Genomic DNA, 143,407 nt, shown 5'->3' on the forward strand with positions numbered 1-143,407 from the left:
CGGCTGAGGCAGCATGGTCGGCGCAGAGTTACTGTCGGAGGATTAGCTCCTGTCGCAGGGATCCCGAGAGACCCATTTTTAGAGATTCGGCCGGGGGGATGATCCTGAATAAGTTCGTCGGGGAAATAAATGGAAGTGGATGTAAATGCAACGGCCGGTGGTGGGGGATGATCGACCTAGTGCAAAGAGAAATAAATGCACCAGAGTTTAGACAGGTTCGGGCCGCACGGGGGCGTAATACCCTACTCCTGTATGGATGCCATAACTGTCCTGAGGGAGGTCCCTCGAGGATGTATCTGGTTACAAGAATATTGTGTCTAACTAAGAGCTTGAGGCTCCTTGTTCTTCGGCAGGAGCTCTGCTCAGGCTTGCTCACAATGTCTTTGTCTGTTGGCTTGGTTCGTTGTGAGGTTCGTCTTCTTCGTGAGTCAACTCGTCCCCTTCGGTTGATTGCTTGGGCTTTTTTTCTCTCTGATCTCCCCTCTCTTCTGTGTGCCGACTCATTTATGCACTCGCCGACTGCGACATGCCCCGAACGGGAAGGAGGGGGCACAAGTTCCAAGACGCCATGACTGAGAAAGGCGTCATCATTTCCTCTGGGCGAAGTGACTGGGGCGGTGGACAAACGCGGCGCGCGTCCGGTCAATTGTCACTGTGGACGCCCTGGCAACGGGCGCCGTTGAGAGGGCCCACCGGGCAGCCACAGAGCCACCCGGCGTGCCCGCCCTGTCTTGTTCCTCTGCCACGGCAGGGCGGCGGGCGGAACGCCTTGATCCTGGCAATGTTATCCCGAGACACACCGGATGATACAGGACGGGACCCGTGCAATTAATAGCCCCACGCCCCTCTGCCAAAGCATGGCAGGAACTGACGCTGCAGCGGGAGCAGTTGGATATGTCAGGCCACGCGTGCTCATTTAATGCGGCCTTGGACCTCTGACGGGCGGACACCTCATCGGTGGGCCCCTTGGGGGCCTCTCTGGGTCGTCGGGGAACCGAGTGCTCGGGGGTACCGTTCACCTCCCCGAGCACTCTCTCCCGGGAATGCCTATCTTTGTCTTCGGGGTACCGGGTGCTCGGGCGTACTGTTCACCTCCCCGAGCACTCTCTCCCGGGAACGCTTATCCCTGTACGAGCCTTCGGGGAACCGAGAGCCCGGGGGCTGCCACGTGCAGCCCCGAGCATTCTCTCCCGAGCACTTTCGCACTGGCCCTCGGGGAACCGTTCGCTCGGGGACTGCTGCGCGCAGTCCCCGATCACTCTCTCCTGGAACTTAGCCCTTCTGATCATCGGGGGACTAGGCTGCTCGGGGGTGACCGGGCACCTCCCCGAGCACTTTCTTCCCGGTACTTAGACTCTGCGGGTCATCGGGGAACTGGGGTGCTCGGGGACCAGAGACTGTGGCCCCGAACACCTTCTCCCGAAACTTAGACTTTCCTCATCCCGCAGGAGGGACCTCGCGGGATGGTGACACGTGGCGGACGGCTGGCCTGGCCTCGGGACTCAGGGACCCCTGGTTCCTGATACACCTACAGTTACCTTATCCCGTCCCGCAGATATTAATTGTTGTGGGACGGGTGCGTAGACGTGACAGGAGGCACAGTAGGCGCGCGTGGGAAGCCTATGATAGGATAGGGTAGGTCGGGCGCTTCGGGTGCAACAAACGGGGGTGCTGCTGATGGACGGGACGGCCGCCGCAGGGACCTAGGGCAGGCATAGCGACTGTAGGCTTGTAAAAAGATTGCTTATATCATTTCTCTAGGACAGGCATGGGTCTTCTTGTTGGGCTCACTTGTAAAACTTCTTCCCCCTGGAATATAAAGGGGGATATCTTCTGTAAAAAAGAGAAAAAAGAAGAATACACAGGATGTAGAGCTATTACCTCCCGAGGGGTCTGAACCTAGATAACTTTTGTGTTCTTGAGAAGCGAACATACACACATTCCATAGGCACACCCGGAACGTCGATCATGCATCTGGCATGTTCGAGTCTGGTCGCGGAGTGCCAGATCTTGGCGGGTCGGGTCGGGGTGCTGCAGATCGACCTCCTGCTGTCCAGCACCGCTCGTAGAGCTGCTACCTACAATCGCCACCAGACCCCGAGTAGATGGGTCGCTTCCCCGACCTAATGGGTTGGGGTCGCAGCCAGGTCGGTGGGTGTCTGGGGCAACGATAGGCGACGACGAGGGCTGGTGGCCCTCATGTTCAATCTCCCGGAAGGCCTTCTCGACCTCGTTGATTATCGGCCACAGGACATCTACCTCGGGGAGATGCTAGAAATAATTTGAGCCATTAGACCATGCCCTAGAAAAAGGCTCGAGCAGGAAATTTTGAAAAAAAATGCTAAACATACCAGTCTCATCTGAGCCCTCTCCGACAGGGGTAGCTCACACAGGGGGACACAAGGAGGGCCACCCTTCCTGGCGGCCGCCGCCATCAGCAACCTGACCTATGTCGATGACCACGTCGGGAAGATCTGATCAAAGGTAATAAGACACCGTTTGACCAACAGACAATGATAGAAGGACGTACAGATATGCTGGATGGTCCCTTCGTCGTAGGGGACACAGCCGGCACTTGATGAAGTCGCGAACGACGTCCGACCCCAACAGGCCAGCTTCCGCAAGCGTCTTTACCTGACCGGCAAGGAGCAATAGTTCGGCGGTCGGCTTGTGGGAGCTCCCCTAACTCTCCGCAAGATATGCCGGTGCCTCTGGCATGCGAAGGTTGTCCAGGAAGTCATCGATCGTGAGGTAGAACCATTCGTCCCTCCAGCCCGACCACGAAGATTTGAGGTTCATCTCCAAATAAGAGCTCGCAACACTGTCATGGAGACAAAAGCCACAGCTCCCAGTGGCTAGTCCGGGATGCGCCCGGACCGTGTAGAAAAACTAGAAGAGATCAAGGCATGGATCGATCCCTATAAAGTTTTCACACATGTGAGCAAAGATGCTCAATATGATGATAGAGTTGGGGTTGAGGTGGAGGTGGCAGACGTCGTAGAAGGAGATGACAGTGAGGAAGAACTTAGAGAAGGAGGGGACGAGACCCACCAGAAAGAACGAGACGAAGATCACGATCTCCCCCTGGTGGGGAGCAGGGACATCCCCCCAAGGCGATATTCTGAATACAGGCGGCACGGAAGCAGGCGATTCTCGTACATCTGCTTCAGCTTCGTGGCGGTGTACTTTGACTTAGGGAAGTCAGGCTCCTTTCTGGTGTGCGGCGCCATGGGAGCTCAACAGTGGTTTTTGCAGGAAAGACGGGATGTGGTTGGAGGTGATGGGCTCTGATGCAAAAGCTTGGAGGGGTTTCCAGGGTTTTCTACCTTTCGATTTATAAGATCGGCTCGGTCCCGCCACCTCGGAAACTGACAGCCGTTGAGATTTCGCTCCCCATGATCTCTCTCTCTCTCTCTCTCTCTCTCTCTCTCTCTCTCTCTCTCTCTCTGAAGGTTAACCTCCCCTCGGGATGTGGTTTCCTAAGCCAGACACGATGGTGGGCCATGTCGTCGAGCACTCCCTGGGCAAAGCTCTTGTCCACCTAGGGCCCGAGTGGTATGACTAGGCCTGACCTCAACATGACGAAAAACAACTCAGATCATCACATTCGCGAGGGAGCATGGGGGCTACTGTTGATGTAAAGAATATAGGGGTCCCCCATCTGGATAGCCTGCAACGGTCAGCTTTGGGTAGTACCCACTTTCGTTTTTTAACCCATGACCTCCACGCGACCAGTTGACGCCAGCACGACCATGACCAGGGCCTCCGGAGGGTTCCCCGTGACCAGTCCTTACTGGTCATGGGATAGGTATTGATCTAGACCAGTCAAACCTCATTTAATGCCGCTATTCACGCTGTTTTCCATCCCCAAGCAGTTCACTCCAGCTGAGGCGGCATGGTCGACGCAGAGTTACCTTATCTTGCCCCGCAGATATTAATTGTTGCGGGACAGGCGCGCAGATGTGACAGGGGGCGCAACAGGCGCGTGTGGGAAACCTGCAACAAGACAAGGCAGGCTAGGCTCTTTGGGTACAACAAATGGGGGTGCGTCCGTTGGACGGGACGACTGCCGCAGGGACCCAAGGTAGGCACAGCGAATGTAGGCTTGTAATGATTGCTTATATCGTTTCTCTAGGACAGACATGGGTCTTCTTGTTGGGCCCACTTGTAAGACTTCTCCCCCCTGGAATATAAAGCGGAGACATCTTTTGTAAAAAAGAGGAAAAAGAATAATACACAGGATGTAGGACTATTACCTCATGAGGGGTCTGAATCTAGATAACTTTGGTGTTCTTAAGCAGCAAACATACACACATTTTATAGGCACACCTGGAATAACGATCACGCACCCACTGTTCATCATATTCCGGAATCATTGTCAGGGATTTACCCCCAACATCGTCATACCAACACAAATAATTCATCTTCCTTTTCACTAAAATTCTTTGATCTTTTATGGTTTGGTCTCACACTAGGAGTCACTTCTTCAAATAGTGATTGCTGCTCCTTAGGTGGGCTAACCATTTCATTATCCTCATCCCAATCTAGTCAATGGTTGTCACTAGACAATAAATTAACATAGAAACCGTCCATAGATCCTATGCGATATGGTCAGCAAATTGCAGCATATGCACCAGTTCATCACCTTGCATTGTCCAAAACTATACATTGCACATAACAAATATATTGTAGCAGTCATAAGATTGCAGCAGCTAAGCAAACAATACCCCTGTACAGTTAATGTTGGCAACTCTAAGGCAACATTTCATGGACTAATGGAGCAATGCATCTGAATTATCTTGTTCCAAACTGAAATATACAGCTGCCAATGCATCATAATTACGTAAGTGGAAAGTTGGCATGGCCTCCAATCACCACAAAGAGCCTGCTATTTTACTAGTGGGAAAATTAGTATTCATGTGATTCGATGTAATCTCGTTTGTAAAGGACTATAAGATCAAGCACTTTGCAATAACCATCATCATCACAATCCATTTGTAACAATAAAAACAGAAGAAAAAGCTACCTTATCCAGTCTCCCAGTTCCCATCGTAGCCTTCTTCCTCTACAGAGCGGGCAAGCAATATCAGGTGCCTCCAACGAGATCCCCTTAGCCACCTCCATGGAGCCATGACCATGCACGGCACCGCCAGACACCCGCCTCCATAGAGCCGCCGCTAGCCATCAGATTTGCCACACCACCGAGGCCCCCCACCGGTGCTCTGATCCCGCCCTCGTCCACCTGCCACAGGGCCATCGCCCACCGCTGACAAGCCAGTTGTCACCCTCCTACAACCAGCCGCCCGTCGACCTCGCCCGACAAATGCCGCAGCCGCCTGCCACCGAACAACACCCTCGCGATGCACCACTGCTCGTCAGGCTACAAGGGACCCGTGAAGCAGCTACAGCACCAGCGAGCGCTCCACTGCGGGCGCGCGAAGCACAGGATCGGGGATTTCGCTGACCGGGAGTTCGATTGGGATTCACTGCATCTTGCAAGCTGGGATACCTTTTTTGGCATAGCTATTTTTTTAGATCGTTTTTGGTTTATATTGGAGGGGTTTTTTGGCTCATGTACCTAAAATTTAGTTATTGGGATTGGTTGTCGGCATGCGTTGGAGTTGTCCTTAGGAAGTTGTCAACAGGTAGAAACAAATTAATTAACCCGACTAAACATAGACACGATCATTTAAATGGCTGTCTCATCAATTCTAGACCAGAAACTTTGGTGGTGTGTGTGAATCGTCAATGGCACTTAGCAAGAGAAGTGTTGGAGTTGCTTCCCAACCATTCTGCGGGTCCAAGAAGACGTGTCTTCTCTGTCTGGCTTAGGATCCCCGTTTGTACGTGTTTTTTTATAGATCATCCGTTTGTACGTATCTGGGACTGGCCTACTGGCATTGTCATTGTCTTGGCCCTTCAGGCTCAGTTAGGCAGTGTAGTAAGCAGTAATTACTCCTAGATTCAGGCCAGAATAGGAGGAGGGCAGGAACTGTTCTGATTCAGCCAGAAACTCAACACTCACAGACACGAGTAAACTCCTTGTACTAAGTACTACTAGTCTGATTAGCGTGTCTATGTCGCGTCTATTTTTTATTTTTTTTAAGCACGATAAAACAAAACTAAAAAAATTAGGTTCACAAATTTTGTATATTTCAATATTTATTTATGAAATTATTAATGTTAAACATATTTAATTAATTATAGAGAAAACAATAGTACTTTTATGTATGCACATAGTTTTAACATGTAGGTGAAAGTAATGCTAACATAAAAAAAATTTGCTTCATATTTTTTTTGAGTTTTAGATATTTTTCTTTCCATTTTACATTTTTTAACTAATTTATTAATATAACTAATATTCATTTTGATATTTTCTAGAATTTCCTGAAAAATAAAATTACATACATATATATTTATATATACGTATATACATACATATACATACCCAGCCACTGCTACAGTAGCAGCAGTAGCATAGGCAAACTTGAGAATTCTTCCGGCTTTAGTATATTGATATTGGTGAATGAAAAGGAAATTTCTCCGGTCTGTGGATGAGGAGGACCTTTTGAACCCTAAAATTTGATCTGAACGGTAATGTCATTCGTCCGTTGATGTAGTACTGTATTTATTGATCTGCCTGCTTTCTTTCTTTCCAGGAGAAGATCCATCAGATGATCAGAGCATCGAATCGTAACTGCCTTTAAGAACAAAACTTCAAAACTGTGTTCAAAATTTTGTGCCAGTAACGTCCTACTCCTACATCCTACCAGATGCACGCACTGTGAAGCTCGCCGCCAGAAGCAGCAGGGCGAAAAGAAGACGGGTTTGTTCAAACTGCTAGTAGAAAAGAGCACATCTAGACATGTAACTCAAGCATGTACACACCAGTGAATCCACTTTAGGTTTCCTAATTTTCTTAAGGGAAAAATGCAAAACCTCCCAACATTCACTCTGATTTTGAGATTCCCACAAAAGTAGTTTTGTTATAAAAAAAACTCCCAAAAGTTAGTATGGCTTTCAGATTCCCTCATATTTGAATTTGATTGAAATTTAGCTGAAATATATTTGAATTTGATTTGAAATATTCCTTGATTTATATTCCTATATATATATATATCCTTGATTTTATGTTAATTTAATAATATATATATATATATATTTGAATTTGATTTGAAAGATCCCTTGATTCATATTAAACCAATATAAAATTAAGTAAATATATATAAGAATATATTTATATACATGTATGTATATATTCAAATATATTATTTTGGCTAAATGCATAAGCTCAAATTGTTGCAATGATTAATTTAGAATTTAATTTAGTGCTCTTTGGAACACTTAGCCAAAATAATATATTTGAATATATTCATGTGTATGTGTGTATATATACACACACACACTTGATTTTATGTTGGTTTAATAATTAGATATATTTGAATTTGATTCATATGTTGGTTTATATGAATTTTGGGGGGGATCTCAAAATCAGAGTGAATTCCGGGGGAAATCATATTCAAATATATTTTAGTTGAATTTCAAAATAATTAGATTTTATGTTGATTTAATATGAATCAAGGAATCTTTCAAATTAATTTAAATATGTATTATTAAACCAACATAAAATCAAAGAAATATATATATACACATAAACTCAAGGATATATATATATATATATGAATCAAGAATATTTAAAATCAAATTCAAATATAGTTAGTTGAATTTCAATCAAATTCAAATCTGGGGAATCTTAAAACCAGACTAACTTTTTGAGGTTTTTTCAACAAAATAATTTTTAGGAGGATCTCAAAATCATAGTGATTTTTAGGGGTTTTACATTTTTTCCTTTAATTAAGCATGATAGCAGTAATGAACGATGCTATCCTTTCCCTTCCAACAAGACGTTGCTGTTCCATTCTAGTATATCCGGACAAAAGGTCTTTGCACGGGGGCGTCCCGACCTGACGTGACACAGAGCGCCAAAATCATCATCCATGATCCGTCACGTCACATCTTCCTTGCACCATCAGGGGAACGTCCATCACGTTTCGAGCATGGTTACAAGTTAAAACAATTCTCTCTGTTGCTGTTTCTTTTTCTGAGAGAGGTGTAAACATTTCAGACTCGGATGACAGGACCTGCTGGAGTTTTCTGTGTTCCTGACCGGCTCGCTTGGTCAATCCAAATTATTGCAGTTTTGACCGGAGACTACTGTACATCGGTTGGACCGGACGAGGACTCGAGGGAAGGGAAGGCTGTAAAGGCTCGCGCCATGGACTTGGGACTCATCGAGTGCCGAGCTGCGCTTTCGTCTGCTCTGCACAGCGGCGGCAGCGCTCTGTTTCATCCCATCCCACAGCACCGCGCATCAAGTGGTGGAGCAGTCTGAGCTCTCGCTGCAGCACCAGCCCTAACCCGGTGCCCGGGTCCTCGGTCACTTTGCAAAATTATGACCGTTTCACAGAAATTTACGAAGCTTCTGTGTGGTGCTGCGGTCTCAGCATTTTTGGACCCGGCCGGTTCGGTTGGACCCTCGTGTCCTTTCCATGCGTGGTCCAGAACTAGGAGAGCATCCCAAGGGATTCTTTCACGATTTGCTTCGGTATTTTAATGACTTTCTTTTATGATTTCCGAAAGGATTTTAAAGTTTATTTTCTTTCATAAATTTCTTCGAAAAAAAAGCTATTGAAGATGATAGAAAATAAAAAGAATACGAACGAGAAAAAAAAATCAAAAATAAAATAAAATAAAGAGAATATAGTTAGAGACAATCTAGAACCTCTGATGGATTTTGTAGTGCTGGCGTGAAGGGGAGAAATGTGATTCTCATTTCAATGGGTGATGGTGAGTGCTGAGAGGTAACTCGATGGCGTCAATGTTTTCTCAGTTTTATCATGAGTTGACGATAAATAAACATTAGACAAGGCCTTTTTAGAAGAAAAGCTGTACTATCATTTGTCAGCAAAAGAATCGAAAAGGTTGACAGATGCTCAGACTTTGGAAAGCTTAGATGTGATATTGGACAGGTGTGCCAAGGCATTCGCTTCGTTTAATTTGATGGTAAGTTGTTAGCTGTCACTACTTGCTAGTGTTTCGTTCGTAATTCCACCGAGAAGATTAACAATGCTAATTTTTTTAGATAAAGGAAAAGATTAACAATGCTAAATGGTAAGCGGTAGGCATCTTCTGGATTTCAGGTGGGTAACTAGGAGACAAAAGAAAATTTCGAGACATTGACCTTGCTCCTGACTGATGCTAACATCGCACGCAGATTTTCTCCGTGTACCCCAGCTAAGACCGGCGTTACTTTCCTCGCAGGAAACGCTTAACCGCAGTACCGGAAAATATTTCCACCCAAGGCACACAAAATCACTCGCCGATCGGGAAAATCCCTCGTGCCATCAGCCGAGGCTCAGAACTCAGGAGAATGCCCTTGCGAAGCGAAGCACAGCCGCACTGGCCGCCCGCGCCGAGCCGCGACGCGCGTAGGTTTAACCCAGCCCAAGTGGCCAAATCCCCGTGCCGAGACCCCACGACGCACCACAAACGCCGCCAAAAAAATCAAAGAAAAAACCCCGAGCCTTTCGCAACCCCACACGTCCGCCTCCCTCCACGCTACAGCCTTTGCCGCTCCCGTTTAAAAGCCACCACCAGGCAGCAGCCCACCGCCACCCAAACCCCAAGCTCTCCCCAGCCCACTCCACCGCAGCCAAAGCGAACGAGCACGTCCGAGACCGAGATCGCACGGGCGCGCTCATGCAGATCCTCCGGCTGCTCGCGGTGCGGCGGTTCCGCCGCCGCCGCTCTGTGTCCACGATCACCGCGACGGCGACGGCGCCGGGCACCCCGTGCTGCTACGGCTACGGCGAGGAGGACGAGGGCCCGTTCTTCGACCTCGACCTGTCCTGCTGCTCCGCGCCCGCGTCCAGCGCGGGCAGCCAGGCGGCTGAGTCGGGCTCCGAGTCCGAGGAATCCTGCACCGCCGGCGACCTCGATTTCGTCATCTCGCTGCAGCGGAGCCGCACCGCGTCGCCTTCCTACGAGGAGCGCCTCTTCTTCCGCGGTGTGCCGCCCCAGCCCCCGCCCCCGCTCAAGTTCTGCGCGTCCGAGCCGAGCGACGCCGTCTCGCGCCGGTACAGCTGCGCGAGCCGGCGCGGGTGCAAGCTGCAGCTGCGCACGCTCAGTTTCGGGTCCGCCAAGGCCGCGTTCTACGGCGGCCGCGCCAGCTTCTCCCGGAGCACGAGCAGCGCGCGCTCCGCCAGGCTCTACGCCGCGTACGGCGGGTACGACTCGCCCGACCGGGACCGGGACGCGGCCAAGATCAGGCCGCCCTCGGGCGACGTCATCAGGCGGTACCTGAGCAAGATCTCGCGGCGTCTCCGGAGTGTAGCCGCGCCCGGAGCCGCGGCGGATCTCCGGCTACGGAAGAGCCGTTCGGCGTCCGCGGCGCAGATGTCGGCGGCCCTGTCGCCGCCACCTCGCCGTGACGACTCGCTCCTCGAGAAGCAGGACGGCATCGCGAGCGCCATCGCGCACTGCAAGGAGTCCCTCCACCGAGGTAAGCACGTTGTAGGTGTGCCGACGCCGTAACCTTGACGCCACCGACCGTCCACGCGTCTCGTGCCTCCATTAATTTGTCGAACCACTATCCCTGACGCGCGCGTTACTTACGTTCTTGCAGCGTCCGTCTCAGAGTTCGACACGTCGTTGATGCGATGTGCGATCGCGGAGCGACCCGGGGGCGTAACATCCTGAGCAAGCAGCATCGTCGCAGGGGTTTTGCATTCGCTATGCTTGCCATTTCGCTCCTGGATTCTGGAGGAGACGGAGGCCGAAGCTTCGCGCTGAATTTCGCAAAGGAAGCGAGGAAAAGACGACGAACCTCTCGCAAGTACAAATTGCTAAAGGTTCCAGAACATGCGGCGGTTCAGCGAGCTAGAGGCCTTTAACCTTGTTTATGTGTCTGTGAGAGAGAGTTTTTTTTTGTTTTAGGCGCAGGGAAAGAGCTCTTTTAGGCTCCTTTAGCCACCTCCCTCATGTACAAGCGTGGATCTGTGTCTCTTTATCATTTCTTTCTGTTCAAATTCCTCTCTTTTTGGTTCGCTTTTCATGTAAAAGAAACCTGCAACACGACCTGTAATTAGGTTCTCAACCTTATTCACCGTTTGGCTCAATGGCAATCTCTCCCCTTGTTCTTTGGCTCATTCACCATTGTCACATGTCAGAACCGTGCATGATTCAAACCTAGTTCCACCGTCGTCGACGTTTGGTTCTTTCCAGCTTAACAAGAGAACGTTCACTGGGGCTGTTGATCACTGTGCAGCGCGTAAGGTGCCAGTACAAACCTCTAGTCACATCTAATGTGCCTGCAAGGAGTACGTACTCTGGTCTGTTGGCCTGTGCGTGCAAAGCAGGTCGTGAGCAAGGAGGGAGACGAGACGGGATCACGGAAAAAGGTCGAAAAAGCTCGGGGGTCCCCCCTTCGCCTCGCGGTGTCATGATGGAGCCGGTGGCGAGATGGAGGGACGGAGACGAGGAGGAAAGAGCGAGCAATGAGCGCTGCGGCGTACGTACGGTGTGGGTGGTGAAGACAAAAGATCTGCGCATGATTCTGAGGGCCTCTCCTCTCGGCCCCGCCTGGGGAACCGCGCCGCACCAGGTCTTTTGGTTTTGTTTATCTCCCGCCCCCGCTGCCATTTCTTTCTTGTTCATCTCTCTCGCAGTCGCAGCCTTTCCTTTTTGCTGTTGCTCTCTGTGGTTTTGCTCCCATCTGGCCGTCACCTGCGTGCGAGGCGAGGCCGGGGAAAAGGTCGCGAGAATGGCCCAAACCACTCCCGCTTTGACGACGGACGGAAAGAGCCCGGAAAAGCATTTCAAACTCTCAACTTTGGTTGTCTTTCAGGTTTTTGCAAGTCTTTCAACCTTGTTTTGGTTAGGAAAGCCATGGCGTAACCAAGCCAAAGCTAGGAAAAGCTGTACACGACTTGTGCCGTGCATCGTCGTCAGCATCAGCAGCGAACCCGAGGAGGAGCTTTTGCTTGCGCCCTGCGTGCATCTGAGGCCGCGGCGTGGGCCACCACGGCCATCATGCCCATGGGAAACTTTTCAGTACCTTTTCCTTTCATAAATACTTATCTTTTTTATTTTTTATGATTTTTAATGTGCAATTTTAATTATTATTTTTATTAAAATATAGTTATAATATCTAATAAAAATATAATATTATAAAAGTATTTTTAACAAATCTACACATAGATTTTTATGTATTCAACTAAATATTTTGTAAACTATTGACGATTAAAATTTTAAAAACCTGATTAGATCTTAGTCAAAAGATAAATATTTATGCAGGAGTATTGTCTTGTGTTGTGAGAGCGTTTTTTTTCTGAACTTGTACTGACGACAACACTGTACGCCTCTGCAGAAATTTGCGGGTGCGATGATGGGGTGCTGCGATGCGTAGGATTTCGCAGATCTTGACTGCATGCACCATGCAGAAGAGGGAAATGCTTCGTTCGTTTCGGTGGGGGTCGGTGTAGCAGCAACAGTAGACGAACTGAAGCGATCGATTCCGTCTTTTGATCCAAGAATGCACTTATGGTGACTGAGCAGAGGAGGAGAAACCTATGATGGCATTTCGAAGGATTGAAAGCGTAAAACTCTGAAAACTGTTCAATAAGGCTCAAGAATATTCAGGCTTCCACTAGAAGCTCCAAATGCCTGAAATCCTCGTGCAGTTTGTTAGGGCGCCGGCCTAGCTCCGTGCGTGCACGCCCGACGTGTTTGGTTGCCTGTACCTGTGGGTTGGCTAGATCTCGCTTGTGCAAAACAGCTGTGGCGGCTAGGTTGGTGAGAAACAGATTTCCATCGTGTTTCTCGTAGGCCTAGCTAGCTCAGTGTAATTGATGTATGCGTATATTTTTTATTTTATTTTTTATTTTATTTAGGAATATAAGAGTAATTTAAAAATTCTAAATATTTTTATTATCAAATTAGAGCTCACTAGTAACCTATTTTAATTGGTTTGATCAAAAAGCTTAAGCTAATATTTAATTAAAATTCTAGACAAACTTACTTTTTAACTTCTAGCAGTTTTTGATACTTAAATAAATTCTCAAAAATCAGAAGAAAAAAAAATCACTAATGTTCGTATCATGTGATGTACTAATTTATAAAAATATTTCTAACTATATATTATTCGATGAAAAAGTGAGTTCTTTTATAATACAATATACGCTCATACGGATAAATAAACATAATTTTTTTTAGTCATGCTAAATACATATAACTAACTAAATAGACTCATTTGTATTAGTTGCGATGGAACCCATGTTATTGTAGGGTATTCATAAACAAATGTTGGTTCAAGATTCGTGCAATCTAGCCTATGAGGGCTTGGAATCATTATTTTGAACCGAGGCCAGACCACACGAATCCCTTGTCTGGAGGGGACTAAAAATGCCGCGAGCGATCTCGTTGCCATTGTCCCGTTCATGAACGTGTACATTCCAGGCAGCCCAGCTACCGCGCGTGAACTGCGTTCCGGCACGTTGTCGACAGGCGCCGGGAGACACGTACGATTGCTGCAGTTTTCAAGGGCGAGCTGAACTAACTGTTTAGCTCTGCGTTGTTTTTTTTTTTTGTTTAAGTTTGAGCTGCTCCAGAGTCCAGAGGTGCATGAACAAACGCCACATCGGGCTGGAGCGATTGTTAGTCACGTCGTTCTAGGTACCCAACGTGCCTCTAAATCACGGACAAGGACGGGACCAAGACGATAAGAGGATCTACAATCTTCCAAAGGCCAAGAAATTCCGTGACACCTGCACTGTATGGCTTGCAAAGGCAGCAACCCAACCATGCTCTCTGCTCTCCACATGTAAAGAACAACTGGCAGCATTTGGCATTCGGCCTAGAAAGATGAACATTCCTTTTGCTTTTTCCTACAGTGGATAACAAATTTCGCACGACTCTACGCTTTTCTCTCGTCTGGAGAGAGCTAACAAGCACGTTGTCTTTCTTCTCGGAGTGTGGTGCAGTAGTATAGTCTTTGTTCTTGGGGGTGGTCAGCGATTGGTCCCAGTCATTAGTTCTTAAGTGAACTCATTTGGTCACGAGTGATGTACTGTACAGTCACTAGACTGAATGCTAATCAACCCGTGTATTCTACGAGTCATATCATCTCCAATCGGCAGCGAATTCGATCTAAAAATATAGATAGTACCGTCAGGGATAAAAAAAATATAGTGCAAAATGATCAACGTGGGATCTCATCACGAGTAAAATAGGGTTGCCACTCTACCTCGTACTATTGATCGGTTCACCTATGTCTCCAATAAAACTGGTGGTAAAAAGGTATTCAGAATTAAGAAAATACTCAATCCTGCCTTTGATAGAAAAAAAAAAAGAGGTTACCCATCTCTCCAACGCAAACAACCCTCCAATGCGGTAGTTTTTATACACTTCACCAATGTGAAATTACCTTACCGTGCATTAAGTTGCTTGTACGAGCCTTTACGTGTACGGGACGGTGTAGAATGAGGCTTCATCCAAGGGTTTGAACGCTCGAATAGGATAAACTCGTGCAGGACAAGATGGTACATATATACCTAGAATATTTCTATCACGTGCTGTATCGGTTGGTTTGCCAAAATCGTTCGTTGGGAGAACAGTACTCCCGTATGAACAGTATTAAAAATCAGTGCTGTTACAAAAAATAGTATTTTATTGCTCTAAAATTTTTAATTCTTTTTACATATTCTATAATCCATGTGCAACCTATTTTAATTGAATTCGTCAAAAAAATATGTGTAAAACTTAAACTAAAATTCTAAAAAAAACTACTTTTATAACTTCTAATAATTATTAGGGTCTCAAATAAATTCTCAAAAATCTGAAAAAATTCATTAATATTTTTTCTAAGTGATGAACTAATTTTTAAAATTATTTATAGAACTAGTTTATATAGTGAAAAAGTGAGTTCCTTTGTAATACTTCATTTATATGCTTTTTTATCATTTCATATAATAATAACAAATAAAAAATTATTATTTTTATAAAATAATTAAGTTGTACATAAATATAATACATGACTTCTAAGAAACTAAATATGTTCTCGTGCCATCCTGTGTATCCACCCAAATACATTCTCGTATCATCCCGTACCATCTCATACATCTAATCAAATACATTCACGTATCATCCCATACATCTAAACAAACAACCTACATGTACCACCTCATCCAGAACCATCCTATCCAGAACTATTCCATCTAGGATGATCTCATCCCATTCAACTTCGTTAAACAAACCAAACACTACCTTAAGGACCCTTTTGGATCACCGGCGATTGGAATAGGATTCTTGGGATGGCCCGTTTGGATGCACCGGCGATTTGGAAAGCGAGATTCAAACACTTAGGCCTGATTCCTTGCGTAAAAACTGGAAAGCCACATTCCACTGCCTCCTCGTCCTCAACTCCCCCACATCGCCTCTTCTCAGCTATCGTCGGGTGCTCCCCGCCACTACCAGACTCCACCATGCCACCACAGCTACCACCACCACGTTCTCCCCTACGCTCTATCACCCCTCACACTCTGCTCCATCTCCCCCCTCTGCTCCAAACATCCAAGCTTAGCAAATCAATCACTTCCATCCTCTCCATCTCCCACTTCCACTCCTTGCTCCTCCACATGCCACACCCACATATTGCTCCACGAACACCATCCTAGATCCAATCATTAAACCCTAGATCGATTTGTAGTCTCTACGAGAGAATCATGTGTGTTGCTTTGTAAATGCTTGTGCTATTTTCTATATGTATGTTCTTAGTTCATGTGTGGCAATGCTCAAACATTTTTTAGTCAGTACTGATTTTCTATTGCGCTACTTGTCTTTCTTTATGTCAAGGGTTATCGCTATCATCACTGAGATGAGACCAACAGTTTGAAGTTACGCTAGAAAGGGTCATTCTATAGTCAGCAACTGGAAATTGAAGTTAGGCTAGAACAGTAGGGCCATGTTCCTGAAAAGACTCAACTATTATTTGCCAAAGTAAAAAGAGGTCTGCTGGTGCTTAATTTAAGCTAATCGATCGACTTGATGCATACATCACTGGTTACAGGGCAACACGTCAGTTTTCAGCTATCTCCTAAACTGATGCTAATAAGTACCTAATTTCACCAATAATCACAAGCTGTGAAGTGCTCAATCCCCAAAGTTGAAGTTAGAAGAATCTGTAGTGTGATAATGGTAGCTTGGCTGTTGCTGATCTGTAGTGTTTTTGGATGTAGATGCGTGTGATGCATGCAAATTTGTGTTGGCAAATTTCCTCCTGATTTGTTGGCATGTTTGTGCCCCAACTAAATATCGAACTGTTTAGTTCTATGCTTAAATCCACTCAAAATTTCAGGCTGTGTTGTTGTATACTCCTGTACGAGTATGAATCAAACTGTGTACTCAAACGGTGCACAGGATATATTAGATCTATCATTGGCCTATTCTAGCACGTAAAGTAGGGATAGGTGACTTGAACCAAGAACCTGCTATGAACCGTTGGAGCAGTCACTGGAAATAGCCCATACTTGAATCAATTTCAGAAGCCTAATTAATTTCACAAGCCTAAATAGCTAAACAGTCTTGGGATGCGTTGAGCTGCAGATGTGCTACTTGTATTTGGCTAGTTACTTCTTGTTTTGTTTCACGTGAAAACACTTCCCCTGAAATATGTGATAAGCATTTTTTTTATTCTATGGTGTGAAATTAATTATACTAAAGCATATAATTTTCCGCGGTATTGCTTGTTGTTACGACCTGCAAGTTTACGATTTTTTTTTTCATAGCTAATATCTACTCGGCTGCTTGCTGATCTCATTCTTGATTCTTGCATGTACTATCAAAAGCAGCTTTGGCAAGCAATGTTAAGTAGTGAAGGTTTGTTAAATCTACTGTTGAATTATCTAGCTGAAACAAGTAGTGTCTTCCACATTTGTTTATGTGGGTTCTCTTCTAAGTGTAGGTGTAAATCAAAAGCGATATGAGCACTTAGGTGATCTGAGAACCTAATAGTTGGCACGTAAGACCCTTGTTGCAGCTTGCAGGCCGTCTCACACTGTAATCTTGATTCTTCTATTGTTTGGATTAGAGTTCTTATTAGTTGAACATATTTATTCAATCGGTTTGTGGTACAAGGATAAAGCATTGAAATCTGTAGAATTTATTGGATCATTGGTGTGCTTCAAGCCATGATTCATAGCCATGGTCAATGATTTTGACTATGTTATTGCCTTTTTTTTTTCTAGGAGAGTTAGGGTCTATTTGTTTGGGTTTCTACAAGCTATTGTTTCTTCAGAAGCCTACGACTGGTAGAAGTTAGCAAAAGACTATTTCTAATTTTTGTGACTTCTGTAGTAGTAAAGACTATTTTTGTTTCTCAGAAACAGCCAAAAAGCAACAAAAGCAAGCTGTTTGTTTGGGTTTCTGGCTTCTGAGAAGCAGAAACTCAAATAAACAGACACTTATTCTAGCTAGTGAAAACTATATTTCAAAATATTGTTGTCAAAAGAGCGTAAGGACAAATAATTAACGATTAGCTTCCATTTGTATGACAAATACACTTGAGCCAGCAAATGAGTTCATCCAGAACAGTGATATTCTGGCCCTCAAATGGAGCAATTCGACATGTGACCTACTAGGAATGACTCTCTTGTATTGCTAAGCAGATTCTAAGTACGTCTATGACTAAGTTTGATATGTATATTTTCATAGATGTAACTTTTACTTTTGAGTTGCGAGATATTGATGTAAAGCAGATGCAACATGTACTTATTCATTGGTGCAATTACTTGGATAATCTCAAATTTTGTGTAGTTTCTGTTATTATCCAAGGCACAGTTCTTGCTAATTTCAAGGTATAGCTCTTGTTACAATAAAATTGACCCCACACTTTGGATCATCCAAACAGGTATTCGAATTTGATTAAAAAAAACAATTCCATGTGCATCCAAACAAGAAAATTGGATTTGAATCACATTGTTTCCAATTCAATTCTGTTTGGAATCTAAATTGGAATCTAATTGCTACAATGATATTCAATTCATAGGATCCAAACAGAGCCTAAAGCACTTGCCACCTCACATTAATGAGTGTTGTTTTGACAAGTTAACCCCCAACTCCTTTTCAAAATTACAAGTTAGATGCACAAACGTGCTGTGTAGCTGACCACCATTTGTGCACATATAGGAAAATAGTCAGAGCGCATGCCTAGAGTTACGGACGTCGAGGATACATTGGCAGCCTCGCACTTCACCACACCTCATTCTTCAAAAGGTGCGGCCACTAGGCCAATGAAGTCGTACTTCTTCAAAAGAGTTCGATCTCAATCTAAACCCTTGCGCTAGAGAGTCAAAAATAATCTTGGAAAAAGAAATGTGTTACTCTCCTTACAGTGAATGTGTCCCTTTTCCCCTACTGATGAATGGCATTTCCGAGGCAGGGTGATCGGTGGGCCACAACAATAGCTTTCTCGAGTGTGGTTGGTTGGTTTGAGTTTTTCTTTCGGTTTTCGGCCCAAGCCGATGGCCCAGACTCCAGACCATCCGCCGACTTCTGCAGTATGAAGCACAGCTTTGCTGCTGCTGCACTTGAACTTCAGAGCATGTTAATCTTCATACAACGAAAAAGACTCCGAAAGTGAGGGGCATTGTCCTGCTATAGAGTGAACTGTATGTTGGTTTGGCTCTTGTCCAAACAGACACGCCATTCTAATGTGAATAGATTTGGCACTGAAAAACATTTGTTTATAGATTTGATTACGGACCAGATGACTAAAATTTGCCAAGAAGATTTACCAAGATGCAGCAACTTCGTCGTCCAAACGACTGGGCGAGACATTTGGGCGCGATAGCGACGTGCCGATAGACAGGCACGCATCCGGAAAGTTGACGTCATAGCAGCTAGTATAGGTCGGGTTACTTCATCGATGCAAAGGCATAGTAGTAGCAGGCATCGTAAAACTCAGCGAGATATGCCATCGAATAGCAAGTAGTTAAGAGTATCCAGGGCTCACACATCCTGGTATTTCCCTAATCCGTTTTGCTTCGCATGACATTTTCACATACATATCGAGTGTCTTTTGTTACTTATGTACAAGCTACATATTCCATCGCAACAGAAGCTGTCGGTGTATCAGGAACCAGGAGCCCCTGAATCCCGAGGTCAAGCCAGCTATCCACCACATGGCGCCATCCCGCGAAGTCTCTCCTGTAGGATGAGAAAAGATCAAGTCCCGGGAGAAGATGCTCGGGGCCACGGTCGGTGGCCCCCGAGTACCCCAGTGCCCCGATGATCCACAGAATCCGAGTACCGGGAAGAAAGTGCTCGGGGAGGTGCCCGGTCACCCCCGAGCACCCTAGTCTCCCAACGATCAGAAGAGCTAAGTTCCGGGAGAGAGTGCTCAGGGCTGCGTGCGGCAGCTCCCGAGCACTCGGTTCCCCGAAGGTCCGTACAAAAGTGCTCGGGAGAGAGTGCTCGGGGCTGCACGTGGCAGCCCCCGAGCACTCGGTTCCCCGAGGGTTCGTGCAAGAGTGCTTGGGAGAGAGTGCTCGGGGAGATGAACAGTACCTTCGACCACCCGGCACCGCGAGGACAAGGATGGGCATTCTCGGGAGAGAGTGCTCGGGGATGTGAATAGTATCCCCGAGCACTCGGTACCCCGACGACCCAGAAAGGCCCCCGAGGGGCCTACCGATGAGGTGTCAGCCAGCCAGAGGTCCGAGGTCGCATTTAATGAGCGTTCGTGACCTGACACCTCCAACTGCTCCCGCCGCGCTCAGCGTCAGTTCCTGCCATACTTTGGCAGAGAGGCGTGGGGTCATTAATTGCACAGGTCCCGTCCCGCGCCATCCGGCTTGTCTCGGGATAACGTCGTAAGAACCAAGGCGTTCCGTCTGCCGCGCTGCTGTGGCAGGGGAACAAGACAGGGCGTGCACGCCGGGTTGCTCTACGGCTGCCCGGTGAGCCCTCTCCAAGGCACCCATTGCCAGGGCATTTATGGTGACGGACGACCGGACGTGCGACGTATTTTCCACCCCCGGTCACTTCACCCAGAAGAAATGATGACGCTCTTTCCATTTATGGCGTCTCAGAACTCGAGCCCCCTCCTTTCCGTTCGGGGCATGTCGTGGCCGGCGAGTATTTAAAATAGCCGGCAACGCAGAAGCAAGGGGGACACTCTCGGAGAAGACCAACAACGGCGAAAGAACACCAACCCCACAACGAACCAGACCAACGAAGAGAGACACTGTGAGCAAGGTTGAGCACAGTTCCAGCCGAAAAACAAGCAGCCTCAAGCTCTTAGTTAGGCCAACATTCTTGTAACCAGCAACATCATTGAGAAACTTCCTCAGGACAGTTATAGCATCCATACAGGAGTAGGGTATTCACTCCCACTTATTTCTCCGATGAACTTATTCAGGATCATCCCCCCGGTCGAATCTCTAAAAAGGGGTCTCTCGGGATCCCTGCGACAGGAGTAAATCCTCCGACAGCTGGCGCGCCAGGTAGGGGGGAGCATCTCTGAATCTGTTTGTTTGTTTTCTTCCATAGGAAAAATAGCCGGTGGTCACCGCCTCCAGCGCTCTGGCTCCAGTTCCAGCGGGGAAATACAGCCCCTCGCACAGGAGGCCCCAGCCGCTGCTGCATCCCAGCAGCAGCCGCGATCTGCACATGCGGCGCTCCCCTCCCAAGGGGACCAAGGCGCAGGACCCAGCCGGGCCGCCGTCGCCGCCGGTGCACCATCTGACCCCCAGTAGGTGGTCGAGACTCCGGCCGCCAGGTCCGCATTTGGACAGCGCCGGGCACCTCTTCGGCGTAGGCTCGCCTTCAGCGAGGCCAGCCCCGGGAGTGCGCTGCTTGCGGCGCACGCTCTCCTCAGGCATCCGCATGTCCAGGCGACGCCGGAAACCCCGGAAGGCCGCTGGCTCCAAGAAGTCGCTGTCTTGGTTGGCACAGCTCGCCACCGGCGCTGGCCGAGAGTTCTCGTGCCACCACCCAGCGTGGCGCCGCCAGAACCAGCCCATCGACGGGCAACGTTCGCACTGGCCGGGGGTCCTCCAGGCGGAGCGCCACCCCCCTGGCCGCGTCCGAAGCCTAGGACCTCCGCTTACGTCTCAACGAGCGGAGGGGCCTTGAAGATGCGCGTGTCACTCTCGAGCGCCAGCGGGAGACCCGGCAGGAAGCCGAGGCGGAGGACCAGGCTTCCTCTTTGCCGGCCCACGATCGCCAAGATTCCCCGACTCGCCGGCGTTCGCTGCCAAGGAACGCCACCCGTGCCACAGGGTACGGCACCGGCTGCCGTGCCTTCACTAGTGAGCTCCGTCGAGTCAAATGGCCCTCCAAATTCCGCCCTGAGCTGCCGGAGAAGTACGACGGGTCAATCGACCCCGTTGAGTTCCTCCAGATATACACTACAGCCGTCCAGGTGGCCAGTGGCAGCGAAAAGGTGATGACTAATTATTTCCATGTCGCCTTGAGGGGCTCTGCCTGTTCTTGGCTCATGAACTTACCCCCAGGGTCTATTAGCTCCTGGGATGACCTTTGCCACCAGTTCGTGGCTAATTTTTAGGGCACATTCACGCGCCCCGGCTTGGAGTGCGACCTCCACGCCGTCAAGCAGCAGGAGGGGGAGACGGTGCGGCGCTTTATTCAGCGCTTCAGCCAGGTCCGCAACACTATCCCGCGGATAGCCCCCGACGCTGTTATCGTCGCCTTCCGGCAGGGCGTCCGCGACGAGCGGATGCTCGAGAAGCTAGATACTCATGAAATCGAGACCACTGCGGAACTCTTCGCGCTGGCCGACAAGTGCGCCAAGGCGGCGGAGGCACGGGCTTGGCACGCTCCGCGCCCCGAGCGCCCCGCCGCCGACCAACCAAGTTCTTCCCGCTCTGACAGGCGGGAAAAGAAAAAGAGAAGAAGGCGCGAAGCCGCTCCTGTCGAACCGGCCCAGGGCCCCGCCCATAGAACGGTCCAAGAGCCCGACCGCCGGCAAGAACGCCGGGCGGCCGCCGACAGACGGCCTACGCCCGCTAGAGCCCCGGCCAGGGCCCCTACTAGGGCTTCGGCTCCCGCAAGGGCTCCGGTCCCCGCCCAGGCTCCCGCTCCAGCAAGGGCCCCCGCTCCTACAGGGCCCGAGCCAGGCAAATAGTGCCCAATCCACCAGACCAGATGGCATGACCTTACGGAGTGTTGTACGGTCAAAGGCCTCATCGAGCAGCGCCAGAGGGAGCGCGACGAGTCCCGCGGGGGAGGCGACGCTGAGGCCGCCCCCGGCAACGCAGAGCTCGGCTTTCAGGAGCCCGAGCATACCGTCGCCTTCATCGACGGAGGCGCATATACGCCTTCCTCGCGGCGTGGCATCAAGACCATGCGGCGCGAGGTATGCTCGGCAACCCTGAGCGAAGAGGCCGCGAGGTCCCTGAGATGGTCGGACGCTCCGATCACGTTCAATATGGCCGATCACCCCGCCAGTACTGCAGGCGTGGGGCGACTACCCTTGGTGGTGTCCCCCACCATCTGCAATGTCAAGGTCGGCAGAGTGCTGATCGATGGGGGTGCAGGCCTCAACCTCCTATCCAATGAGGCCTTCGAGAAGCTACAGGTGCCCTCCAGGCGCCTAAAGCCGTCGCTTTCATTCTGCGGAGTGACACCCGGGCACTTCCTACCCCTCGGGCAGGTCGAGCTACCCGTAGCCTTCGGGAGTCGGGACAACTTCCGCACGGAGAACGTCCTCTTCGACGTCGTGGAGCTCCCCCTCCCCTACAACGCCATCCTCGGGCGTCCGGCGCTCGCGAAGTTCATGATGGCTGCGCATTATGCGTATCTCTCGGTCAAGATGCCGGGCCCAGCAGGCCCCATCTCCGTGGCTGCTGACTCCGACGGCGCCGTTTCCTGCGCCGAGTAGTCATACCTGGCCTTAGTCTCAGCTCAGGCCGAGGTCGAAGGCTGCCCAGGGGGCCCGGGACCCTCTTCATCCAAACCCCGAGTAGCTGCCGACGTCTCCGTTCCTACGAAGGAGATTGTGGTGGGCGAAGACCCCTCCCAGGTCATCCAAATCGGCGGTGACCTGGACGAGAAATAGGAAAGCGCGCTCGTCACCTTCCTCCGGGATAACGCCGACGTATTTGCATGGCAACCATCCGACATGCCCGGGATTCCTAGGGAGGTGATTGAGCACCACTTGACTGTGCGTCCGAACGCACGCCCGGTGAAGCAGAAGGTCCGGCGGCAGCCGCCTGAGCGCCAGGAATTCATCCGGGAGCAGGTCAGCAAGCTCCTTGACACCGGATTTATCCGAGAGGTCCTCCACCCCGAGTGGCTGGCAAATCCAGTTATCGTCCCGAAGGCCAACGGCAAGCTCCGCATGTGCGTGGACTACACCGATCTAAACAAGACTTGCCCCAAAGATCCTTTCCCTCTGCCCCGCATAGATCAGATTGTAGATGCAACCGCGGGATGCGATCTTTTGTGTTTTTTAGATGCAAACTCTGGGTATCACCAGATTCGCATGGCCGTAGAGGATGAAGAAAAAACTGCTTTTACCACCCCGGTGGGGACTTATTGTTATATGTCAATGCCTTTTGGTTTGCGCAACGCTGGGTCTTCTTTCCAGCGCGCTATTCGCATCACCCTTCATTCGCAGGTTGGCCGCAACGTCGAGGTCTACATCGATGATCTCGTGGTCAAATCCCGAGACCGCGCCACCCTGCTCAAAGACCTTGCCGAGACTTTCAATAGTCTCCGCACTACCCGCCTGAAGCTCAACCCCGAGAAATGTGTCTTCGGGGTGCCCACGGGCAAGCTCCTCGGTTTCTTGGTTTCTAGCCGAGGAATTGAGGCCAATCCAGAGAAGATCCGGGCCATCGAGCAGATGCGACCCCCGGCTCGACTCAAGGAGGTTCAGCGTCTCGCCGGCTGCATGGCGGCCCTTGGGCGCTTCATCTCCAAACTTGGAGAGCGGGGGCTCCCCCTCTTCAAGCTTCTGAAGAAGACTGGTCGTTTTGACTGGATGCCGGAGGCCGAGCAGGCCTTCCGCGATCTGAAGAAGTATCTTACCTCACCACCCGTGCTGGTGGCCCCGTCCGAGGGCGAGCCGCTGCTACTCTACGTATCGGCCACCCCTCAGGTCGTAAGCATGATGCTAGTAGTGGAGCGCGATGAATGCACGGGGTCAGGTGCTGGGTCCCAGCTCCCGGCCGCCCCCGAGCACTCCCCAGTCCTCGCGGCTCCCCCCGGGCAGGGGGTTAAGCCCGAGCACTTGGCTCCCCCCGGGCAGGGGGTTGAGCCCGAGCACTTGGCTCCTCCCGAGCAGGGAGTCGAGCCCGAGCACTTGGCTCCTCTCGAGCAGGGGGTCGAGCCCAAGCACTCGGCTCCTCCCGACCAGGGAGTAGAGCCCGAGCACCCGACAGCCGGCCCCGACCTTGCCGCCGAGCCTGGGGGCTGCAACAGCCCCTCGGGTGAGGCCACGGCCCGGGCCCGCCGGGTACAGCGACCGGTGTACTTCGTCAGTGAAGTCCTCCGGGAGGCCAAAACAAGGTACCCCCAGGCTCAGAAGCTGCTCTACGCCGTGCTCGTCGCTTCCCAGAAACTACGCCACTACTTCCAGGCGCACAAGGTCTCGGTGGTTACCACGTATCCACTGGGACCTATCCTCCGGAACCGAGAAGGCACCGGGCGTGTTGTCAAGTGGGCGGTGGAGCTAGCGGAATTCGACCTGCACTTTGTCAGTCGCCAGGCGATCAAAAGCCAGGCACTCCCTGACTTCGTGGCAGAATGGACACCCGTCTCCGAGGTCGTCCCAGAAGAGATTTCTGCATATCCCGAGCATCATGCGCCCGGATACTGGATCATGCATTTCGACGGTTCCCTCTCGCTGAAAGGCGCGGGGGGGGGGGGGAGTGGTTCTCACCTCCCCAATGGGTGAAGAACTCTGGTACGTTGTGCAACTGCAGTTCCGTGCATCCAACAACATGGCGAAATATGAAGGTCTCGTCGCTGGCCTCCGAGCCGCGGTAGGTCTTGGGATTCGTCGCCTCCTGGTCAAAGGAGACTCCCAGCTGGTAGTCAACCAGGTATCCAAAGAGTACCAGTGCACGGATCCTCAAATGGCGGCGTACGTGGCGGCAGTCAGGAAGCTGGAGAAGCGCTTCGATGGCCTAGAGCTGCGGTACATCCCTCGCCGCGACAACGCTCTGGCCGACGACCTCTCCCGCCTGGCCTCCTCCCGTGCGCGCATCCCTGCCAGAGTCTTTGAAGAAAGACTCACACGGCCTTCCGTCCTGCCTACCGAACAGGACGTAGGGGAAACCTCGAACTCAATTCAGGGGACCCCGGCGGCGCCCTCAGTGGGAAGCCCCGTCAGGGTGCCGCCGTCCGGCGAGTGCGCTGCACTTGCTGAATGTTCTCAAGATGCCTCGTGGATGGACGACATCCGAGGGTACTTGAAGGAAAAGTTCCTCTCCGGGGATGAGGCGTCTGCCGAAAGAGTTGCTCGGCAGTCCAAACGCTTGCCATAGTAGATGGGGATCTCTACCGGCGTAGCGCAGGCGGTATTCTCCTGAAATGCATCTCCTGGGCAGAAGGCAGCGAGCTTCTCGCTGAGATCCACGAGGGCGAGTGCGGTGGCCATGCATCGTTCCGCACGCTGGTCGGGAAGGCCTTCCGGCAAGGTTTCTACTGGCCTACAGCCCACCAGGATGCTTCCGAGCTGGTTCGGCGCTGCAGAGCGTGCCAGTTCCATGCAAAGCGGATTCACCAGCCAGCTCAAGCTCTTCACACCATCCCCCTATAATGGCCTTTCGCGGTCTGGGGGCTGGACATTTTGGGTCCATTCCCCCGAGCAATCGGGGGCTATGAGTACCTCTACGTTGCCATCGACAAATTCACCAAGTGGCCGGAGGTGGCCCCAGTCATCAAGGTGACCAAGAACACGGCGCTCCAGTTCATCCGCGGCATCACCAGTCTCTTTGGTGTCCCGAACCGGATCATCACCGACAACGGCACCCAGTTCACAAGTGTCCTGTTCAGGGACTACTGCGAAGACCTTGGCATCAAGCTCTGCTTCGCCTTCGTCGCTCATCCTCGGAGTAACGGGCAGGTTGAGCGCGCCAACGTGAAGATACTAAAGGGGCTCAAAACCCGGACCTATGACGTGCTCGCAAAACACGGGAAGGGGTGGGTCGACGAGCTGCCTGCCGTGCTATGGGCCAATCGGACTACGCCAAGCTGCGCTACCGGGGAGACTCATTTCTTCCTCGTGTACGGCGCTGAGGCGGTCCTCCCCTCCGAGCTCACTCTAGGCTCCTCTCGGGTGCATGCCTATTCTGAAGGCGAACAAGAGTAGCAGAGGCGCGACGACGTCGATTACTTGGAGGAGCGCCGGCGGCGTGCCGCTGTCCGGGCGGCTCGTTACCAGCAAAGTCTGCGGCGCTACCATCAGCGCCATGTCCGGGCCCGGTCGCTCGAGGTGGGGGATCTAGTTCTCCGACGCGTCCAATCATGCGAAGGAAAGAATAAGCTGTCCCCTATGTGGGAAGGCCCCTTCACCGTGATCGGGATCTCGCGAGAAGGCTCCTTCCGGCTGGCTGCAGAAGACGGGCAACCGCTCCCCAACCCATGGAACATCGAGTACCTGCGCAAGTTCTACCCGTAGATGGCCATGCTCGCGGCTCAGGTCAACCAGGCCGGGGGCTTACCCCCCGCCCAAGTTGACTGGGGGCTACCACTAACTGGATAAGTCACCCAACCTTATAAAAAATTGTCAATTCAGTATGAATGTTAATATGCAATCATGTGTCAATTTCGTTTTTCTGGATTCCATATGTTTAATCTGTCTGGTAAGATGCTCGATTGTGCGAGAAAAGTTCGCTCTCTCATTTTCCCCACTGATAAAAGAATCCCGATCGGTATGCGCGCGGGCAGTTGCCGCTAACTTACGTCTGATGTGGTAGGCTATGGTGTTCGGTCTCGTGGCAGGCTCCCGAGCACTACCGAGTCCCTGGGCGCCCTGGGTAATCCTATCGCTCGAGCTGCTCGAGTGGTCTGGAGCCTAGGCCCTAGGGGCGGGCTGTCGGTGCTCGGTCTGGTCTGTCATACCCGAGCACCACCGAACCATAGGACCTATGGGTTATGCCTCTGCCTGCTCTTGTCCGCCGGTCTGGGCATTCGAGAGGTCTCAGGTCGAAAACGAGGGCAGTCTATAACAAGTACCGCACTAACAGAGCGCACCAAACAAGGATTTTCTCCATTCTCTCTTAAGTCACAGATCGACAATCAAAGTAAAGGCAGCTCGACCGCGAGGGCCTCGATGCCTAGGTCGCTGCTCGGCCCCAATGGTCCTCGGGTGGTCCTACCACTTAAGCACGAGTGGTCGAGATCACCCGACCCCGGGCTCCTCACGCGCCCCTTGATGCTCGAGCGCCCCGGCTGAGGGAACCAAGTCCCCGAGCACCCCGAGCTCGGAGCGCACACCCCTCCCGGATCGGTCGGCCGAAAGGCTGACAGCTGTCTGGTGAGTGGTTAAATTCAGACGAATTTACATTCAATAATATTTTGTTCCCGAGTAGTCCTCGGGGGCCCTCATATTCTAATCTGCCCGGTGAGATGGTCTCCTCGCGCACAAAACCCTACCGTGTGTCCACTTTTTCCTAGAACGACAGAACGGTCCGTAGAAAGGTGTACCGTACGTGAGGTAGTGTCCGATCGAAGTCTCTCATGATGGTTGTGGTGTTCAGTCCGCTTTTAGGGCCCCGAGCACTACCGAGTCCCTGGGCGCCCTGGGTAATCCTATCGCTCGAGCCGCTCGAGTAGTCTGGAGCCTAGGCCTCAGGGGCGGGCTGTCGGTGCTCGGTCCGTCCTAAGCCCGGACACTACCGAACCATGGGGACTCGTGATCGCATTCCTGCCCGCGCGTGTCTCCGATCTGCTGACTGAGTGGTCGCAAGGTGGAAAAGTGTTCACCGATCATGGCGTGCTCCGTGTTGGACCGATCTATCTCCCGAGCAAGGAAGTTCGTGCATTTGTCTTTTGACTTAGCCGATGCGGACTCGCGAGGGCTCGGGGGCTTAACGCACCGAGAAGGACGATCGGGACGACTCCGTTCTCGGGGAAGGAAAGGTTGGGATCGGTCCGACTGAGTACTCCTCGGGGCATCAAGTGAAAACATCAGAAACAACATTAAGTATTTAGAAATACTGGAGTTGCGACCCCAAAGGAAGGCTTCCATTATATTCACAAAGAAGGATAGCTGTTCTGAGGGATCACTCCCATATTTACATCAAGTCAAAAAGAAAAGAAGGAAAAACTACTACAAAAATCCTAGTCGGAGTCGAAGTCTGAGCCTTCATGGCCGCTCCTCGGGGCTGGCGGCGGCGGCACCTCCCGCTTGAAGCCGGCCGCCACCACGGCGGCGGTGCTCCGAACTGCCTCCCGGGCGGCCTCCTCCACGGCTTCGACCACCCCTTCCTGAGCCGGCTCCAGCGGGAAGTTCGGGTCTTGGCTCCGGTAGCATGCCAGGACGTGTTCGGCCACTGCTTGGTCCAAACCACGCCCCTCCTGGACGGCCCAGGGCAGCGCCTCGAGGCGCTCGCAGACCTGCTGCAAGCCTAGGGCGTGCCGGCCAGGGCCTCCCACCTTCGTCTCCACGATGAGTTGCCCTAGTCCGGCCGCCGCCACGGACCGCTGCATCCGCCGGAGGATGTCATCCAGCATCAACTGCAGGCTGGCCCGCGCGACCTTGGCGGCCTCGAGCTCCTCCTTCGCGATCCGCAGCTGTTCCTCGAGCCCCTGGCCCCCGACCGCGCCAGAGGAGCCGGCGCCGGGTGCATGGCCGGCGGCCAGCTTCAGCTGCCCCGCCAGCTCAAACAGGGCCCGCTCGCGGGCGGCCAGCTCCGCCTCGGACTTGGCGATCTGCTCCTCCCTAGCAGCAGCGGCCGCCGCCGCCTCGGCAGCCTCCGACTCCCGGTGGGTCAGCAGTTCCTCTCGGGCGCCCAAGTCCGCCGCCGTCATCTCGGCGTCGACCTCCCGGATTGCGACGTCCTCCTCCTGGCGTTGGAGATCCCCTTCGGTGTGCTGGAGCTCCTCTGCCCAATGTTGGAGATCGGCGCGGGTCCGGTCGACCTCGCCCTCCTGACGAGCTAGGTCAGCCTGGAGGGCCTCTGCTGCCCTCTCGCGGTTCACGGCCGCCTCCTCCCGCTCATGCGCCTGCCTCTCCCTGGCAAGGGCCTCGGTAGCCTGCTGCCGCGACACCTCAGCCAGGCGGGCGGCGTCTTCCCATTCCCGCGCGATCTCCACGCGGGCCTCCTCCATAGCGCGCTGTTCGTCCTCGTTGGCGGCGCGCACCGCGATGAGGTGGGCTTCAAAAGAGTGCCCAGCAGTGGTAAGCTGCGCTCTCTCCGTGGCCAGAGCGGCGCGCTCTGCCTCCAGCTGCGCCACCTCCCCCGCTACGGCCACTTCCAGCCGCCCGATCACCTCCCGGGCGCTCTCAAGCACAACCGGGAGAGGGTCGGTGGGCTGGCTGGGCGGCGGCTGGGCGCTGGGTCCCCTACGAGCCTCCTCCGAGGGGCTCGGGGTCCCCGAAAACTGCAGCACGGTCATCCGCCCCGAGCTCGGTGCGCTCGGGGCAGGCTCAGACGGCGCCGGGCGCTCGGGCAGCATCTCTGTCTTGGTCGTCGCGTCCGTCGGCACCCTCTCAGCCGCCACATCCGCCGGTCCCAGCAAGGACATCGCGTCCGCCGGTTCCGGCACAGCCGCCGCGTCCGTCGGCCCCGGCACCGCCGCCGCGTCCGTCTGCCCCGTCTCCGCAGCCGTGTCCGCTGGCCTCGGCCCCGCCGCCGCACTTGCCAGCCCTGGCTCTGTCGTCGCGCTCAGCTCGGGGGCTGGCGCTGACCTCGGCGCCTCCGGCCGCCCCTGGCCCTCAACGGCGCCCGTAGGCGGCCTGCAGGAGAAGGACGAAGATCAAAACCAAAGTCCAGAGTTTAGTTCGGGCAAAGCACGCCCAAGAAAGAATGAAGGACAAGACTTACGCGGTCGTGGGCCTTCGGTACTGCCATCGTGTCACCGGAATCCTGAACTCCGGGCTCGGTGGCGCCGGCCCGGAGTCCTCCCTCCTCCTCTTCCGCCGGGGGTTTTGCGAGGCCGCCGCGTGGTCTCCGAGCGCCGGATCGGGCCCCAGCCGAACAAGGCGCGGCTCCAGAACTGGGAATGCCGCCCCCGCCGATGGCGACGGCGGGGACTCCGGCGCGGGAATGAAGAGTCGGGGGCGCTTCCCCCGGTCCTCCGGCGCCGGCGCCGCTCCGCTGCCGGCGGTGCCTCCTCCGGTGCGGTGGCTGCTGCCCGCAGCAGCCCCACTGCTGGCCTGCGGCTTGCCGCTCACGGCGCCCGGGCCACCAGTCTGCACCGGACCGCTCGCGGCCCCCTCACCGGCCGCCTCATCCAACCCGGGGATCTCTGCGACCTCAGGATTCCGGCTCCTCGGCCGGTCGACCAATCCTTGGGCGTTGAACTCCGGCAGTTTCGCCTGGATCGCCACCTGCTTAGGATTGGCACAGAGCGCCATTTCCTTCCACGGGAGCTCCGCCCGGCTCATCTCGTCCACGCCGGTCACCACCCGGAGCATGCCCTTCAACTCCGCCGGGCCCAGGTCCCAGCTCGCGCCGATCTGGGTCTGGGTGATATCCTCAGACCCGGTGTAGAGCCAGCAGGGCCGGGCCCGCTCCCGCAGGGGCGCTAGGCGACGGTGCAGGAAGTCCGCCACCACTATCACCAAGGTGAGCCCGGCGTCGCGCAGGAACCCGATGCGCTCGAAGACCGGTTCCAATCGCGCGTCCGTCGGCGGCGGTACCTCCCAGGTCGCCTTCTGGGGCTCCGCCGCCACCTCCGGCAGGGTGAGACGGTCGTGGGGGTCGACGTAAAACCAATCGCGCCGCCACTCCTCCCACTTGCTTCGTAGCACCTGGGGGATGTATCGCTCCCCCATGCTGTCCCGCAGCCGAAGATTGCAGCAGCCCGCGACATCCGCGGTGGAGTAACCCCTCTTCTTCCTGGTAGATCACAGCGCGAAGAAATGCCGGAGAAGCGTCACCGACAGCGCCACTCCCACGAACATCTCGTAGAAGTGGGCGAGCACCGCCAGGACGACGACTGAGTTGGGGCTCAGATGCACCAGCTGAATGCCGTAGGTGTCGAGGACTTGAAGAAGAAACGTCGAGAACGGCGGCACCAGCCCTGCCGCCACGAAAGATGTGAACAGGACGATGCGCCCCGGGCGGGTCGTCGCCGGCGGGAAGCTCGCCGGCGTCACCACCAGAGCCCCCTGCTGGCCCTCGGGGACCAACAGCTTCCTGATCTTCCCCGCCGCCTCTTCATTCGTCAGGCGAGACTCCGGCAATACGCCGTCTGGAGTCCCGTCGCGGCGGCTTCCTCCAGCTCTCGGCATTTTGTCGGGGGGGGGGGGAGATGGTTCGGACGGTGGAGAAGGAGATGTGCTCTGATCACCTAGATTCTAAGGGGTCAGGAGCGAGAAGAAGGCGAGGGCTGGATCATGAGATGGCGTAAAGAGGAGGGTGGTTCGCTCCCCTCCCCCTTTTATACCTCAGAGAATTCAAACGTCTCCTGCCACGGCGCACTCGGCGGGATGGTTTCCTCGATTGACGCAACTGCCAGGCGAGTCTCCCAAAGGTCGTGCGGTGTCAGCGGTTGCCAGGTGTATTTTCCTCGATCTGCGCGGCTGCCGCGCATGCTGCCCATCCCGTTGTTATGCCCGTCGGGAGTTATGTGGACGCGTGTCCATTCATCTCCCTGGTGGGTCGTACCAAAGGCCCAGACCGAAGGGGCCACCTTCTGAAAGCGACGGCTTCGGCCTCGTTCGCGACGAAGGGCCCATCCGCAGTCTCTGAGCCATCGCCTGCCAATGGGCCCGGGGGCTACTGTCGGTGTATCAGGAACCAAGGGTCCCTGAATCCCGAGGTCAGGCCAGCCATCCGCCACATGGCGCCATCCCGCGAAGTCTCTCCTGTAGGATGAGAAAAGATCAAGTCCCCGGAGAAGATGCTCGGGGCCACGGTCGGTGGCCCCCGAGTACCCCAGTGCCCCGATGATCCACGGAATCCGAGTACCGGGAAGAAAGTGCTCGGGGAGGTGCCCGGTCACCCCCGAGCACCCTAGTCCCCCGACGATCAGAAAAGCTAAGTTCCGGGAGAGAGTCCTCAGGGCTGCGTGCGGCAGCTCCCGAGCACTCGGTTCCCCGAAGGTCCGTACAAGAGTGCTCGGGAGAGAGTGCTCGGGGCTGCACGTGGCAGCCCCCGAGCACTCGGTTCCCCGAGGGTTCGTGCAAGAGTGCTCGGGAGAGAGTGCCTGGGGAAATGAACAGTACCTCCGAGCACTCGGCACCGCGAGGACAAGGATGGGCATTCTCGGGAAAGAGTGCTCGGGGATGTGAATAGTATCCCCGAGCACTCGGTACCCCGACGACCCAGAAAGGCCCCCGAGGGGCCTGCCGATGAGGTGTCAGCCAGCCAGAGGTCCGAGGTCGCATTTAATGAGCGTTCGTGACCTGACACCTCCAACTGCTCCCGCCGCGCTCAGCGTCAGTTCCTGCCATACTTTGGCAGAGAGGCGTGGGGTCATTAATTGCACAGGTCCCGTCCCGCGCCATCCGGCTTGTCTCGGGATAACGTCGTAAGAACCAAGGCGTTCCGTCTGCCGCGCTGCTGTGGCAGGGGAACAAGACAGGGCGTGCACGCCGGGTTGCTCTACGGCTGCCCGGTGAGCCCTCTCCACGGCACCCATTGCCAGGGCATTTATGGTGACGGACGACCGGACGTGCGACGTATTTTTCACCCCCGATCACTTCACCCAGAAGAAATGATGACGCTCTTTCCATTTATGGCGTCTCAGAACTCGAGCCCCCTCCTTTCCGTTCGGGGCATGTCGTGGCCGGCGAGTATTTAAAATAGCCGGCAACGCAGAAGCAAGGGGGACACTCTCGGAGAAGACCAACAACGGCGAAAGAACACCAACCCCACAACGAACCAGACCAACGAAGAGAGACACTGTGAGCAAGGTTGAGCACAGTTCCAGCCGAAAAACAAGCAGCCTCAAGCTCTTAGTTAGGCCAACATTCTTGTAACCAGCAACATCATTGAGGAACTTCCTCAAGACAGTTATAGCATCCATACAGGAGTAGGGTATTACACCCCCGTGCGGCCCGAACCTGTCAAAATTCCGGTACATTTACTTCTTCTTGCACTAGGTCAACACCCCCACCACCGGTCGTTGCATTCACTCTCATTTATTTCTCCGACGAACTTATTCAGGATCATCCCCGACCGAATCTCTAAAAAATGGTCTTTCAGGATCCCTGCGACAGGAATTAATTCTCCGACAGAAGCATAGGGACAATAGTATTATATGACCTGACAATGTAATTGCCATCAAATACATGTAAAAACCATGGGGGCGAACATGTAGACCGTGTGACCGGTACTCCATCTAAAAATGTGACCGGTAAATTCTGATAGGTGTGCCATCAAAGGCAATAGTGTACTACCTAACGCACCGTGAATGCGCGAGAGGTCCCTGTAAAATGTTTGATGGACCCAAGCAACGGCTTGGAGGCACCAAAATGCCTGAATCTGTAAACACCTGATACGGCATCTTCAGGAATTGTCCACTCCAGAGTCGCAAAACTTCTTGGACTCAACCTTGAAGGCCTTGACCACTTGAAGCGCAATGACCAATCATCATCGTCATAGACAGGAACCCAATTGTTGCTACCATCTAGCTTCTCAACGAGTGAAAAGGTACCGTCAGTGCGAAGGTCATTCCTAGGGCAGGCTGAATAGAATGTAGCATTCACAATACTGCCCTTCCTGAAGATTGAGTTTGCGGGAACATCTGAACTGACGTCTCCAAACTTCACGCCAGGAGGTGTCGAGTCAAACATAACGCCTGGGAGCAGTTCAATTTGCTTGTCCAATAGATCAGGTGCTTGGAAATTTGTTGGGACATCTTTGTTTGAAACCATTGCTGTAGCCAGTTTCTGAAACTCTTGGATGTAGGCACTCAAGGTGTGGGGACCATACAATGTTGATGCTCCCTGCAAGAAGGCATTTATTTAATTTCGTAATGTCCAGTAAGTTGTTTGTGAAAAAATATCCACAACTGACTCCAGTGATCCTACTGCTGCACATATTTGTTAGGAAGACCATTAAAATGATGCGTGGAAGATCTTCTCTTGTGAAGTGTCAATAAAGGTAACTGTTCAAAAGGTAACTGTTCAAAAACGGACAGATGTGGTTGAAGCAACTTTTGTATTGCACCAAGGGACATCTTGGAAATAGGGCACTTACTTTTAATGCAGCGTTTGCAAACAAATAGAAGAGAACCATGCTATGCAGGCCTATTATTGTTTGACTTCTAGACTGAGCAGGGATGCAAAAATAAGCATGACAACAAAAAAAAAGGAATCTTAATTTCAGGCCATTGATGCAAGCCAAACAGATAAAATAGGACAAAGTGCCGATTCAGCCATATCAATAAAACATGTTGTTCCTAGTAACACAGTTAAAAATGCCCATATGCATAACTAACAAATAAATTGTGCAAGGGCGTACAAACATCAAGCTAATTTCAGTCGCTTCATTCTGTATTATGTTCTCAATCTAAAGAACAAATAAGCTGGGACTATACACACCTCGTATCTTTGGATCTCATATTCTTCAAAAGTTGTAATATATTGAGAATAGGTGTTTGTTAGCCCAGCGAGAACAACATGAATATTGTTATTAAATTCACCACTGTTGTCACTTGTCAATACATTTTTAACAGCATCACGTAGCCGCCTGCCAGCCATTGTCGTGAATTCTGCACCAAAACATAACCATACAAATTGCATGACATGAGCATAGGATGTCATAAAAAATAGTCGGTAGAGCAAGACATCACATGCACTCTTTGTTTGGCTGATGTCTTAAGAGTGAAGAACCGGGAATTACCTCCAGGGACACATAAGATAACAAGCTGGCCAATTCTTATTATCTGAATTGGAAGTATCGCAGGCTGCATAATGATACAGAAGTCAATACAGGACCAACAAACAATCAATTGTGCAAATTCAGTAAGTTGGCCCCTAGTTACTTGGTTCGTTGTTCACATATCATGGAGCATAATTGTGATAGTTGGTCTATGGTTCAAAAATGATGGACACTTGATCTCATCACAGTAGCATGGAAAATTTGTGTTAACAACAAATATTTTGATATTGGCTTATGAGTTAAGCTCTCAAACAAAGCTTCAGATCAGTAAAACTTGAAAGAAATGAGAACGTCACAACGTCACCAATATCACTAGGAATTAGTGTTATCAGCCTATGCGGTACTGATTTGATGAAACAATAGGTGTTCCCTCTTCTTTTTTTTGCAACTCTAGTTGCTCCTTATTGGCGGTGACCATGGTGTCAACTACCAAGTGAAATATAGCAACTGCATTTCAAGAGAAAACTAGTAATACTTTACAAACCTATATATGGTTGTTAAAGAGAGGAAGACATACTGCCCAATCATATGGTTCCTTCATTTCACCGGTGTCTAGCAATATGGGTTTTGGAGCTTGACATTCGACTTGCTCCTTCCCTGGTGGCTTAAGTAAGTTTCTTACTAACCTCCAGAAAGGGTTTCCCTGATAAGAAATGGTATAAACAAATCAATAGTGTGCTAGCGAAAATTGTGAAGCTAGTATTTCATCGCTATATCAACCTTGACATCTCCTTGTTTAAAATCAAAAGCTCCAGGACCATCTGTGGTTCCAGCAGCAAAGGCAAACCCCATGGCTGCTGGGCATGTTTTCACCACCTGCTGACCTCCTGTACTTGTAGGAATATTCACTTTGAGTTGCGAGAAATCTAGGTAAGTATGCGTGCAGTCAACTTTGCCTTGAATTTCTTCAGAAGCTGAATTAAAAAGATCTACAGCCTTGAGAAATTGCCTATTGCCAATGATACGGGTACTTTCAAATTCATCAGGATATCTGCAACACAGCAAAATGTAAAAGTTCCATTTATAATAAGTTCTTCCAGATGTGCGAAAATAGGAAAGTCTCAATTATAATGACTTGTAGGCATGGTAAATACCCTGGGCCTCGTCCATAGCATAGTTCATTCTTCCCATTGCATGTACTGTGATTGAAGTCACAAGGAAGACCGGTGTCTATACAAAATGTTCCCAAGACATTTGGACTAACATCTCCACAATTTGACTGGCAGAAAGCAGAAACAAATTTAGGTTTATTTTGTCGAGTGCTTCTAATGCGCCTGGTGATATTTGAACCTGATAATCGCCTGCCACCTGAGGCCTCGTAGGATGATGCCAATTGTATTAAGTCATCAGCTGAACAAAAGCAATTGTAAAAGAAGTAGTTTAGCAACAACCTAAGATGTCTCATTTCAATACGAAACCTAAGCAGTCAAGAAGCGTGGAACATACTTATCTCATTTGGTTCAGGAATTATTAAAGAGACTCTACGCGGAAGTCCAGATGTCTTGTGCAAAGATTCTAAATCATCAGAACTAACTTGAGCCGCCTGCTTTGGAATGCCATTCTGTTCTGCCCAATCTTCCATGAAACGTGCAGCTGCTCCTTTGTTATCACCACTTATCAAAGAATTTGTACGACTCATTGATGTTCCATGAGTTGCAAACCAATTGAAACTCCCAACTGGACCCAGTTCATCATCGACAAACTTGATAAGGGTCATTTCTTTATCAACATTATACTGATATTTGCTTCTCTCCTCAGCAGGATTATTCAGGTATGCACTCGGGCTGCGATTCACACCAGCATCAAGGAGGTTGCCTGAAAATCATGTGCCTACCATTGATTAAAATTTTTTTTGCAGTAACTAAATCTCAGTGTAGCAGCCATCACATAAGGACTAGAACATCTAATAAGACTTCAAGACATCGATCACTACAAGCTTTCCGAATGGTCAGAAAAAGAAAATAATTTTACCAGGGTTAAAGTAATAACATTTGAAGGCCTAATTAAAACTAAATGCAATTCATATTTACAGTGAGATGGAACGATTCACAAATAATACCAAATTAGTCCCAGCGGTATTTGGAGGAAAACCTAATTAGTCCCAGAAAACACAGATAATTTTGTACCTTTGTTCACATAGATTTTCCCAGGGCGGATGTTGTTGTGAGCTTCAACAATGCATTGCTCAATGCCGTTGACAATTACATCAAATGACTGATGAACAAACCCAAGAGATGTGACAATATAAACTACATACTGCAGATAACCTCCAGGTCCTGCATGAGTATGGATTCCGCTGATAGCCACATTGTTCTCATTATAAAGATCACCATACCTGCCAATTTGAGGTTTGCATAGTCAGCCCCACCATCATGAGGATGCACGAACCACAGAAAATTTATTAAATACATAATGATTGGGTTTAAACAAGATTATGTCAGTGGGTGTGTCTGGACTCTTCTGTGTTTGTGCATTGCAAAATGGCTAAGGATTTTGACTTTTACAAGGTAGTTTCAGTCGAACAAACAATCTTCAACATACAGATAAGTCAGGTATTAGTTAATATTGGCTATTGGCTAAAAACAATAAAGAAAATAATCAAGGTATAAGCTAGTGAATAGCTTTAAAATGACCAAACTATTTTGGGGATGCTACCGTGCATGTGAAAGGATGATGGGTCATGTTAAACAAATCTACGAGCAGACATCACACACACAATTGCAAAAATAGGTGGTTTTCTGGTAATAAGATTCAAGGGATGGTCACTCTTACCTTGCTTTAAGCCTTTCAAGCACCTTTATAGTCACAAGCTGTGATGCCATGCAAGCATCAAGATTCACAAACACAACACGCTTCCCATTAGGCTCAGCAACAATAAAAGCACGAGCCTTTAGCCTGAAGTGAATTCCTGATGCGATCTGCTCAGCATTTGCATATCCCATCATGTTAACGTCTGCTGCAGGCCCTGTTATGTCGTAGCTACCCATACCGACCAAATATGGCGAGGCTGAAAGTGTTGGGCAGCAATTCTGAAGAACAAGTACTAGAAAAAGACATAGCCATATCATCGGCAAACCAAAACCACAAACTTGGAAGCGCAAGCAAGATGGCGCCTCCATCAGGAACCAGGGAATGGGCTTGTTAATTAACTCATGCAAGTCCAATATCTCAATAAGTGATGAATTAACTACACACTGCAAGAGAGAAGGATGTCTGTTAGAAAATATACAGAAAAAAATGCCACGCAAAGGAGGATATATATTAACTAAGCAGGTCAAGAGAATAAGAGCATGAGATATTTTTTTCTGGGGTACAGTAATCGTAGCATTCATCCTCATGAAAACAGTACACAGCTAATTTTCACCAGATATGACCATTCAAAATGCAACTCCCTAATAGATACAATAAACAAAAAATAGATCTCTGAATCACAAACAAGAAGACTGCTTGAGCATTCATAAAAAGTATTGTCTAACGAAAGGTATTGACCATGCCATATCCTCACATCAATGCGCCAAAAATGCTTAAAAGAGTTCTCTTATGGAGAAGAGAGTGTAAGTGTTAGTGGTGCCGATATTGCCTACCAACAACGGAGTGTAAGCCAGCGGTGGCAATGGAGGGGGGTGACACCAGGAATTGATACCACCCACCCAGGCGAGAGCAGCATTGCAACACTCAGCAGGCAACCCCCGCAACGCTCCAAAGCCTACAATAACAACACCAAATCCCACAAGCAACGCCACAGGAAGCAGCAAGGCCGGTGCAGCCACTCCCTCCCCCACCGAACAAGCAACAGCAGCAGAGTCTTGACAGCCTTGCACAGCATACAAGCTAAGGTAAACAGTACAATCTAACAGGCATGAGGCATCTCACTGAAGCTGCAAAAGCAACATCAAACACGAAACCCGCATAAACCCTAGCGAAATTGCATCGCTTACTCCGCGCCCCAACCAAACGCGCCCAATTAGCATCAAATCGGGGCGAAATCGAGTACGACACGTAGCCTGAATTAGAACTTAGAAGAAGCGAGAGGGGAAGCGAGCTTGCTCACCCTGCGACCCCTGCAAGCGGCGAACCCCTTTTCCTCCCCGGAGGATTCAGTTGCTGCGGCTGCAGTGACTAGTCGCCTCCGCCGCCATTTATACCCACACCGCGCACGGACACGACGCGACCCGCTGAAAATTCCGAGAGCAGGTCACCTCGTAGGATTGGGTGCCGGCGGCCTTGTGCTACTCGGGGGAATCGGGCTTGGTTAAGCTCGACACTTGCGCTGCTAGTTATTTAAGGCGAGCAAGGGTCGAATGTGACGAGTGTTTGAGGCAAGCGGATGTGGACAGATGGAGGAGCGGGCACAGGGAAGAACCGGCGATTTGGAGAAAGATCGCGACGGGCCGACGGCACGACGGGGACAGGCGGGGTGAGGCGTTCAAGGCACGCCGGCGACGTGTGCAGCTAAGTGCTCTGGTTTTGGCTCGTTGGACTATCGTGCCTTGTTGTTTCAGCTGGAGATTTAAAAAGCAGTTTATATAAGTTAGATTATGAAAAGTTAGATCGTAAAGAGTTGGATTGTGAAAAAAATTTAGATTGTACATTTAAAAAACAGTAAAATGGACTTTCATAATCTATTAAATGCTGAGAAAAACCAGCTTCTCAGATTCCCACAATCCAACCAGCATATTTTAAAAAGCTATAACCAAAAGTTGTCTGTTTGTTTCAGTTTCAGATTATAAAAGCTGAAAGTCACAATCTGAAGCTGAAACAAACAGACCCTGAGACTGATCAAAATACGATTTGAAGATCAATAAATAAAATAAAATTGTTTAAATATCTATTTTTAATCTATAATAATAATAAGATCTTTAAATTAAGATTTTATTTAGCAGTACTCCGGTTCTTAGTTTCATTTCAGATATTATATTTATAAATTAATATAAAGTGATTTTAATATCTATTTTTAATCTAGAATATAAATAAGATTACTCACTTAGATATTTTTAATGTACCTTCTACTCTAGATCTATTAATTTTTGAAGTTAGAAATACATTGCTAACTATAAAGATTTATAGGGTGATAGCTATGCCAAATATACCTAATTATTTTTTGCGACATCGGATCATGGTCTACTTATCATTACTCCCGTGACATGTTAGTCAGTTGGCCTACGTATACCCTACACAGGTCAAAAATTTAAAAGTAGACAATGGCTTCGAACATATTTATAAAATAGATAATATATCGCCGTATTTATAGATTTAGTATGGGTATTTGGCATCTCATTTACCGAAAATAAATTTTCGATATATCATACTTTGAAAACACGTCGGCTCCACTCTTTATCCACACCTCAGATGCTGAATATGACACTGTTCACCATATTCAACATATGAGGTGCCGAATATCGGTTGTATTCGGTACCTAAGTTTCGATCATATGAAATAAAGCATGGATACAAAATCGAGTTTCATATGTCTATCACAGAGTACGACAGAAAGATACTGAGTCGGTTATGATGATTTTTTGGTGAACTTGCTCTTTGATTGTAGGTTTTGTTCATGTTTAAATTTATTTATTTATTCAAATTAAATTAAAAAGAGAATATCACATGAAATGATAAAAATATATATAAATGAAGCATTACAAAGAAACTCACTTTTTCATCATATAACCTAGGGCTGAAAATAATTTTAAAAATTAGTACATCATATAAGAAGAATATTAGTGATTTTTTTCAAATTTTTAGAAATTTATTTAAGTCACTAACAATTGTTAGAAGTTATAAAAATAACCTTTTTTAGAATTTTAATTTAAAGTATACGAAGGATTTTTTATGAATTCAATTAAAATAGGTAGCACATAGATTATGAAACATATATAAAAAGTTCTAAATTTTTTGAGTAATAGAAGACCGCCGTTTTGAAGAAGAGTGGAAACCAAAACTGACTTACGGTGAGGTTATATTCGGCACTTGAGATGTCGAATATAACATTATTCATCATATTTGGCACGAGGTGCCGAAAAAGAGTGGGTCGACGTGTTTTTAAGTATGGTGTATCAAAAATTTCGAATACCTATGTTAAATTTGTAAATACTATAATATATTATTTATTTCAATAAATATCATTAAGTATCTATTTTTATTTAAGCCCGCTATGCAGACGTGATACGTGTGAGTAAAAAAACAGCTTGTGTTCAGACGATGTCTCCAAGATGTTGGATTTCTTGAGGGGAGGGGCCGTTTCCCTCCCCCGCCTCTTTAACCATTTCTCGCACGTTTTGCCCCCTTTCGTTCTCACACAACATGCGTCGTGTGTCTCGTCTGCCATGTATAGAGAGAGGCGACTCGTTGAGGGACTGGGTGGGTCACAAAATGTGGACATATGGTGTTCCTCGTCTGCTTGCACTCCTTTGATTCCACTCGCTCAACAGTTACCTGAGGGCGCACGCATGCGACCGATCTAGATCTTCTTAAGGGTGGCTCCAGCAGAGTCCTAGAACTACTGTACCAGCATTATTGTGACAAGATTTGTAGATCGTGCAGGCTGCAAACGGCTTTAGCAGAGCCGGTTTTCTACTGCAACCGTGATAAGGGAGGAGAAATATTTAAATTTGAGTACTCTCCTATACTCTTATTAGTATTTATAAAAACTGACAGTGAATCTGAATGAATGATATGAGTAATGAAAGTAAAAAATAACATAGCTGTTGGAAACGAAAAATAAAAAATATTATAATAATATTAGGATATACTGTAATAATACTATAGTGAATATATTTTTAAAGTATTTGTTAAAGATAGTATAATACCGGTGCTAAATGAGGAAGAGCAGATCGGCAGCCACAATAGTGATCATGTCCACACGAGGCGTGGCCTCTGGTGTCTCCATCTCCAATGCGCTGCGCATCGCATGCATGAGCTGCGGAATGATTTTAATTTTATTTATAATTTTTTTCACGTGAAAAGATTAAAATTCACAGAATTTCATCAAAAAAATTCATCATCTGTTCTGCTAGTCTCATGTATCATTAAAAGAAAATTATGGAATCCGAAATTCCCAAAATTCATGAAATTTTGAGAAAATTCTAATCTCTGGTCTGCAGTCGAATAACGAGCCGTGGAAGAAACGGACGAACGCCCCAGATCGAATGAATTGTCCGTGTGGCGAAACTGGCTCTGGCGCTCTGGAAGTCGAAGCTCGTCCACGCAGTGACAGCAGCTGGTATGAACAGCATTGCCCCGCGGCCCCGCCCCGCGCCGTAGTGGGAACTGCGGACTGAACCTGGCAGCTGCCAGCAGGCTTGCACATTAGCTTTCCCAGCAGGCCCTTGTCGGTGAGGTTGGTGATCACTGTTACGGTAACAGTAGGGTGAAAACGGAGACATATATTTTCTACCCGTTGACTATAAGAAGGCTTTCGAAGCAAATATATGATGACTGGTAGTTGTATTTGATACTGTTTGATATTATTTGTGTCTGATATTAGATTAAAAAATAATATGATATAAAATAATTGATATATATTTGAAGTATCCGAATGTTAGATGTTATGAGAAAATATATTATGATTTCATTTAAAAATATGATAATATATAGGTAAGGTTGTCACATATCCATAGACAGATAATATTAAATGCTCTTATTTTTATATCTCACTTATAACTCTACTTTGATTACACACCTATATTATTTAATATGATGTATGAGGATGTAAATGAAGTGAAAAAATTTCATCTATCCGACTAATCGACATTTATACGACTATCTGCTCCGACTCTGACTCCGAAACAAAAACTATAGGATAGGATACATAATGAAACAATAATTATGTAATATTAGGGTTAATTAAATTTATGCCACTGCAACTTGGCCTATTTAAAAAATGGCACTCGAATTTTGAAACTTTGAAGAATGCTACCGTACCTTTGCAATACACTGAAAAATGCCATATTGGCCACTTTAAAACATTTTGGCCCGAATACCAGTGCGTATATCCATTCATACACAAATACGGATGATATTGCCCCTCACTATTTCTCTTATCCCTTTCAACGGGCATAGCTCAGTCTGTCCATATCGTCGTCCTCCTCTTCTCCCCTCGAGCATCGCGTTCTCCCACCTTGACCACGCTGGTGACAAGCGGCTCCCCGGTTCCGACAGCTCACTTGCCCCCCCCCCCCTCTCCCTAGCTCCTCACCCACCTCTACAACCTCGGGTTCTCCCGCACCGACCTAGCAACCGAGAAGCCCCCTTGTTCCAGTTTGTGCGGCCCAACTGTCGTCGCCTCCGCTCTACCGCTCATGCTTCTCGGATAGCTATGAATTCAGGGAGCCCCAAATGTCCCCTCAAATCTCATCCCACGTCACCCTCCATGTAAGTAATCACAACCCTAGCTCTTGAATCACTTGTGTCGTCGATTTCTGTGCTCGTATCACCTGTTCTTGCTTCTATTGTCAGCTGATAGCAGGTCTATACACCTTTTTATTCATTTTTTTCTGTTGGATTCGTTGTGGTCGTTGTAGGTTGAACCGGAGGAACATTTTTAGGGTAGATCTAGTCGTGGAGGGATATAATCTGGTACAACCGGACAGTAGGACATCATATATGAAGGGGAAGACACTTAAATGGGTTGTACTGATGGATGACTTTACAATGGATTTTCTAAATAAGAGCTTAGGTAGAGAGGTTAGAGTTGGGAGGAACTAGATGATAACTGTGTGGTATTTTGACAAGGCATTGGGGGAAGATGTTAGGTTTGAGAATGAGGATCAACTGTTGAGGATGTTTGACATGTACAGAGAACAGAGAAAACTTGCACTGATGGTTTTAGTGGTAGAGGGCTCTTCTTCTGCAGCTCCTCCAGATGACAATGTGGCTACAACAAATGATGTATTGCTTGTGGGTAGCTAAGAGAGTCCATTAACTCCCAGTCAGTATGTACCATTGTATGTAGTTGACTTTCTAACATTACAAGTAGGGGACAGTAGTCAAGCCTGTTCTACTAAGGCAAACCAGACTGCTGAGGCATGTACAAGCAAGCTAGTAGAGCAATCAGATATAGGACCAGAAAGTGATCTATTTGATAAAGTTGAGGAGTACGTAGGTGTTGATGATGGGTACTTCTATGGTGCTGGCCCAGGTGGTGTGGATGTTCTTGCTGTAGCCGTTGTCATTAAGGAGGAAGAGGAAATACATGCTGATCTTGTTGGCGACCTTGAAGGGGAAGAAGTCACTGACCGTGACCCCTTTGAATACAATGTGCAATATGACCCTGAAAACACAGACATAAGAGAAGGAGCTCTTTTTCCTGACATGGTGACATTCAGATAAGCTATGAGGCACTATGGTGTACTTAAAGACTTCGAGTTTGGTGAGTTGAAAATAGATCTGACTAAATATAAGGTTACCTGTGCACATTCAGAGTGTCCATGGCGCAGTCATGCATCTAGGCTACAGGATGAAAAAACAATCATGGTACGTGTGCAGTTGACATAGGTGGTTGCTAAAAATTTATTTTTTTTAAGTAGTCTGACATGTTGATTTTGGACAAATTTGCAGATAAAGAAGCTTCCATATGAGCACTGCTGCCCAACTATCAAGCTGGTAGAGGATAGAACCGCTACTCAAGGCTGGGTTGCTGACAATGAAGGCTGCAGCAGATCCAGAGAAGCAAAAGAAGACTACAACAACTACAAGGAAGCAAAAGTAGGCAAAGCGAAGGCTGAGACCCCAGTGAAGGCTACAACAAAAGGGAAGGCCAAGACCCCTGTGAAGAAGAATGCAGCTAAAGGAAAGAAAGGTAACAACACACCATTTGCTCCTATTGTTGCTCCAGTAGTGCAACCTACACTTGGTACAAAGAGGAGCCTTCTTCACTGGCTCGGGAACCACTAGTGCAGCCTAAGTTCTGAGTTCTGCGAACAATCAGTTTTTCTTGTTATTGTTATGACTGTGAACAATCAGTTTGTCTTGTCATTTTTGTGACTGCTTAAATCAATTGTGAACATATGTGGCTTGAACATCCCTGATATTAGTCCTCCCTTGTACATATCCATACCAACATTACTACATTGAAAGACTAGATTGCACATATCCATACCAACATCACTGCATTGAAAGACTGATGTACATCATTTCATTTCGCTTTGACAAATAACCTGCATTTAAAGACTAGATTATTCATAACCATGTGCCAGTGTACATCATTTCCCCTTGGCAAATAAAACTACAACCAACACAAATATACAGACTACAAAACATACACCTAACATGACTAGTTTGTTGATAACCCACACAATCTCATTGCTAATGTATTTCATATCATATAGAATTTGTACTAATTTTGCATTCTGATTCTTCAGTTCTTCAAGCACTTATACCATATCGTTGTCATTCAGCTTTTGTTGACAACTATCATAATCTCCATGGACCAACCACCTATTCTCCTCCATCCTTGGAGCAAACATCTCTTTCCTTGCTATCATGAGCCCCTTCAAATGCAACAAGATTAATGTATTCCTCCTCCCATTTGTAGAAGTCACGGGGAGAGTAAGGATTGTCCTATAATCAACAAAATGATAGAGCACAAATCAAATCTAAATAACCAGCCCAAGGCAATGAAAGAGGGTACTGAAACCCACCTTGTTCTGACACTTGTAGAAGACTCGACCTGGATTTCGCTTGCTTTGGCTTGTCAGTTTGAAGATGGGTATCTTGCATGTGGGGCAATCGATTAGGGGAACATTTGTGTCACCAATTCCTATGCCGGAGTTCGAACCAGCAAAGGACTTCGCCGGGCTCCATTCTCCCTCTCTCCAACTCATCTCTCCAACGGCCGGCAAACAGTGGAAGTGGCACGCCTAGGGTTTGGGGCTAGCTAGGGGACAGGTAGATGCCGCATAGCTAGGGTTTGGGGCTTCACAGGGGAAAGAGAGGGGACATGAGTTGGAGAGAGAGAGGGGGATGTAGGGGATGAGACAGAGCCGGATGCAAGGAAGACGACGCCGCGGTCGTATGGGAGGAGGCGACGCGGTCCAATTTTGACAAGCAGAGGTGGGTGAGAAGCTAGAGAGAGGGGGTGAGTGAGCTGTCGGAACCGGGGAGCCGGCGGCTTGTCGCCGGCATGGTCAGGGCGGGAGAACGCGATGCTCGAGGGGAGAAGAGGAGGACGATGATGTGGACTAAGACTAAGCTGTGCTAGTTGAAAGGGATAAGAGATTTGAGTGAGGGGCAATATATCCGTATTCTTGTATGAATGGATATATGAACTAGTATTCGGGCCAAAACGTTTTAAAATAGCCAGTATGACATTTTTCAATGTATTGCAAAGTTGCGGTGGCATTCTTCGAAGTTTCAAAATTCGAGTGCCATTCTTCTAAATAGGCCAAGTTGCAGTGGCATAAATCCAATTAACCCTTAATATTATCCATGTCTAATTTTGACTTAAAACAAATATAAGATTGAATATAAAATAAATTATACATGTCCGTATTCGATTCGTTTTAACCCCTAGCTAACGGCAGCTGGTTCCTATCATTTGGTCCACTAGGAAACTTGATCCGCGCCGACATCAGAAAGGCCGCGTTGTATGCATGGGAGCCTCCCTTACGCTCTGCGAGTTCAAAAGGCAGAAGCCTGTTAGTACAAGGCCCAACGTATTTCAACCATGTGGAGGCCTATGATACGATCCATTCCAAGTCCCATTCAGCATAGAATTATATATATATATATATATATATATATATATATATGTGTGTGTGTGTGTGTGTGTGTGTGTGTGTGTGTGTGTGTGTGTGTGTGTGTGTGTGTGTGTGTGTAAAATTATACATTTTTCAAAAAGATTACAACAATATGTTACCGTCGTCTGTTTATTGGGCAAGAGCAAGATCTCGCCTATAAATGATGACACCTTGTGGGCCTCGTTGGTCATAAATAAAAAATACGGTGATGTGGTGTTTTCCTCACCGCAACGCTCGATAAACTCATCCAAAAAGTGTCATCCACTGTTCAACTAAGACTTTTTTGTATAAAAACCAATCATATAGCCCTAGCCAATGTTAGCACGTCTTTGCACCGAGCACATCCCAGATAGAGGGAGAGTGAGAAGAGAGCACCAAGAGAGGGAGAGGAGAGGAGGAGGGGAGGGGAAATTAAAGGTAAGACCCTGTCGAAGGAAGGAGGTGCGTTTTTTTATTCATTTTTTTTCAATAAATTCGTAGAGTTGTCTCTAATGGTAGATTTTGATATAGGTTAGATGTTATATCTATATATTTTTTACAAATCCGGTAGGATGGTCATTAGACATAGGTTAGAATGTAGATCTAGGTTTAGAATTAGGTTTAGATATAGTTTAGCAATTAGATTATATTTATACGTATATTTTAGTAATTAAATATAATATTTAGACATATATTAGGTATTAGATATATAATTTAAATATAGTGTAGACATAACTGAGATAGTTGATATATGATAAAGGTGCTTGATGTAGCGGTTCGGAGATATTTTGTTGCAATGTAGATTAATTGTTGGGCTATATTTTTAATGAATGTTGCATTATTGTAAATGTAGTTTTACATAATTTTTTATGTTATGTCACAATAATATTAGAGTTTTTTTTATCCATGGTTGACAATTTATGATTTTTTATGGAACAGTGAAATATTATATGGTTTGGAAAGGGTAGTACTATTCGTATTTGAGTCAATAGACAAGGGGATATTCAGACCTATGTAGAAGATTATCGGACACTTATACGTTTGATTGTGGGGTTTCAAAATAGACTCTGAGATTCAAGAGATGACTATTAGTATTGCGAGCAACTGTATGAGAAATGGTGTATACTGAGAGGTGTACCTGATCAGGAAAGATCAAGTATATAGGATGTACCTACAGGATGTCGTGCAAAGAGGTTGGCCACCTACGTTGCTTCTAGAACGAAAGAATAAGGAGACAGTTGAAGAGATATAGGGTGGGGGTACGTGGAGAAGGATGATGATGAGGAAGAGGGTAATGAGGATGTCGATTCATATGTTGCATATTCATCGAATTATCTGATTGAACTGACCGGTGAGGCAAATGAGGGGAAACAAATACATTCTCTAGTTGAACAGATGGAGCGAGATTATCTTGAAGCTAGCGAATCTCTTGAGTATAACATGTCGAATGATGAGGACAATGCTCCTGTTCTCGCGGACCGGAACAATCCCAACTTTAACAACCTTGTGTTGAATGAGGGGTATCAGGTATTGAAAGTGCATCTAGCTCTTATGTGTGATTTTGGTAATTAATGATAATACCTATGGACTAACAATGTTGTTAAGTTTGTTAGTAAGTCGTTCCATAGGTGATGCATGAAGGAGACATATGCATCAAGATGAATGAACTCTTAGTGATGCCCATAAGAAGAAAGAAAAGCTCATATAACATTAGCGATAAGCGTGAATGCTAAATTACTTGTGGAAATCAAGTAACTAAAGGTATGCCATTGCCAATAGAATGTTATGAACTAATCCATATATTTTATGCTTAAGAGTGAGTTGGGGTTATGATCTATAAGAAAACATAAGTTGAATTCCTTGAAGATGTCGAATACAAATTGGTTTTTCTATGGCAAGATGGTGAAGGACAAGAAAGACTCGGTTGCGATGGGCCATTCGATGGTAAAGGGCAAGTAAATGATTTGGCGCCAAAGGACCAAGGCGATGGTGAAGAGCGAGTGAAGGGTTTGCGCTAATGCCGTGTGAGACCATGAGAAACTATAGCTAATTTGCATCAATCACATGAAGAATCAATAAGAGATGGAGTGAATACGATATATAAGCTGGCAACCCTCAAGGTTTGAAAGAAAGAAATGGTATTTGAAGGTATTCAAATGCTCAAATTGGTTCAAACGAGTTTTACATTTGAATTTGAGTATATGTATATCGCACTATTAAGAGGGATGCAACGTAGAGCTATTTGTCGTGTCCTAATGCTTAAGAGTTTCTAATCAACCCAAAGTGAGAGGTCGTTTTACGAATCCGGTGTGGAAAGTGTGTAAGTGTCTAAATTGTGTTTCAGAGTGTTCTTAGTTTGATAAAAATATGTTTAAGATCATGAATTTAGTTGGGATGTGTAGCCCTATGAATAAGCTTTCTGTAGAGTCTAAAATCGTCGAAATCGGACTTCGGAGTCAAAAGTTATCGCTGTTTTAGAGGATAAGCTGTGCTGAACTCGAACACTCTGGGTTGGCCGGAGTCTTCCGGTTTAGCTCTGATTTGGGTGTTCTATTAGGACCTAAGTATTTCATCCGAATACTCCGGGTTGACTCGGAGACTCTGGATTTTGGTAGTTGTCCGGACCCTCCTAGTTGTACTCCGGTCAGGGTTCTCGGTTACATGTTCAAGTGCTAACCTAGATACTTTGGTCAGTATAAAAAGCTGTGTAACGGTTAGTTTTGTAGAGAGGGGTATAAATAACCCCTCACCCTCACTCTTGTTTGCAACTGCTTGGGCATGAAAGAAAAATCTTCTAAAGCCAAAAGAACTCCTTCCAACTCCATTTTATTGTGAGATTTGAAAAGAAAAGTGAATTGAGTTGAGAACTTGGAAGATTGGGTGCAAGTGAGCTAAATTCCATCTTGAGCACTCGGATTCATCGGTAAAAAGTTCATTGTTGCGCTTATTACTCTTGGAGCTTTGAGCTCCTAGGCGGCTAGGTATCGCCGGCGAGCACCTAAGATTGTAGTGTGCCGTGGAAAGTTTCTGAAGGTTTCGATTTCGCCTCCGAAAGGGAAGAAATCAAGAGTAGGAACCTCTAAAAAGGTGCCCGAATTTCGGGAAACAAATCTTATGTCTCATCTCTTGTATCCTTGTTTTTGAGTTTTGCTCAACATTTATGCATATTACTCGATCTACTTGCTCGTGTGAAATTGATTGTAAGTTCTCCGTGGATCTACTTAGAATCATTACTTGGAACATACAATTTCATTTGGTTTGAGCTTGAACTCTTTAGGCGTACTTTAATTTCAGTTTCAAATTTATTCTCTGATGAATTCGGAAGTTCCAAATTTAACCCAGATACTTTGGATACCGTAAATCAGCTCTGAACCTGGAGGTTTTGGATTCAACCCGGAGTATCTGGTGAATAGTATTTTTAGGATATTCAACTAGAGTTTTCTTGCATATCTTTTGTTAGTTTTGAATAATCTTTGTCTCTCTAGGATTGTAACTTTTACATTTATTTAGGGTGATTATGTACCAGTTGAGCCTAGCATATTTAGGATTTTCACTTTTCAAAAATCCGTTAATTTTATTTTCTGCTGCAAGTTTAGACCAACGGTAAAAGAGGATAATTTTTTTGTAAAATTGCCTATTCACCTCCTCTAGGCAACATCATTGTCCTTTCAAGTACCCTAGGAGTATGCACAGAATAAGGTGACTGACGGTGCTAGATATCCTACCAGTCAGACTATGAATGATGATATGACTCAATGTGCGATATCGTTTTGACATCAGTTTTATGTTGTCAAGTCAAGCAAGAATGAATACGATGTCAAGTGGGTGAAAGATAGTTGCCCGTGACGGGTGCACAACTTTAAAGGGAAATAAGTTGAGTATCGAGAGATGTCGATTGTGGTGGACCATACTTGCACGATGGACGAACTTGATCCTAGCCACAGGAATATCACATCAGCCTTTATCGCTAATGTAATGTACAACTAGATTGTCAACAACCTAAACTACGAACCAGCATCTATAATCAACCAAAGTGAGAGGGGTACAAGTACACTATTAACTACAACAAGGCATAGAGTGCGAAGATGAAGACAATTAAAATGAGGTTCAAGACCTACAAAGCATCATATGATAATCTTCTATACTTGCTGCAGACCACTACTCCAAGAAACCTGGAGTCATATTACGGCATTGATAAGTACCTATTAATACCCTAACCTGACAAGTATGTCCTAAAGCGATGCTTCTTTCACATTAGAACCATGTATCAAATCTTCGAGCATTATCGGTCTATCCTCTGCATCAACGACACTTTTCTTACCGACATATACAAGGGACATATTATGACTGCTATTGGGGTTGATGAGAACAACCAAGTGCTATCATTGTCCTTTGCATTTATAGAGTGTGAGAACACCATTAGTTGGTATTGGTTTATATACCGTGTCAGTATGATAATTGTGGGTGCTCAGCCGAACGTGTACATTATACATGATCACATACAGGGATGCTCAAAGATATTCATGATCTGCATAATGGAACAGAAGATGGTATGATGGAATATGTGTGACCAGATCTATAGAGTAGGTGATGCATGAGGTATTTGGGTGCAAACTTCTTCCGCCAATTCAAGTACAAGAACCTAATGAACATGTTCAAGAGTTTATACGGTAAGAACCAGCAGCGGAAGTTTGATGCTCTTTTGAAGATACTAGATGAGCTAACAAACAAGCAAATACAGAAGCATGCACAGAAGCCTATGAGGGACCGGAGGATGAAATAGTACCTCTTCAGTCCTTGCCAACGAAAAATGAAGCTGGCATAATATAGAGGACCGGGTCATTTACCAAGTAATTTAGCAAGTGAAGATACTAGATGAGAGCAATGCTTTTGGCGTCGGATGAGAAAGAAACTTCCATCCATGTGTATTGTCATCTTATGGCCGGTAATCTTGCCGATTACTTAGTTTGTAGTCATCTTGATGTCAAAATTATCATAGATGATGAAGACTATCAACTTATACTTTAGAAGAAGAGCTTGAAGTATCCTTTCTACCACTTTGACATCTTTAATTTATATAAAAACTAACCTATTTATCTCATTGATAAGAATATTTAAACGTGAGTACATGTCATTAGCACTTTCATGGACAAGTTATTTTATACTATTTAGCTTAGAGACTAGCACATGATATTTTTTACTGTGCACACCTCTTGTGCCTTCATGTACTTACCAGACCATCTGGTATTTATATCATAAAAAAACTAGCTGCTGGAACTTCACTCAAACCTTCTGTGAGTCACTTTCTTCTTTGCATAGAATACTTTGGTGTGTATATCACCTATACGTCGGACCATCCAATGTGTTGATCTTCACTCTTCAACACTTACAATCTTCTCTAAAAGAAATATTCTAGCGTATTCAACTCCATATCGTCGGACCATTTGGTATGCTTCAGCTTTTCTCCCTATTGTCAAAAACTCTTCGGCGTGTACTGGCTTCATGCGTCGAATCTTTCGGCGTGTATAGTTGCCATGAGCTGAAATGCTCTGGCGTGTATAATCTCCTATGTGTCGGATCTTCCGACGTGTATATTTTCTCTGAGACTTTTCTAATTTGATCAATTTTTGTCCCGGTTTGAATGATTTTTTCATATATTACATTCATAAGAGCTACTAAAATATATATTTGATAAACATGTTAGTCTCGTAGATCTGGACGGAGTTTGAATTTATTTTCATGAACCTGCTATTGGAAAGAGAAATAAATGATGATCAGCCAGTGATTTTTGGAGCTCAGTTTCTCACTGTAAAATGATGGGGCCATGCTTGGTCAAACGACTCGTCGCAGTATAGTTTAACTGTGCCATATTCGATTTAACCTACCATATTCGAATCTCCCTTTACAGCAAGCGCACATGCCCGAATGCTGGCGGAAAGAAACAATCCACTCTCCACTGCTCTGGTGGTCACTGCAGAAAAAGAAAAAGCCAGCGAGGATGCCGTTCTACATCCCTCTTTTTTTTTTGGTGCGGGAAACAGCCCCGTCAGATCTATGATCTATCTATCTATCACCTTTAACCCCAACACAAAACCGCAACTCGCAAGCAAGTCCTGATCCATGAGAATAAACAGCAGGACGAAGTCAATTTTACGCGGCAGGGACGCAGGGTCCGGTTGCCGGGAGCTTATTCTCCAGTTGCTAATATGCCAGCGAGGATGAGGTCTGCCATTGCTGCCTCCCTGGCTCACGAACCTTCCTGGCTTTCCTCGACCGCGACGACTTGACGCACACAAAAGAACAAAAGACAAAAAAGACAAAAGACAAATGGAAAAAAAGCAACGAAACCCCGCAGAGCTTCCCTCACAATGAACCCAGCCACAATTCCTGAACAATTGGGATCCTCTGATTTGGAGGAACAGAAGTTATAGTAACTTTAAAACGTCGTGAGTTGTTTAATCTCATATGAATAGTGACTGTATAATACTCTTATAAGTAATAAGATCGTTACAATATTTCTATAAAACAGTGAAACTCAGCGAACAATGTCCGTTATAAATTATTGTAGCGTGCATCACATATTTCACATCTAACTAGTCAAGTGATGGTACGTTGTAACGAAAATATAAATATTTAATGTGATAATATCAAGTATAAATTTAAAGTAGAGAGATGTGGATGCGCTATATGAATATCATCGAATAAATACGTTGGAAGCGATGATGTAGTTTAATTTTAGATGAAATCCGAAAAAGCATAGAATGATTATCCGCTAATTACCTTCTAAGTTATTCATTTATTTTTATTAGTAAAGTAAGCTACATATTTATAGTCAGTACGAGATAAAAAAGCTATAGGACGAGAATGAATAGTAAAATAATAAATAGTAAAATATTTAAATTATTTAAATTTTAGAGATTTTTAGAAGGCAGGTGGATACGATGCGGGAATGTTTTATGCAGTAGGGAGTTGCATTGCAAAGCCTCGGCCCGGCCCCCTCCCGTCCTGCGTCGAACTCTCCAGAACCTTGCCCCACCCCGCCCCAACCCACGGGCCCTTCAAAAGGCCGCGGCGTTAACACGTCCATTTTGCCCACCTAAGACCTCGACTTCCCGTTCGCTTTCCGAGTCTTCCTCCGGTCGTCTCCGCCCTCGCCACCGCTGCAGAAAGTCCGAGGAGGGAAGGGGGTGCCATGGCATCATCGGATCTGGAGAGCAAGGCCAAGGAGGCCTTCGTCGACGACGACTTCGAGCTGGCTGCCGAGCTCTACACGCAGGCAATCGACGCCGGGCCCGCCACCGCCGACCTCCACGCCGACCGAGCCCAGGCCCACATCAAGCTCGGCAACTACACTGGTGCGTGGGTGCTCCCCTCCCCTCCACCTTCCATCTCTCCGGCTCCCGCTTCCCCTGAGGGGTTCGATTCGATCGATTATGCGGTGTCGTGTGGGGATGTAGTGATTCCGCGCGTGGGTGTCGATGGAATCGCGAGGGGTTGAGATGTCGGCATGTGATTTTAGGCGTTGTAGGTGAGTTCGATTCGGGGTTGGTTGTTTCGTTTGGGGCGAACTCGTGCGATTCTGAGGTGGGTTTTGGGAGGTCAACGTCAACCTGTCGTGTAGGCCTGAATAAGCTTCGGTTGATAGTTGTGGTGATGAGCATCGTGTGATTCAAACTCCAAAGAGGGTCTCGAATGATTGGGATTACTGAGATGGCTTATTGGGTTTCATTAGTGAGAGTTGGCTTCGATATTGTCTGGTGTTATGGAGGATAAAGGTATAGAATGGCTGCGCTTTGGGAAGGCCAGTGCTATTTAGGTCATGTTTTAGGATGTAGCTTGATGAATTGTTTGTGTTGTAAGGTATATCCCAACTCGTTGAGATGCTATGTTTTTTTTTCCTGCTCATCTCTTTATGGGTTTCAGTCGAAATTTGTGCAAATATGTCAAAGAGTAGCATGGTGTATGCTAGGTGTTCTGATCTCTAGTTGTTGAGATGATGTGTCTGCATTCTGCTCCTTGCTTGCAGGCTTTCAGTTCCATGTTGAAAAAGGACTAAGGTTAAATAGGGTGGCTTGGAATGTTTAAGATTTTATTAATCTCTGAAGATCTTAACTGCTTACTAGTAGTGGGTAGGAACCAAAAGAAGAAACTGCATGGTGCTTTAATGTAACTTTAATGTGTAGGTTTGCAATAAGAAACAGTGGTGCTTAAAGTTTGAGTCATTCTAGTGTAGTACACGGACAATACGATATTTGGGACCTTGTGACATCAAGGATGTCTTTGTTGCTTTCCGAAGGCAACCATTTGTTTGGAAGTTGGTATTGTTGCAATGAAGTGTACTTTATTTGTTTTTCTCTAGTAATTCCCTGCGACAAAAGTAGTTATAGGTATGTGTTCAACTGTTCACTTGTTTGGCAGAACAATCTGTAGCAACTAGCACGAGATGGTGCATACTGAATTGCTGATACTGGTAGTCAAAGTTTGCCTCTGTTTCTTATGTCCTGATGCAATTTCGACAGCGGAGCTGACTGCCTAATATGATAACACTCATATAAACCTAACATTCTAACTAAATAGAGAGCATGACTTCATTTCCTTAGAAAAGCCCCTTTTGTAAAATTTGGCCCCTAAATATTTGTTTAGTAATTAGCTGTGATACTCTCATTAAGCATTACTATATTGCCTGTTTTATTTTTAAAATAAAAATATAGTGCTCTGAATGCATATTAATTTGGCTTGCAGAGGCTGTGGCGGATGCCAACAAAGCAATTGAACTTGATCCAACGATGCATAAAGCCTACCTCCGGAAAGGGTTAGTGACACACTTCATTTCTTCAATAAATATTATTCATGAGCACACACTCCCATAGTCTCCTATATTGCGTTTTCATCTATGTAATAAGTAATTTTCGATTTGCAGTGCCGCGTGCATCAAGCTTGAAGAATACCAAACTGCTAAGGCTGCTCTTGAATTGGGTTCTTCCTATGCATCTGGCGACTCAAGGTTTACTCGTTTATTGAAGGAATGTGAGGAGCACATTGCTGGTGAGCAAGCATAAACTCAGAGCTCTTATTTGCCATATATACTGTTGTTTAGGCAATATTTTTCACTTTGGCATGCAGTGTGATGCACACCATTATCTGTGACTACATATCCCTTTTGTCACACTTGCCGTCTTGTCTCATAAATGTTTACTACCTTGTAAACTGAAGAATAAAAGATGTTGCAATCATCTTATACTCTATTATATGTGTTTAGAGGAGGCTAGCCAGGTGCCAGTAAAGAAGGTTGAGGCTGCACCGGCTGCTCCTTCTGCGGCTGCTGCTGTTGAGGACAAGGATGATGGTGCAAACATGGAGAATACACAATCTATGATTGAAGCTGCCAGCAAGCCTAAATACAGGTAATTAGGGATCAATTCCTTCATACTGTTCATTTTTGTAATTCACATGTGTTTCTTACTATCAGCCTATTCTAAATTGGAATTCACATCAAGCACTAGTGGGCAACTCTGCTAACATTTTCTGATAATGCACTCTGCACTGCAGGCATGACTACTATAACAGTCCGACAGAAGTTGTTCTGACAATATTTGCTAAGGGTGTTCCTATTGACAGTGTGGTCATTGATTTTGGTGAACAGATGGTGTGTTCCCGTTTACCTTGTTATTGCAATTCTCTTGTGGTTGCTAGTTGATTGTATCCACTAATCTAGCGTCTCATTTTAGTTAAGTGTATCCATTGAAGTACCTGGTGAAGAACCATACCATTTTCAGCCCCGTCTGTTCTCTAAGGTACCCACTCTGCTTACTACTTGGATGTTGTTTTTCTTTTATGTATCACAAAAGTGTGTATTGAAATGGCCTTTTATGTAGGGACCTTTTAACAGGTAGATTTTGATTTTAGAGTGGAACTTCCTTAAAAAAATATGGAGATATGAAGAAACAAAATCACACCCTGGAATAAATGAGTTATAGGCAGGGAGGAGGAAAAAGGGTGTTTAGCAGATTGACCTGTGTATACTGTATAGATATATCATGCATATAAGCACCTCTTTTAGGCATGGCGACAGGGCGTGTCAAGGTCGGGTGCACCAAGAACGCACCTAACCCAAAACCCGAATAAAAAAACTCGACCCGTCCCCGAAACGGCTAACGGGTGAAAACCTAGTCCTGGCCTCGAACCCAATGAGCACCTGAAACCCGACGGGGTCCCCACAGGTGGGCGCACGCAGCGGCGTGAGCGGCGGCAGTCGCGCGCAAGAGGGCGGGTGCGGTGGAGGGAGCATGCAGGCGCTGGCATGGGCGGAGGCGCGATGCCGAGGCCCAAAGGGATCGCGGGTAGCGGTTCAACGATGTTGGAGCAGGAGGGAGCGGCGGGGGCGGGCAGGAGTGGTGGCAGGAGCTAGGTGCGGGCTAGGGTTAGGGGTGGGGTGGCAGCTAGGTCGGATGGATCGGCCTGAGCAGCTGGGCTATCGAGCGCTTGCGGATGCCCGCAGGCGAAAAACCGCCCCCGCGCCCTACCCGAATACTAATGGGGTCCCCGACCCGCGACCCCCGCATGGAAGATTCTACACCCGCCTCCGCACCCGTCGGGTCTAAAACCCGCAGGACCCAACCCGCCCTGACCTGTTGCCAGCCTTAACCTCTTTGCATTTGTCCATTTGTCTAAGTACAGTCTGTAGGCAATAGTGCTTAGAACGTGATGTTGCCTTGTTTTTTGTTCTGACATATGTACCTACCAAGTTGTGCTGAGCTGTGGGCAGGGCCAGCCTTGGAAGGGGGGGGGGAGTGGGGTGGCCGTCCCCAGGTGCCCCTTCCTATGTGCATCGTCTTTGGTCTTTGGCCGGTTCAAAGAAGCGTTCCTTTGCTATAGGTTAGACGGTTAGCACTGGTGTCTGGTGCTCTCATCACGGGCTTGGGAATCTGGGACACAAGGATCTAAACTTGTCTCCTCGAGGCGGTGGGACTCTGAGTATTGGAAGCAGAGTTGACAGCGAGTCGGTGACGCCACCAAAGACAACATCACACTAAATCTCCCGAACAACTGATCTATGCAAGCAAACAAGATTGCCTCATTCTCATTTGTTATTCCGTTTCACATCGAGACGTCTAGCTTCTTCTCCAGGTCGTGCTTCACCGCGCAGAGAGCCACGATCTCGTCCGCGTGGTGACTCTGAAACAATTTTTTTAATGCACCGAATATTATCTTTACAATTTATATATTAATTAATTTTTTAATGTTTCAATTCAATGGGTTCCGTTTTTAGTTTCGCTTGGGCAATGGGTATCTTAAGATTTTTCCATGTTAAATTTGACCTCTTTAATTTTTTATTTATCTAAAGTGCTGAACAGGTTAAATAGTAGGGCATTAATTTCTTTTTTGCAGATTTGGTTTATTTCCTGCTCTCCATTTTATTGTTCTATTTGTTTTGGATGCTATTGTTGTTTTGATAAGTAACATAAATTATAATGTAGATATATGCATTCCAAAATTGTGTTGACAACATATATCTCAGGCTCTAATTAAATTTGTTGACTTGTTTTAGCTTATTGCCTTGCTTAGGTAAAATTAACTCATTAGGTGTCAGATCTATCTTTTAGGAGTTGGTGGAATAATTTTGCACTTCTCTTATCTCTTTACTGGAGGGAATGATTTTCAAACCAAGTAAAATCTGATACTGGAGTCATTTTCTTTTAGTTATGAACTTACGTTGACACGGGTGCCTAGCACATTGAAATTTTGCAAAACACTGTTTCTAGAATTCAGTTTTATTCTGAGAACATTCTTCATCTGTGTGTTGCTTATTATTTTTTGATTGTTGAAAATCAGATTATCCCAGAGAAGTGCAAATATCAAGTCTTATCCACAAAGGTTGAGATACGTCTCGCAAAAGCTGAGCAGGTGCATTGGACGTCCCTTGACCATAGTGGCAAACCAAAGGCCCTTCCGCAGAAGATAAATACACCAGGTAACTCCTCAAGCATCTAAAATGATTGTCACTGGATCATGCCCATTTTGCCTTAGTGAGCTGTTCTGCTTAGGGATGGTAGGGATGGCAATCCAACTCATGGGGTCAGGGGTCCGAGAAGAGGGCAGGTTAGGGTTGAGTTCCAATTTTAGCCCACAGGCACTCGTCGGGCCCTGACACAGTGCATACTCCCTTGGCGCATCTTGCAATTTCGAGCCCAATAGCCTCCTTCCCTCCCAACAACTGATGCTCCGTTCTATCAGAAATAAATAAATAAAACAACGATGTAGAGAAGTAGTGATCCCATCCCTAGTTGTCTGACTCCTCCGCTCCTCTTCAACCTCGATGATGTCGACTCTGCGTGGGGAGGCAGCCAGCAAAGCAGTGGCAGGCGGAATGGTCGGTATGGTATCGGAACTGTGGGAGGGAGGCGGCTTTCCTCTAGATCTCTGCCGCCAACGAGCGAGTCGCCTCCAGTCGCCGTCCGAGCGTCCGCGTCCGATGCCATGAACAGACCCACCAGGCACCCATTGGGTTTCGGGTGCGGTCATGAAATTTCGCTTATCAGCCTTCGTGGAGTTTGGGTGGCGGGTCCGGTGCGGATCTGCTCTGCCCATACCTGACCCGACCCATTGCCACCCTTAGTTCTGCTTTCATCCTAGACAAAGCCCAGTTAGCCACCTTTTCGGTGCCAGCAGCCCATATGGAAAATAGACGAGATCAATCAGAGTTTGAATTTTCTACAACTTCATTCACCACTTTTGGTTTGGTGAATGTAGTTATATGAATATTGAAGTGTTCTATGTATTCTATATATTTTGTCCCCTTCCTTTCCTCAGATCCATCTCTGCTCTTAGATTGTTGTGAACCCTGCACTGAAACTACTTAAGTGCCTGAACTTTCTTAAGAGCGAATACATGACTTGCTGAGCGGCTAAATGGATGGAATGGAACACATTTTTAGTTTGCTCACAAAAGTACCTTATGGATCTTTATGGTACCTGAAAATGATAGGTTTAAAGAAGCTCGGCATTGTTACATTCCTAATAATCTTGTAGTTGCAATGATGTCAGCATCACTGTGTCAATAATGTCAACCAGCAGTATTGTTCTTGTAATTGTGCAGTAATGTTGATGTATAGAAACCATGTACTGTGTTGCCACCATTTTGGTTTGCTTAGTAAGAATTTGGTTGTTCAGATGATGGCAACTAAGGGTACCGAGTTTCAATTTAAAGGAGTAAGGTGCTGACTGCTGAGTGTATACACATCTCTCCTTATCATATTGCATTGGCCCAGAGAACCACTACTTTTACAGTGTTCCATGGTTCACAAATGGTTACTGAGTGAACTTAATCTAATGTGAATTCTGTACATGATTGAGATTTGAGATAGCCTTCTGCAGATAATATCGGTCTTTTACTGATCTTGATTACTGTTGTATTCAACTGTCATGCATTTGTTACTGAGACATTTTATTTATATATATGATTTGCAGCTGCATCAGCCCCTAGACCCTCGTATCCGTCTTCAAAGGCGAAGAAAGACTGGGATAAACTGGAAGCTGAAGTCAAAAAGGAGGTTTGAGCATGGGTCACAATTATGTATCAATTTTGAGCGCTGTCATTAAAGTTTCTCGATTATGACTGGAAGTGGCTTTGTGTCTATCAGGAGAAGGAAGAAAAACTTGATGGTGATGCTGCATTGAACAAGTTCTTCCGTGATATTTACACGGACGCTGATGAAGATATGAGGAGGGCTATGATGAAGTCATTTGTACGTGATTGTTAACCCCTTTAAGGCTGGATTTGGAGCTAACCATTTTATGTTCACATAAACTGGTAAAATAGTCTCTGTACTCACTCACCCTTTGCTGGATTGTTCCTGCAGGTTGAATCAAATGGCACAGTTCTCTCAACTAACTGGAAAGATGTTGGCGCAAAGAAGGTTGAAGGGAGCCCTCCTGATGGAATGGAACTTAAGAAGTGGGAATACTAGGGTTCGGACCATCTCATGCTCTGTAAATCTGGGTCGCGAGCCATGACTTGGTTGCAAACATGCAGATCACTGTTAGTTGGAATTGTTTTGGTCATGCTCTTCATGAAGTTTCTGCATTCGTATGCTTTCTGTATGACGGTCTAGCTTGTCTGAGTACCACTGCTTGTCTTAGCTTTGCATGACACTATTGGGCAGAGTATACTGTATGCTATCTGTATCTCTGGTATCAAGCGCAAAACGTCTGTGGTAATTGCTGCCGCAAATTTCATCTGTGAAATGCTATGTTTTTGGTCCGAACTGTTGCCTTCTTAAATGCGCAGTTGATTCATTTGGTATATTGATCGATTGATCACACCATCTATGAATTGGCATGTGATTACGACCCGAAGCATGGGAGTAATTTAAATTTTGTTCTGAGCTTTTTTTATCTTTTAAGGAACTTTGTACGGGATGGATCTTAGACAGGCTAAGCTAGAGCAGATGTTCATTTGTTGGGAGTTGAGACTAAGTAATATTCAATTTTTCACCATGGATCATCGGAGCCTTGCTCCTTTTGGTGGATGTATGACATTTATGTGTTGGCGCTTTACTTGTAGTGTCAGGTTTTGGTCAGGTCGGTGTGCTCAGCTTGGTGTGGTCAGGAGGCACCTGAATTACAGGAGTGCAAAAATCAATGCGCACGACTTCATGTTAAAAGCACACACAAAAAAGACGCGCCCATACATCGCTTCTCTTGGTGTCAAGATCTCTCTTGCAATTGATGGTTGTGAAGTTACAGCGCCCGCCTCCTGCAAGTGCTAGAGCGAGATCCGCCGTCCCAGCACGTCCATGACATGGTCAAAATCGAAGTCGTCGTCCACGGGCGCCAAGTCCAAGAGCTCGTCCAGCCCCATCCCGGCCGGCCAGAACTCGCTCTCGTTGTCGGCCGCGGCAGCAGCCTACTCGGCGCCGCACTCCACGGCCATCGCCGCCGCTTCGTTGCTGTCGGCGTCGAACTTGTTGTGGCGCGTGGTGCCAGCGAAAGCGTTGAGCTGCGTCGGCACGGGGTGACAGTGCTCGGCCATGTACGTGACGATGAGCACCCCGGGCTTGACCGGGCTGCGCTCCACCAGCTTCCGCGCCATGCACGCCTTGATGCTGCTGCACTTGTAGTATCCCCTGCGCGCAGTCAGACAGAGATCCCCAACAAGGCGTTAGTTCAGCCGGACGTGCTGGCCACCGGTCGATCACAAGGTCAACTGTGGCAAGCAAGCAGTACTACCGCTCCTACATGTACTACGACAATGGAATTGTTTTGTACGGCAAATGTGCAGGTGACGTACAGTGCGACCTAATTCGGTTGTTGTACGTGGCGAACTCGAGTTCCCAACACTGGTCAAACCTCGAGCGTAGCATTTTGCCATTACTGTAGTTGGTACCAGTTTTGTGATCTTAAGCTCAGGGTGCAATGATGATCGACCGGGGATCATACCAAGATCAGTGCTCTGTAGTCAACAACTGGTAAGGCTGTTTACGGGTATCGCTGAGCAGGTGGTGACTGTAACGCGTGGTAAGAGAAGGAGAGGTCAAAGGTAATTACCGCGGATAAGGCGAGCCCTTGATGGGCTTTTGGCCATACTTGCGCCACGCCCACGGGTCGGACGACGACACGCCACCGTCGGCCACCGGCATCTCGCGCACCACCTTCTTCAGTTGGCTCTTCTTGCTGCTCAGCCATGGGGACATGAGAAAGAAAAGATAGAAGAAGCTATATCATTCCATTCTTCTGCACCCGAATCGTGCACGCAAAATACTCCAATTTTGTAAACTTGTGTTGGCATCTGATCTATACGGTACGGTGCTAAAACGATACTCCGATGGAGTGCATAAACTTGGTACGGTACCTTCTCTTAGGCCGCGGCGTGCGTGCGCCCGGCTTTCGGCCGGGCGGCACCGCCCTCGGCTGCATCCCGGACGTCGAGGCCGCCGCCGCCGCGGGGAAAGAGATCATCACCTCACGGCCGTCATCCCCCGCCCGCGACGACGTCGTGGGAGGGAGCAAGAACGGCTTGTGATCCAAGTCCAGGAACTCCAGGTCGTACAGCAGCGACGTGTCCTTGGCCACCGCCGCCGCGGACGCCCGCGCCGGTCCCCGGACCGCCACCGCCTCACCATTTGACGCTGCGGGAGCCGGCGCCGGAGTCTCCGTTTCCAGGGCCGCCGCAGCGTCGCGAGGACCGGCGGTCGACTCTTCTGGCTGGGAGAAGCTGCTGCAACCCCTCACGACGGCCTGCAGGTCCCAATCGTTGAAGTGGTCCATTAGAAGCAGCAGACCGCGCATGAACGGCCACCAGCTTTCGAGCCTTATGACGAGCCGAGGAGCTGGAGGGACGCGTGCTGCTCGTCTGGGGTGGGGGGTGGGGGGTGGGGTTGACTTTCGGCACTATCAGTCTAGCAGAGCCCGGCCCCGAGCGGCGCATATATATGCGTACATGTGTATTTGGAAGCGTAGGCCACACGCATGAGGGACTTGCCTGATGAGACAGGGTGCGAAAGAGGGTGTTTGGTTGGAACAAATGCCTAAGTAATAAGTGCTCGTCAAAGAAGGAGGAGAGCGTGGGAGAGAGAATGGAGGAGCCTAAGAGGTGACGTGGGTGGGCTCGGGGAGGGCGCCACCACCTTCAGCACGTGACGACGAACTCAGACCATGGGCTCCTCGGCCGATGGACCCAACCGAAACCTGAACGGCGGTGAGGAATGGTGGCTCGACGGCGCACTGCTCCGGTGGAGGTCCTAGCTGGCGACGGGTCAGAATGAAATGGAGGTGCACCCTAGCTTTAGTGGGTCGTGGGGGAGCTCCTCACGGTCTTAGCTTGGACAGGGAGGTGTTAGAGTGGTCCGACGACGTCGATGTGCTCCATGGCGGGTGGTGGAGCTCCGCGGCGGGGAATTCATTGACCATGGCTCTGTTTATAGGGAGATGAGCTGGGAAAGCATCAAAAGGGTGTGCAAGGAAGCTTAGAAAGTGTGCGTCGAAGGGATTTGCTACAGACTCACAAATTCAGAGAAATCGACAGTGGAAGGGAGCTCGGTTGGTGGCCAAACTTGAGGAAAATGACGCTGGATCTCGGCCCCTATGGCAAGGAAGAGGGAGCTGAGGCCGGGAATGGAACTAAGACCTTTGGGTGAATCTTCCTATGTCTACGGCTTCGACGGGGAGGGGCTAAGGACGGTGAGGGAGAGGACGACGACAGGCGTGAGCGTGAGCTCAGACGCTCGACTTCAGATGCCTGAGCCTGAGCCTGAGCCTGAGCTCGATGCCTGAGCAAGTGTGGACCTCATGGCACCAACCAAACGCTGCCAGAGAGCCTTAAGGCATCTGCTCAGGCCAGGCAAAGTCAACGAGGACAGTAACCAAACACACCTTATATATGGCAAGTTGCTTTGGTGTCGGTCTCAACCAAATGCACTAATCTGCTCACACACAACAAAAAGGGATGCTGTTGATATGTACCCATCATCGCTGTCGCTGTCGCTTGATTCGAGAGATAGGAAGCTCGAATCTTCGAACCCTCTCATCGTCTCATGTCATAAAAGGCTCCTGCAGTTGCAGGACGAAGCGTGGGAATGAAATGAGTATTATAATTTATTTACAGTTGCATTTTTTAGTTCACTTCATATTAACATCCTATCTATAATCAATTTATCTAACTAAATCATCTCATACATAATCATCTTCCCTACGAACAACTAAACAATACCATAGCTACTAGAATCCGTCAGGCATCGGTTATTCTTCTTTCATCTGACTCTGAACAAATGTCAAAGGGCAAAGAGAGAAATCTTGTAAGTTTATTATGTGGGGCCTTGCGGCCTAGGGGCTGGGCCAATCGGCACGGTGATGAGTGGCAAAGTGACACGAGGGTGTGGCGCTTTTGGCCACAAAAACGACGTGAGGGGATCGGAATGATGGAGGCCGTGCGTGTCGCTAGGCAGTGTACGCCTTGCTGCCGTTCGCGGGTGCGAGGGCAGTGCCCGTGGGCGGCGTGCCTCCTCGGCTCACACTTTTTTCTTGAACAACCGACTGGCTCTCACGTGCAAATTTCAATTAGCGCACGGAGAATTATTGGATCGGTGCACGACCAAGCATGGGTGATCTCGCGCGCCTCAGGCATACGCGAGCCGATGGAGTAGGCGAGCGAGTGCGAAGTGTGTTAATACCGAGAGGTATGTACGGTTCGGTATGGTCACCGGTCGATAGCCATCATTTCGGTCGGTTGTTAGGTCTGAGCCGGTGTGCTCAACCGATGATAGTTGACACGTGATTACGTACGCAAAGGTGCTCTTTTAGTAGGGTTGCGATCATCTACCTGACTTTGGTTGAAGCAGTACATTGGACCGAGATTCTCTGTAATGACGAAGCAAATGCAGGTCACTGTAGCAGATGATACCGTAGTTTATGTGAGGGTAAACAGTACGACGTTCTAGCACTGTAGCGTCATGTATCTATAGCAGATTACTTTATTGTGTTGCAGGTTTGCACTGTTCATCTGGCTCACCCATTAAATTTCGATCCGACGGTTAAAAATAGATACTAATGCACTTCACTGTTCCCATCTGCATTTGCATCAGCACTGTAGAGGATCACAATCCCAGTACATCCTTTCTGAGATGGTTTGGTGGTGCGATCAGAAGAAGGACGATGAATTCCCGGCAAGAACAACAGGCCGATTTACGTCTATAATTCGTGTACGAACCGAATTTGTATTGTTTCATGCAATCATGGGTTCCAAGGATCGATGACGATGCAATCATGGGTTCCTCAAAGGACTGCGATGGGTACGATCGAATGCACTGGATGGATCTGAAACTCTGAATTCAGAGACTGGTCCGTCTCGATTATTATTCAGTGCCCATACTGATGGTGCCCGTGATTTAATTTGGTGGTTCACACTCCACACAAAAAGAATATTTATGTCCTTATCTCGTCTCTGAACTTCAAACATTAGCTTAACTGCATGGCTGTAGAAGTTTTGAAAACTGAACATACGAGTTTGACTTTATGTGCACATTGAAAACCGCATGCTAATGCAAATCCGTCGGGTCCTGCAGATACATTGATTCACATGTCACTTACTGTTAATACATTTGCAGTTATTTTAAAGAATCTATATCCAATGCAAATATTTGGAGTGCGATGGTGACAACAAAAATGAAAGAATCTGTCCAAGAGACTAGCTTGACGTGCTTTACGCTCACTGCTCAAAGTCAGTCATCTGCACTACTGCAGAGATAAAATGTCCCCAGCCCATACATGCAACTGACCGAGATGCGGGCGGCCCCCTGCAGAGAGAATTCTGGGAGGCAGCGCCTGATGGATCTCGCGAAGGGGCCTCCGCGAGGCGGTTGCTCGCGGCGACGAGGTTGCATCAGCAATCGATCGCATTCGCACGGGATGCGGAGCAGTGGCGGCAGAATCCTATACTCGTGCATCTGCATGCGCCCGTCAACCTGCTTTCAGGGAATATAATCCGCACGTCCTCTTCATCATCTACTTGATTATATATAGTCTCACAGACTATTAAGAAAGTTTTAAACTTTTTTTGGGAAGGGAAGAAAGTATTGAAAGTGGGGAAAACATCGGAAATTGGGAATATATATACTCCTAGCTGATGTATGAGCGCGTACGGCGAGAAAAGCATAAAGGGAAGTCGATCCGCTCCTGCTCCTTTTCTTTCTCGTAGAAAGATAACGCAGCACTTTTGTGCGTACTGGACGAACCAATATTTCGGTAACGATGGAATCAATGGTGATTAGTGCTCACGTCACAGAACTGGAATGCGCATTAAGCTGCAACTGACGTCGCTAAGCATCCGTGAGGGGAAAAGCAGGGCTGGCCGTGCAAGTGGATGTAAATTTTATAGTATCCGGTTTTATAAAAGATTCTCCGCTCTGTAATAACACGTGTTCACACTTTTTTTTTGTTTTTAGCTCAGCTTTTAGATCACGAGATGAATGATATAAATAGGGTTTTACAAGAATCTTTTTGAACAAAATACTATAAAAATTTGCTTCTGTGCACGTACACAATGTCGCGGTGATCCGGTCGCTCTATTGGGCCCAATTGTGTGTAGCCCAGTCCATTGGCCTAGCTCGCCATTTGGTAAAAATTCAACCTTTTAAGCGTACCAGTTTAACATTTCGAAAAAACTGGTTCAACATTTTGTAAATATGTTAAAAAAATACCTCCAAAATGTTGAACTAGATTTTACAAGATGTTGAATCCGATCTGCCAAAGTGTTGATCATTCCGCGAGCTGGGCTGATCATTTGGCGAGCAGAGCTCACCTGCATGTGTTGGGCCGACTTGGGCCTTCCTAGGCCAAGCTACGCCCAAGCAAGTTTCATTAACCTACGCGTAGGTGGTCCCGGTCTGGAAAGCGACAAGCCCATAGCCACTCGCAGTGTGAGCATGCACGAGAGGAAATTGTGCACGTGCTTGAGCTGCGGCCCTTGACCTCTGTAATGCGTGCATCACATGGCAGTGGAAATTCCCAGGCTTTGGATCCCTCCATCTTCGGTTAGTGTGTAACTAACTCTTTATCTGGGAGGTGAACGGATCGATCCGTTGATCAGCGGTGAAATGGAGGGTACAGAATCTTAATGACGCATACTTTTACGTCTAACATCTGCTGCTGCTGCTCGCTGTAATCCTTGCCTCAATATGTCTCAATCCTATGCGAAATGAGAAGGCAAGCGGCCAGCATCCCAGCAAGCGGCAGCTGCCCATGGTTCAAACACTTGGACCTTTCTAGCGCAAAGTGCCAAGAACATGGGCCGCAGTAGCACTAAAATATACTAATCAAACCCGCTAACAACGGGGAAAATTAACGCCTAATTGGTTCAAAATTCGTGTGGGCTTGAGGTTTAGGAGGCACCGCTGGTCAAAGTACGACGTTGGCCCACAGCCAGCGCCGGGCAACCGGCTGGTGACCTGCGGAGGGCCTCCTCCGTGCGCCGGGTCTCCGTCGCCCGAGCGACGTATCACCTGCCGGCGCGCCGAGGGACCGCCACGTGCCCGTGGGCGCTCCACTCCCCGACCCCGAGTGACTTTCAAAAATCATTTCGTGTGAGGCGATTTGTACTTGTACCCTTGCGTTTTTGTAAAAGTACTGTACAATAGTTAAAAATATGGGAAGCAATCCTTTGCCCCCACTTTGTAAACACTCTACACTTCTTGATACACTCACGAAAGCATGACATTTAAACAATAACACGGTCTTATGTAATTCTAACATGTATTTTTTTTATCTACATGTATTTACATAATACAATAAAATTATGACATTATTAAACTATTTTCAAGACAAACATATATGATTTTCTGTTTTCAATCTAAATATTTAAAAGATATTGATAATTAAAGTTTCAAAAGTTTGATTGAAACTATGTCCAAATCATCATGTTTTCATGATCAGAGAGACTAGTTTATTTGCTTGGTTTTTATGTCACCGACACAGTGTTTGTACTACATTTGTGCCCCTGAGTTTTATCAGAAAATTGAGGGGTGCTAGCATTCAACCGTCCAATACAAATCTTAACAAAAACCTTGTATTTTGTTAATTAAATAATATAGGAACAAAATTACATTTTGAAAAGTAATTTCTTAACAGGTACATTTACCATGGACCGGGACAGTTTTAATAACACTAAAACATATATAAACTCTCTGATGCTGATAACTCTCCACAAAATTGAAGAAGATTTTGAAAAGAGGGAAAGCGAAATCCCCACCCCCACCAACCAGCTGGACCGAGACAAGAGCAGCCTAACAAAACCCCAAAAGCAGCTGAAGGAAAGGTTTCCTCGCTTCAAGGCGTGGCCCACTTTTCCTTTCCTACCAGCCTTGAATCCCACTCCAAATTCAAACTCGAGGGTGTCCGCAAAACGTCTCGCAAAGTCCAGGGTGCAATCTGTAAAAGATCTCCTCTCCGAAACAGAGGCCTCCAGTCCTTTACTCTATACTCTACTGCGAACCGCCCCTCCGCCTCCCGTTGCCCCACCCTCCAGTCCCCTTCTCCCCCCCTTGCTCCACGCGACGTTGCCCGCCGTCCACCTCGCCGGCGACGATGAACGGAGGCGGGCGGAGGCGGTACTCATCGGAGCATCTCCCCTTCGACGTCCCCGCCAATGCCGTCGCGGCCGGCGCCGGCCTGTGGGCGCAGCAGGTATGGGCCGACGGCTCATCGAGATCTGCGTGGGGGTGCGGGTTCTCCGGCTGAGCTCATCGCGGTTGTTTTTGTGAGCGCAGCGCGGCGGGGTGCGGCGCGGGGACGGGGAGATCTTCGTGTCGGTGGAGCCGGCGACGCCGGCGCGGCTGCGGGGAGGGGACGCCGCGGCGGCGGCGGCGGCGGGCGACTCGCCGGGGCAGAGGCAGCAGCTTAGCCCCGGGCTGCTCGATCTCCACGCGTTTGACACCGAGCTAATCCCCGATGTGAGACGAATCAGCTGTATCTTTTATTTTTTTAGTTGCTATTTCTGTTTTGGTGTTCTCGCGTGGCTGGGGTTTAATCATACTGTTTGAGAAAGTTGTCGATGTGGTGGATCTGACGTTCTGAATGTGAATGGAGGGTCATGGGATCGTGGAAACTATCGCTTTTATTTAGTTTTTGAATTGATCGGCGATTTGGAAAGCGAATACAGTGTTCTGGTCTTCTTTTAGGCGTACTATTTTTCATGTGCAGATGCTGGAATGTTAAACAAATATTTTTTTGGTAGAATCGTAATTGGATGTTGAGATGCGGCACCACATCAGTATGTTGATTGTAGCTGTTGAATTATTAAAAGTTAGTTTGGTTCATTAGTTCAGATGATGCTATGTATTTAATCATGTAATGATCTGATTTTAATCCTATCCTCTGCCCTGGCAATGTGGTATTGCAAAAGGATATCTACTCATTTCCACATTGACAGTTCTATAATAACTTGAGCTAAAGTTCATATTTTATCTATACAGTTTCAAGTACCAGGGATGTATGATGGTGCCCAAAAATTTGGCTATGGAGGAGGTTTTGATGATTCAGATCTGAGCTTTGCAGCAAATAAAGAGATGAGCAAGTCCACCGTTTTCGCTGAAAGTAACTACCTGAAGGCCTTCCCTGAGAAAGTGAAGGCAGCGCCTGTTGCTAAAATCAAAGTGGTGGTGTGTTCCTTTATTTTTTCTCCACAATTGGTGATAAATATTCCTTATTGGCTTAGCGGGAACTACCATAATCTTTCCACTCTAATAGTTTCCATTGGACATGTCAAATGCAGGTGCGCAAAAGACCACTTAACAAAAAAGAAATTTCAAAGAAAGAAGAAGATATCATAGACATTGAACAAAGATCAAACTCTCTGACTGTCCATGAGACTAAACTTAAGGTTTGGTTGTTTTCTTCTATCTGCAGGATTTATGGTTAATTTCTGAGAATACTAAGCTTCTGACAGTTTTCACTCAATGCTCAATGTCTGGCACATCATTCCGCAGGTTGACCTTACTGAATATGTTGAAAAGCATGAGTTTGTATTTGATGCTGTGTTAGATGAAGATGTTTCAAATGATGAGGTGGGTACAAACTGCATACCCTTTTCATTAATGTTTTTTAAGTATTGTAAATTCATTCTCAGTCACTTGTCTTCATCCAATTTATAGGTTTATCGTGAAACAGTAGAACCTGTGGTTCCTGCAATTTTTAATCGAACAAAGGCAACTTGTTTTGCTTATGGACAAACTGGTATACATCCGATCTTCTCTAGATACATCGTATATCTGCAGCATACATGATATCATTTCAACTAATATTCTCCACTCAGGTAGTGGAAAGACGTACACCATGCGGCCCCTTCCTCTTAAGGCCTCCCAAGATATCCTGAGATTAATGCATCATACATACCGCAACCAAGGATTTCAGTTATTTTTCAGCTTCTTTGAGATATATGGTGGTAAATTATTTGACCTCCTCAATGATAGGAGGTGGGTTACCCCAAAATATGTGATTTTCAGGAATAGTCTCTATCAGTGAGGCTGCTATTTCTCATATTCTGAATGTGCATTGCTTCATGCAGTAAACTTTGCATGAGAGAGGATGGAAAACAAAAGGTTTGCATTGTTGGTTTACAAGAGTATAGAGTGTCTGATGTTGAAACTATCAAGGAGTTGATTGAAAAAGGCAGTGCCACCAGAAGTACTGGTACAACTGGTGCAAACGAAGAGTCCTCAAGGTCTCATGCCATTCTTCAGCTTGCTATTAAAAGACGTGTTGATGGCAATGACTCCAAACCACCTAGACCGGTTGGCAAGTTGTCATTTATTGACCTTGCTGGCAGCGAGCGTGGTGCTGATACAACTGATAACGATAAGCAAACAAGGTCATCTTTCACAATCCCCCTCCCCCCTGTTATTCTAGTACCTCGTGAATATATTTGTGTACTGAGCTGTCCTTTCTGAAATAATATGCAGAATCGAGGGTGCTGAGATCAATAAAAGTTTGCTTGCCTTGAAGGAATGCATTAGAGCACTTGATAACGATCAGATGCACATTCCTTTCCGAGGTAGCAAATTAACTGAAGTTTTGCGTGACTCATTCATTGGAGACTCACGCACTGTCATGATATCATGCATTTCCCCTAGTTCTGGCTCTTGTGAGCATACTCTGAACACATTGAGATATGCGGATAGGTGATTACCTACCTCCATTCTTTTTGTTGCTAATAAATGCTTATATCATTATAATATAAGCAAAGCATTATCGGATTTCAGGGTGAAGAGTTTGTCGAAAGGAGGCAATGCCAAAAAAGAAGTGCCTTTGGCAGCGCCTTTAAGAGAGTCGGGTCCTTCCCCGCTGTCTTCAGTTGTACCCTCTTTCTCTGCATCTGAGGTGATGAATGATATCACTGAAAGAAGTAATTTTGGTTGGCCCAAGCAACAGTTTGTGAAAGAACAGCCAGCTCCAACATTTGCGGATCGAATGCCCAAGGTGAAGGAAGGGGTGGACTTCAGCTCATCAAATGGCATTTATTTCAAGGAACAAATAAGCAAGGGTAATATGGCACAAAACATAGCTGAAGTACCAAATACAATGTACCAGCAGGGAAGGCAACTAGCAAGGAGGGCTAAAGACTCTACTTTGGAGAATAATATGAGAAATTCCATTGCTTACCCTATTAGAAGGGCTGAGCCAGATGAAGAAAATGAGCATCTAAATGATCTCCTCCAGGTGGTGCTATTGCTTCTGCAAGATTTTCTTTATACAAGATGACTGAGCTAAATTTTTACTCTGGTTAATTGCTGTAGGAAGAGGAAGATTTGGTGAGCGCTCATAGAAAGCAGGTGGAAGAGACTCTGGACATCCTCAGAGAGGTTAGTACAATGTTGTCAGTGATTGGTAAAGTTGATTGTATATTTTCTGAATACCTAGAACTCTTTCCTAAATTTTCTGTGCAAAACATGATGAACTGTCTGGATTCTGGAATATAGTTGTATGCCTTATGATAGTTGTAAAAACTTACCGTATCAGGTTAAATACACTGTTGAGGATATACCGTATTTCTATTATATATATATATAATTATCAATTATTTGTTTCTCAACTACGATTATATATTGCTGAATCATTTTGCTATAACCTGCAAACGTCTTGTCTTGATCAGGAAATGAACATGTTAGGCGAAGCAGATCAGCCTGGTAACCAACTAGATGACTACATCACAAGACTAAGCAGTATACTCTCGCAGAAGGCTGCTGGAATTGTCGACTTACAAGCTCGGCTGGAGCAGTTCCAGAAGCGTTTAAATGAGAACAACGTGCTGCTGTATGCTTAGCGGCCTTGGTCATAGTTACCTCAGTGGCTTAGTCAGCCCCTATTATGAGACTAATGAGAAAGGCATCGGCAGATTCTGCCTGGGAGGTGGACACCGATGTGGTCGTCTTCCGTGGCCATGCTGCTGCAGTCTGAACCCACAGGCGCAAGGCAAACTCAGAACTAGATGGCTAGTTCACAGCTTCTTGCCATGATGGCTATTGGTTAGTTTGCTGGTTCTTGGTATGGCTGGCTCCGTAAGCTTTTTTGTACTAGAGTTGTGTGTTCGTGCGTTCCATCCTGTGTATATCTATCTGTGTCACATGAGTGCCCTGCTATCTGTTACTCAACAAATACCCTTTTTTTGGTCGGTCTGATGTATGAAGATTTTCAGAGTGTAATCGTTTTCTTTTCAATCATCCAAGTATACAAACATTTCACCCTGTATTGTAACCTTGTTTTTCTTTTCGAGTACAAGTTGGACGCACACATGGTAATCATGCACCCGTGTGAGTACAGTACAGGTCAGACACACCACACTCACTTACCGGTACCCGTGTGGGTACGTAGCATACGTCCAACTACATGGCTGAGTTTGGATCTTGGACACGAGTGAACAGGTTCCACTAGAAGCACCCTGACCTTGTTTTTCTAGCAATACCTTACGCATCTTTAGTATGGACTAGGATTTTTTGAAGGGGACCTAAGCACAGGGGGATATTGGCACCGTACACCACTGTATCGGACATTGATTGTATAGAGAGAGAAATGAGACATGAATTTCGGATGGTGTTGGGAATATAGACATGTTGTAGGTGCTAGGCATTCAATCGTGTGTCCCGATATATATTTTTTGAATTAGATTTCACACGGAAGGCCTGAATGGCATCGTCTTGTTCGAAGGTATAGTACAACAATGAACATGTTCTGCCCCTTTTGCTACAGTAAGAACACCTTAACCACTGGCCATTCATTTTCTTGCAACTTCGTAGGATACTAGAGCATTAATATTACACAGTTCAATTTGAATTAGTTTGTATTCCATTTTTTTTTACTTCATGTGTACTTGCAATAAAACTAAAATTCCAAAATATTAAACATATATGTTCAATTATATTTTTGTTTTTCCCAAAAACCACATCTGCACTTTGTATACACATACGCAAAGAAGTGAACATACGGTGGAAAATGGCAGGGAAAAAAAAATCACACATATACATCAGATGTGCACATTAATTTCCCTTGTCATTGATGAACAAATATTTGAAAATTACATGCATTATTGCAAATCCCTCCCCCCCCCCCCCCCCCAAAAAAGAAAATCATAGAATCTTACATTTTAAAGTATTTCAAAGATATATATTCAACCAATAATTTTTCCTTTTATTGAAGAGGAAAACTTTTAGCACTGTTTATTTAACTGTTAAAACAAAACTTGATTTCGATTATCCACAAGTGTAAACTTGTACTGAAATGCTTTTATAGGTAAACTATAGTAGTCCATGCATAATGCATGGGGCACATTTACTGTTCTCAATACATTACAAAGATGTAGAGATGCACTTTTGATCCCTGCAGCACTGAAATGTTGTTATCATCCAACAGTAGAGTTATTCTGCCATGAAAAAAATTGCAGCTGAAGATCTATAACTCTGTACCAAAGAAAGACTCGGTTGTCATTCACGGATACAAGGAGAGATTTGATAGTCAATAGGGGGAAAGAAAGTTGTTAGTGACCATGTAGTCCTTATGGTCATGGACCTTTAGATGTGAAAAAAAAAATATTGATACAATCCCAGATTTTGGAATGAAGACTTTGGTTCGAACATATGCAAGTTCAGTGCAAAATATGGACCAAAATTCAGTGCAAAGATGAACATCTAGATGAAAATTCAGTGCAAAGATGAACATCTAGGTGAAAATTCAGTGCAAAGATGTGGACCAAAATTCATTGCAAAGATGAACATCTATACACGACCTGATCAGATATTTGTATACCAGGTTCACAAATGCAGAAAATGTAGAGGAACCAAAAGAACCAACGTCCATGTCACATTTCACTCAAAATTCACCACATCAATGCGTTGAAGAAGAATAAGGTGGCCAGCATGCACAAGACGAACTCAGCTGCTAGCCGTCCTATTTGCTTGTGCATCGAGCAAAATTAAAACACACTAGCATTTGGTTGGGGATGGCCAGATCGAGCCACGCCGAGTCGAGGACGCTCGGATCTGTCTTACCAGCTGTCGCTGTTGTCCAGCCTCAACTTGCCATTGCCTGCAGTAGGTTGGGCTACTCGGTGACACGCTTGGCGTTGGAGAGCAAGTATGTGTCGACGCGCTCCTGCGCCCGGCGCACTGCATGTGGAACGTGTTCCTCCACGCGGAAGCATCCTGCTTGGACGCGAGCGCGCGCTGGACGAGCTCCGGCGTGTTGGGGATGAGCTGGTCCCCATGCGGGAGGCGGTAGATCGCGGAGAGTGCCGAGATGGAGTGCCTCTCGATGAAGTGGTGGTGGTGTTCGAGGTTGGCGAGGACAGACGACATGAGCGGCTCGAGCACCTCGGGCTCGGAGAGGCGGAAGAGGAAGCGGAGCGTGATGCCACGGATGTACTCGTCGGGGCTCTGAAAGTTGTTGCGGAGGTTCTGGCAGATGAGGATCGTCTCCGAGAGTGCGCGCCCGATCAAGTCCCGGTGGTCGATGATCTCGAGGCAGAGGAGGAGCAGCTTCTGTACCGTGTGGTCCTTGGAGGGGAGCACGTAGCGGACGATGGTGATGACGAGCTACAGGAGCGTCTCGACGTTGAGGAGGAGCGAGATGGCGTGGGACATCATGTCAGCCTTGACGGCGCCATCGCTGCCCTCAAGATCCGCCTTGATCTTGTTCGCCATTGTGGCGTAGCCTTTGTTGAAGTGGACCAGGAGGGAGCACGACTTCTCCATAGCTGAGGCCGCGATGAGGCGGACCTACGGTCTGGAGGGAGTGAGGTGATGGTTGGATCTAACTGGAGGCGGCAGTGGATCGGGATCTAGAGGAGAGAGAGAGCGGGAGAGGACAAAAGGGGTAAAGAAAAAAGGCTACCGACCACCACACGACGGAACATATCCAAAGTATGCTCATGCGCAGCCGAAGTGGTCTCTCGAAATACGCCAATGAACGACAAGCCCATGTGGTCAGCTACCGCTGTGAAATGATTGCGCATCTTTAGGCGTTTGCTGTGGCAAATCTGATTGCGCTGAACCCTGTTCTTTTGATACGCACATGCTGCCTGTCGATGTAGCCTAATGGGCCTTCCTGAGCAAGCAGGTCCAAGCGTCCAGCCCAGCGGCTCTCTCTACCAGCCCACACGCGGTCCGTCCAAAGTCCAAACTCACGCCCCGCCAGGGCCAGGCGCGGTGCGTGCCCGCCCGCTGCCGTCTCCGAGTGCGGACGCCACGCCGCTCCCAGAGACACAGACTGCTGGGCCTGGGCCGGCTGGCTACCTCCAGGCACGGCCGGGTTCTTGGATGTTACCGTGCCAAACCACGAAAGTGATGGACGCTCGCTGTCGCACAGGTCGCGCGCAGTCGGGGCTAATCACGCGAGCTCTGGAGACCCAACGGCGGGAGTGATTAGGAGCTCGTCGTTTCGAGCAACGCACGCAGGACGACGTTGAAGGGGACGGGGCGGGGGGTCGTGTGGCCAGCGATTCCTCGTCAAGGGCAAGGAGGCGAAACAATTCAACGGCGAGGCGATGTCTCCACCTCTCCGGAGAGCAGCCCACCGGGTGCGCGCGCCTGCCCCTTTTCCTAGGATGGCGAAGAGTTCCTTGACCCTTGTTGAACGTGATCGGCTGGCCCTTTCACGTTTGCCCGGCCGGCACTAAACCGGTTCCGGTAATTCATAGCTTTCTAGTTTGTAACCAGCCCAGCAGTTTGTAACCTCGACCATTAGAGGCTACTATAGGAAATCCAATTTTTTCCCCAAGTTTAGAAGGTAACTGTGTTCATGGGTTGACTCCGAATGACCAGAAGGACACTGCAGTTAAAAGTTTTGGGACTGCGTCATAGGACCCTACCAAAATTGGAAGGAGGCCATATAACAGATGCTTGTGTATGGGCGAGTAGAGAAGGCGGGTCCCAAAGAACGAGTTACTCATGTCTGTCCGAAATTAGTGGCAACTGCTGTTTCTTCTGTCGCCACAGTACCATTTGCTCGAAGATGTCAGGACCTTTAATGCGGGACCAAGATGTCAAGGTTCTATTAAGGAGTAGTTATATATCTAAGTCTAAGCAGAGACAATCACACGCACATTGATTGTTATATTATAAGTCACAACACAAGAGGTCATATAAATATAGTCTGCTGAGTCTAATATAAATGCATGACTAATATGAATATATGACTAATATGAATGTGTGTGGTAATCAAAAGAACAATATAAGCCCCTAAGTCCGAGCGTTGTTGATACAGACGTTCATGCTAGATCTAAACTCAGTGAAGATAAGGTAGGCAGTCCTTTGATAAAGATATCGGCGTACGGCGATGTAGTCAGAACATGAAGTATCCATTGAGGATGCGTAGTATAAAACTACTATATCCGGATATACTAGGATTTCTCCGTTATTCTCGACGTATATCTATTCCCAGGAATAAAATCCCTAGATGCATAAAAACTATCTGTAGATACCCTAGATATCTCGTAAACAGGGAAATTTATCAATAAGAATGGTAGGGAAGGACTCCAAAGGCCGTACGACAACCCCTCTATTATATGCAGAGCCAGGGGACCATGCGATGGATAAGTCCATCCAAGTCATTAGAAGCCACTACACACCTATAGAAGCTCTGCATCCATCAAGCCTTTCATAGCTAGATCTTCTCCAACTATACACAAAGAAGCTACCCGATTAGATTAGGTCTATCTAGGCTAGCCACACACATCCTTGTAATAGGCTCATAGATCAATACAAGATAAACATGACATAGATTTATTATCCTAAGGGATGCCCGAACTTGTATAAAAATCCCTCCGTATGTTCCTATGATTTATCTACTTAAATCATCCTCTATATTTTCTACAAGTTCAGTGATTCACCAATCGTCAATAGTTGGCGGTGTCCGTGGGGATCATGATAATAGGTGTTGAAACATTTACATACGACAGGCTGTCGACTTCGCCTAAGGCTGCATCAAGGACCAGCTTCTCAGACGAGGGGTTATACGATAACTTCATCCACTCTATCAATGACGAACCAGCGATCGATCGGGTAGATCTTAACGAAGAACTATCTAGCGACGACTACGGTGATGAGGTAAGTTGCTTTATGGATCAGTGCACCAAGGACTATGACATCGAGTTTGAACCACTCGCCTGCCAAGACAATTGCGAAAGCGATGTTCACCGCAAGTCTGGATCCTCCCCTGTAGTTTCTAACAACATGGACTATCGAGATACCTATCAAGAGCAATTCGATGACAAATCCATGATGGATCTGGACTCCCCCTCTAGTGGAGATTACCCTCGAGAAGTCTTCGCCATTATAGACGGGGATGACGATCTTGGTAATCATGATGATGATCCAACACACACGTAGATCTCCATTGCTCTAGTTCTAGGCGACAGTCAACTTCCGCTGGCCACGCCTCCCTAAATCCAAAATATGAATAGAGCATGAGATTTGACGTCTCCTGACCATCAATAGTGGACCCAGTGCTACAGATCCGCAACGGCGCAGAGGATCCTCCTTCTATAGGAGGCCCTTGTGCGACCCCCTACAGTAGATGCGTCCATCAACTACCTCAAGCTCTATAGACAATTCCCTTGTCGTGGCCTTTCGCGACTTAGGGTTTAGATATTCTGGGGTCACTTCCTAGCAGCGTTCGAGGGCTTTAAGTTCTTTTTTCGTGTCCTTCGGTATCTCTACTAAGAAAGGACTCAAGTGTTGATACGATCAACCGAATATCAAATCCCTCTAGAGCTACTACGACCAAGACGTCTGACAACGAGCCCTCCAAGCCAAGAACCTAGTTTTATGACTTGTTCAAAGCCAATGTAATAGCAACAAGCTATCCCTGAAGTGGGAGAGTCTCTACATGGTGGTTGAGTCTGCTCGCCCTGGGTCTCTTAGTAATGAAGGATGGAAGAGTCTTGAATAATTCTTGAAATGTTGACCAACTCTAAAAGTTTTATGTGTAAGTACTAAGGGTAAGTTTACTCTAGTAAATGTTCATATTTCCTGTAAGATCGCTTGAATCTCGTTGTGTTCTTTTTTGTCTTTCCTAAACTCAACATCTGGCACTTATAAGACGGGTACACTTGCAGTAAGCTGCAATCTGGGTACCTTTACCTATCGCGCGCACCTGAATAATCCTGGACAAGGTCACACGTGAATCAACTTCAGGAAATAAGAGTTTCTACGACCAAAAGGGAAGTATGAGCGTTCAATTCTTTTCTCTTACCCTATCCACCTAATTCATAATGGCCCATCGACAGTTTTTATCTTATTATCTTTGACTGCCTATATGAGTTTTCTTCCTATATAGCTAGTCATGGCTGGATGAATACTATACACCAAGAGCTAATGACAACATATTGTGCATGTGCCAAAGTGACTTCCTTTGCGTGGAGACGATGTTCTAAGTTATGACCTCGTGGGATGTGACAAAGGTTCCCTATCGTCTCCTTGAGTGCCCAGGGGCTACGATGCCTCCCACTCATGTCAGATCTAAGGCTAACCGGATTAAGCTCCTCGATTAGTAACGAAGTTATCCTACCCTAGCCGAAGGAGGAAACAAGTAGAACTAGGCATGTTAGGTTGTCGGTATCTCTCTTAAGAAGTCCCACCATTTTCCTTTACATTATTTTTTGTTTTCTACTAACAAAAGAATAAGTTTCTATTCCCAAGTGCAAGATACAGAACAAGCCTAAACAGACTCGGTGATTCTCTGACTAGCCTCCATGGAGGTTCCGAATACTACTCGGAACTATGATATTCTATGTCAGGGTCTCACCGCATTTTATGTTCGGGATCTCTTCCCGCGCACGCGGGGGCTATTGGTATGAAATACCAGGAGAGCTGGCACATGACACCGACAAATATGCTTTTGCCAGAAAGGGAGGAAAGATTCTTTCACCACCACACGAAATCTCTGCCACAATAGTTCAACTTTAAAAAAACCCACCGCATAGAGAGCTAAATTTTCCCCAACCTTCTCAGAATCTCTAGAAGTTAGGACGATACTTATCGGTTGACCCGAATTTCCTACTTGGAGGAGATCCCTACCTGGAGAAGCCCTAATATCCTAACTAGATGACCGATGACAATTAGAAACCCGGATAGACATACATCCTACCTAGAAGCCCGAGTTATCACTCGAGGAGGCATCTTGTCGAGATGTCTTCCTCGTCTGGGCTAAGTTTCTTGATCCATCATATCCTCATTTCACATACTGGTGGGGGACTTGACGATGAGTAGTATATAACTACTATATCCGAACACCCTAGGGTTAGTCCGTTATTCTTGGGGTATATCTCTATCCTCAGGATGAGAATCCCTGGACACATAGAAACTGTCCATATATGCCATGGATATCTCGTAAATAGAGAAGTTTATCTCTAAGAATGGGAGAGAATGACTCTAGAGGCCATACTATGAACCTCCTATATATACGGATCCAAGGGACACTACGAAGGACAAGTCCATCCAAGTCATTAGAAGCCACTGCATGCCTGCAAAAGCTCTGCATCCATTAAGCCTTTCACGGATAGATCTTCTTCGACTGCACACAAGGAAGCCACCCGACTAGGTTAGATCTATCTAGGCTATTCACACAATACCACAAAATGGTCAACAGTGATGGTTTTCCAACTGGCACTGATTGTCGAGAGACTACCAATGCCAACTTAACAATTGACACTATTGAGGTTTTCTAGAAAACAAAAAGAAAAAGAAAAAAGGCCAGCAAACGAGCTGGCTCGATGCATCGAGTCAGAGCCCACCGCCGACCCCACATTAGAACTCGCCGCCCCTGCCATTCGATGTTGGCGAGGAAGAGGTGAGCGACGTCGCTGTGCTTCATGAGCCACTAGTCTTGCACCGACGAGACCCACTAGAGCGCAGCCCATGCATCCTCGTAGGCAGCGGGAACCAAGTGCTCGAGTTCCGGAGATGACGAGGACATTGGCCAAGGCTGGGGAGGAAGAGCCAAGCGGAGATGCCAGTGATGGCGAGGGGAGAGGCGAGCAGAGGAGTGGTGGCCAGGTCGAGGCCCACATGCACGTGCGCTGGTGAGAGGGGAGAGAGAGATGGGGTGTGCACTGAGTCTAGGGAGGAAGAGGCCCGCGTGTGGCACTGCCAGAGCTTGGTGATGATGATGTCGAAGCCGGAGCAGATCTTGCTATTGGTGGATGCCACGTACTGTGACTTGAGCTTGTGAAGGTAGGTCGCGGGAATTCGAATGTGATGTACCCGAGGGACAGCGTCAGCAGCTAGAAAACCCACTTTGTGCCTTGCCGCCCTAGCAAGATCCATGGTCGGATCCTTGCCGGATCCTATCATGGGTCTCACGAGGGGATGAGACCGGTGGGGAGGGGTAGGGGGAGGAGGCCAGTGGTGGGAGGGAGAAGGGGACAATTAGATTGGCTCACTGGGGTGGAAGAGATAAGGCCAGACTGAAGATATAAGGGAGAGAGAAAAAGAGAGATCGAGCCGTGGACCTGAGGGTATGAGCCAAAATTAGAGCACATTAAAATTCCAGGTCCGTTTCGAGATTTAGTGCTGGTTGGAATTATAAACTGGTACTGATAGTATCAGTGCTAGTTATTGTTACAAATCGGCACTGATAATTGTTATGAACCGGTATTAATAATTGTTCAGCCGTGGGAAGCTATGAACTGGCACTGATATTTCATTAGTGCAGTTGCTATCCTAGCTGGCACTGATGACTCGGCTCGAATGACATTTTTGGTGTATGACACACCCCTTGTAACAGTCCCAGAGATATATACAAGACAAATATGACGTAAGGTTATTATCTTAAGTGAGGCTCGAACCAGTATAAAAATTACTCCGTGTGTTCCATTGATTCGTCTATTTGAAGCATCCCCATCTTTTTTATAAGTTCAGAAGATTAATGATTCACGAATCATTGTCACATGTACATTAGCAACACTCTCCTGAATAAAGTGTAGATTGATCTCAACGTGTTTGGTGCGCTAATGCTGCATTGGAGAGATAAATGGCATGGATGCTGTTATAGTAGGCTAAAGTGGTGGAACACCGGTAGCACCAGCGCCACAGAAGTGGCAGAGCACAACGAATGCGATGAGGAATGCTAGCCGTTGGGCACAAGCTACATGGCACCTTGGGCAGCTACGCGAGAGCAAAAAAAAGTGGCAGATGAAGAGGATTATGAAATTCCTTGTAAGAGTATGAATGGTGGAATATGGCAGAATCGATGGATGATGTCACTGTCGAGGTCGATGTAGTCTCAGAGATGTCAAGCACGAGGCGTCACACAAATTTTGCTAGAACTGAGCGTGCATTGGGGATGAAGACACTCGTCGGTGTTGCTAGAACCAAGTGCATGGAGCGAAGGGACATCACGTGCCAGCCAACTGTGTCTAGGAAGTGTGTAGAAGCAGTATCAAAGAAGGGCTCGATGATGGTTACAATGCACGAAGGGCGAGGGGGAGGAAGTTGAAACATCACGTGATGGCTAGAGCAAACGAAGTTGGGACGAGGAGAAAAATGCGTCATGCAAATAAATAGACGACGACATTGAAGATATAGATGTGGTTGTAGACGTAGCAATAGGGAAGGGCTTGACAGTGGTTGCAGTGCACGAATCGGCGAGAGGAAGAAAGCCGAAACAACACAGCGTTTACCGCAACAGACGAAGTTAGGCCACACCCAACAGCTTCCCTTCGCGGGCGAGATTCCCGTCGTGAAGGGATTCTCGTTCCCTTCAGCGCTCCAACGGTTTTCCTTTACAGTTCCTTTCACGACAAGATTCTCAGGGTCATTCCTTTCAGGACGGAATTCTCTTTCCTTTCCTTTCGCGATTCTCTCGAAGGGAAGCTGTCGAAGATGAGAAAAAATAAAAAGAATGAGAACGGAGAAGGGAATCAGGAAGGAAACAAAATGAAGAGAATATAGTTGTGATAGTCAAGGTGAGAAGAAAATCGCATGCGTGTATGCAAATTAATAGACAATGATAACATAGCTGTGGTAGACTAGGCAAAAGCACGGGACAAAAATAAGGAGGGGCGGCGGCGATAGTACTTTGAGTCGACTGAGGAGGAACCGAACAGCATGGACGAAAACTGTAGGCGTGTGACAACATCAGCTGTGACACAGAAAACGATGCTGCAGCCTGCGGCGGCGGTGGCCAGAACAGAAACAATTGAAGGGAGCATGGTGAAGATGATGGCATAGTCATGGGCACCAGCGCTGCAGTCTGGGGAAGGCTAGTAGCAACGGTCTCATTCTCGGTGGTGCAACGGCTCGTGCTGGCGGATGCGCTGGTGATGATGACCCAAAGTGACGACGATGTGTAGACTGGACGCTCGGATGGCTGCAGACGAGGAAGACATGTCGATAAGCGTTAGTTATCTGCGTTGCCTAAGCTGACAAAAATCAGGCTTGCTTAACCTGGCGCACATATAGGAGGATATTCGGTATATTACGCGACTTTAAAACATGGATTCATCAAAAACTACTCAACAAGAACTCAAGCTTACGTCTTTCCTCTAAAAAAGAAGGAATTCGAGTCTTCAGAATCTACTGACTTGAGGTGACAAGTACTAGTTGGTTCATCCAACCAGATTTGCTTATTTGGCTATATTTGTTGGAGTACCGCTAGTTATATGTTCGATTCATTTAGCCCATCTTCAACAGAAATTTTAAAAATTCATCTTTTATAATACTATTATAGCATTCTCTAATACTATTACAGTATCTCCTATTTTTTCATCTTCAGCAGTTACTATATTTTCTACCTTTCATTCCTCTCCCCGTCTCTCCGAACCCACAGTCATCCACGCGCTACAGTGATACGAGATCCTTTTTCTTCCTGCAAATTTACCGGCGCCAACATCCTTCGATATTGCCGTAGCACACGATACAGCTTCCGTTAGAGAGCTCTTCCGAAAACTCTGATCGGTAAAATATCAGAAAATTCGTTGCTACAATGTTTTACGGGATTTCGTTAGAGATGACCTTATGTTATATTATGACTTTTTCGAAATTTTGTGCCATTGCCGCCGGCCTGGTGCGTAGACTTAAGATTGTCATGTCATCACACTCACATTTTGATCTGGATTTTTTATAGCTGGGTATTATAAACATATGAAATTTGTATTTCTTCCCAATGTGGGTTTTCCCTTTCTGAAAAACCAATGACATGCCATTGATTTTCACCACTAGATTTTTTTACAAGTCAAAGTCAAATGCATGTACCCACTCACACAAGACCACTAGATTATCATATCTAGGCCAAGTAGGAGGAACTAGCAAAGCAAATCACCGACAAAACTCTGCAATGATGAAATTAAAGAACCTTCTAATTGCTGTCCCTCTTGCACAAGTTGATAAGACCGTTTGCAAAATATGTACCATGCCCAATTTGGAAACAGGGATCGAGCAGCAGTTCAGGCGTACAAGGGGACAAGATATTTTCGGAGCGAGCACACCTACAGCCTAGTGTGCACTTCATTACTCCCTTTTCTTTTAAGGGAGTGCATTTCTTTACTCAACCAGTCCCCAGAAAAAGGAAGGGGGTGGGCCCACCACCTATTTTGTGCGAGTGATTGCTCAATCGGTCCATATCCGTTGTTGGGGTGCTGCTCGAGACGATTTGATCCGTCTGCAATCGGCTGTCGTCCTAAATCTATCGAATCCCGTCTTAGTTCTATTTGAATTTACCAGTTTCATCGATGTTAAATCATCTTCAGCAGCTATCTTAAATTTTCATCTTTTAAAATACTATTACAGCATCCCTATCACTATTACAGTATCCCTTATTTTTTTCATTTCCAGCAGCTACCCTATTTTCTACCTTCTACTCCTCTTTTTTTTTCTCCGAGCCCGCTGTCAGCCTTTGTAAACAGTATTACTACAGTATTACTACAGTAACAGGCATTGTTTCCTTCCTCCTGCCCACCGGTAGTCTCTGTGAGCAGTGCTGCTACAGTACGTGAAAGTACCCGCAAATCACTGTAGCACCGAATTTGAAAAATACCTCCTCTGCTGGAGATGGCCTTAGGATCTATGCTCGAGTTACCGGATTTCGTTTTGACGATCATTGATCTGTCTTCTTTATAGCCAGAAGATATACTGTACTATAAACCTAATATAATTTTCGTCCCACATCTAGTCGGGATGATTACTTAAAAAAAAGACGATTTGATCGGTCCATCCGCCCGGTCGCCTGGCTAACCGGTTACCTAATCCCGCCCGCGCCGGCTGCATTTGCACAGTTCTCCTACTCCAAGCCTCGCGCATGTAAGCACGCATCTTGTCACGACCAACCGAGGCGCCTTTCCGGTGCCGTTTCAGGCAGGCCGGCCACCGCCCCCGATCTCGCTGCCCCGGCGGCCGGCGACGATGTGACATGCATGCCTGCGCGCGCACGGGTTCTCATCGCGTACACAAGCCACATGCAGCTTCACGTGACGTATATAAATATACACACACACACCATTTGAGAACGGATCGAGGAGTATTTTATCTTGTAGCAGGCTAATAGCTAGCATTAGCAGTGTACAGTCAGAGCTGATGATTCGACCACATTACCAACACGCACACAGTGCGAGCTGTAACTAGGAGGACAAGTGTCCAGGCCTATTCGTCGTCGCCAGAGACGCGCACGCAAACGGAATAACGGATCGAAGCAATATCCAGGCCCGGATCCTGCCTTCCTGGCCTCCCACTAGATTAGGCTGTTGGATTAGCTGCATTTTTTATGCTGATTACCAGTAGCTTTTCGCACAGTGGGATCACGCGTTGGTCCAAAAGGCGCGCACAGTTTGTATCACCTAAAATCTCGCGCGATGGCGACTCCACACGAGGCCGGATGCGGGGAAGGATCAGGAGCTCAACACTTGTCGCCCGCGCGACCTGGCAGGCACGCCTATATTAAACACCAGCAAGTGGAAACCTCCTTCTTACTCACTAGTTTAGTCGTGTCCCTAGCTCCTGTCACGCACGACGACGGCCATAATTAGTAAACCCCCGGCCCCTCCGCCAGCATCCCATCCATCCAAGCTAGGAGCGGCGGCACGGGTGCTTGCGATCGTGGTGGAGAGCATATCGATCGGCTGATCGATGGACGGCCTCCACACGGAGCTCGCGCTGGGGCTGATCGGGTGCGGCGGCGACCACCTCCAGACGGCGCCGTTCGTGGCCAAGACCTACCAGATGGTGTGCGAGCCGAGGACGGACGCGCTCGTGCGGTGGGGGAGGGACAACAACAGCTTCCTCGTCGTTGACCCCGCCGGCTTCTCGCAGGTCCTCCTCCCCTGCTTCTTCAAGCACACCAACTTCTCCAGTTTCGTGCGCCAGCTCAACACCTATGTACGTGAGATGCCAGGTCTCTTGCACGTGTACTGTACACTTACCTGGAGTCCTGGTTTAATGGCTGCTTTGCTTGATTGGCTTCTCGTGCAGGGGTTCCGGAAGGTGCACCCGGACCGGTGGGAGTTCGCGCACGAGTCGTTCCTGCGCGGCCAGACGCACCTGCTGCCGCGCATCGTGCGCCGCAAGAAGCGCGGCGAGGGAGGTGGTGCCTCCTGCTCCGCCTCCGGCGAGCAGTACGGCGGCGGTGAGGATCAGCAGGAGGGGGAGGAGGAGAGGGAGGCCCTGCTCGAGGAGGTGCAGAGGCTGCGGCAGGAGCAAGCGGCCATCGGGGAGGACCTGGCGCAGATGAGCCGGCGCCTGCAGGCCACGGAGCGGCGGCCTGACCAACTCATGTCCTTCCTCGCCAGGCTCGCCGAGGACCCCGGTGGCATCACCGACCACCTCATCGAGAAGGCCGCCGAGAAGAAGCGCCGGCGAATGAACCTCCAGCAGCATCGTCCCACCGCCTCCCCACTCCCGCCGGCGCCACGGTCACCACCCCCGCCGCTGCTGGCCCTCGGCAGCGCGGCCATGAACTGCGACGACTGGCTAAGGGCGGAGCAGAAGCCAGAGATAGTACTCCCCTCCTCCTTCGATCCCACCGCTAGCTGCGGGGTGAAGCAGGTGGCGGACTTCGCGGGCGGCGCCGGTGCCGGTGCCACGGGCCTCGCTACTGGCGACAACAGCGCAGTGGAGACGCCCTTCCCGTTCTGCCTACTCGGACAGTGTTTCTTTTAACCTGATGAATCATGCACATGCACGTTCTACGAACTTGTACTTACTGATTCAGTTCTCCTACTCCTCAAGACATGCGATTCTGCAGCTGATTGTGTTCTGCTATGCAGTGAGCCAGTGATATCCCTGCATCGGTATGCCATCTGATCATTGTCTTGTCGCAAATATAAGTACAGATTATTACAGGGTACGGTGTGCAACCTTGGTCTGATCGATGATGGAGTTAATTGATGAATAACTAGTCTTTTGCATTTGTTGGTTAGACATAATAGTATGCTAGTTTCCCCGCAAAAAAATAAATAAAAATAGTATGCTAGTTGTGCTCTTCTTGTCCTCCAAGTTTGTAGGGTTTTTAAGGGAATGCTAAAGTAAGTTTTGCCGCACCCGGTGCATTATACTTTCATGCTTCCTAAGTTACAGGTGCCTAAAAACTTGATCGATGGGGGTGTGAACGCTCATCTTCTTTACCGAAAGATTTTCTTAGAGCGAGGTTGGTGGGCGGCAAGCTGTCCCGACAAGGAGGTGGGCATGGGGTGAGCGGCGGAGGATCGTCAAATAGGCTAGTGTCGGGTAGAGGAGGCAAAGTCACGGCCCAACGAAATCAGGTTAGTGTGATAGGGGCCACGGAGACGGCCAGAGGCGAATGAGACGGGGCGAACATGGCTGCAACCAGAGATAAAGAGAAGATGGGGGTACTGTGATGAGTTGCTATTGGTCCGGATGTCAGTTTTTATTATAATAATCCTAATATTTCTGTAGTTATGATGACAATTAAAGTAATTGGGATTTGGACGTTGATGGGGATGGAAGAAAATTGAAGACTCTTGAAGGCACGAGAGGGTGCGAATGCGATCGAAATTGGAGTACTCGACCGAATTTTCTCTAGCGCTCACTCCCCTGGTTAATATATATACATACATACTTTGATAGGTAAGCAAAACAGAATATCACAAAATACTACTCCGAAAAAATATACAGAAATAACCCACCGAACATGTACAATATAGTAATAATTGCTATGTATTCATCTTCACAAAAGAAAATCAGGACTCGAACCATGCATGACTAGCAGCCAGAGAGAGCCAAGGGTACGGTACGGTGTCACATGAACCGTCTGCAGATTAATTACTTAGAAATATACTAACAGCTAGTAAATCATTAGTATCTCATGACAGTGACGGAGCCATAATTTCATCGTTGGTGTGTCTCGATACTCTAAACTTTCGAATCCAACATAAATGTATAAAATTTGCTAAAAGTAAAATATAAATATATTAAGTATTTTCAACAAGGTAAATTCATAAAATAAGTTTAAAATTTGTGAAAACTAAGATATAAATTGAGAAACCAAGTTAAAATGTATCTTGATTTATTTGTGATAAGTATATTGGTATTTATTTAGGTTGATAATTTTTGGTTTTGCATAAGCTTTGATGTGATTTGAATTGATTTAGGATTTCATTTGAGTATATTGATTATAGATTAACTGGAATTGGAGTTGGAGATATGCGTTTGTTTCTCTTATGGTGTGCAGTTGATTGATGCAATTTGGCGGTCCACGACGGGATGATCGGGACCAAACGGAGTGCTTGGTGCTGGATGATTAAGTAGGCCGAACAGAGTCAAGGGTGATTCTAGCTGAACATATGGAGGTTAAGAAAAGCATGAAAAGCGGATGAAGAAGACGTGTTAAGTCAAGCGAAGGGGATGGCGATGCAAGGGACAAGACGACCGGAGGGATTGGGAGCGGGAGAAACTTGCCAGCGGTCAGGATCGCATGACGGAGTACACGCGTCGACATCGAAGTGCTTGCTTAAGGTGTAAGCAAGGTGGTGAATCACGCTTTGAGAAGCGTGCAGACGGTTTTGCGGTTTGGCTTCAAAATCGTGGGAGGACTGGAGGAGTATGTGGCACCATCATGAAGCTTGCATCGAGACGAAACTAAGTCGTGAATGCACCGCGGCCGTCCGATGAATGGAAAAGAAAATGGACCAAAATACCCTTGATGGTAGGTAGAAGTGTACTACAAGAGGGGTATTTTGGGAAAAGCTAGGAAACTTAGGGATCAAGTTTTCTAGACCTATAAATGGAGGGGTAGGGCTATGAAAGAGTTTGTGGAGCCACTTGAGCCCCCTTATACCACCTATTTAAGAGCTTAGAGCTAGGGTTTTAAGAAAAGAAGGATGAGTGCTTAGCCTATATAATAGGTGAGAGTTTTGAGAAATAAATATTTGTAATCCGTCTAAAATAGGGTTGACCTCTTTGAGTAATGAAGTTATATTTTTGCATATGCTTGAATTCCCCTCCTTCTAGTTTCGCTCTATTGGTTCCCTTGCAAGTTTGTAAATTTTTCGATTTCGGGTTTTGATTTTCGTTTTGGATTTTTGGGCTGAAATTTCAGCACATTGTGAGGTCATTATTCTTGTTGCTAGAGGCATAAAATTCGTATCCACACGCTTATGTGATGCGGTATTGAATTCTCTTGCCTCTAGACAATCAACTTGGAGAGTTTCGTTGCTCGGTGTTCATCTTTTCTTATTTTTTTGCAAGTTGTGATCTTTCAAGTGGTAAGACACATGAATTGATCTTAAATAAAACATATAGTTTATATATCATCCGTGGAGTTATGTTGCCTCGATTTTCTCTTGTTAAAATTTCTCTTATTTTTGCTTTCGTTTGAGTTTTGAGGTGCGTTGGATAATCCAAATAGGAGAAGGCCATCGATTTCGTAAGAAATTTGTGAAGGCACCTATTCACCCCCCCATTTAGTTGCCAATCTCATTCCTACAATTGGTATCGGAGCCGGTTTGATCACTTGTTGACCTTAACCGGTTTTGTGATCCGTAGGTGATATGGAGAGAAGTGGGAAGATTCCGCTGTTTGATAGCCGTGATTTTTCATACTGGAAGGTGCGCATGTAGGCTTATCTCTTAAGCTAAGGAAGTGTAGAGTTAGTTGATTCCAATGTGCTGAAGAAGTTCTACATGAGCGATGCAAAGTCATTGGCGAGATCGATGGCTACCTCGACCGTGATTGATCCGAATGAAGATGGTGAGGAGGTGGACCAGTGGGAGTACAGGAGCATGATCGGCTCCATCCTGTACCTGACGGTGACAAGATCCGACATCCACTTTTCCGTCTGCTTATGTTCTCATTTCCCGACTTCACCGAGGACGTCTCACGGTTAAGCAGTGAAACGCATTCTGAGGTATCTCAAGCATACTCTTGAGTATGGCCTTTGGTTTTCTGCATCCTCTTCGCTTTCTTTTCCTGCCTTTTCGGATACGGATTTTGCTGATTATAGAATTGACAAGAAGAGTATCTCTGATACTTATCATTTCTTGGGTACTTCTCTTGTGTGTTGGTCTTCTCACAAGCAATCTAGTGTTGTGTAGTCTACTGCTGAAGCTGAATATGTAGTTGCTGCTAGCTGTTGCTCACATATTTTGTGGATGGTTGTTACTTTAAGGAATTTTGGGTTAGATTTTAGTAGTGTGCCACTTTTGTGTGACAACACTAGTGCCATAAGCTTAGCCAATAAACCAGTTCAACACTCCGGAACTAAACACATAGATACGATACCACTTTCTGAGAGATCATAATGAGAAGGGAGACATTGAGTTGAGCTACATAGATACCCAACACTAGCTAGCCGATATCTTTACCAAGACTCTAGATGCATCAAGGTTTGCCTTTCTAAGGGGAGAACTTGGTGTGTGCCATCCCGATGGTATTGTGTGAGGGGGAGTTGCCTTTGTACATACTCTATCTTACTTTTGTTGTATTTGTATTGTATAGTATTTTTGTATTTTTGTAAGATAATCATGTTAGGAACCTAGATAATCATGTTAGGAGCCTTCACTTATATGTTTTTTGAATTTTCTTGTACTAGTTGTGAATTTATGTTAAGTGTAGTGGATGTATAACAATTTGTGCAAACTTAGGTTTTTATTGAAACATGACATAAAATCTGTTGAGCAAGCTTGTCTTTTATATGAACTTAAAATCTGTTGAACAAGCTTGTCTTTTATATAAACTTGTCTCTACTCCTTGCAAGTGCTTTATGATCTATATGTGAAGCTTTGTAGACTTGTATTTTATTTGTACATCTTTTACGTAATCTTGTATCCTTGATGTTTGCATTGTCAAAGGGGGAGAAAATATGCCCAAAAATATTATGCACAAATATTCAACAAAGGGGGAGAAAATTGCATTTATCTAGAAATGAAAGAAAAAAATGGAATATGTGTAATCATCAAGGAGGAGCATGTGTTCTTGGGTTTTTAAGTTTTTCTTGCTCTTTTGAGATTTTTGGCTTGTCTTTGCCTCTCTTAAGACTTTTTCAACCTTTCTTATGCTAAGTGACATATTTTGCTCTTTCTCGAGTTCTTGGTCACTTGGATGAGCTTATCTTAATTTCTTCAAACCAAAATCTTTGTGATTTGAGGGTTGTCAATACACTTATCAAGGGGGAGTTTGAGAAACCAAGTTGAAATATGCCTTGGTTTACTTGTGATGAGTAATTAATATTGGTATTTATTTGGTTTGATGATCTTCAATTTGCATGAGCTTGATGTGATTTGAATTGATTTAGGATTTTATTTGAGCATATTGATTATGGACTAACTGGAATTGGAATTGGAGTTGGAGATATGCGTTTGCTTATCTCATGGTGTGCAGGTGATGGATGCAACTTAGCGGTCGATGGCGGGATGATCGGGGCCAAACGGAGTGCTTGGTGTTGGACGATCAAGGAGGCCAGGCGGAGTCAAGGGTGATTCTAGCTGAACACTTGGAGGTCAAGTAAAGCATGAAAGATAGATAGAGACGGTGTGTTGATAAAGTCATGTGAATGGGATGTCGGTGCAAGTGACAAGGCGGCCCGAGGGATCGGGAGCGGGAGAGACTTACCGGCGGTGAGGATCGCATGACGGAGTACACACGTTGACATTGAAGCGCTTGCTTAAGGTGTAAGCAAGGCGGTGAGTCACACTTTGAGAAGCGTGCAAACGATTTTACATTTTGGCCTCAAAACCGTAGGAGCACTGTAGTAGTACGTGGTACTATCGTGAAGCTTGCGTCGAGACAAAGCTAAATTGTGAAGGCACCGCGACCTTCTAATGGATGAAAAAGAAAATGGAACAAAATGCCCTCGGTGATAGGTAGGAGTCTACTACAAGAGGGTATTTTTAGAAAAAGCTAAGAAACTTAGGGGTCAAATTTTCTAGACCTATAAATAGAGGGGTAGGGCTATGAGAGAGTTTGAACCAGCCACTTGAGCCCCTTGTGCCACATATTTGAGAGCTTAGAGCTAAGATTTTAGAGCAGAGAAGGATGAGTACTTAGCCTATGTAATATGTGAGAGTTTTGAGAGATAAAAATCTTTATAATTTGTCTAAAATAGGGTTGATCTTTTTGAGTAATGAAATTTATGTTTTTGCATATATTTGAATTCCCCTCCTTCTAGTTTTACTCTATTAGTTTCCTTGCAAGTTTACAAGTTTTTCAGTTTCCCGTTTTGATTTTTGTTTTGGATTTTTAGACTGAAATTTCAGCACCTTGTGAGGTCATGATTCATGTTGCTAGAGATATATAATTAGTATACACACGCTTATGTGATGAGATCTTGAATTCCCATACCTCTAGATAATCAATTTGGAGAGTTTTATTGCTCAGTGTTCATCTTTTTTTGTTGCTTTGTAAGTTATGATCTTTCGAGTGCTAAGACACATAATTTTAAATGGAACCTATAATTCATATACTCGCCCATCTTGTTCCTACATAAATAGTCCAAGTAAAACTAAGTCATATCTTTATAATTCTATAATATATTAAATGCAATGTCGTCATTCCTCTTTATATATTAACAATTCTACATTTGCAATTCACAAAGTAAAATTAAGTCAAATAAAGATTATAGCATCGAATCATCGACCTCGGAAAAGAACAAGCTGCGTGATCAAATTTTCTGACGGAAAAAAACTTTCTGCCTAAGGTTGTACCTTTCTGATTTTGGATGTAAAACTTAGGCGTGTAACTAAATCACTTCGTTACAGGTAACATGGGTTTTCAAGTACAATTATCCCAGGCACCGTTATGTTTCTTGCTGGGATCAGGGGAGCCTGTATGAGTGGTTGTAGGCTTGAAAAGGCCTTTCGGAAAACAGGGGCGTACAAATTGGAGTTACTCGCTGAAAGGGCCAACTGACCGTAGAACTTGGTGATTGAGCACCTCAATTCAGTAGTTCAATTCCTGAAAGGCAATTCCCATCTACATCAAGGCGTAACCTTCAAACTGCAATCCCCCATCAACATCGGATAAATTATGCACTCAATACACTTAGGTTTGCGCAACAATATAGACTTTTCAACGTGAAAACGGTAATAAAAGACAAATTTTACTTAGTGTGTTAGATGAGAAGGTGCAGATTGCTCACCGAGGCGAAGGCATGTCCTGGGAGGACACTGGCAACATCATGGAGCAGGGCGCCGAGGGGTGCCGGCACGCCGCCGGGCGCCCGCTGGCCCAGCCCATCGCGACGAGCGCAGCCGGTTGGTCCTTGGCAGTGACGGAGGGCAACACGGATGCCTTCCCCCATCCGACCGCGCCGCTGCACACAAAGCACTCCCTGATGTCCTTGAAGAGGCGAAGAGCACCTCAAGCCTGTACCGCCATCTGCCGTGCGCACTCCTGTCACGCACGTCAGTGCGTGCTCGCCGCCGCCCACCCGTGCCGCTGTGTACGTGCACCGGCAGCCGCCAGTGGGAGATGGATGAGTGTTAGAGGAGGCTGTTGATTTGTCGACGATAGGTGAACTGTCAATTTAATAAATTTATTAAAAAAATAGAGGATGCTTGATGTAGACGGATCATAAAAAAATATATAGTGATTTTTAGATAGGTTAGAGACTTCCTGTAGATAATAACCCTATATTCTATTTGTCTTGTATTAATTTGAGTCTGTTATAAAAGTGTGTAGCTAGCCTACATTCTGTTTGTCTTCTATTCCTCTACAGGGCCCTTGCTCCACATATATATGGACCTGTCGTATATTTTTTTACTCTTCCTTCATATTTTTAGAGATAAATCTTTCTAGTTACAATATATCTTGGGTATCTACAGATGAATTTCTTTATTCCAGGGATTCCTTTTACAGAGATAAAGATATATTCAAGAATTTTAAAAAACCTTAAAATGATTGGATATGGTAACTATCTGTTATTTATCGTTAGGATTTTTTTTCTTCTTATTTGTTTTCTTCTCATTTGTAGTGGGCTTGGACCTTTGATGTACATATAGTTAGGATTTTTTGGGCTAAAATTCAAAATAGTTTTGAGACTACTTAGACTAATCTCTCGACCCGCCCATATCTCCTGAGGATATGGTGGCTTCATTGTGGCTAAGCATACCAATCTTTGTTTACGAAGTCTCCCAGCTGTTGGTGAACTTGAGTGGTTGATTACATGATTGAATGGAGGATTTGCTTTCCTGCAGGATTCTAGCTGGTAGAAAAGACGGGATGAAAAAACATCTGCTACAAGATTTGGCTGTCCGGCCGGCCGATCGAATAGTAGCTATAGTGGTAGATTATTACGTAGAATGTCTGGTAGAGGGAAAAGAACAGTGGTAGGTTGTACTAGCTGCTGCTACTAACTACTTATATACATATGTAGAGCAAGAGCAATGGTCCCCCGGCTGTCTGTTCTCCACCATGCATCCACGTGACACGGATGATCATATGGATCAAATGGCTCATGCACCTCTCCAAAGAGCTTGTAACACTACTACATAAAGTGTTATTATTATTGACTTCAAAATCCCTTTCACCATTAGTTTTGAAATCAACAGTAGACAATAAACAGTGATAATAAGAGACTATCATTGCTGGCCCGAGGACCAACAATGAAAGTTGTTAATACTACTTGGCTTAAGACTTGAGCCGGGAGTGATGCCATAGTATCACTGTCGGCTGGTGGTTTTGGACTACCTGTTGAATCCTTGAGTCAGCAGTGTTCTCTCTCTCCTCCCTCCGTCTCTCTCTCCCTCTCAATATATGTATATAATGAGACACATATTTAATGTAAATCGATAATAAAGGCACATTCAGAAATACATAAAAGTTTATATCCTTTATTAATACATAATAATTCATGTCCTTCACTAATATGTAAATAAAGCTACTTAATCTGGTTTAACAATATATACACTATCTAACCCCATGGTAGACTTCTTACTTATTGCATACTCTCTACTAGAAGGTATGGTGTCATTTGAAAGTCTCTCATGCTTCGACAACGCAATTGGTTTATGAAACTCGCCATTTAGGTTGATAGCATGTTCGATGAAGAACCTAACAATCTGTTCTTGAATGTCATGTATTTTCATAGGGAGTATCACACTTGTACATTGTTTCAAGCGCTGCATTTGAAGAATCTAAAGAATTAGTCCTTGAACACGTATAGAGATTGAAAAGAATGCATCGGTATGTAACTTCATACCTCAACATCATTAAACCTGATAGCGTGCATGAAACTAAGAACATAGAACCTGTAAAAATTGTTGTCGGTTGGCTGCCTCATACACTTTAAGAGGAAAAGATCCGTTAGTGGAATGAATTGAACATTTTTATTAGTAGAAAATGCAAGACATGAATATTCCCCAAGTATCGAAAAGTTGATTTTTACATTATACCACTTCCCGTATGGAAAGTAGACAACACTCTTTTTGCAGTATCTTGTATACACCATGTATGTGAATATGAATACCAATTAAATTTAGATGCAATCAATGCAAAGATTAAATAATCGAGTTTTCTTGTTTAACATGTCGATGAGGTCTTGATAAGTTGTCTTATCTCTCCTTTGTGAGTCCAAGACAATAATCTTGCTCAAGTTTGGGTGGATGACAAGGATTATCCAATGAAAATTGCAGAAATATGTCTCACCATAGCAAATTAATACTAGAATCGAGTTGCCCATAATAGCAGAATGCCCTGACGCGCAAACACGTACTCAAAGCTATAGGGTAAGGATACAAATTTATCATGTTGGTGGTAAAGCAGACACTTCAATAAGTAGTCCTCGGTGAAGTCTAGATTCGTTCGTACAATTTTCTCGTTGACAAGCATAGGATCAATGAATCCTACTTTATTATCTAATTCTTTTCTGCATGTGTAGATCTCCATTCTTGGAAAGAGAGAAGTTACCTATGCAATTTCAAGGTACAAGATCATATAACGTGAATTATATACATAAGTCACTTATAGAATCTACGCTCTATCTATGGACCTGTCGAGGACATCTTTCTGGTATAATTCATACAAGCACTTGAATTTCACTCAGAAGTAGTCATCCCCGTTGAGAAAATATTCATCTCGATATCTTACGGAGAATGCCTATATACCCTACCTAGACTGCTCTAAGTACCACAGATGTAATTAGCGCATTTGAGTTGTTTCTATATCTGATTAGACTAAAGGTTTGCCCAACTCAAACGGCCATCTAACATCCAACTTCGAGATTTCCGCTCCTGCAACAAGCTGTGCTAGTTGCTCTGCTGATAATCCAGAAGTAGCTAGGAAGCCCATCAATGCTTGAAGCATCCTCAACGATTGGATTTGATTTGCTATTAGCCTGCTTCTTGCTAATGTGTTCGTAGTCAGTCAGTGGCTTCCTTGAAGCCACCACCGTATGTTTAACTTTGGCTATATTCATGAAAAATTTCATGCTATCTTCAGGTAGAACAAGCTTCAATGGATGTGCTAGATGATGGAAATGAGCCGTTACAATGGCATCCACAATCTTTTTTGTTTGCTCAGGATTAACCGAATAGACATCCTTGTGTTCTGTCAACTTCTTAGATAGCACCGACTTCTTAGATGATGCTGAAGAATCTAATCATGTTTTCCGAGATGATGACCGGCTTCTTCATGGTGCTGGCTTCTTGAGTGGTCAACTTCTTCAAGGCGATGGATGAGGAGGTGGACTTCTTCTAGGAGATGACTGAGGAGAGGGAGATCTATGCGGCAATAACGACTCAGGGTGTTGTGAAGAGTAGAGGTTCTTGAGTCCTGGTGGAAACACTATGTAGACCTTCTCCCACGCGATGAATGTGTGCTCGTTCTCTCCTATAGTATTCGCTCCCTTCTCTGCAGGGTAGTCCACCTCAACATGACGATAATAGTCAGCTGTCTCATCTACTTCGACCACAGTGTAGCCCTTTGGTATCGGACATCCATGCAAAAGTTTATGGGTGCCACTGGGATAAGCCACGCTGGAAGCCACCTTCATGGTAATCTTCTTAGCACCAATATGTAGTTCACACGGTGTCCGCGCTGTGATGTGGTCCACGAGATAAGTGATGAAGTCAGTTCTTGGAACTCCTATGGACGCACAGCTACTCCGATGACCACCGGGGCTGGAGTGCATAACATTAAGAAACGTTGTCGGCTGTTACTATTTGCTTCCAATGGTGCCCCATTCACGCTTGATGTCTTCCTGTACTGCTTGTATTATTTTTACATCTGTTTGTTCCCTCTCACATTGTAGCGCAAGTTCAAGAATGTTCATCATCATAACTCATTCTGCATTTTGTTCTGCTTGGGATCTCTTTTGACTATTGTAACTGTCAACGACGTCTAGGAATCCATATTTCTAACCCATCACACCAACAACTCGTGTACGAACACTGTGCTCCTTATATCTTTGGGCTAAGGTGAGCTCGTTCTTATCCCTATCTAGCTTGGAATAGCCTTGTGCAAACTGCATGTGGACGTCCGTAAGCCTTTTTGTAAGAGTTTGCATTGCTTCCTGACCTTTAGAGGTTGTAAAACATAATCTTTCATTAGCCGAGTAATAAGCACCCCTCCCACGAAGAAAGCACGTCGATCGTTCGCTCTAGCCCTCCGTCTTAGCTGTGACATCTCTCTCTCTCTCACAATTAATCTAGCTCTTGTTGACACTGCTGTTCTTTTCTCACATACCCACGACTACCGACTTTTTGGGGGTAAAATTTCTTCTTTGAGTTTTCTTTGTTCACCTCACTCAACTTCTATGCTTCTTCAAAAACTTGTACTCCGCAAAACCTTGCCAATAACCTTCCAGTTGTGACCATTTGCTGAAATTTGGTATTGTACCTTTCTGCATATAGGTTCTATTTAGTGTGCCCTTCGAATTCTTAAATGAAAGGTCCATGATCATTATCGCCTTACACTTAACTACTTCCATATATGTCTCTTTAGAGAACTCGAACTTCCCTAATATGATCGGGTACAAGATGTCATCCTTGATTGAATCAGGAACCATCTGTAGATCACCTCGTTCGCCAGTCCACAATTTGTGGATGATGGGCACATGATCCTTAACAACTATCCCACAAACTGACTTGTACGACCCTAGAACTTTCTCTAGTGTAGTGGGCTCCCCTACTGGTGAGACCTCTGCGATCACAAATCGTCCTGTAGGCATTTTTGAGGGATCTCAGACACGATGCCTCTCCGGGGATTGCTCATTGTCGTGACCCTCTGGAGCATCAGGCATCTACACATAAGCAAAAAAATTATTGAGAATCTATACTATCATACGTACAATATATGCATTCATCTGCTTATGAATTACCTCATCATCTCCACTGGCGTCTGTTTAGTCCAAGTTGAGGTAGTTAGTTGGGCTATCTTCTTCAAAGTTTGAAGGCGGCACATATCCTTCCGGTACCTGGGTGAGATCAAAGGAGCCACCTTCCTGAGTTTTTTGCATATCATAGCTATGAGTGGTTGGTGGCACCATCCCTTCCTAAGTATTCTGCATATGATGATGATGACCAGTTGAGTGTTCTACAGATAGAGAGCTGAGGAAGGAGGGAATATAGTGAAAGCTGACCAGGGTGGGAGAGAGGCTGGCGAAACAGTGACATAACTAGGAGGGAGTCGATAGCGAGAATGCATACAACTACAATATTGTAAATGAGTATATTATGACCATATTTAACCAAAAAAGTCACATCTTACATAGCAAAATAGGCATAAAAGTATTGATAAGTGACACATTGATCTTACATAACAAAATAATGATGATTACAACGAGAAATAGGATTATGATATCTTTACATGTGAAATCATATTTCTTCTGTTCATTTTCAAAGTTAGCCAATTTTAGCTCTTAGATGACTTGACTGTTGTATGTCGCAACAACTTCATGTTTGGACTTGTATTCTTTGTAACATGCTCATTTGAATCCATTAACTTGTGCATGGCATGCCTCCCAACTATAGAACACTCCACTTTGCTGATCACGATGGACAACATACCATGTCATAGCAATCCTAAATTTTAGAAACTATACAAAAATGATTGCAAAAAATAACAAGATGCTTCTAAGTAAAAATATATATCAATATTACACTACTACAGAACAGGTCATAAGTAGCGCCTCATCAGTGTCGGTTTGAGTGTAATCGGTATTGTTGATGTATCAGTGCTGGTTCTTAAACTCTCTTGCATGAACCACGATTGAGGCTCCAAGAACCAGCACTGATAGGCACTATCAGTGATGGTTCTTGGCTGGAACCGGCACTGATACTTTAGTGCTAGTTCTAGCCATGAACTGGCACTGATAGTGCCTATCAGTGTTGGTTCTTGGTGCCTTAATTATTGCTCAAGTGTGGGAGTTTAAGAACCGGCACTGATAGTCACTATCAGTGCCGATTGGAACTAGAATCGGTACTGATGCCTGTGTTATATTTATATCCAGCACTTAGTCGCTTTCCTCGTTTGCTCCATTCAGCCTGATGCCGCTCGTCCACCCCGATCGCCGCCTTCTCCCCGTCCGCAGCCTTCTCGTCGCGCATCGGCTTGTCGCCTCCTCGTCCTCGTCCTCATCATGCGTTGGCATGTTGCCTCCTCCTCCTCGTCGCGCGTTGACCGCGGCCTCCTCGTCCTCATTGTGTGTCAGCCCGCCGCCACCTCCTCGTCCTCGTCGAGCATCAACCACCGCCTCCTCGTCCTCGTCATGCATTAGCCCGCCGCCACCTCCTCATCGCCTCCTTGATGTCCCCATGGCAAGTAGCAGTGGCAGTGGAGGTGGAGGGCATAGATCTAGGCAACGTGGAGGCGGTCGCTCCATCCTATCCAGCTGCCCGGGTCCGGGTGATCGCCCTCGTACTCTCGGCCTCTAGATCCTCAATGGCGTATCCCCTTCCTACCCAGAAGGGCCACAAAACACCTGGGTTAGTTCTCAAATTCAATTGAGCAAATTGTAGTTAGCAAATTTTAGTTAGCAATTATAGTTAGCCAATTTAGGTCCTGAAATTAGATATGTATTTTAGTTCAAAATATGTTGGCTTATTATTAGATGTGTATGTCATGATATTAGATGTGTATCGCTATATCGGTGTTTTAGATGTTATCATCACTTCCCAGTGAGTAACTAGTTTGATACTTTCTTGTTCTGCAATTGATGACTTGACATAATTGCGAGATTATCCACATGTGCCAATTGATATGGCATTGGTGTTTTTTCTCTGGGCATGTAGACGTACCTGTGACTTGTCTTAGTTACATCTGCATTCTCAGAGATGAAAATCCCTTTGCTATAATTTATAAGAAGGTCAGTTAATATTGCAGTTAACAAATTCAGAAACTAACATGTCGATCGATGTAGATGCTTCCTTATCTACAATAGCTACATGACATTATTGCGGATCTTGGTAGCACACTATCTGTGGTGACGACCATATTAGCTGATAACAATAAAATTAAGATCACTATCTCTTTTAGCATTGCTTTTTCTAAAGAAGGATATATCACTTTAACAGCATCAAGCTTTGAAACAGACCAAAAACTTATGGCTGAAAGAACTGTTGTTCACGTGCTTCTACAATCGATTAACCTGCAACTTGGATACATGTTTCTGACTATAGCTATTTCAAATTGAAAGCCTTTGAACAATGATGATGTGCTTGCAATGACTCCTAGGCTCTCACAGTTACATGCAACTGAAACGGTTGGTGACATGAACATGTAGTTCGTAGGTAGGATTATTTCAATAATATTAAAATTTTCATCTATATTGTTGCTCTTTGCCTATAGGATTTTTACTGGAACACTCGGATACGGATGGATCGTAGCTTGACTTCAATCTTACATCTTCTTGCCCAGCAGTGGGGGTACACATTACTTGGTCCTCAATGTAGGAAGGTCCATGAAGGAAAGTTCCAGTCACACTTTAAGTTTCAGTGTGATAGTAACAATTTTGTTATTTACGGAAGTCCAGTGGAACTTCCATTTGAAACAACAACTAGTGCGCTCATTTATGCATTGAATCATTTTGATGTAATATTTGGAGGTAAAATTTTAGATATCAACTATGCATGTAATGATATTTGATGTAATTTTAGAAATGCATGTAGTTTGAATTAATGTATTAAGTGTTTATCATGACTTAAACATTAAAAGAATGGATGCTTGTGCATGTGATGCATTTTGAATTATGCAAATTTTTTTGGCTGCCGAGATCTATCAGTGCCAGCTCTATTTTAGAACCGACACTGATAATCAGTATCAGTGCTGGTTCCTAAGAGGGAACTGGCACTAATAGTGATTTTTAGTGCCGGTTCCGTACCTGACACTGATAATCACTGACTATCAGTGCCGAGTAATTAGTGTCGGTTCGAAACCTGTCACTAATGACGATTTTGAACCAACACTGATGATGTATTCTACAGTAGTATTATACAAATTCTAGTAGATCAACTATCAACACAATATATGCTTTGCCCATACGAATGCATGGGTTTGACACCGTTTAATTTAAAGATACTCCCTCTCCTTTACATAATTGCATGCCGTTTTCGATATGTCCATGTGAGGCAATTTTGGATACCAATCTATCACAATATATATGTTGGAAAAACAATTAAATTGTAATATAATGAAATATATTTGGTGATGAACCTACTATCATTTGGTCAATCTACCTATCCAAAGTCAGCATAATTGTTAATTAACTATTTCCAGTTGATGTATCAACTGAAACCCTGCTTCCAAAAGGCAGGCTCGGTAGAGAAAAAGGACAAGAAAGCTCTAAATTACAAAAGCATTTTACAAAGTGAACAGTCAAAGGAATGGTTTAGGTGCCGCTCATCTTTCTGGTTCTGCTGTACGTTTGAATAGATGAAACGAATATTAAATACAATCTAGTAGAGCATCTTTGTTCTAAAAAAAATACGCAGTACTATACAATGATAAATTAGTCTGAAGCCGCAGTGGCATCTTGCAATCCCAGACCATCCAAGCAAGGCCTTAATGCATGAAAAAGAAATTACGTGTTTGGTCATTAGTCTCATTTGGTAAGGATGTACACTTAAGCTCCAAAAAAAAAGGTGTGAGAGAGGAAATACGTAGAATTTCTTAGTTTTCGCGGAGGAAATATGTTTAACCAACACGAGCGAATCTGTTGTTGTGCCAAGGCAAAGATGAAAAAAGCAGACCCGGCAGACAAGCGAAGACGAGCAAGCCCGAAACAAAATTATTTGACAAAATGAGCAATGAAGGTCCAGTTGAAGGCTCTTTTTTGGTTCGTTCTGCGGTATGTTTGGATCGATGACACAAATCTTATACATAATCTAGGAGAGCAGCTGCTGTTCTTAAGAAACAATGGAGTATGAAAGAAAGTACAAAAAATGAATCACGGGTGCCGGGATGGTTGCCTAAATATTAATGCACGAATAAGAAATGGCCGTTGCTTGAAATCGAAGAGGAAAGTAAAATTATAAACAAAATTGAGAGTAAGGGCGATCCTAAAAACACAGCTGCAAAAGAAAGAAAAAGTCACTAATAGGCGGCCACTAATGACTCCGATCCTAATAGACTGTTCTTCAATTATGCTTATCTGAAATGGCAAACCTGTTGTGGATTATGAGCTAGGACATAGCATCATCACCACCAATCCTGTGGATCATGAGCTAGATATTATATGGTAAGTGCAATGTCCTTTACAAACTGATCTATAAAGTAATTGCAAACTGTTTGAAAAGTATCCTGCTAGATATTATTTCTCCATCACAAATTGATGTCGTCCCAGGCCATCGTATGATTACGGATAATATACATCTTGCATATGAGTTAACCCACTATATGGAGGGGGAAAAGGTGGATGGGGAGGAGCGGGAGACTTACCTTGACGGCGATGCGGGCTCCTGTTGGTCCTCCATCGCGGGGTTCATGGCGGCACAAGTGGCCTCAGTACCACATAACAAGCTATTAGTGTCGGTTCAAAATCGTCACTAGTGACGGTTCTTGAACCAACACTGATTACTCGGTATTGATAGTGACCAACTATCAGTGCTTGTTCTTAACTGGAACTTGCACTAATAGTCCTCCTCCTCGGCGGTGACGGCGGCGCGGACGGTGGGCTCCTGGTCCTCATCCTTGTCGGTGGGCGACCTCCTCCTCCTCCTCGGGACCAGTGGTAGCAAGGGCAGCAGGCTCCTGGTTCGATGAGACGGCGGTGGGCTCCTGGTTATCCTCCTTCTCGGGGGTGACAGTGCTGGCGGTGCTGGTGGGAAGCCATTCGACTGAGAGCGTAGGTGTGGGGATAGTGGCATGGAGGCAGGCGGCGACAGGGACGAGGTGTCGAGAGGCGATTCAGTGGAGGGCACATGGAAGGGGATTAGAGAAGCGAAAATTTTCCAAGTGTCAGAGAGCAGGAGGCGATGTTTCATTAAATAGGGGGCTTCACTGCCGGCTGAATAAGTACACTGGTAGTGAAAGATGTTTTACTGCTGGCTAAATAGCTACACCGGGAGTGAAAATATTCCTTCACTGTCGGCACACTAATTCATTAAAAATTGCCAACATCGTTAGAAAGCTACTTGAATATTGTATAAAAAAATTCGAAGTGTATGCTTTAACTGTCACAGTAAGTACTAAAAACTATACTGTTTCTTAACCAATTTTTGTGTGTAGTTTATTCATATATTTCCATAGATCCTCTGTGCTACGACACTTGTTACCAATCTAAGATAGTAGACTATGTATCTATGCTTGATTTCCACGTCTTTAGGCTTTTTAGCAGCTGAGTAATGGTCTAAGTTGTGAAGTTTTTACCAAACAAGTTAAAATTTTGCGTTGATTTACTTTAAATGACCACAGTCAAGGAACGTCTCAAACATCGTTAGAAAGCCACTTGAATATTGTATCCAAATCAAATTAGTCTTCATTAATACACAATAATTCATGTCTTTTATTAATATGCAAATAAAGCTACTTAATCTAGCTTAACGATTCGCCCTTTATTATGACCACGGCGTATATAGGGTGGTTCGTTGGTGTCTTCCATGAGACCTAGATCGACATCCTCTCTGAAAGGAGGTAGCACGTCGAATTGATTGTAGTCTTCCTCGTCGACGATATTATCCACTCTGACAATCTTTCTTTTTCCTTGAAGAAGTACGTGGTGCTCCTCCTTGTTAGCCTGGTCTGGGTCCTTTACATAAAAGACTTGCAATATGTTTCACAAGTATGAATGGTTCTTTTCTGTATCTAATAAGTTTTTGGTCCACTGTAGTCATACAATACTTATCGATTTTCACGCTCCCTGGAGTCTGACCCATTGGCACCGCAAAAGAGGAACCTTTAACACTCCATAGTCGAGCTCCCATATCTCCTCTATGAATCCATAATAGGTATCCCTATTGCCATTGCAGTAGTAGGTATCTATACGAACACCACTATTTTAGTTGGCGCTCTTAGTATCTTGTGCTCTTGTATAAAATGTATAGCCATTTATGTCATATCCTTGAAATGTGAGGATTGTGCTGACGGTTCGTGAGCCAACACGTTCAACTAAGCACACTCTATCTGCTTATCCATCACATGTCTACATAACCAGACGCCAAAATAATCTCGGTGCTATCGCGCGATCCAAACATCAGACTTCCCTGGGTTTTTGGTGCGTAGCATCTTCTAATGTTCTTCAACATATGGGCCCATTACAACTAATTGTTGCAAAACTGCAAAATGTGCTTGCATGAATGAAACGAGTTCGTTAGTGTGGAATGAGTTTGCACCTTTCATTCTTTTCCCATGTAGCCTTCTCTCATGGTGAGATACATGCATACCAATCAATTTCAGACTCATGTAGTCAACGTAGAAATCAATGACCTCCTCGGTTTCCTAGCCCTCAGCCATGCAGTCTTTCGGCCAATTTCAGTTACAAACATATTTCTTTAGAACTCCCATGAACCTCTCGAAAGGGTACATATGATATAGAAATACAGGGCCAAGAATATGTATCTGTTTCACAATGTGAACAACGAGATTCACCATGATATCAAAAAATGATGGTGGGAAATACACCTCAAGCTAGGATAGAGTCTCGACCACATCTTCCTACAGCTTATCTAGCTTAGTCAGATTGATAGCCTTCTATGATATCACGTTGAAGAATGAACACAAATTTATGATTAGGTTTCGGATTTTCGGCGACAGAATACCTCTAAATGCAATTGGAAACATCTGTGTCATCATCACATGACAATCATGAGACTTTATACCAGTTAATTTCAAATCTTTCATGTTTACTAGTCTCTTTATGTTAGCGGAGTAACGGGATGGAACGTTGATTCCATGTAAGCACTTGCACATTGCAATTTTCTTTGCCTTGCTTGGACTGTAGCTAGCGGGACCAGGATATTTGTCACCTTCTTCTATATCTTTGGGATGTAGATCCTGTCTGAGTTCAAACATTTCAGGTCCTTCCTTGCTTGGGATGCATTCTTTGTTTTGTTAGGTATGTCTAGTAACGTACCAATTAAACTATCACACACATTATTCTCAATGCGCATGACATCAATTCCGGCCAATAAGCTAAGTAATAAAAAACAAATTTCCTTTTGAATATAGGAGCTCTAAAATTAGATTTCGGAACTGGTGTACTCTCATGTCCCTTTCCAAAGATAGCCCTAAGTCCTTTTATCATCCCATATACCTGTCTCCTAGTGCGATGCTTAGGAGGTGATCAAGTCTCAACTTTCCCATAAAAAACTCTCCTATTGCTACGGTATGGGTGATCTTTGCGAAGAAATTTATGATGACATAGGTACACCATTTTTTGGCAGTTCGTTAGCCACAAACTCTTTGTTTCATCCAAGTAATGCACGCATACAAAGTAGCCTTTGGCAGTTTGGCCTGATAGGTTACCAGCGGCTAACCAATCTTGGATTGTTACAAATAGCATTGTGTGTAGGGTGAAGTTCTCTCATTTGTATTCATCACATACCCGTACACCATTGTTCCATAGTGTTACAAGATCTTTCAATTAATGGTTTCAGATAGACATAGATATTGTTGCTAGGTTGCCTCGGCCCTTGCATCAATACTGGCATCATAATATAATTTTGCTTCATACACAACCAAGGAGCAAGGTTGTGGACACATAGGGTCACAGGCAAAGTACTATGACTACTGCAAATCTTAATGTTCCTCACATCTTCTGCAAATGGCTTCTTGTATTTCCTATCAATGTTCCTCCACTGTGTAGAATCAGTGGGGTGTCTTAGCATTTCATCATCCTTGCACTCCCGGCATGCCATCACAGCAATTTGGCACGCCTTTCGTTAGTGAATAAATGCTTCAAATAGGGGATTATAGAAAAATACCACATCACCTTGACAGGAGACATTTTCTTCTTTCCTTCACCATCAATATCATCACCGTCATGCATGTACCGTGTTGCACCATAGACGAGACACACTTCCAAGTCTGCATGCTCTTCGCAATACAATATGCAATCATTTGTACATACATGTATTTTCTGTACTTCCAACCTCAATAGGCACACAACTTGCTTAGCCTGGTACATATTTTCTGACTGCACATTTCCCTTTGGAAGCAATTTCTTGAAGAATAGTAACAACTTTGTGAAGCTTGTATCAGACCACCCATTGCTTTCCTTCAATTGTAGCAGTGAAAACATGATATAGAATTTTGTGTGCTCCTTCTCGTAGCCTGGGAACAATGATGTTTTGGAGTCCTCTATCATACGCTGAAACTTTTGAAAACATCTTTTATTGGTGAAGTTTCCCTCCCAATCACACAACATCTACTCCAGATCATCGTCGTCATCGTCAGCTAACATTTGCTCTAGATCACCATCGACCAACGTATCTTCGACAGGTAGCATATCTATGTATTCGTTAGCTAACATATTGATGCACAAATCTTTGTCTTCTCTACCAATGTGTTGCCCTTCCTATACAATCTCAGCTTCATCGTGCCCCTACTGAGGACTCAGACGATGTTTTTATCATAGGGAGTACGGGTTCGAGAGAGATTGGAAGTGGCTCGCTGCAAATGGTATCCTTCGACAGCAACATGGTGTTAGAGGTCGATGACTTTGCGGGAGTGGACTCGGTGGTAGGCAATGTCAGGCCACCTTCTCCACCAGCTCCTGCTCTTTCTTCTCTCACCGACCCTTTGCCACCTTCGACAACGGTCTCAACCTTGGTAAGTTAAGCATTTACCCTGATCTTTTATGGTCATGTAAGTTCTTTTATTAACTAAGTGCATCTTAGCCTTTCTCCTAGGAGCGTGGGAAGACAACAATCCATGTGAGTCCATCGGGCGAAGCTCCTTTTACTCAACTAGCATCAGGGAGCAAGAGATTGGCCCCTCTATTGGTCCCGGTGAAACCTTCGACAACCAGGAAATGACTCAGGTATGCTAAGAATTATCTCTCATGTTTGGTGAAATGTACATTTTGAATTTGTCTTTTCCGTAGGCTAGTCAGAATATTTCCGCTAGTACCCAAGCCCCGACTTCCCCAACCTCCAGCTCCTCCCTCATCCCAGGGAGATGGCAACAAGCCTTGCAAGCCCTTGGCGTTAGTGGCTACCAATAGGGAATTGGAAGTAGCCAGCACTGAGGCAGCTGCTGACTCTCCACAGAAGGAGTACAGGATTTCACTGGACGTGTTTTGGGGGGACATACTTGAAGGGTGGGTAGGCCATCAGCATGATTCGGTGCTCAATGCCTTCTTTACGGTAGGACTCTTCCTGCAGGTTAGAAACCGAATTAAAAAATGACATGTACTGACCATGTTGTTCTTTGCAGCTTGTCATGCACTGCTTGGGGAAGTCCCGTTTTGACACCAAGAAGGTCATCGACCGAGCCGTCGAGCTTGAAAAGTTGGCTACTGAGCTACACCGGCAACTACCTCAAGTGACGACCGGGAAGGAGAAGGCAAACACCGAACTTTCCACAGCTTGAGAAGTTGTGGCCCAAATGTCAACCACCCTGCAACAACTTGTTGCAGCGCTTGACGCGTTCCAGGAAACGCTTGCTGGAGTTGTTATGTTGTTTCCAAGCTTGCATGGAAGATTGATCATGAATTCATTGAGGAATATCATGTGATTAATAAAGATGCATCAAGATGAATGAGGTCTAGGTGATGCTCGGGTAAGTAGTGACAATACCTATAGACTAACAATTAAATTGAGAATTGTTAGTAGGTTATTTTATAGGAGATGCATAAGTGGTAAATCATGGATTCGTTATGGAATTCCATGAAGTCAAAGAAATGCATCGATGTCATTAGGCTATAGGTGATACTCATGAGATAAAGAAGAAGCTCAAGAAGATTGACGATTAGCGTGAAGGCTAAGTCACTTGTGGAGATTAAGTGACTAAATGTATGAGATTATCAATTGAGTTTTATAGACTAACCCATGTGCTTTATGCTTGAGAGTGATTTGGGGTTATGTTCCATAAGAAGGCATGAGTTGAATTGAGATATTCAATATGCCAAGTTGGAAGAGCAAGATTAAGACAAGCTTAGTGGGTAACTTATATGTTTGATGCTTGCGGTTCATGCCTCAGTGATGAACCAAATGAAGGTGATGCAAAGAGTAAGGTCTCCTATACTTTGTGCGTGGGAAGCTATCAAGAGAGCTTCATTAAACTTTTGGAGATCGAGTGAAGATAAAGATGGAAGCGGGGATGATCATCGTCATCAAGAGAAGATGAGTTGATGGCGAGACTTGAAGAGCTATGAGAAGCGTCAGGGCTTGGATGATGTGTTCCTCAAGTCCGATATGATTGCTCAAGGCAAATGTATAACTAGAATATGTTTTTTAGTTTTACTGGTCTCAAGGAGTTTGGTAGGAGATCGTGTTATAGGATCGATAGCCGTACTATCAAGAGGGGCTACCAAAGCGTTGCTAGATTGTTATGTCGAGTGCTCAAACACTGTGCTTAGTGCAGGATGGGTTTGTATTGAGAGTTTATTTTTGGAGTCTGGGGTATTTAAAAGGCGTTTTAGATTTAATCCTTTGTTATTGATGGCCTTAGTGGTGTTTAGTATTGTTCCATATGGTACCTAGTTTAATCTTGAGGGATTAAGCTTTATACAATGGGTGGAAGTGTCCGAATCAACTTTTAGAGTGTTTCTAGTTTTGATATAATATGGTCGAGATCATGAATTTAGTAGGTATGTATAACCCTCTGAATAAGCTTTTCGTAGGGTCTGAGATCACCGAAATCAGACATCGGAATAAAAAATTATCGATGTTTTTCAAAGGGTTAGCTGTGCTAATTTTGGATGTTCTGATTTGTTGGAACCTCTGATTTTCAGGAACATGGAGCTCTCAGATTTGAGTTATTTTTTTGGATTGGCTGTTTTGATCCATACATCGGATGTTCCGATATGTTGTTTTTCCCAGATCTGACTGTTGGGATTTGAAGGATCATATGTTTCGATCTAGGCAGATTCTGTCTAACGGCTTGTTTTACAGAGTGAGATATAAATACCCCTTAGCCTCCTTGCATGGGGCAAGTTACTGGGCTGCCTTTGTGGTGCTTGTGAGAGATGTTAGAACTTGGTGTTCCATCTTTGAGTGCTTCCCTTCTCTCTCTATCAAGATTTTGTGAGAATCAAGCCTTTTTGACTCAGTGAGGATAGAGTGAGGTCAGTGGAGCTTGGGTTGCTCACACATGTCGCATTTGTTGCGTGTGTTTAAGCACTCATCGTTGATTGTGTGTGAGTTTGGGAGTTTGTTACTCTTTGAGACCACCGTCTCCTAGACAGTTTGGTGGTGGATTGCCGAAGATTTCCTCAAGTGAAGATTGTGAGGAGGCCTAGAAGTGGTTGTATAACTCACCATCTCCGGAGTGGAGGAAGAGTTGGCCATAGTGGAGACGAGGAGTGCTTTGTGCAACCTCATGATGAAAAGGGTTGAAAGAGACCCGGCTCAAGTGTGACCGAGCTTCCTCAACGGAGACGTAGGATATCGGTGCATATACGAACTTTGGTAACAAATCATTTGTCTCTGTATTGCCTTACTCTTTTGCATTACATTGATTTAATTGCTTGTATGCTTATTTGTATGTGCATTGTGTTAATTTGTGAGATTCTATCTAGTTGTTTTTACTTGCATCGGAACATCTGATGAACAGTACAGAACATCCGGTGAACAGTATCAGAACATCCGATTGGTTTTAATCAGAACATCCAATCAATAGGATCGATCCTTCCTATAAGAGCTTCTTGCATATCTTGCTAGATTTGAATAATCTTTCTCACATTTGGGTTGTAACCTTCATATTTGTTTAGGATGATTGTGCACTAGTTGAGCCTAACATATTTAGGTTTTACACTTGTGAAAAATCCGTTAGTCTATTTCTGCTGCAAGTTTAGGCCTACTATTGAACAAGGGGACAAAGTTTTCAGAAACGTCAATTCAACCCCTCTAGGCGACATCATTGTCCTTTCTAGGCGTTCGGTGGATTCTGAGTAACAGTCACTGAACATCTCTTGAGCCAATCCTGACAAGGTGCAGAGTTAACCCTCGCCTATGCGATGGCTGTCCTGGAGACCCATCAGCCAGAGTTCAACACAAACATCCTCCTAGAAGGGTTTGGGAACGAGTCGGAAGACTCGTCGGCCGACAAGGATGAGGCGGTGACCGGCATAGCCAAGGCTTTCGTGGACACGATGGATTTCTTGCCTTTTGCGTAGTCTTTTTGCTTTTACCCTGGCATCTGTAAAAACACTTGGTACCTTTTGTTAGTTTAAGTCAGGAACTTAAATTTTTCTCCATGCCCAATGGGAGTATTTCGTGATGGATTCTTTTGACAACATATCATGATCTTCTCTTTGTTTTTTCCTTCAATTAGTTTAGGACACTTTGGCCACTAGTCAGAACGCTTATTATAACCGGCTTATGGCCCTCTTGAGTGGGAGGCGTCGTAGCACCCAGTCACCCATGGAACACAATAAGTAGCCATTTTGCAACCCTGAGTTCATGTCACAACAATCATTTTCTTTTCATTAGAATTTGCGTTCAGAAAGGTATACAATATGTTGTTTTCGGTTTCCAGTGCCTAGTACTTTATTAAGTCCCCAGCTATGTATTCGAAAACATGGGTTCCGAGTAGGCAGTCCAGTCAGTAAAAACATCTTTAAAGTAAAGGGAATTCATATTGCCCTTGGGTCAAGACAAACTTTTTGCTAACCCGTGTGCACATTCGCGATGAAGGATCCAAGAAGCGACTTATTCCGTTTATTGGGCATGAGGATACGTAGAAAGGTAGAAAAATAAAATCTATTGACTCCATAGGCAATATGATCTTTATTATTGTAAGGAAGTGCTCTTAGGACTTACACTTAGAACTTACAGAGATTATTGACGACCAACGAGCTATGAAGACCTATTGCCTTAAACATAAATGATACAGACTTAATTAAGCCAAGAAGCGATGACCCTTATTACCTCCGGAGTAGCGTAGGCACTTTTTTTATTAGCTTCGAACTAGTCGTGGAGTTGAGGCCCGGGTTCCTGGGTTTGCATCTCGAGGCGCTATGATCACGGTTATGACTGAGCCTTTCTATCCACCTTGATCCTTGAGCTCTTGCGTTTCTTGCTTGGTTGGTGTTGAACTGCCATGTTGAGACTTCTCTTGTCGTAACGGAGACCAGCTTTGGGACAACCCCTGATGGTGATCACCTCCTCGAGTCGTGGGATCTTCACACACTAATAAGCGTAATGCGTTGCTTTCATAAATTTGGCTAGAGTAGGTCTTTTTAAGATGACATTGTATGCCGTCTCGAAATCTGCCACATTGAACATAATTTTCTCTGTCCGAAAATTTTCATGCTTCCTGAAGGTAACAGGTAGCAGTGTCTGGCTAATGGGAGTGCCCGAGGACCCTGGTACTATACCGTGGAAGGCTTAAATAACCAGCTTGATAGCAGACCAGGAGATCTATTTTCCTTCAAGTGCGTTACCGAAGAGGATGTTTAGGGATTTCCCTTCATCGATAAGTACTCAGGTAACCCTACAACTATTTATCATAGGCTCGACCACTATCGGGAAGCGGCCTAGCCATATGAAATTATTAGGGCAATCTTCTTGGCCGAAGGAGATTTCGGTTTCCGACCACTTCATGACCTGACGACCCTTAGGGATAACGGCTAAGACTTCTCGGGCCACCTTCTTGTACTGCCGCTTGGACTTGTAGGACATGGAACCACCGAACATGTGGTTGATTATCTCTCACCCGGTTGAAAATACATCGGGTCTGCATCATCCTCACTGCCATCAGAGTCGGAGTCCCTGCTTTGGGTCACGACCTGGACCTTCGTTCCCTTAACCGCTTTTTCGACCTCCACCTTGACCAATTTTTTCCAGATGCGACAATCATGGATGTTGTTGTTGTTGGTTTGGTGGAGGTCGCACCAAGGCTTCTTGTCTCATTCACCAGAGCCTGGTGTAAAGCTTCTGCCTTGGGAAGTTTTGGAGCGCTGGTCGGGATGAACGTCGAGTAGATCTGCAAAAACTTCGTCAAATTTAGCTTTCTTGATCTTACTTCTCTTGGTGTTCTTCTTGTTCTTGCTCTGGACTTTGTCACCACCGAGCCTATGTTGAGGATGCTTGATACCCTGAGTCTTTTCCTTAATATAGAGGAGTGCATCCTCAACCCTAGCAGACTTGTCGAATATCTGTATGAGCTCCTTAACTATATTAGTTTCTTTTCTGGCTATGTCTTCAATGCAATGCCGGCTCTTAACCCCTTGAACGTCTGGATGACATCATAGTCACTGATCTTGCGAATGGAATTTCGGGTATTTCTAAATGAACTCGTGCAAAGTTTTGTTCCCCATCTATTCCCAATGGTGGAGATCATATTTTGCATAGTTGCTCCCATGAGTAGATTGTCCCTAGAAATAGATTGGCCAGCCAAGTCCTGGCTGCCTTTTCAAGGGTCTTGGGGAGGTAATTCGCCATTATCTTCGTGTCCCCACCAGCTGCTTGAATGGTCGTGGTATATATTTGGAGAAACTCAACGGGTTTATGCTTTCCATTGTATTTCTTGATCGTCTCAAGGAGGAACCTTGTTGGACAACTTTCATCCATAGGTCTGGAGAGAAGGCAAGGCAACCGTTGATAGCACCTTGCTTGGTTTCAACTCCCCAGAGAGACTTTTCCACGACTATTAAAGATCGATCCTGATTCGATCGATGTTAGGATGTTTCCTGATTAGATCGGTGAGGAGAAGAACAAGCTTCTTCAGAAACCCCTGAGCATCTTTGCCAACTGTCGATGACCTGATGCAATTCATTGGTCGAATGCTCCTTGATTGGTGAGGTCCGACGACGGTTATTTGCCCGATACTCATCTCGAGAAGCCTTGTTCCGAGTGTTATGCCTTTCCGGGTCCGACACATCTCGCAACGGGGGAGATGAGAGTTCTCCGCTTGGAGTATGATCTCCTTTGTTAAGTCAACTGTCGAGTTCACCAAAGCATTACCTACTGGGGTAGCCAGATCAGTGGTCGGAGGGCGCATGAGGACCTCTTGTAGAAGGAGAATCCTCTTAGCAGTCACAAATTTGAAGCAGTTAGCCATCGTTGATAATCAGGAGACTGTAGGGCCAAGGCCCTGATAAGGGTTGGAGGTGGTGTGCTTGCCCGAAGTTGACAATTACCTGCCACCGGGGCCAGAGGACCTTGATCGTTTGCAGATTGTTGACATGATGACCTAGATCATCACACCCGTTTTTGATAGCGAAAACTTTCCAGGTGTAATATCCGCTAGAGGTGGTGTCTAGATCCATCATGGATGCATCATTGGATTGCTCTGAGTTGGTATCTTGACAATCCATGTTATCAAAAACTGCGAGGATTGATCCCAACTTGCTGTGAATTGGACATTCATAGTTGTCTTGACAGTTGAGTGGTTCGAACTCGATGCCGTAATATTTCACTCATTGATCGATAAATCGATTTACCTCGTCACTTGAATTGTCACTAGAAAGTTTGTCGTCGAAATTCACCCGATCGATCGTCGGTTCGCTGTGATGATTTCAAGTGCAATATCAACCTATATAAGTTGTGATTTAGGGGGGCTGTTGGAAGTATAAATAGAAATAGATCTGGTTCGGTTGTAATCTTGTGATGTGATTTGATTGTTATAATCATTAGAGATAGATTTCCTTAGTGTAAACCTATAACCTTGTAACACAAGATATACTGCAATACCGAGGACGGTTCTAAGCTATATAAATAGAGAAAATGGTGGTCCAAAATTAATATAAGCCATCTATTTTTAGAGTCCAACAGTCCAGATTAGCCAGGATACTACTCATTTCTCACCGGTAATATAAGTAGTATATGTGAGTAGTATGGTAGTATTAGAGTTATTTTAGGGAGAAAAATACGTGATATGAAACTAATTAACTGCAGTTATATATCTCTAAATAGAGTAATATTTTATTGCCATTTTAACATTTTAATCTGCATTCAACATGAGAGTTCATTTGTTACCTATTAGCTAAGGTTAGCAATCCGACGCTTACAGCGTCAATCTTTCTATTAGAAAAAACATGGTAACTAATTTTAACTAAATTATCATAATTATTAAAATATTCAATTATATAAATTATCAAATTAAATTTATACTACTTCCTATATGTATAAACATACACGCCTGAGGAGTTCAACGCTTCCTAACTACTTCATAGTTTCGTGGAAGTAGTGGTGCAAACATCGATGCGCCGTGACCAGGAGAACCGTGTGATATGATGTTCGCGATGATTTTTTTGCATGCACGCCAGGGATAAGGCTAAGTACGCACATGATCGATGGTTCGCTTGTTATTAATTGGTGTTTCAAGCCCTTTCTCTGGTACGCATGGTCTTTTAATTTCCTGTGCTCATCATTTGCAAGGCTAGCTTCTGCTGTAGTTTTGATTAGAATCCTGAAGTACTCCTCTGCTCATCAATATATGACATTGGGAGCCTTTTGGAGTAGTCCAATAATACTTGACATTTTACATGTTCAATCCATTTTCTTCCACCTTTGTCATTACTCCCGATGCTTCTGGTGGACCTCTCGACAGCGGCTCCGGTGGAGCTCCAGATGGAGAGTTACAGAGCTCGCAGCTCTCTCGATGTCTGGCTCTTGTGGAGCTACATACGGAGGTAGAGCTCCCAACAGTTGTGGAGAGCTCACGGATCCACCCGACGGCGGCATGCGGAGCTCTAGCTGATGGCGGAGCTCGTGGATCTCTCGATGGTGGCTCCGATGGAGCTCTTGATGATAGGTCGAGGAGCTCGAGGATCTCCCAACGACAAATCTGGTGGAGCTCCGTACGGAAGAAAAGCTTCCCATGTGGTGGAGCTCGCGAGTCTCCAAATGGTTGCTCCGGCAGCAGTGGAGCTCACAGATCTACTCGATGGCAGCTTGCGAAGCTCCCGATGATGGCGGAGCTCGTGGATCTTTCTACGGCGGCTCCGATGAAGCTCCGAACGGCGGGTCGCGGAGCTCGGGAATCTCCCAACGATCTCAGGGATCCGTCTCGGGGAACCTCCTCCGGCGTCGCACCGCAATGCGTGGTACATGTTCTCGATCATGTGGATCTGCCACGCGAGGCTCCGGTCGGTGGCTCTGGCAGCACACGGAAGATCCCAGGTGCGCACTCGGACTCACGACCGGCGCAGAAGGGGCAGGGCGGCTTGGGGGCCGAGGTTAGGGTTCGCGGGGCCGTGGGCCTTGAGATCAGCGGGGCAACGCGAGCATGCCGGCGAGAAGACGACCCATCGGTTGAACACTGCGCCTCGGCACGCCTCCAAAATTCTAGAAGCTTCCGCCATCGCCATGCTTCGAGAGATGGTGCTGATGACTGACGAGTGGAGGGCAAAAGAGTAAAAGCACCCGTTCCTTAATATGTGTATATATATACACCCTTTATTTGTGGAAACAAACTTGTCTGCATATCGTACTTAACTATGTAATGTGTAAAGGTATCCATTAAAAAAACAAAAAACAAATGTGTAAATCAGTAAATGTGTCACCATGTAGGAGCCCACTGGGATGACGTAGGCAAACTAAACAGGATCGGACGAGCAACAGTTGATGCATGTCAGACATCGCATTTGATACGAATGTACTCCCTGCTTGATAAGGCCGGGAGCGTCTGACAAACAGATGAAGACGGGAGTAGCTGATACGCTACTGTACTTGCGTTATTCACAGCACCCGAGGGAACGGTTGCCGAGTCACTTACAGTGGTGCGGTCGCGGGGTGAGCGCGACCGATCGGTCCATACCACCGAGCTGCATTTGCGACGTGACGTGCCAGCGCCACTGTAGGATTGCCTGGGGGAGCCTGCAGCCGGATCTAACTCGCACTGTTGCGCATTCAATGACATACTACCCGAGACTCCGGGACCCGCATGTCACGTGGAAATCGCTCCCGCGCGATACTAGAGCGCGCGCATCGCCGGAACGCCTGACGCAACACGGCAGGCAGAGGTCATGCTCAATTCTGTTGTTATCGGAAAACTTCAACAGGTAGTGTTGTATCGGTCTCTTCTACTTTAGTTATGTTTTATTATTTTTCTCTATATCCTCTGTCTCTGTCTTTGAACTCTCCGTCGCTCTCCCACACTCAATACATATGTGATCAGATATATGTAATATAAATTAATAATAAAGCATATTTATTAATATATAGTAATTCACATTACACATATATACATAATAGTTCTCACATGTCACTCCTGGAAAGTCGATCGAGTTAAATCAGTTTATATTCTTCTACCTCTCCTGCGATGAGGATCGTGTCTCCTTACGGACGGCTGATGGTGTATGTACGTGCAGGGACGCGGGGGGCGATGGTGGTGGAGCGGAGGACTCGATGTAACACCCTATTTTTCAGAATTTATAACTTTTTAATATTTTCCAAGATTACCGAATATCTTCACCAGTAGAATAGGTTTAAAACCTATTTTCATAAACAATCAATCAAAATAGATTATTATTTTGTGTGTATTGCTGCTGAGTTCTGTTAGAAGCCAGGTAAATGCATTAGAGATCTTTTTCTTTTTCTTCTTTTTGGTGTTTTGAGTGAAAAAGATTTTGAAAAGGGTTTTTACAAAACTCTGTAGTAAGCTAGTTAAGGATCTTAATGGTTGAAATTCAAAATCTTTAAATTCATCATCTATTCAATCCTTGATCATACCCGATCCTTCTCCATCTCAATTCAAATCTTATCTAAATCCTCGTTTAAAGCTAATATCTCCTCTTTCTCAAATTCTACCCAAATCCAAATTCAAATTCCTTATCTACTCATATTCTTGTTCAACCTTATTTTTTTTCTATCAAATTTACTCTAAGCTCAATTCAAATTCAAACCCTATTTAAATTTCTTTGTAATTTTTTTTTCTAAACCTTAGATATACCTAAAGTATCTTTGAACTAAATCTTGCACAAGTCCAAACTCTTAGCCAGATCTTCTAGATGGCCCAATAAAGAATCCACAGAATCTACAAATTTTTGCGGAGTCCTAGACAACCTTATCTTCTCATGAAGTTTCGGAGTTTAAAACAACATCAAATATGTAAATCTTGATAATACCAAAGTTGTAGGTTTCGTCGAGAGCTTCGAGTTGAACCTATGGAAGTCCCCTTTTGGATAATGGAGCATGGAGTTATGACCCTCGAAATTAGTGCCACGTAGATAAGTCTGAGTTCAAATAGTTTATCTTGTGGAGCATTTCTGAAAATCAAGATGACGTTTTCAGAAGTTCCAATGAATACCAAGTTGTAGATCTTTTTGAGTACTATAATTTGTAGTCCAGAAATATTCAATTTGGAGTCCGGACGACGGAGATATCATCCTCGAAATAGAGAGCTTTAAAAAAGAAAATCGTAACCGACTTGAACTCGAACCCAATTCGTGTTCGGCTTAGACTCCACCTCAACCAGCCACCCTTAGTCCTATAAATATGAGTTGCACGCCCTCTCCTACCCTATTCCACACCCCAAGCCCTAGCCATCGCTGCTGCCCTGTCCGTGCACTGCCGTTCGCCGGAGCTGCCGCCGTCCGTGATGCGCTATCTCGTCGTCTTCTCCGTGAATCCTCCTTCCTCGACCATCGAAGCAAGGTGATGACCTCTTCTTCTCCTCCCTTACTACTGTTTTACCATCATACTAAGTCCTTAGCCAAGCCCTAGCCCCGGCCAAAGCCCGATCTACGCCGCCACAGTCGTCGCCGTCACGGACAACCATGCTGCCAACTATTGTACCGTTCACCATGCCCTTACACCAGCGCATGTCCCATGATGTTCTCCACGCCCTCACCAACCAGGTCGGCTAGTAGAGTAGCCAAACCATCGAAATCACAGTCGACATAACCAATTCTGCGTGTGCACCGGATTTGTATTCGCGTTCCCTATCAATCCGAAAGCCGTATGGATGCACTAACTACGTCACGGAGTGTCCCATCGATTCTTCTACGTGACCCTAGGAGCCCATCCTTGTTTGTGTAGTGACATGACTGGAACGCTATTGCCAACCATAGCATGTCACAACCATTACCCGTCTCATCTCTACTGATTATTCTTCCTCTCAGGGGATGATCTTCCAAAATCCATGCCATTGCATTGTGTTCCCGGGATACATGAACATCTATGTTCAAAGAGTTTCTCAAATTTCATAGCCAACCTCCTGGAACGCGAGTGTCTTCGTTGATGCATCTGTTCATGGTCACCACCAAACCTAGCAGCAGTCATTGTTGTTTCGTCGCTACCTCAGATTACCCTTTCCAAAACCAACCACACAACTGAGTTATTATTTTTGCGTTCTACGTCATGCTTCCCTCGTTTCACTGAAACACCATCGATGTCAGTGGCCACGCGCGCCGATCGTTGTCTTTGACGAAACCTGAACCACCGCTGCTACACAGAGCCACCGGTAGTATCATTAACCTAGAAGAGCAACCTTCGGCCTTTTTGATCCATCATAGATGGTCGAGACTAGATCTTAGAGTATCCCTTCTTTAATCCAAGATGGTACTTGCATAGCATGTCAGGTCAGGACCACATCACTCTCCTTAGCCTAGTTAGCGAAGTCTGGTCTACCCTACACTTCTTGAATCTTGCGCAATGATGTTGTCAAGACTAACACAATGGCCCTAGAGGGGGGTGAATAGGGCACTAATTTAAAACTAAACCAACTACCGATTTCTAGAACAAGAAGCACCCTTAGCCTAGAAAGCAACTAGACGATATAGCAAGCTAGAAAGATAAGAACACACATGCAAGCATGTAAAACATAAGTAAAGTGCGGAATTAAAACTTGCATGAAAGAAATTCTAGAGGCTAAATACGGAATGTAATAAGAGTATGGAAAGAGGATACCGAATTTTTCCCGATGTATCGAAGAGTTGGCACTCTCCACTAATCCTCATTGGAGTATCCACACAAGGATGTCGCTCCCCCTTGAGTCACCGAGACTCAAGTGCTCATTAGTGATTGCCACTTCTCCATCTCCAGATTAGCGGGCATCAAACCAAGTACACTAGCTTCCTGGGGCTCCCATAAGACCTCCAAGAGTTCACCGAGAACACCTCCAATATCTACGACCGGCTAGGTGTTGACAACCACCAAGAGTAACAAGCTAATTGGTTCATTTGATCCCAGTCAAGCATAAAATAACAGCTAGATGCATACTCACTACTCTTGGAGCACTAATTGAGTCCTTAATATTCAATTAAGAACTTGCAAAACACTTAAAGTGCTCTTCCTTGCCTCTAGATGATACACAATATGTATGAATGCTTCTGGGTTGCAAGAGAGATGAATGAAACCAAGTGAGGAGGTATATATAGGCTAGAGGTCCAAATCTAGCCGTTGCCCAACCACTCACTTTTTCTGTGAACACCGGATGGTCTGGTGCACACGTCTCTGTTAACACTGGACAATCCGGTGAGTTAACTTTTTCAAACTGCTGATTTGACAGTTGTCAGTAGCCGTTGCAAAATGCTCTAGTGTTCTTTCATATAGCATCACCGGATAGTCCGGTGACCCTATTTCCTCGAAAATATGAAGCTTCTGTTAAATAGTCAGGTGATGACTCCTTTAAGTCACCGGACAACCCGGTCAGTTCAACTCTGATTTTCTCCAAAAATACCGAGCTTCTGTTAAATAGTTCGGTGTATGAACCCTTCGGATCATCGGACAATCCGACGCATATAACTTCACTTTTCTCTGAAAAATAATTCTTCTGTTAAATGCTCTGGTGTATAGTTCCTTCCATCACCGGACAATCCGGTGGGTTCAATTTGAAGTTTTCTCAGAAACGACAGATAGTCCGGTGAGTAAAAGTCCTTCTTACACCGGACAATCCGGTGAGAAGAAATTTCCTGTAAGTCACCCAATTCAATCAACTTTGAGTTCTAACTTCTCAATTTCTCACACATGAATTTATTTGAGCTACCTAATGCTAGATTTTCGCAAGTGTGCATCCAACTATGTCTAGACTCAACTAGGTCAAGCTACAACACTTAGCCTTCATTTATAGTTCGGTCAAAAGACAAAGATGACCTATAACTACTCCAAGTGTCTGTCGGAGGATGAACTCCTCAAGCGGGGATCCTAGGGGACCCCCTTTGAGATTCGGCCGGGGGGATGATTCTGAATCTACCTCGTACGTGAATTAAATGCGAGTATATGGGATATAGGCGGGGCGGATGATCGACTGCTAGTGGGAGTAAATGCTCGAGGGATTTTAGACAGGTTCGGGCCGCACGGAGCGTAATACCCACTCCTGTGTGTATGCTATTAATGCTCTGGGAATGCCTCTCTGTGGATCTCTTATGTTACAAGTTTTTCTATCTATGTCTAGAGCTTCGGTCTTGGTGAACCCCTTCTCGGCTTCTCAGACTCGTGCTTGAGCTTCGGTGATCTTCTGAGACTTGTTAGCTTCGGTTCGGTTGTTGGACCTATTGGACTTGTGTGTCTGTCTCTCCCGGGGTGGACCTCCCCTTTTATACTGCCAGGGAGGCTTAGCGTGCCCAGAAAGGAGGGCACGAGTTCCCATGAGCCATAAATGGAAAACAACCATCATGGGGCTGCAGCTTGATGTTATAGGGGTGTAAAATTCGCCCTCGGCCGGTCTTATCGCTCATTATGCCTACTTTTAGCCGGTGCAGTGGGGGGCCCATCGGGAAGCCGCCGAACAACCCCGCGTGCCCGCTCGGTCAGAGCTGGTCTGACACAGCAGGGGGCAGGCGATATGCCTCGAGCCCAGCGACGACATCTCCCAGCCGTTTCCTTCATGGGCCCCTCACGATGACGTGCGATGGGACCCGTCGTATTAAATGACCCCACGCCCCTACCAGGCGGTGGCAGGGGCTGGCGTACTCAGTACGACAGGCGTGGGGGGGAGTGGTTGGAAGTGACAGGCCATACTCCATCTTAAATGCAGCATCGGGCCTTCCACCAATTGACACCTCGCCGTTGAGCCCTTGTGGGGTCCACCTGCAAGGGGCTTCTTAGGTCCTCGGGGAACTATGGGTGCTCGGGGACCACTGTTCATGGCCCCGAGCGCCCTCTCCCGGAACTATGACTTCTCGGGTCCTCCGGGAACTCGGGTACTCGGGGACTACTGTTCATGGACCCGAGCGCCCTCTCCCGAAATTGTGACTTCTTGGGTCCTCGGGGAACTCGGGTACTCGGGGACCACTGTTCATGGCCCCGAGCATCCTCTCCCGGAATTGTGACTTCTCGGGTCCTCAGGGAACTACGGATACTCGGGGACCACTGTTCATGGCCCCGAGCACCCCCTCCTGGAACTGGGTCTTCTCAGGCCTCGGGGAGATAGTCCCTGAGGGAAGGCGCCACGTAGGATTCTGCTGTCCTGGCCTCGGGATTCGGGGACCCCTGGTTCCTATGTCACCGACAGTGTCCTTCATCACCTTGTGACACTTAGAATTAGAAGGTCCTTAATCTTGACATAAAAGTCCTTTGATCGATCAATATAATTCCATGAGGGACCAAGAAAACCATTCAATCATTGTGAATTAAAGAATTTAAATTCCTTCAAAACATACGCATTAGTCACAATGATATGGTTGTCATTAATCACCAAAACACTTACCACTTACCTAGGGGTCTAGATGCTACATAACTATAGTATTTTTAAAGTGTTTTAATGATGTTTGGTATGTTGTTCTTAGTGTTTTTCTTTGTGTTGTTTGTCGGTAGTTCTCGCGATTAGTCGATATGTTCTGGAGCAGTTCGAGAGACTTCAAGACCAATATTTCGATAACACTGAGCAGCATTGGGTAAAAGGCAAGTGTCCTTGATCATCTTGAACCTATGATTTAAATTGTTTTGTTTTACAAAATTACATGCAGTGTCTATTAATATGATGGGTAGTCACCTATGTTAGGATTTTTCCTAGATTTTTCCTTACCATCCCTTGGAACCTAGATGATTTATGGTTATGTACCTTTGGTGGATAGATTGCTTAGCCATGCTTTTGAAATACTGGGAAGTGTCGTAATCTTGATTAATGAACATATGCAACAATGGTGGTTAACTTGTTAATGGTTTAGCAACATGGAACTTTAGACCTTGAGCAAAGAGATGTTTGGAGTGATGATCATGGTTGTGTTGTTGGTTTAGTATTTGCTTAAGTAACCTAAATAAGGACCGGTTCATGGAGCGACAACCCAAGAAATATCATACCAACCATGAGACCTGGTATGGGACAAGCCTGGTATATTAATTAGTGGATTCCAGTTTTTGTGCGTGCCAAACAGAAAAGTGGATGTGTAGGGATGGCTAAGGCTAGAACCATTTGGTTAGTGGTATGAGATGTGTAGTGGAAGTGAAGGGTGAAAACTTTCTGGAAAGTACAAGGCGCAAAAGGGGGCTTCTGGGTGGGGTGAAAACCACTTTTGATGGCGGTGAAACCTAGCGGGCATGCGCATACTAGATGAAACTTTGTAACGGCTTTTAAGTGACTTTTAGGGCGACACACCGCTAGCCTGTGTTTAGTGTCTAGCTAACACGGCAACATAGAAATCATGACTTGTGGGGAAAGCTGTACAATCTCTGTAGAGTGTAAAACTGTTATAACAGCCGTGCTCATGGTTACGAGAGACTTGAATCCTTACATGATTAGTGGGTTGTGGTTATGGGTTTGGTTGTGGTTTTGGTTATAGTACAGGGAGTACTAGACGGTTATGGTATGCAAGATGGGGAGCCTTGTATGCTGGGTGTTAGATTATATGGATTACATTCACTTAATAATTATTTAATGCTTTTTGAGTCCAAATATGTTTTAATTACTCGTATTTATGCAAATATACCATGTGTTAGCCTATTCTTGATATAAGCCTACATAACATTATCTTTTTCACACTTGCTGAGCGCGTCATATGCTCACACTTGCTATTTTCCCTATGCCATGTGACATGTGTGCTGCTGCTCAGTGAGTGAAGATGTTGAAGACTATAAAGACAAGGTTGTGACGTTCTAGGCGTGTGTCTCTTGGTCAGTTGCCTGCGGTGTTGTTGGGCACTAGTGTTTCTGTTAAGCTGCAGATATCTTCATAGAAGATAATATATGTCAATTACTATAAGAATTTAATGTTTATTTAATAAAATTATTGCTTTTATTACTTCACCTATGACATCCTTATGTGTGTTGAACATTCTGGGTACACATAAGTCGCATCTGGTTTTGTGTGTTAAAACCAGGTGTGTCACTCGACCACGCCTGATCGACCGCAGCGTCGCCTAAGCTCCAGGCTCACCGGTGATTTCTAGTACAGTTTGAGCATTGATCCTCCTCCACAGCGCACTGACGGGCCATCCTCTCGTCCTCCTCCTCCTGGGCATGCTTACGGGACACTGCTTCTTGCTCCTCCGTAGCACACAACTAACGGGCCAGCCTCTCATCCTCCTCCTCTTGGGCGCACTGACGGGCCACTGCTTCTTGCTCCTCCTTTCACTGCTGGTGTCATATGGTAAATAGTTCTCTAATTTCATCATTTGCAAAAAAGTAAAACAAGTATGAAAATAGTGCAATTTTTAATACAACACATAAAAGGAGTTGAACTATGCCAAATAGGATAAAGACAAGCTTGATAATCTAAATAGTTGTGCCTAGCACAACTCCATGTCAGTAATTCTATATCTACATGCCATTCTCACTGCATTTCGAAACAAATAAATGTACAAAGCAATAAACTAGAGAAGAATCTCCATACCATACTGAAAAAAGAAACCAATGTAAGCCCATAAGGCCATCAAATTTCTGCAATGAAGCCACTATAATTTAGTTTTGCTGGTTTAGCCTCTATTCTGTTCAAGTTTGTATAATCAAGCCCTTCTAGCTCACTAGGAACAAAGTGAAAAATATCCATCAATTTAGGCAAAATATGAGCAAATGTGATATATGAATGCACCTTATTGCACAATGCGACATGACAGCGGCACGATGGCCGGTATCACACAGAGAAGAAGGAAGGGTCATCACATGGCTCGGCCAAAGCACCGGCTATGACAGCTCGGCCGTGAGGGGGATGGCTACTCACCATGGCTTCGACAGTCGTCGTCGGGGAGGAGGCGGCTAGAGTCGGGAGGAGTGTGAGCTGGGGAGGAGGATGACGACGTCGAGGAGGATGGGAATGACGCTGGGGAGGAGGACGGCAATGACACCAGGGAGGAGGACGGTAGCGTCGAGGAGGACAAGGATAACGGGCTTAGGCTCATGGTCCTCTGGTGGCGTGGGCTCCTCGGCGTCGGGAGGCGTTCCAACGGAGGGCACATGAGGGAAGGGGAAAATTTTTCTAAGTTTCAGAGGGCACAAGCACCGAGCCATTTTATCAGGGAGGGCTTTCACTGCTGGCTCAACATGCTCACCGGCAGTGGAAGGGTACCTTCACTGCCGACTCAATAGGACGCCTAGCAGTGAAACTACTTTCATAGCTGGCTCAATAAATCCACTCGCAGTGAAACCCCTTTCACTGCTAGTGCCGCACGGTGCAAAAAATTGTTTTAGTTTCACGTGCGCGCACAGAGAATCGAACCCATGACCTGCACCAACTAAGACAGAACAAACCGCTGTGCTATCAAGAGTTTTATATTGAGTTTGTACTATTTATATTTATTAAGATTCTGTTGACCTAAAATCCTAATACATATTTATTTAAATTTGAACTTGGTATATACCAAAATTAAGTTTTGTACATACCTAAATTTCCTGGTTCAAATTTCTAATTCAATAAAAAATTAAAATAAATATGTTCATACCTAAGTTTCTATATTGGGGCTGAAGAGGATGACCAACAGTGAAACCACGAGCTTGGTCGGATCGATGGACTTCTATGATATCGTGTTGAAGAATGAACATAGCTTTATGATTGGGTTTCGGACATTCGGTGGCAAAATACCTCTAATTGCAATTAGAAGCATCTGTGTCATCATCACATGACAATCATGAGTCTTCATGCTAATTAATTTCAAGTCTTTCATATTTACTAGTCTCTTTATGTTGGCGGAGTAACTGGATGGAACTTTGATTCCATACAAGCACTTGCACATTGTAATTTTCTCCGCCTTGCTCAAATTGTAGCTAGCGGGGCCAAGATATTTGTCGCCTTCTTCCATCTCTTTGGGATGTAGATCATGTCTGAGTTTCAAATATTTCAAGTCCTTCCGTGCTTGGAGTGTATCCTTTGTTTTGCCAGGTATGTCTAGTAACGTACCAATCAAGCTATCACACACGTTCTTCTCAACGTGCATGACATTGATTGCATGTCGAGCCACCGAATCTGGCCAATATGCTAAGTCGTAAAAGATAGATTTCTTTTTAAACATAGGAGCTCTACGATTAGATTTTGGAACCGGTATACTCCTGCGTCCCTTTCCAAGGATAACACTAAGTCCCTTTACCATCTCATATACCTGTCTCCCAGTGCGATGCTTAGGAGGTGATTGTGTCTCAACTTTTCCATCAAAAGCTCTCCTGTTGCAGCTATACGGGTGATCCTTACGAAAAAATTTACGATGACCCAGGTACACCATTTTTCGACTGTTCTTCAGCCACAAGCTCTCTGTTTCATCCAAGCAATGCACACATGCACAGTAGCCTTTGGCAGTCTGGCCCGATAGGTTGCCAATAGCTGGCCAATCTTGGATTTTTACGAGCAGCATTGCGTGTAGGGTAAAGTTCTCTCATTTGTATGCATCTCATACCTGCAAACTATCGTTCCACAGTATTACAAGATCTTCCATTAATGGTTTTAGGTAGACCTCAATATCGTTGTCAGGTTGCCTCGGCCCTAGTATCAGCACAGGCATCATAATGTATTTCCACTTCATATACAACCAAGGAGTAAGGTTGTAGATACATAGAGTCACAGGCCAAGTGCTATGACTACTACTCATGTTGCCGGATGAATTCATCCCAACCGTACTCAACCCAAATCTTGTATTCCTCACATCTTCTGCAAAAGGTTTTTTTATATTTCCTATCGATGTGTCTCCACTGCGTAGAATCAGCGGGGTGTCTCAGCATTCCATCATCCTTGCGCTCTTTGGTATGCCATCGCATTAGTTCGGCATGCCTTTTGTTCGCGAATAAATGCTCCAAACGGGGGATTGTAGGAAGATACCACATCACCTTCATGAGATGCCATTTCTTTTTTCCTTCACCATCGATATCATCACCATCATGCTTGTACCGTGTTGTACCACAGACGAGATATGCTTTCAAGTCTGCATGCTCTCCGCGATACAACATACAATCGTTTGGACATGCATGTATTTTCTGTACTTCCAACCTCAAAGGGCACACAACCTGCTTGGCCTGATACGTGTTTTCTGGAAACATATTTTTCTTTGGAAGCAATTTCTTCAAGAACGGTAATAACTCTGTGAAGCTTGTATCAGATCACCCGTTGCTTGCCTTCAATTGTAGCAGTGTAAGCACGGTACGCAACTTTGTGTGCTCCTTCTCATAGCCCGGGAACAACGATGTTTTAAAGTTCTCTACCATACGTTAGAACTTTTGAAACTCTCTTTCATTGGTGAAGTTCCCCTCACCATCGCGCAACATATGCTACAGATCATCGATGTCGGTGTCGGCCAACATCTCCTCTAGATCATCATCGGCCAACGTATCTTCGACATGCAGCATATCGATGTATTCGTCGACCGGCATATCGGTACATATGTTTTCGTCTTCTCTTCCAATGTGTTGCCCTTCCTGTACGATCTTAGCTTCACCGTGCTGGGCCCAACGGGTATAGCTAGGCATAAAGCCCCTTAGCATCAAGTGGAAATGTATCTACTGGGTGGTGGAGAACTATTTCTTATTCTCGCAATCGACGCATGGACATCACATGTATTGAGACTGTGTATTTTACATGTGTGTCGCGGTTGCTACCAGGAAACCCTCGACGCTGTTCTTGCACTCTACGCTCACATCGTACATCCATCTTTTGTTCATCTACAATTATATCATTATTGTAAGTCTAAATTCAAAATATCTAGAAGATTTTGTAATCACGAACAAATAAATTACGTCGCCATCTCCTACCAGCAATTAGCCCGGGTTGGAGGAGTCGCCTTTTGTATGCTTTCACGTCCGCTTATGATGAGTATATGTTGGTGCCATCCCTAGAATTTTTCTTTATTATTCAACCCTTATCTAGGACTCCTTAAGGAAAAATGAAAAATAAATACACTCATACCTAAAGTTTCTATATTGGAGGTTGCTAATTAAATAAAATATAAAAAATACAATTGGATCTTGCTACATACCTAAATATCATGGCTAAATTTTCTAATTCATTAAAAATCAAAATAAATATGCTCATACATAAAGTTTTTATATTGTAGACTTCTAAATTTATTCCTATGGTTCATTAGGATCAACTTTGAAGATTTGCCTAGGTCTCTATAGCAATAAGATCAATTTTGGTTTTTCAGGTAACATTTTGAGTTAAAATGCTAAATATAGGATTAACCTTGGGGATTTTAACTTACTTGACCTCAAGAGGCTCCTGTTAGAAGCTTGCTTGCTGTTGGGGAAAAATTCAGAGTTCACTTGCACTAAAAAATGAAGAAAACGTAAATGAGAAAATTGAGAGGGAAGAAGGGATTTTGTTTGGATAGCTAGAGAGAGCTCATCTAGACCTCCTTCTTGACCAAAAATGAGCTTGAGTGGTGGGGAAATCAATGCGGGAGAAGGGATGAAGTGGTTGTTGCTATAGGAGATTTTGTGAGGGAGAGAGTTCTGAAATGGCTCTGTTAGGTCAAGGTAGAAGAAGGTGGGGAAGATGAGGATATTATTGCCGGCTCATATATTCCTCCGACAGTGATGTAGAGATATCACTGCCGGTCAGTAGATTAAACCGGCAGTGATAAGGGTCGGTGCATCACTGCCGGCTCAATTCATCAGCCGACAGTGATGACCCTTATCACTGCCGATTCATAAGTCACGATGACTGATTCTTCCCGTGTGACTAATGAACCGGTAGTGATGCCCCATCACTGCTGGTCTATGAAGAATTGACAGTGATGAGCTAGCATATAAGCTCAGTTCTGTAGTAGCAACGACTTATACTATCTACGAATATTGGTGAAAGTAAATAAATATATTGGGTTGAGAGGCATGGGCCTAGTCATTCTCTGATGTTTGCGAGGATGATTCTGATGCTTTTTCCCTCGTCCATTTTATGCCCTTAATTGAGTTGCACCAATTTTGTCCTACACATATGAGACGTGTAAGCAACCTTATGATTATTTTCATATAATTAGTTAGTTACCAAACAAAGGCAAAAAACTAAAGATATTGACTACGTATATTTTGTTCAAATTTATATCCCCAATGTCTACATGAGAAGTTTTATAACAAGGTGAACACAAAAGCAAATAGGAGAGTAAAGTGATAGATAATTAAAGTGACAGATAATTATCGTGTGGGGATATCCTTGCACCCTCATGCCACGGATTTGAGCATCTGGAGTAGACACTGTTCTTTTGTTTTCTTTGGTAAAAAAAGCGGCAGCTAGACTTTTGAAAGTTTGAATTACCTAGTGCTTGTGTGCTAGATGGCAAGCAGCAGATAGGCGAGAAGTGTGGTGGGTAAGTTCTTGTATAGATAGGCAACGAATACTACATGCATATATCATGCCTATGTCTATGGATAAGAGAGAAGACTTGTGCGCAGATTGATTGAGACATGAGCTAGCTAGCAGACAAGAATCGAAATGTCCATGCTCAGCGATGACAACATTGTAATGTGATACAACACTTCCAACCATAGGACAATTGGACTATTGATGTGCTAAAGCAAATAGTGTTGGCGAACTGGCCACTACAGTGGAAATCGATGGCTGTCTATCCGAATTATCCGATATCTATATCCGTTAAAACACGAATATGGATATCCGTATCCGTATTCGTTTCTGAAATGGATACTAAAATGGATACATCCAAATTCGTTTTTGAGATTTAGATTCAAATGTGGATATCCGAATTCGAGATATATCCGATTCGTATCCGTATCCGCCAACCAAGGAACCAAATTTTGCTAAAGTTTTAGAAATTTTAGAGGTAAGCGAAATTCCAGTCCAATCAAATTGGAACAAATTTCAGTCAAATTTGATCAAATTCCAGTCAAATTTGATCAAATTCCAGTCAAATTTGATCAAATTCCAGTCAAAATTTATCAAATTCGAGTCAAATTTGGCCAGAAGTTTAAATTTTCGACATGAATTTTGAACCAAATTTCTAAAATTCTATCCCAATCAAATTAGAATAAATTTTAGTCAAGTTTTACCAAATTTCATTCAAATTTTATAAAAAATTTAAATTCCAGACATGAATTTCGAAGATTGAGTAGATATCCGAATGCGAATTCGAATTCGGACTATCCATTTTGTATTCGCATCCGAGAGTATCCGGATCCGTATTCGCATTCGGATTAAAATATGATAAATCGTACTATCCGAATTGGATTCCATACTTATTCCATCCATTTCCACCCCTACTGGCCACACACTGGCCCCATCTTTTCGCTGCATCTCTATACTGGCTCAGGAATGCACACTCGAAAGGCTATAAGAAGGAGATAGTTGATGTGGGAGTAGCAAGAGAGCCTCAACACATGCCCTCATGTAATCAAGAACCAGCAGAGGACACGGTATGTTTGACAACAACCAGTGCATGTCAATATTTTTATAGTACTTACGCTTAGTGGTCATTAGGTTTGATGATTTATTTATACTAAATAGTTGTTAAGACCGAGCTGGAAAAAATAGGCATCATCGTTTATCTAGCACAAGTATTTTACCAAACTATCCTGTCATCATATACCTATCATGGTTTGATTGTAATGCATAAACTATCACTTCACATTTTTTATTCCAGTGTACAATTTACTATGGCTAAAATAACCTTGAGTTACGTGAAGATCCTAGCAAAAATTGTGGATGAACTTGGACTAATGGCACCAAAAATAACATATGAGAAAAGAGCTAACCGTACCTTTCATGCTGCTAATAGAAGTGCACCTTGTTAGCTAGGTGTCTAGGGGATTTAATGGCCCATGAGAATTTAAAGGGACATCATCAATCTCTGCAAGAAGAGCTATTAGGAAAGCTGCTCATTGTGTTGTGCAATGTTTCACAACCGGAAACGATGTGTATGCCGAGTGCCTACATGTATGCCGAGTGCTATATATTGGGCACTCGGTAAACAACCACCTACGCCGAGTGCCGGACTAAAGCACTCGGCAAACAAATAGGCACTCGGTAAATACATCAAAAAACACTCGGCAAACCATAGCACTCGGCAAAATTGAGAACAAACACTCGGCGAATTCGGGCACTCGGCAAACAACGCGCCACGTGTCCCTCCATTCGGCGGCTGACGGCGAGTCACCCCTTTGCCGAGTGTCGTCTAACGGACACTCGGCAAACAATGTGTTTGCCGAGTGCCCGATATATAGCACTCGGCATACATGTAGGCACTCGGCAAACCTTTTTTTTAGATGCGAGCCGGGCTTGGAGGCTAGGGCAGCTGCTGTCATCGACAAAGCTGCCAAGAAACTTGTTAAGGATATGCACTATGAGGCGCGCGTCCAGGCCGTGATCAAATTTCACGCGGAACACCTTGGAGCGAAGGTGACAAAAAAAGACGCTAGGACCATATCTCTGACCCGGGAGCAGTACCTGAAGGTAAAGTACAATAAAGCTTATTGTTCCTTAGATTACTAACACTTAATTTCTTCTTCTTATATATCATGCACTTGATTATTTAGGTGCCTCCGGGGTGGTGCGCCGGAGACCTTCCGTGCTGGTTTGTGATCGTGGACAAGTGGTGCGCTCCCGAGTGGGAGGAGAGTCACAATGCTTGCCGGGAAAGGCGATTGTTGATGCCTGGCGCGCCACACCATCAAGGCAACCTCAGCCTGACTGGTTTCGCGGCTAGATGGGTATGCAATAGCATCTGTTGTTCCCAAGCTCAGTTCTCCTTAATTTCTGTGCGGGCGTCCCCTTTATGAATGTTATTGCTTTTCTGTTGCAGTCGGCAAAAAATGATGGTCAGCCTCTCTCCCAGTTCAAGGCTTATGCTTTGGCCCATAAGTCAAAGGCGATGCACGGGGTTGCTTATGACCCGAATGACCCGGCCTCAGCGTACACCAACGAGAACGTCAAGGCTCGCCTGGATGGATACACATCGATGGCAAAGGAGGTCCACGGCCCAGACTTTGATCCGAGCGAGCAGGATCTTGATGGGGAAGTGGTTATGAGGGCGGGAGGAGGCAAGAAACATGGCCGGTTCTGGATTGGCGACGGCACACTCGATACGGCCACCACTCCCTCTCTCTCTCAGCTTAGAGCTCAGAGCACGAGCTCAGGTCCGGGTATACGCCCTCGCCCAGAGCCTACACGGATTGCGATGAACGAAATGCAGGTTAGTTCTGTTTCATTCATCCTCCACTATCTTTACATGCTTTGCATTGGAACGATGATGAGATTGCGATGACATACTGTAGGCCCAGCTGGATGAAGAAAAGAGGCTCCGGCACGAATTAGAGAGATCGTTCGAGGAGAGGATGGCGGCAGAACGATCCCAGTGGTATGCGATGATGACGCCCCTTTATGCTGCAATGGGTCAAACTCCGCCACTGATGCCAACCCCTTCTCTTCCACTTGCTCCACAGGCTCCAAACACTGGCGGCAGAACGATCACAGTGGTATGCGATGATGACGCCCCTTTATGCTGCAATGGGTCAAACTCCGCCACCGATGCCAACCCCTTCTCGACCACTTGCTCCACAGGCTCCAAACACTCCTGTGAGTTAGTTTATAACCTTGTAATCACCATTATTACCATTCTTACAACCATAGAGTGTTGTGCTAACTATCTACTTTGTGCAGTATCCATCAGAGGGATCGAATACGCCTGGAGCTGGAGGTTCGCACTTTGGTACTCCACCTCAGTTTGGTTTGTTCTCCTCACTTTGAAAACTTACTTTTGTAACCCTATATCCATACTTACCATTTCTGTTTACTTTCAAATGCATACTTCTTAATTAGCGTTTTTGCTCCTTAATTGATGCAGGTTAAGGTGGTAATCAAGTGTTGAGTCCGTTACGGCTTGCTACATTTTCTTTTTGTTTGGACTATGTTTTGCTATCTTGTCACGACAATTTATCATGTTTGTGTCACTTGCGACGGTTTATGTGATGTTTGTGTAATATGCGATGTTTATGCGACGCTTTATGTGATGTTTGCGTAATATGCGATGTTTATGCGACGCTTTATGTGATGTTTGCGTAATATGCGATGTTTATGCGACGCTTTATGTGATGTTTGCGTAATATGCGATGTTTATGTGAAGGTGGTAATCTGTGAAATATATGTATATTGTTTTGAATTGCAGTGACAGTTTTGAATCTGGTATGGATAAATTGCCGACCTGCTAAATAACAGTTTGCCGAGTGTTACACTCGGCAAACAAGGCTATGCCGAGTGTTACACTCGGCAAAACGGACACGTGTCACAAGGCTGTTCAATCTGGCATTTTGGATGCCACTTTGCCGAGTGTCCACGGGATACACTCGGCAATGCGTGGCACGTGTCGCCAAACTGTGCTATTTGGGTGCTATCCTGTGCTCACTTTGCCGAGTGTATACACGGACACTCGGCAAAGTGTCCTCGTGTTTGCCGAGTGTATCCCTGAGACACTCGGCACAGTGTCCTCGTGTTTGCCGAGTGTATCCCTGAGACACTCGGCAAAGTGTCCTCGTGTTTGCCGAGTGTATCCCTGAGACACTCGGCAAAGAGGCCGTTAACGCATTGGCACCGTTAGGTTACTTTTTTTTGCCGAGTGTCGTATTTGGCTCTCGGCAAATAGGTTTGCCGAGTGCACGATATAAAACACTCGGCAAACAGTAGTTTGCCGGCACTGTGTATGCCGACAGTGAGATGCCGAGTGTAACACTCGGCAAACATGTTGCCGAGTGTTTTAAGGCATTCGCCGTGTGCCCTAGGCACACGGCAAAGTCTCGAAATCCGGTAGTGTTTAGAGAAATCGGGCCTTGTTGAAATCATGACTTCAGAGGACAGGATTTGAAATTGTGGAAAAAAAGAGTCATGGAGATTGCTAAGATATGCAAGGAAGTTGCTGAAGAAAGGGATGAACTTGAGAGGAATCTCACATTTCTGCAAAATAACCGCACTAAGTTGCTTGCAAAAAATGATGAAATGGAAGCAAAAATTACAAGGTTGCGGAACAAAATATCTTTTATGAAGGCCAAAAAAGGAGAAAATGATAACCTCGTCACTGAGAACAATGAGTTAAAGGTGATAATTAGCATACTGAAGAAGCAGGTATCAGAAGCTACGAATGGAGCTATATAAGCAATTTCCATTCTCTATAATTTATCGAGTTTTTAAGTGAAAATTTCATGGTGGTTATTACTGCCATGCTGTAGATAGGTATGTATCAAGGCACTGGTACTATTAATAAATGGATGTGGAGAGTGGCACTCCACTGCAAAACCATCCGCACCCCACACAGAAGGTGGACTGAAATATTATGTACGACGGCGTGCATGGCATGTCCAATCTTATTGTACTATCATCCACTGCATACCTGGTTTTACTTTCTGACACAATTTTATGTCCAATGACAAAGCCATGCATCTGGCAATTCTTTAAAGATTTGGAGGGAATAGATACGATGCAGGCCAATATTCATATCATTGGCATGTCATTGTTGTTGAACAGTTGGCGTGCAAGTAGAACAAGGAAACGTGAACATTAAGGACATGTTTGCATTCGAGGAGAGGGCTCCTAGGTGAGCAACAATTTTGGCTTTTGGGTCCCTAGCAAGACTGTTGTCGGGAGCTATGTTTTACAGAACTTGGATGCTATTATTGGCAAGCAAATTCTGCTAACCTAGCTACACAGGAAATGGTAGCCTGCATTGGTTTGCGAAACATAATTGGCCGCTAGTGTTCAGCTTTTCAAAGTCCACTTTTCCCTTATACAGATGCGTACACATAATTTTCTTACTATTTATTTACTATGTTCTGTTTTTTTGAAACCATCCCTGATCATGCCCTTCCCAACAAAGAAACATTCGTGCCTACACCCTGGCTAGGTACCTCATCCATGCTTACAGATGTGACGCAGAAAGAACATCATGGTACTGATTCAAAGCATAATGCAATAACACGGGCAAGAGTCTTAAATAAGACTCCTCCCTTAAGATGGCCTCCATTCACTACCAGAAACGATGTGTATGCCGAGTGTCTATGTGTATGCCGAGTGCATTATATCGGGTATTCGGCAAACAACCACCTACGCCGAGTGCCCGACTAAAGCACTCGGCAAACAACTAAGTACTCGGTAAATACCTCAAAAATACTCGGCAAACAATAGCACTCGGCAAAATAGAGAAAAAAACACTCGGCGAATTCGGGCACTTGGCAAACAACGCGCCACGTGTCCCTCCGTTCGGCGGCTGACGGCGAGTCACCCCTTTGCCGAGTGTCCGCCGAGTGTCATCTAACGGACACTCGGCAAACACGAGTGCCCGATATTAAGCACTCGGCAAACTATTTTTTTTCTTTATTTTCTTTTTAGTTTTCTTTTGTTCTCTTTTCTTTCTTGTAATAACAACCAACCAAAGGCCGCCACACATCGATTCCGATACTACTACAGTATGGTTTAAGGATGATATTGTTATGAACTTGGAGTTAGAATTCAGTTGTGTTTCAAGATTGAGATGCAGCAGATGTGGACTCCTGGAAGCGGCCCTTGGAATCAGTTGTGCTCTGAAAGAGAATGACAATTCTTCTTCCTTGCCTTAAAAAAGGAATTTCTCTGCTATATACTATCATTCCAGCTGTCATCCAGACAAAGAAGGAATTTTCAATGCTTGCCAAGTGGAAGAAGCAAAAGCAGATCAGCTTGACACACCAAGCTGCCCTTCTGATCTATGGGTTTTGCTTGGTTCATCGTTAAGTGCATCAGAGGAGGTAGCTGGTAGCATAGTGAGAAGTGGTGGAACAAAAAAGCGACTTCATTTGGCGATTCTTGGATGGATAACATGTTTGCTATGTTCCATCGAAATCTAACTTTATGGACAACTCTTTTTCATAAGAAATTATTTGATAGATATAAGTCAAATTTGATCTGCAAGTACATAAAATAACGAACAAAAATAGGTAGAAAAATATGAGACTTGCCATAGTGTCATGATATGATACGTAGAGACTGAGATAAAAAACTGAGAAGGTTTCGCAAAATTTGTCACGTACGATGCTTAGAAACCGAAACATCTCCGAGGAAGAATCATGGTTTGGAGAGGGAACGGATCAGGTTTGAACCCGAAGTGACGTTTGAATCGTCGTTTGACCTTGAAACTTTTTCTACACTCAACATACAACATAACATATTCGATGTTAAAATTTAGCATTTTTCTGGGTCCGTTTGCTATTTTTAATTCATTAAGTGCGTTTCTAGGCTTTTAATGGATATAAGTCAAATTTGATCTGCAAGTACATGAAATAATGAACAAAAATGGGTAGAAAAATCATATTCATGTTGTTGAGTCTATTTTTAGGCCTTACCCAAGAAATGAAAAGAAATTTGAAACATCTGAGCGGCAACACTCGACCAGCAACATGTAGCTTATTGGTTTTTTAATTCTAAAAAAAGCAAACGAAGTTAGAAAAACATGAGACTTGCCATAGTGTCATGATATGATACGTAGAGGCTGAGATAAAAAATTGAGAAGGTTTTGCAAAAGTTGTCACGTACGATGCTTAGAAATCGAAGCATCTCCCAGGAAGAATCGTGGTTTCGAGAGGGAACGAATTAGGTTTGAACCCGAAGTGACGTTTGAATCGTCGTTTGACGTTGAAACTTTTTCTACACTCAACATACAACATAGCATATTTGATGTTAAAATTTGGTATTTTTCTAGGTCCGTTTGCTATTTCTAATTCATTAAGTGAATATGTAGTCAAAAATTTTTTTTCAGGTGTTTGCCGAGTGTCTTTGTTTTCCACTCGGCAAACAGGTATTTACCGAGTGTCTTTGTTTTCCACTCGGCAAACTAGGTGTTTGTCGAGTGTCTTGCTCTCACACTTGGCAAACCAGTTGTTTGCCGAGTGTTCTAGATTTGACACTCGGCAAAGATCTCACACTCGGCAATGCAGGGAATATAGGGTTTCCCCACCCCGCGCGCGGGGACAGATCAAAAATTGTCCTGCGCGTGACTCCCCTCCTGCCGCCGCAACCTCGGCCTGCCCCCGCCCCCCGTCCGCCGCCACCTCGGCCCGCCGCCGCCCGCATCGCCGCCTCGGCCCGCGCCCCCCCGCCGCCAGCGCCGCCCCCCCCTCCGCCGCCGCGCCCCTTCGCCGCCAGCGCCCCCGCGCCCATCCGCCGCGAGCGCCGCCTCGGCCCGCCGTCGCCCCTCCGCCACCGCGCCCCTCCGCCGCCTCGGCCCGCCGCCCCCCTCCACCGCCGCGCCCCTCCGCCGCCAGCGCCCCCGGCCCATCCGCCGCCAGCGCCGCCTCCGCCCGCCGCCGCCCCTCCGCCGCCGCGGCCCGCCGCCGCCGCCCCTCCGCCGCCTCGGCCCGCCGCCGCCGCGCCCCTTCGCCGCCAGCGCCCCCGCGCCCATCCGCCGCGAGCGCCGCCTCGGCCCGCCGTCGCCCCTCCGCCACCGCGCCCCTCCGCCGCCTCGGCCCGCCGCCCCCCTCCACCGCCGCGCCCCTCCGCCGCCAGCGCCCCCGGCCCATCCGCCGCCAGCGCCGCCTCCGCCCGCCACCGCCCCTCCGCCGCCGCGGCCCGCCGCCGCCGCCCCTCCGCCGCCTCGGCCCGCCGCCGCCGCGCCCCTGCGGGCCGCCGCCGCCTCGGCCCGCGGCCCTGCGCCGCCGCCCCCCCTGCGCCGTCGCCTCGGCCCGCCGCTGCCACCGCCGGCAGCGCCCCCGCCCCCCTCCGCTGCCGCCTCGGCCCTCCGCCGCCACTGCCGCGCGTTGCCCTCCGACGCCTCCCCCGCGCCGCCCCCCTCCGACGCCCGGGTATAAGGTACCGCCACACGCCATGCGCCGTTGAAACCATGTGCTCCTCCCTCCTCTGGCCAACCCCTCCTCCGGAGAGTATTGCCATGAGGACTTCATATGTGACTCATGTAATTGTGAGCATATGGGGTCCTCGTGGCAATACTATCCGGGGAATGGGTTGTGAAAGTTGATTCATATTTCAGTCTGGGTTGTCATCTAATTAGTCTTTAGATGGTTGTATCATCCATATTTGTCATGCCTGTGTTGTTGTGTTGGTATGCCTGTGTTGTTATGCCAGTTTTGCTATTTATTACAAAGGAGGTGCCGTCAAAATTTTGAATTTTGGCTAATTTAGGCTTTAGGATATGCATGTCGCGTAACCTATGCGTCTCCCGTTTGAAAGAGTTATGGTTACAAATATGCAAGTCTTTGCATATCTATAACCGTAACTGTTTCGAATTGTCCCCATTTTTTGGATAGCCTAAGGATGTGTAGATTGGGTTTGTTTCAATGCTCTACTCCGATCCGAGACAGAGTTTCGGCAGCGTCTCCCCGTTGTTCTCCGGATACACATTCTCTTGGCTTTGTTGCCGAGACGTGTATTTGGAGAACAGCGGGGAGGTGCTGCCGAAATCCTGTCTCGGATCGGAGTAGAGCTTGGAAACGGCCCAATCTACAGATCGTCGGGTGGGATTAGGACCTATCTTTACCTATTAGATAGTTTGATGCATGCCGATTCCCTCTTATGGTAAAACACAAATATTTGATTTTTATATTACTTACTGAATAAAAAATATTATATGTGTATGTTTCCTAATATGTTAGAGGATGGATGATCGTGAGTGGATGTACACTGGCCGCTCTAGTCAGGGTTTTTTGACCGATGAATGGATCCAGAAGACCGATGCGTTCTTGGAATTAGCATTTGCTAGGCCTAAGGGACCTCGTGGAACTTGGTGCCCCTGTAGTATTTGTGCAAACGCGCATCAACAAACAAAGGAGGTCATGGGTCAACACCTTTGTAAGAATGGGTTTATGCCACACTATACCCGGTGGACCTACCATGGTGAGTCCGAACGTGCCAGAGAGGAGGTGGTGCATCAACGCACCAACGACTATGATGTCAGGGTCGGAGACATGCTAGATGACTTCCATGACGCACATTTTAATGAAGCACGTATGAAGGAAGTGCCGGAGTCAACCGCAAAGGCCTTTTATGATATGTTGTCTACGGCGCAGCAACCCCTTCACGGGCATTCCAAGGTTTCTCAACTGGATGCCATCGGACGCCTAATGGCTATCAAGTCCCAGTTTAGCTGCAGCCGAGAATCCTTCGATGCAATGCTGACAGTTGTTGGTAGCCTTCTCCCGGAAGGTCACATTCTGCCAAAGAGCATGTACGAGTCGAAGAAAGTCCTCCGTGCACTTAAGATGCCATATGAGCAGATACATGCTTGTCCAAAGGGATGCATCTTATTTAGGAAAGAACACGCGGACGCAAAGTACTGTGTGAAGTGCAATTCCTCTAGGTATCTTGAGGTAGACTCTGGTGATGGTCAGAAGAGGCAGCTCGCAATCCCCGTGAAGATCCTTCGGTATCTTCCATTCGTACCGACAATCCAACGGCTGTATATGACTGTGGAATCTGCTAAACAGATGACATGGCACAAAGATGGGCGTCGATACAATCCTAACAAGCTGGTACATCCATCGGATGGTGAAGCATGGAAGAGGTTCGATCTGATTCATCGTGAAAAAGCTCTAGAGGCTCGTAATGTACAAATTGCGCTCGCAACTGATGGGTTCAATCCATATGGTATGACTTGTGCCTCATACAGCTGTTGGCCCATGTTTGTTATTCCCCTCAATCTCCCCCCCGGCGTCATCTTTCAACGACAGAACATATTCCTGTCGCTGATAATTCCGGGGCCTGAATACCCGGGGAAGAATATGAGTGTGTACATGGAGCCGCTGATGGATGATTTGGTCCGTGCTTGGGAGGATGGGGTCTGGACATACGACCGAGCTACAAAGACAAACTTCAAAATGCATGTTTGGTACGAGTACTCCCTGCATGATCTACCGGCGTATGGGATATTCTGTGGCTGGTGTGTGCATGGGAAGTTCCCATGCCCAGTATGCAGGGCGGCTCTGATGTTCATTTAGTTGACAAAGGGTGGCAAATATTCTTCCTTCGACAAGCATCGACAATTCCTTCCTCTTGACCATCCATTCAGACAAGACGTGCAGAACTTTACGAAAGATGTAGTTGCCGAAGGCTCAGCACCACCTAAGATGACCGGTGCCGCGGTTCGTGCTCAGTTAGACGCTCTCGAGGCCAATGCCCAAGGAGATGGATTTCTGGGATATGGTGAGCAACACGCCTGGACTCACAAGCCATGCTTGTGGAATCTCCCCTACTTCAATGATCTCCTTCTTCCACATAACATTGATGTAATGCACACTGAAAAGAATGTCGCTAAGGCCATTTTTGGCACAATCATGGACATTCCTGAGAAGACGAAGGATAACATTAAGGATAGAGTCGATCAAACGAGATTATGCAATAGACCACAGCTAGACATGGCTCCTCCCAAAGGCAGGAAATCATGGACGAAGCCAAAGGCCAATTTCGTTCTTACAAGGGCCCAAAGGAGGGAAGTACTTGAGTGGTTCCAAACCTTGATGTTCCTTGATGGGTATGCAGCGAATCTGAAGAGGGGAGTGAATTTAGCTACTTTGCGAATCAACGGGCTCAAGAGTCATGACTATCACATATGGCTTGAGCGGCTACTGCCGGTGATGATTCGAGGCTATGTCCCCGAGGATGTTTGGCTAGTGCTTGCGGAGTTGAGCAATTTCTTCCGCCAGCTTTGTGCTAAAGAGTTATCTCATACCATGGTAGCAGACATGGAAAGACTGGCGCCTGTGTTGCTCTGCAAGTTGGAGAAGATCTTTCCACCCGGCTTCTTTAATCCGATGCAACATATAATTTTGCACCTCCCGTATGAAGCACGAATGGGGGGGGGGGGTGTAGGGCCGTTGGTGCTACTCAATTGAGAGATTCCAAAAGATTCTTCGAAATAAATGTAAAAATAAATGCAAAATTGAAGCATCCATAGCCGAGGCATACATCCTGGAGGAGGTGTCAAACTTCACAACAAAATACTATGCTGACAATCTTCCCAGTGTGCATAATCCACCCCCTCGTTACAATGTTGGAAACCCCGAAGATGAATCAAAGCTTAGCATCTTTAGAGGGCAACTTGGCAGTGCAAGTGGTGCGACTAACAAGACCTTGCAACATGAAGAGTGGTGCACTATTATGTTGTATGTCTTGACCAACCTATCCGAAGTGGAGCCGTACATGCAGTAAGTGCTCAATACATTATTTCTCAACTAGTCACAAGTTTGTGTCCAACTCCACTTCTTCTCATTGCTATAGGGAATTCAATGAGCAATTCTGGCATGAATCAAGGGAACCTACCCTCGAGGAAGCTTCGGCCCGTCTTAGAGATGGTGTGGGAAATGACATGCCCGATTTCATTTCTTGGTTCAAACAGAAAGTACTTTCTAACTTGGCTATTACACCAACTTGATTTCATTTCTAACTTGATTTCATTTCTTACATGCGACTAATACACCAAGCTATCCCGCTTAAACTTGTAAGGAACAACCGACGAGTCTATGAGTGCCGACTTGAGACAAGTTGCGGATGGTTGTGCCTATAGGGTCAGGTCATTTAAGGCTTACGACGTGAATGGATATCGCTTCCACACAGCAAGCCACGAGCAGAGTCGGCCCAATCGTAGAACAACAAATACCAGAGTTTTTACTCCAGGCTTAGACGGGGCTGAGTACTACGGAAGAATTGAAGAAATATACGAACTGAATTTTGATGGGAGCAAACCTCTGAATCCCGTCATATTCAAATGCCATTGGTTCGATCCAGAAGTAGTGAGACGGACCCCTAATCTTGGGCTAGTCGAAATTCGACAATCAACCGTCTTACCAGGAGACGATGTCTATATTGTGGCTCAATAGGCCACGCAAGTTTATTATCTCTCGTACCCGTGCAAAACCGTTGAGCGTCTTAAGGGTTGGGATGTTGTGTACAAGGTACCGCCACACGGTAAACTACCAGTCCCAAACAATGAAGATTACAACATAGACCCCAACACATATGATGGAGAATTCTTTCAAGAAGATGGGCTCGCAGGGAATTTTGAGATCGACTTGACGGAAGCTCAGGGCATGGAAGTAGACAATGAAACTGGTGCTGACGAGGATGAAGAAGACGAGGTTGAGAATACGAGGGACTTGGAATTACTTGAGCGGTTACATTTAGACAATGACAGTGATGACGCCATTCCTCCTCCCGATCATCAGGATAATTATTTCAACACGCGTGATAGTGATGATGAGACTTATGATCCAGCTGATCCCGATGATGATGATTATTTCTAATAACTGTATGTTTATTTGTAATAACTGTATGATTTATTCTTTCTCATAGCATGTTTTTTTTAGTATGCTTCATTTATTTACATCAAGTTGTAACATTCGTACTAATTGGTTTACTCGTTCTCATAGCATGGTGGGCGGTATGAGGAAGTTAACGTCGCTATACAAAAAGGCGACGGGGAAAGCCACGGATGCAGGTGACGGGTCCGGAAAGAGACCCTGGGGAAGACCTCCAGGAAGGCCGAGAGGCGGAGGCAGGGGTGGAGGAGGTGCTTCTATACCTGCTGTTGAGGAGGAGACTGAGTCGCCTCTAGGTGCGGCTGAGTCTAAGTCTGACTCGCCTATACCTACGGCTGCGACTCAGTCTGGGGATGAGGAGGAGCAGGTAGAGGAGGAGCAGGTTAACCAGGGGGGTAGCTCTAGCTCTACTTCTTCTCGTGTGTGGCTGCGTGGTCCTTCTAGCCTCCCGAGGCGACCGGTGCCAATGGCTAGACGCCCGCTCATTCGACCAGATGGAGAGAAGTAAATGACTCTCTCTACTCTCACTATTTTTTTGCCTTTGTATCTTCAATATTTCAACACATACTAATAAATTGCCTTTACACTTGTGATGGAACTGGCTGAGGGTTGGAGAGGGTGACCACTCACGCCATGTAAACGGCATCCTTGGACTTTTGATCAAGGAGAAGTTCCTTGGCATGGTTACTTTGGGCGGAGTAACCGAGCCGGCATACACATGGGCTCACTATGCAGCCGCGCCGGACGCCCGTGACCGGGAGGGAAGGGTGTTTCCCGATAGAGCCGAGCGGGTGAAGGCCGAGCTGTGGGTAAGTTTCGTTCGCACTACATTAGTCAATACTAATCGCATGGAAATTATTTAACTAATGACTGGATCCATCGCGTCTATATGCAGGATTTTTTTAGATGCGAGCCGGGCTTGGAGGCTAGGGAAGCTGTTGTCGTCGACAAAGCTGCCAAGAAACTTGTTAAGGATATGCACTATGAGGTGCGCGTCCAGGCCGTGATCAAATTTCACGCGGAACACCTTGGAGCGAAGGTGACAAAAAAGACGCTAGGACCATATCTCTGACCCGGGAGCAGTACCTACAGGTAAAGTACATTAAAGCTTATTGTTCCTTAGATTACTAACACT

General features: G+C 46.0%; 7 protein-coding genes and 1 pseudogene across 8 annotated transcripts in view; 5 read left to right on the forward strand and 3 right to left on the reverse strand.

Moving 5' to 3' along the window:
• Positions 1 to 2,435, reverse strand: part of LOC133884287 (polygalacturonase-like) — an 11,692-nt gene extending 9,257 nt beyond the window's left edge. Inside the window, exons 1-2 of the mRNA XM_062323643.1 lie at positions 2,352 to 2,435; positions 1,955 to 2,271 (exon numbers count right to left, since the gene is read on the reverse strand). Of these exons, the coding sequence (XP_062179627.1) occupies positions 1,955 to 2,271; positions 2,352 to 2,435 (401 nt within the window). The remainder of the gene's footprint in view (positions 1 to 1,954; positions 2,272 to 2,351) is intronic.
• Positions 2,436 to 9,525: 7,090 nt separating this feature from the next.
• On the forward strand, positions 9,526 to 11,158 carry LOC133888794 (uncharacterized; annotated as a pseudogene).
• A 22,283-nt stretch (positions 11,159 to 33,441) lies between these two features.
• LOC133916166 (neutral ceramidase-like) lies at positions 33,442 to 39,534 on the reverse strand. The gene is made up of 10 exons (XM_062359713.1): positions 39,136 to 39,534; positions 37,857 to 38,278; positions 37,211 to 37,419; positions 36,531 to 36,899; positions 36,179 to 36,434; positions 35,805 to 36,075; positions 35,602 to 35,727; positions 35,046 to 35,109; positions 34,745 to 34,914; positions 33,442 to 34,147 (listed from the first exon to the last, which is right to left on the reverse strand). Exons 2-10 carry the CDS (start codon positions 38,201 to 38,203, stop codon positions 33,599 to 33,601), a joined length of 2,361 nt encoding a protein of 786 aa, XP_062215697.1. The 5' UTR covers positions 38,204 to 38,278; positions 39,136 to 39,534; the 3' UTR covers positions 33,442 to 33,598.
• A 14,335-nt stretch (positions 39,535 to 53,869) lies between these two features.
• On the forward strand, positions 53,870 to 61,060 carry LOC133916172 (protein SGT1 homolog). Its single transcript, XM_062359725.1, has 10 exons — positions 53,870 to 54,152; positions 55,540 to 55,609; positions 55,718 to 55,842; positions 56,057 to 56,201; positions 56,347 to 56,443; positions 56,526 to 56,591; positions 58,630 to 58,768; positions 60,264 to 60,346; positions 60,437 to 60,541; positions 60,656 to 61,060. Exons 1-10 carry the CDS (start codon positions 53,990 to 53,992, stop codon positions 60,761 to 60,763), a joined length of 1,101 nt encoding a protein of 366 aa, XP_062215709.1. The 5' UTR covers positions 53,870 to 53,989; the 3' UTR covers positions 60,764 to 61,060.
• Positions 61,061 to 61,454: 394 nt separating this feature from the next.
• On the reverse strand, positions 61,455 to 63,151 carry LOC133916178 (probable WRKY transcription factor 27). The gene is made up of 3 exons (XM_062359737.1): positions 62,647 to 63,151; positions 62,343 to 62,468; positions 61,455 to 61,921 (listed from the first exon to the last, which is right to left on the reverse strand). Exons 1-3 carry the CDS (start codon positions 63,081 to 63,083, stop codon positions 61,702 to 61,704), a joined length of 783 nt encoding a protein of 260 aa, XP_062215721.1. The 5' UTR covers positions 63,084 to 63,151; the 3' UTR covers positions 61,455 to 61,701.
• Positions 63,152 to 68,663: 5,512 nt separating this feature from the next.
• On the forward strand, positions 68,664 to 73,028 carry LOC133916186 (kinesin-like protein KIN-13B). The gene is made up of 12 exons (XM_062359748.1): positions 68,664 to 68,969; positions 69,053 to 69,235; positions 69,758 to 69,943; positions 70,057 to 70,164; positions 70,271 to 70,348; positions 70,436 to 70,517; positions 70,597 to 70,756; positions 70,849 to 71,151; positions 71,243 to 71,461; positions 71,543 to 71,999; positions 72,077 to 72,142; positions 72,433 to 73,028. Exons 1-12 carry the CDS (start codon positions 68,871 to 68,873, stop codon positions 72,601 to 72,603), a joined length of 2,112 nt encoding a protein of 703 aa, XP_062215732.1. The 5' UTR covers positions 68,664 to 68,870; the 3' UTR covers positions 72,604 to 73,028.
• A 12,721-nt stretch (positions 73,029 to 85,749) lies between these two features.
• On the forward strand, positions 85,750 to 87,001 carry LOC133916196 (heat stress transcription factor C-1a-like). Of its 2 annotated transcripts, none has more exons than XM_062359761.1 (2): positions 85,750 to 86,137; positions 86,231 to 87,001. In XM_062359761.1, exons 1-2 carry the CDS (start codon positions 85,889 to 85,891, stop codon positions 86,915 to 86,917), a joined length of 936 nt encoding a protein of 311 aa, XP_062215745.1. In that variant the 5' UTR covers positions 85,750 to 85,888; the 3' UTR covers positions 86,918 to 87,001. The 2 variants fall into 2 exon arrangements, with proteins under 2 accessions (XP_062215745.1, XP_062215753.1); XM_062359769.1 differs by having other exon boundaries at positions 85,750 to 86,071.
• A 27,932-nt stretch (positions 87,002 to 114,933) lies between these two features.
• LOC133888803 (uncharacterized) lies at positions 114,934 to 116,335 on the forward strand. Its single transcript, XM_062329175.1, has 2 exons — positions 114,934 to 115,086; positions 115,301 to 116,335. Exons 1-2 carry the CDS (start codon positions 115,037 to 115,039, stop codon positions 116,085 to 116,087), a joined length of 837 nt encoding a protein of 278 aa, XP_062185159.1. The 5' UTR covers positions 114,934 to 115,036; the 3' UTR covers positions 116,088 to 116,335.
• Positions 116,336 to 143,407: the final 27,072 nt, after the last annotated feature.

Source organism: Phragmites australis, chromosome 1 (assembly GCF_958298935.1).
Source record: "Phragmites australis chromosome 1, lpPhrAust1.1, whole genome shotgun sequence".
In the NCBI taxonomy this organism is placed as follows: Eukaryota; Viridiplantae; Streptophyta; class Magnoliopsida; order Poales; family Poaceae; genus Phragmites; species Phragmites australis.

What these genes read in the sequence shown, in the direction of transcription:
- LOC133916166 (XM_062359713.1), bottom strand. Translation starts at nt 38,203, where the DNA reads ATGGAGGCGCCATCTTGCTTGCGCTTCCAAGTTTGTGGTTTTGGTTTG. An exon ending in TGCTATGGACGAGGCCCAGG is followed by an intron (nt 36,076 to 36,178) that starts GTATTTACCATG and finishes GCTGTGTTGCAG; the next exon opens with ATATCCTGATGAATTTGAAA. An exon ending in TATCTTATGTGTCCCTGGAG is followed by an intron (nt 34,915 to 35,045) that starts GTAATTCCCGGT and finishes GTTTTGGTGCAG; the next exon opens with AATTCACGACAATGGCTGGC.
- LOC133916172 (XM_062359725.1), top strand. Translation starts at nt 53,990, where the DNA reads ATGGCATCATCGGATCTGGAGAGCAAGGCCAAGGAGGCCTTCGTCGAC. An exon ending in TTGATTTTGGTGAACAGATG is followed by an intron (nt 56,444 to 56,525) that starts GTGTGTTCCCGT and finishes GTCTCATTTTAG; the next exon opens with TTAAGTGTATCCATTGAAGT. An exon ending in AGCCCCGTCTGTTCTCTAAG is followed by an intron (nt 56,592 to 58,629) that starts GTACCCACTCTG and finishes GTTGAAAATCAG; the next exon opens with ATTATCCCAGAGAAGTGCAA.
- LOC133916178 (XM_062359737.1), bottom strand. Translation starts at nt 63,083, where the DNA reads ATGCGCGGTCTGCTGCTTCTAATGGACCACTTCAACGATTGGGACCTG. An exon ending in ACGCCGCGGCCTAAGAGAAG is followed by an intron (nt 62,469 to 62,646) that starts GTACCGTACCAA and finishes ATGGCTGAGCAG; the next exon opens with CAAGAAGAGCCAACTGAAGA. An exon ending in AAGGGCTCGCCTTATCCGCG is followed by an intron (nt 61,922 to 62,342) that starts GTAATTACCTTT and finishes GACTGCGCGCAG; the next exon opens with GGGATACTACAAGTGCAGCA.
- LOC133916186 (XM_062359748.1), top strand. Translation starts at nt 68,871, where the DNA reads ATGAACGGAGGCGGGCGGAGGCGGTACTCATCGGAGCATCTCCCCTTC. An exon ending in TTTTGCTTATGGACAAACTG is followed by an intron (nt 70,518 to 70,596) that starts GTATACATCCGA and finishes TTCTCCACTCAG; the next exon opens with GTAGTGGAAAGACGTACACC. An exon ending in ATCTAAATGATCTCCTCCAG is followed by an intron (nt 72,000 to 72,076) that starts GTGGTGCTATTG and finishes TAATTGCTGTAG; the next exon opens with GAAGAGGAAGATTTGGTGAG.
- LOC133916196 (XM_062359761.1), top strand. Translation starts at nt 85,889, where the DNA reads ATGGACGGCCTCCACACGGAGCTCGCGCTGGGGCTGATCGGGTGCGGC. An exon ending in TGCGCCAGCTCAACACCTAT is followed by an intron (nt 86,138 to 86,230) that starts GTACGTGAGATG and finishes CTTCTCGTGCAG; the next exon opens with GGGTTCCGGAAGGTGCACCC.
- LOC133888803 (XM_062329175.1), top strand. Translation starts at nt 115,037, where the DNA reads ATGATCGATGGTTCGCTTGTTATTAATTGGTGTTTCAAGCCCTTTCTC. An exon ending in TGTTTCAAGCCCTTTCTCTG is followed by an intron (nt 115,087 to 115,300) that starts GTACGCATGGTC and finishes ACCTCTCGACAG; the next exon opens with CGGCTCCGGTGGAGCTCCAG.